The sequence below is a fragment of the Chlorocebus sabaeus genome, chromosome 4, assembly GCF_047675955.1.
Source record: "Chlorocebus sabaeus isolate Y175 chromosome 4, mChlSab1.0.hap1, whole genome shotgun sequence".
Lineage (NCBI taxonomy): Eukaryota > Metazoa > Chordata > Mammalia > Primates > Cercopithecidae > Chlorocebus > Chlorocebus sabaeus.
Genome location: NC_132907.1, coordinates 57,007,089 through 57,120,885, shown reverse-complemented (window position 1 = coordinate 57,120,885; position 113,797 = coordinate 57,007,089). Strand labels below are relative to the sequence as shown.

Below are 113,797 nucleotides of genomic sequence, written 5' to 3'. Positions count from 1 at the left end.
GTTCTTAGTCCATGCAGTTTGGGTGAGGTCATTCTACCTGTTGGCACCAGAGGTGGGCATGTGCCTAGGACAGAACTATCTATCCCTTACGTCATAGTGATTGGTCAAGAAATTGGCATTTGGCTTTAGTTGACCAATCAGAGTTCCCAAAAGATTTTTGCTGGAATTGTCAAATAAGAAACTCAATTCTTCCAGAAAGTGGGTTCTAAGCCTGTAGCTTCCACTGCACCTCTTTGCTACCGTGTGGGGAAAGACAGTCTGAGAATGAAGACAACAACAGAGGCAAACAGGAAAGTGGCAGTGAGGAAGAGGTGACTATTCTTCATAACATCAACTGATCATCGGCATCTAGCTTTTTCTGAAGCCAGATCCACCCCAGGACTTTTCCATTACACAAACCAGTCAATTTCCTTTCATTGTCTCAGGCACTTTGAGTTGAGTTACTGTTACTTGTAAGCCAGGGGTCCCCAACCGTCAGGCCACAGACCAGTACTGGTCCATGGAAAAATCGTCTTCCATGAAACCAGTCCCTGGTGCCAAAAAGTCTGGAGACTGCTGCTGTAAGCCAAAGTCCTGACAAATACATATGCTTTTTGAGCATCTGCTACCTGTGAGGCAGGTGCCCAGGGCTCTTCAGGATTTAGAGGTGAGCCAGACATGGCTCCTGCACTCAAGGAGCCCTCAACTTAGCAGAGATCATAAGATCAGTGCATAACTTATTTAAAAAAAAATCTACAAGAAAAAGTTCTCGTGTCATCAGTCTGACCCACACATAAAGCACTTTGGCTATAGAATCACAGTTAAGTGAGTGATAAATACCACCACGGGAGTATTTGGAGCACTGAAGAGATGAGCGACAGTATTTCCAGCAGAGGAAATGGCTGGGGCAAGGATACAACAGTGAGAAATTAGAAGCTCAACATGTATTTTGAAATTCTGTAGGACATTCATAGTGACTGAAGGGTTGAGTTTAGGTGTAAAAGGAAGATTTCAGGGACAAAAACCAAACAAGAACTAGAGAAAAGTTGTTTGGGGTGGATTGTGGAGGTTCTAATTGGCAGTCTGAGTGATTTCATTGGCAGCAAGATCAGGTAACTCTGTGAGGAGGCCAATGCCGTGGTCTGATCAAACCTTACTGCAGGACTGGGAAGGACTGGATGGAAAAAGAAGGCTGGAGGTGGATGGAATCCCAGCCTCCAAGAACGTTCTGCAGAGAAACTTTGGCCATATTTGCTCAAGAATCTTCCTCGTGGTATCATTTGAAAGCCATACTTTTTATTTCATGCTAAACATTGTCAGAGGGAGTGGTGGCAGATTCATCCTGGAATGTGAGCCAACGCACCGGGCATGCACTTTAAATGGCATTCCAGGCCTCGGGCTGGCAGGCTCCCTCAGATCCTTGCCCTGCACTGGCTCCTGCCTTACCCTGACTTAGGATGTCAGGAGACAGTGTCTGTTTTCTTACCTTCCCAGCAGAAAACGTCCAGGATGAGACACCAACCCTCCCTACTTCACCTTGTAGAGATGTCACTGCACTGGCGTCAGCCTCGGTGCTGTTCTGATGATGCCTTCTCTCTTCTTCTCTCCTGTCCTCCTCATGCCTGATCTTTGACCACATCATGTCAGCACTACCATCGCTACACCCCAGTCCAAGTTACCGTTATCACCCACGTGGATTCTCACTTGGGCCTCCTAGCTGGTCTCCATGCTTCTGCTTTTGCTCCTGTACAGTCTGTCCTCAATAAAGCAGCTAGAATAATCCTTTAAAAACACACTCAGATCCTGTCTCCCTTTTTCTTGAAACCTTCTGACGGCTTCCTGTCTGATTCAGAATGAAATCCTAAATTGCTACCACGGCCCAAAAGACTCTACGTGATCTTGGCTGCCTTTTCAGCTTTATTTCTTCCTGCTCCCCCATCGCTTTGGGCCTCTCTGTTTGTTTTTTTCCACATCTCTACGGGACTGCCCTCCTCTTCATGGCCCATAATGCACCTCTTCACAATAGAAGCTTGTGCCTGTCAGAATAGGCTAATATAGGCTGCAGTGACAAACAACCTCCAAATCTCAGTGGCTCAAAATAACAAATGTTAATTCCTCCGTTACTACGTTGTGCTGCACCTGTTGTGGGTTGGCAGAGGGGATCTGTTTGTCATCAGCACTTGAAGTAGACAGAACTGCCGCCATCTTGAATGTTGCCAGCTGCTGTCTCAGAGGAAAAGAGGCCCTGGAGGGTCTCATAATGTCCATTTCACTGGTCACTTCTGCTCATGCTCTTTGGCCAGTCACAGACCTCAGTCAATCACAAGGGAACTGAAACATACAATCTTACTATGTGCCCAGAAGTGGACAGGATCTTTAATTGTGAACTGCACTAATGATGACCACAACTGCACCATGGCAGGGTCAGCCAGGTGGAGTGAGGGTAGAGGATGGTGGAGAGTGAGGCTGAGGGAGGAGGGTTGGTCATCTCAGCTCAAGCTCAGGGGGAGATGAGAACATGGTGGGAGAGATGTGGAGATGGTTAATGGGCATGAAAAATAGTTAGAAAGAATGAATAAGACCTAGTATTTGATAGCACAATAGGGTGATTATAGTCAATAATAATTTAATTGTACATTTAAAAATAAAACTGAAAGAGTATAATTGGAATGTTTGTAACACAAAGGATAAATGTTTGAGGGGATGGATAACCTATGATGTGATTATTACACATTGTGTGTCTGTATCAAAGACTCTCATGTACCTTATACATATATACACTTACTATATATCCACAAAAATTAAGAATTAAAAAATGTTAAAAAAAAAAAAAAAAAAAGAAATGTGGACATGGCTGTGTTTAACGCTCACTGGCCAAGTCTGATGTGTGATGTGTGAAAGAAATAATGTGTGAAAGAGAACTTAGTGGCCATTTGTTGAGTTGTTCTTGCCAAGTGTGCCTTTCCACAAATGGTGGGCTGGGAAGATCCGCCTGGCCAGAAACAATTCTGATATGTGTAATTCTTCCATTAGAGATTCATTCCATTGGCTCTAGAATAGCATTTTCCAGATTTTGTCTATCAGAACACTTCTGTTAGATGCCAACAGGTGCTCCTTGGTCAACTAAGATTGGGAAATGTTGTGTTAGACAAGATTAAACAGGGCTTCCCTCCACAGGCCTTCTCAGATCCTTGCTTCGTATGGAATGTGTGATGTTGCTGCTGCTGCATGAGAGGGGACTGAAGTATGTAACATTTCTCCCATGTTTAAGATCAAGGAATCCCAGTCTCCATGGATGCTTCCTAGGGTTCCACCGGGCAGCTTGGGATATGCTGGTCTGGAAGACTTGCAGTCCTACTGAGTCTCCTGTGGGAAGCAAATGTTCCCAGGAGGCGAGTCTGTGGGAGAATGAGATCAGTGCAGACAAGGCCTTGAAAGTGTGGGCTCGGCCGGGCGTGGTGGCTCAAGCCTGTAATCCCAGCACTTTGGGAGGCCGAGACGGGCGGATCACGAGGCCAGGAGATCGAGACCAGCCTGGCTAACACGGTGAAACCCCGTCTCTACTAAAAAAATACAAAAAACTAGCCGGGCGAAGTGGCGGGCGCCTGTAGTCCCGGCTACTCGGGAGGCTGAGGCAGGAGAATGGCGTAAACCTGGGAGGCGGAGCTTGCAGTGAGCTGAGATTCGGCCACTGCACTCCAGCCTGGACGACAGAGCGAGACTCTGTCTCAAAAAAAAAAAAAGAAAGTGTGGGCTCCAGAGGGGCTGCAGAGGTAGTGGGTCTGAAAGGGAGGGGTGGGTGTGAAGATCCAAAGTGATCGTTTTCCCAAGGAGCCTGGAGCCTGGCAGAGCAGAGCTCCCTGCTCCCCCACCTCACGGCTGCCTTTCCCCACGAGAGGCCTCTCTCCTCTCTAAGCGTAGCCACCCTGCGATCCAGAGCTCTGTCCTCTCCCCATCTCCAGCTTCCCAAGCCAACAGCACCCCAGGCTGTGTCTGGGTGTCACGGCTGAGCTCTCGGTGTCCCTTCAGCCTGGAATGCCCTCCCCCACCTCACGCCCTCTCTGGGAAATTCCTACTCATCCTTTAATTGGCAGCCACTTCCAGGAGGTGGTCCCTGATAGCATCACCCCGCCCAGACCACCCTTCTCTCCTCCCCTGCTCCCCAGGCTCAGCGGGATTCTCTGTCCCTCCAGGGAGCTCCATGACACCCTCCATTGCTGCCCCTCCCCCACGTTCTCATGCTCCATTTCTGTCCCTCTAATCTGGAAGCCCCTTGCAGCATTGTCTCTGTATCTTACATCCTCCCCTGGCAGGAGATAGCTGCTCAATAATTAATTGAATGAATGAGACCCAGGCCCAGAGCAGGCGAGCAGGGAGTGGGTTAAAATCCCCTACATGTATCACTTTGAAGAGTTTCCCAAGTTAAAACAATCGATTCCACATGTTCTGAAACCTCATCCTTCTTCGCCATTGCTCAGCTCTATGGTTCTCTGGTTTCCTGGAGGCAGAAGTCTTCTCTCCACCCCTCCCACGGTCTGCCCATCCCGTCCACCTTCCATCTGACCTGCTCTTCCCTCTGTTGTCATGCCCTTGGGCCACTGATTCTTATTGTCTCTTCTCAGAAATCATGAATGAGCCTTGGACTATCAATGGCATGGCCTTAAGTTTATGCTTCGCTAAGTAGGCAGTAAATGCAAATATCTTGAGAAAACAATCTAACTTGAAGAATGGAAAGAAGGGTTGTTTTTCTATCTTGCTCTGTCGCCCGGGCTGGAGGGCGGTGGCACGATCTAGGCTCATTGCAACCTCCGCCTCCTGTGTTCGAGTGATTCTTGTGCCTCAGCCCCGCGAGTGGCTGGGACTACAGGCGTGCGCCACTATGCCTGGCTGATTTTTGTATTTTTAGTAGAGACCAGGTTTCACCATGTTGACCAGGCTGGTCTTGAACTCCTGACCTCAGGTGATCCATCTGCCTCAGCCTCCCAGAGTGCTGGGATTTTTTTTTTAAGGACAAGGTTGGCTTTAATAATTCATGAAAAAGAGAAAACTAGAAGGAAACTGGAAGTAGAGGACACAGAAAATCTGCTGTTAGCAATGCACCCAGGGCTGCATGATGACTCTTCATGGGCTCCGGGCATTTTTGTCACTGTGGGCCCCTTCTCCATTAAAATATACAACTGCACTGCTATAGGCAAGTACAGTCTAAACTGGGTTAATTATTATATATGCATTATTGTTATATTTATTTTTCTTTTGATTTAAAAAATGTTTAAAACGTGTTTGGGTCCCTAGGCACTGCGTTTGCCGTGTCTAATAGCTTATTCCACTCTGAGCCCACCACCCTGCCCTTTTGACACTTTGAGTCGCACTGTTCCTCCTGCTTGGAGTGTCTGTCTATCGTCCATCCCAGCCTGTGTTGACCTGACCGACGTGACAGATTCCTACACATATGCAAGGTCCAGCTCCAACGTAACTTTCGCCAAATTTAGCAAATTAAAATACAGCACGCCCACTTACATTTGAACTTCAGACAAATTACAAATATGTATTATTTGTCACAACAAGCATGAGTATGTTCCACGTCGCATGTCCCACATGTTGCATGAAACGTGCTTGTACTAAGAAATTGTGCCTGCTTATCTGAAATTCAGATTTAACTAGGTGTCCTGTATTTTCTCAGGCAACACTAATCTGTAGCTGTTTCTGATTCATTTGCCTTCCGGCTCTTCATCCCACCTGCGGCTCTCTCTGAGGCATTCTAGCGCTCTCTCCACACCTCTCCCTGCACGTCTCGCTTTTGGGGTATCACGGACTCCTCCCCACATCTGCAGTCCTATCTTCATCCCACTTAGCTGCCGTGGCCAGGGACGTGGCAGTGTATTCCTTGTCTTACATGAGTAAATGTGTGCTTGCCCTTCGTTTCCCCAACTGTCTATTTTCAGGGATGACTTGGCAGCATTTGGTTTTAATTTCATTTAGGATGTTGTGAGGCTGAGACTAAAGATGAGTTAACTATTGCCTAGGATTCTAGCAGCGCTTCTGTTAACAAATGTGTATCCCAAGAAGTCCCTTGGGACTCAGACATTTCATTACCTGACGGAAAAAAGCCAGAGACTCTTGGCTGAAACCCGTGCCCCCTCCTTGGGTGGACTATGAGTGGAGGCGACAGGCTTCCACCTCCCAAGGATTTGGGTGTCTGATAGTACATCGGCCGTGGCCCAAGTAGGATCTTGTGTTCGAAGAGAAGATCTTTATTTTTGAGACTTAGGTTCAGGAAATTCTGATTTTCCACCTCTATCCCGGGAGTGGATTGATATTTTAAAAGTTACTTTAACCTACTTCACTCCACACTCATGGTCCCCCAGAGCACCTCCTTAACACAGCAGAAAGCTGGCCTGAGATGATCTCGTGGGCACAAGCCACATAAGGCCGTCGGGACCAGTATCCAGGCTCCTCACCCAGTGGTCTTCCACCCTTCTCTGCATCGCAGATTTCAGAGCGGGAGGCCAGCAAGTGTGGCTTTCCCTCTGGGGATCGCAGTGAGAGGTGGCACGCACCCAAGGTTGCAGACCAGCAAAGCACCAGCCCAAGAAGGACAGGGAGAGCATGGTGCAGGCGCCCCCAGGCTGCTGGGGACTTCCCAGCTCTCAGCACATTCTCCTTTTCTTGGTTGAAGGAAGTTGCTAAAGTTGACCACTGGTTAATTGTTTTGTTATTCATGCTGAGCAAGAAACCAGGGTCCAAATACCGTGTGTGTGTGTGTGTGTGTGTGTGTGTGTGTGTGTGTATGTGTGTGTTTGGGGAGGGGTGCCTTCCTAGTAGGGAGCTGCCCAGTAGTTTCTGCCTCTTATTAATCTCTAGTCCAGCTCCTGACTCACCATGAAGCTCACAGAAACAGGCAAAATGGCCCGAAATAGTTTCCATGGTGGTCACCAGGTGTGATGAGAAAGAAGACAAACCAACGAACCCATGGTCATGTCTACATGGGGAATTCTGCACACGATACCCCCCCCCCCGGACTGTGAAACAATCATTGGCCCAATAAAGACTCTGACAAGCTCTACAATTATATATTAAACTTTAAAGCATGGGTTGATGCTATTTAACTCAATATTTTCCAAAGTTATTTGATCAGAGAACCATCATGTCCTCCTTCCTTTTTTTTTTTTTTTTAAATTTGAGGAGCATCTCACTGTGTAAGTAATCCCGGACACACTTTGGGAAAATAGCTCTAAAAAGGGAGAGGAGGTAAGCAGGAGTTTTACCATCATGTGTTCCCACTCCAAGTCACTGACTTTGGACTGGAATTTTGGCTTGGAGAAAATGCAGTTGGCCTCAGCACCGCCCTGGAGCCTCTTCCAGCCAGTCCTGGCAGAAGGACTCTGAATGCCTGAACCCACAAGTTGTACCCGTGAGTCCACTAAGTCTCCACGCAGGGATGGCGTGCATTGGGAAGAGGGGGCATTTCAGGCAAAGGCTAGTGCGGCACAAATGCCGTCCATGGGGCAGCCTGGGCTGGGGCTATGCAGAAGAGCCATAGAGCACCGTGCAAAGTCGCCTGACGTGACTCAGTTTCATACAAGCTGCATCCTCTGCCTGGGATGCTCCTGATCTGTTGGCACAGTTTCTTAACTTCAGTCTTAACGTCATTTCTAATTAAAGCAAGCTCCCCTGTTAGTGTCTATATTATAGGATCCTGTTTGTATTCTTTTAGCATTTCTCAACACATGGTTTACTTTTTTGAATGTTGTCTGTCTCTCCCCAAATAAAATAACTCCAGGAGGGCAGAGGTTTTTGCTTTGGTCACCATTAGAGCTCTGGTGCCAGGAACAGTGCCTGGCAGAGTGTGGGCACACCATAAGGGTTTGCTGAATGAAGGAGAACAATTTTGCAAGTTTTTTCCCTCCTGAGTGGTGATTGGTTGCTGGGAGTTGATGGGCAAGGCCACTGACCATCCAGGGGGCTGTGTGGTAAGAAGGCAGTGATTCCTAATAAATGCTTGTGGATGGCTGCCTTGCCCAGTGCATGCAAGGAAGTACAGAAGTACAGAGAGTGATAGAAATGAGTTTTTATTTGTAAAAAGTTACAAAATGATATTGTACAAAAATAAAGTCTGTAGAGAACTTTGGTTGTATAACACAAACGACCGAGACAGATCAGAGAAGTCAGAACTTTCAAACAAGTGCACTCCTTACTGTATCAGATGGCGATCGCAATGATAAAGAAAAATCACAAACTTTACCCTTTTGTGGATTTGGTAGAGCAATTTGCTTCCATTAAAACCTGCTTGTGGCGTGTAGGTGATGCTGGGAACGAGCTGTCAACACCCATTGGATACTACAGCTTTTTTTGGGCAGGGACTCTCCATGGGGAGCTGGTGTGGGTGTGGGGCAGTCACTGAGGTTGAAGCCTGGGAACAGTGGCCATCGCACCTGCCAGGGTTCTCTGAATGGGACAGATGCCCCTGGGGCCACATCCAAATTGCACTCCATGAATGACTGGATGGCTGGAGTTTGTCACTGTTTTGAGCAGTCTGAATTCTCAGCAAGATCCCAAGAGAAGGTGAGAGAGAAGGCCTTTCCTCCATTTCCCAGGCAGGCAAGGGGAGCAGAAAAGACAGAGAAGGGCAGAACCGTGAAGAATTTGGGTATTTTCAGGGAAGGGGATGGGATATCTGGTAACTGCTGCTTCTTGTTACTTTGTAAAACTGATATGATTATTTGATGGAGGCCAGTATTTCATTTAATTGCTAAATCTGTCATAGTTTTATGACTAATAGCCATTAAGGTAGTAACAGATTATCTCCTTGATGAAAATCCCTTTTATGAAATGTGCAACAAGCTCTAATATAGGGCCTAGTGTGTCATACGTGTGTTGGCTGCCTGACAAATTCACAATCTAGGGCATGGAGGGGGTGGCTGTTCCCACCCGATGCTTCCTCCCATTCCAACCTCTTTCTGTTTTTTTTTTTTTTTGAGACAGGGTACTGCACTGTCACTTAGGCTGGAGTGCAGTGGTATGATCACAACTCACTGCAGCCTCGACCTACTGGACTCAAGTGATCCTCCTTCCTCAGCCCCCTGAGTAGCTGGGACCACAGGCGTGCACCATCACGCCTGGCTAATTTTTAAAGTTTCCGCAGAGACAGGGTCTCCCTATGTTGCCCAAGCTGGTCTCAAACTCCTGGGTTCAAGAGATCCTCCCACCTTGGCTTTCCAAAGTGTTGGGATTATGGGTGTGAGCCGCTGCACTGGCCCTGATCGCCTTCATTTAAAGGCAGCACACTCTTAAGTATGAGGCTCTGTGTGTGGCTGTGGCTGGCCCAGACATGGCTTCCTCGGCACCCTTCTCAGCCATCTGCTCCCCAGGGAACTGTCAGGTGTTTGGGTATACAGCAGCAGCAGCTGTTGACCCCCCGGTGACAGCCCAGGAGTTGTACAGGACCTGGTAGACCCTACCTCTGGAAGGCCCCTGTGTCTCCCATGCTGCACTGGGCAGCTGGCATATTCTCGGGAGGGCTGTGGGTGAGCAGGGATGGAGGGAGTCTGTAAAATCATAGCTACCTGACAGCATTGTTGACATTACTTTTAGGTCAACATTAAATCCAGGACTACCTGTTAAAAGGAACTGAACCTTTTCTATATATGGTTATGCATAGTATAGCTAGGTATACATGGAGGGGACTAAGAGCTTAAATACAACAGGAAGTAGAGCCCACAACGTTTCTGTTCAGCGATGGAGCAAGGAAGAAATAAAATCAAGTGCTGGTGGTCTCTGCATGCTGCTCCAGGAAAGGGGGCTTGCCTGAGACGCTCCACAAATGAAAATTGGGGAAAATGCTGAAATCTGGGGAAAATTAATGAGACATTTTCTTAAACAGGTAAAGTAAGTGATTTTTGCCTAGCAAAAAACTTTTTAATACTTTGAAAAGCATGGACCCTTGTTCCCAATTCGAATTTCCTTTTGTCACCTTTCTTTACATTTTGCGAGCACATATACTTTGGCACCTTTGAAAAGAAACTTTAATAAATAAGGGAAAAAAGAGAAACTCATTAGTGAACGGTAATAAATAACAATAACTTAAATCTCAATAAATATCTTCTCTATATTTCTGTATCTGAAACAGATGCATTGCATCGAGTAGCTTCTCTGGTCACTGGTGACCACGCATCAATGGAGCTGGGTATGTAACATCTGTCTCTCTGTAAACCAACAGGCCCGAGGTGCTCTCCCTGCCCGGGGGCAGTTGGGGGCCTTCTCCAATTCTCTCCTACAAGAATGCTGGCGAAAACCATAACTCGTTTCCCGTTTCCAAGGACATAAAGGAAATACCTTCAGGTTTGTGTTTAATCATGAGCACAGCCTTTTTGGTTCCTAGCCAACTTCTTCCCACCCCACACACGATGATGGAAATCCATCACCAACTGTTGGCAAAAATACTGATTGTAGTAAACCTCGGGCCTCGACTTTCAAATGCAAAGGTGATTATCTCTTGTATCTTTGCTTTTTTTTTTTTTCCCTCTCCTTTCCAGGGTATGTCTCCACTGAGTGACAGAAAAATAAACCTCTTACTTTCAGCAGTAAAACGTAATGACAAGGAACAACACCAGGCTCCCTGTTTCCCTGGTGTCTTCAGACACATGAAAACAAATCACAGGAGATACACTGGTTTGGTTCAAGTGCATCCGCAGCCGCGCCGGTGATCAGTGACAGTGGACCGTATCAGCTGAAACGGTGGCAACAGCCAACCAGGAACATCAGCCCTGAGCTTCTAGTGACATCGGCTGCCATCCTGGAGAATCCAGAGGGCTGTTTTCTCTCTCTCCTGTCCAGTTGTCTGTAGCTCGATCTCCCTCTACCAGGCTCCCATGATGGCTGCCTTCCTCCTCCTCCTCTTCTTCGTCTTCCTCCTCCTCCTCCGCTTCCTTGGTCCTCATCTTCCATTCTGGGCAAACATTTCCTGGGAACCTTGGTCCCTTTCTTTGCACTGTAGCAGGAATGCAATACGCAGCAGTCTCTGGAGCCGGAGTCAGATACATCCACACCTTTTAGCGGAATGCTTTCTTAGAATATGGTAAACCAGGTTATCATCTAAAAACGACAGGTCATCATCAAAGGCGGTGGGTCTGCAACATGCCTGCCCTACTTTGTCACTCACCAGCCTTCTATTTCTGGATAAGTTTTTTAATATTTTGTCATATGTTGTCTCAGCTGCATCGCAAGAGCCGCTGCAGTACCTAAAAATCAGTTCCTCCTTGGTTTCGTAGCCCAAACCCAAGTCAGTGACATTTAAATGTATTGCAGTTAAGACACAACCCCGGTTTTTGCCTCTCTGGCCTCTCCGACCTTTTCCTTTGGAATTCTCTGGGTTGGCAGCTGCAGCCTGCCGATTCCGCTCTCTTCTAGGAAGCACTGCCATTTGTTTATCTGGTGACCTTTTCAGTCTTTTAATGGTGGCTTGAATAAAATCCATGACATCATCAAACTGATCAGGATAATCCTCTGGCATATTTGCTGTTCAACAAGAAAAGAGAAAATGGCACATGAGACAAAATGATCGTTTCAAGCCATCTTCAAGATCAAAGTGCCCTCCTAAAGTCAGCAAAAATTGGACCCACAGCAAAACTATCAGTTGATTAAGCTACGGGACCATTGTAATCCCCAAGAACAGAGGCAAAAATGCACAGAAGAAAGATGATTTAGTTGGAAGAGGAGACTACCGTGGTGGTGACATACTTCTTTGAAGAAAACAAATCCTTAGAAGCGTAATTTTCATTTGAATAACATCCACCATTTTTAACAAGTCCATACAGAGATCGCTGAGAGCTGGCCAATCCTCTAGGGGCATTTTTCCTGCCTAGTCACACAACCTAGAGTAGTGGTTCTCAAATGTGAGTGTGCAGGAAAATACCCTGGATATTGACTAGAATGCAGATTCTTGGCCTTACCCTTGAAGACAATGAGTCAGTTGGTCTGGGGAGGGGCCAAGGAATCTGCACTTCTAACAAGCCCCAAGGAATTCTAATGTCAAAGATCCACGCACCAAACTTTGAGAGACACCATCTTACAGGGTGAAAAAAGTGAGGTCTTCCAATATGGCTACCTTTATCTGGAATACTGAGTGCTCTTCCCTGAAACTTGCTTTGATTCTGTGTGGCTGAGTGGGACAAGAACCATTCTGACAGAACAAATGAAGAGCTCAGGAATGCAACTACAGTTTAAAACTTCCTTAAAAATCATTAAGGAACAGGAAAACAATTTACATTTTACTAACAAAGAGACTAATTTACTGCTTCCTTTGAACAGCATGACTTTAACAAAAAAGTCCAGTGATAGAGTAAAATGGCATTTATGTATCAAAGCAATAAATGAAATGAGATGCCGTTTGTGGATAGAAGCAGCCCTGCCCCCAAGGGTGAGGTCCGGCCTCAGCTGCAGGCTGTCACATGGCTCCCACAGTCTGGCTGCAAGCAGGACAAGAGGCTCATTAGGGAGAGCACATGGAGGAAGGATGCAGGGACACTAAGATGTCTGAGACCTTTGGTGAAAGTATGAATCAGCAGTTTCTCGGTGCTTTCTGCCGGATTTCAGCGTTTGCTTTGGCGGATCAAGTAAGAAGAGAAAAGTAACTAATGGAACAGTGTAATAAATTTCTAAACAGGGGAAATACAATTCAAACACCTATTTCTTAGGTATTAGGCCTTTTACGTCTCCCTCACCTCATTTTTCAGGTCATTTATTATGTTTAGGATTATAAGTGGCTTAAAGAAATATACCACAGAAGAGTTGTCAGCAAGAGTAAAGGTTTTTTGCCAAGATTGGGTTAAAGCATAGAAAGATTACATTATGTCTAACCCATGTCAAATTGTTTTGTCATAAACCTAACCTATTTAATTGTTAAAATATCAGGCATCCCTTCCTATAGAACAAAATCTAGCAAAGGCAACTTAACCACGTATGTGTGTTGTGTGTGTGTGTGTGTGTAATATGTAAAACATACGATATATGACAATGAAGAGACTGGTGACTGGAAGCCATAGAATGCCCGGTTGCTCTCTGAAATTTGGCATTGGCTGGATCGGCTGCACAGAAGTCACAGAGCTGTTTCCACACTGGCTGAAGCCCTGTCACCTCTTGCCTGGATAACTGCAGTGGCCCCTGAACTGGGCTCCCTCATTCTACCCTTACCCACCTTCGATCTATTGTCTACCCAGCCCCCAGAGAGATACTGTAAACGCAGAACATAACCCCCCCTGCTCAAAACCTTCCAATGGCTCTCCATTACTCTTGGAGAAAAAGCCCAAATCCACACTGGCTCTAAAGGCCCTACCTGACCTGGCTGCCCCTCTCCTCCAGCCTTTACTACGTAACTCTGACCTCCTTTCCTGTTTCTCCTCTTCCTCCCTCCCATCTAGCTACCCTGGCTTCCTTACCATTCCTCAAACACGGGGCTCAGTGTCAGCACCACTGGCCTTTTGGGCTGGGCCATTCTTCACTGTGGGAGGCTGTCCTGTGCACTGTAGGATGTTTGGCAGCATCCCTGTTCTTCACCCAGGAGAGGCCTGATACAGTTTGGTTGTGTCTCCAGCCAAATCTCATCTTGAATTTTAGCTCCCATAATCCCCACATGTCATGGGAGGGGGCCTGGTGGGAGGTAATGGAATCGTGGGGGCAGGCTTTTCCTGTGCTATTCTGGTAATAGTGAATAAGTCTCATGAGATTTGATGGTCTTATGAAGTGCAGTTCCCCTGCCTGCCCATGCTCTCTTGCCTGCCGCCATGTCAAAATGTGGCTTTGCTCCTCCTTTGCCTTCTGCCATGACTGTGAGGCCTCCCCAGCCATGTGGAACTGTAAGTCCATTAAATCTCTTTCCTTTATAAATTACCCAGTCTCAGGTATTTCTTCATAGCAGTAAGAAAATGGACTAAAACAAGGCCTGTAGCATCCCCCATCCTAGTCATGACAGATCAAGGTCATGACTGGATATTGCAAATGTCCCCTAGGGGGCAACACCATCCCTTGAGAACTACAGCTCAAACAGTCAGGAACTCAGGGCCTTTGTGCTGGCTGTCCCCTCTCCACCTGGTCCCTTGGCCTATAGAGCAATTTGTATTTTACCTGCAATATAGGTAGGCAAAGACTATCAGATTACATGTCTCCCACCCTGTGGCCACTCCCACATCTCCTTCAAGTCTTTGCTCAAATGTCACTGTCCATGAGTCCCACCTGACCTCCCTGTTTAAAACAAGATTCCTCCCCAACCCCTAATCCAGATACCCCTGCCCTGTGCCTCCCCCTCCACCATAATTCTAGATACATTCTAACACACCATCTAACTGATTTCTTAGGGTTGTTATTTATAGTCTGTCTTCTCTAAAAGAATGTCAACTCCAAGAGGCAGGAACTCTGTCCTGCTTATTCACTAATGGATCTCCAGGTGCTTGAGTAGGCTGTGGAGGCCTATGGTAACTGCTGGCTGAATGAGTCGGGTCATTTTACTAGGGAGAAAGAGAGTTCTTAATTTTTCAAGGGGACACTGGGACTTCAGCTGAAAACTGCATCATTATGAAATGAAATGCTCCAAAATAAACAGCCCACATTACTCAGGAAAGCGACTCTGCCACGAGTGGCACAGTCATTGCCCACCAGAGAGCTCCAAACTGCCTTTCCTCCACAGCTTTCTGCAGCTTCGCAGCAGCATTAATTCTCAGCGCCCACCTCCCCTGGGTCTCCCAAAGCTCTCTGCTCCCTGAGTAATGCTTTCTTAAGGGGGCCGGGGAGAGTGCTCTTTTCTTTCTCTCTTTCTCTCTTTCCCTCTTTTCCTCTTTCTTTTCTCTCTGCCTTTCCTTCCTTCCCTCCCTCCCTCCCTCCCTCCCTCCCTCCCTTCTTTCCTTCCTTCCTTCCTTCCTTCCTTCCTTCCTTCCTTCCTTCCTTCCTTCCTTCCTTCCTTCCTTCCTTCCTTCCTTCCTTTCTTTCTTTCGTTCTTTCTTTCTTTCTTTCGAGACAGAATTTTGCTCCTGTTGCCCAGGCTGGAGTGCAATGGCATGGTCTCGGCTCACTGCAACCTCCAATTCCTGGGTTCAAGCAATTCTCCTGCCGTGGCCTCCCACGTAGCTGCAATTACAGGTGCCCACCACCACACCTGGCTAATTTTTGTATGTTTAATAGAGATGGGATTTCACCATGTTGGCCAGGCTGGTCTTGAACTCCTGACCTCAGGTGATTCATCCGCCTCAGCCTCCCAAAATGCTGGGATTACAGGTGTCAGCCACTGCGCCCGGCCAAGAGTGCTCTTAATTTGTCCTTCCCTTTGTACTGCTTTCTCACTGAACTTCCTTTAGGAAGTGTTCTTTCAAAAGAAAACAAAACAAAACAACAACTTTAAATCACTTTGACAGAAACAATTGACTTTTTTTTTTTTTTTTAAAAAAAATGAGCTGTTTTAGCTATTGGTGATTTCTTTCAACAATAAGCTAGTAAAGAGGAAATAAATACAGATGTGCCCAGTTTAAAAAAAACATGCTTCTATATAAATTGGAACTTATAAAACAGATATATTAGGAGTGACTAATCAAAATACAGAAGGGTCTTCAAATTTAAAAAAAAAGAGACTCTGTTTTACAAAAGGACTCACATTATAGGCTCTATTCAAGAATTCTAAATAGGTCATTAACATTAATTTAGCAACCTGGGCATATAGAAAGTTAAGTTCAATTAACAATTAACTGAAGATTAATCAGAAATGAGGGTAAAACATTACTAAAATTTTAATATAAGCTAATGGGAAAACATTAGAGTCACAGAAGTTAAAATTATGCTGGTTTAGAGACTCATTAATCTATATGTTACATAATTTGTATTACTAGAGTTATAGTAATAAGGATTTGAAGCAGCGCTTATAGTGTTTTTTCTTAGCCCTCGATACTTGGAAGATCTTGAAAAACATTTTTCCTCCTTTTTAAAGATATTTTGATTGCATGGCTTTGTCACAGGCTTTGTTTGCCAGGTAAAATACAGAAAGCCTGATTTGAATTTCAGGTAAAGAGTGAATACACGTCATAGCAAATTTGTCCAAACCCATGGTATGTACAGCATCAAGAGTGAACCACAATGTCAACTATGGACTTTGAGAGATATTGATGTGTCAATGTAGGTTTATCAGTTACAATAAATGTACCATTCTGGTGGGAGATGTTGACAGTGGAGGAGGCTATGCATGTGTAGGGGCAGGGAGTATATGGGAACTCTCTGCCTTCCTTTCAATTTTGCTGTGAACCTAAAGCTGCTCTAAAAAATAAAGTCTATTATTTATTTTTTTAAACAAAAGGCTTCCTGGCATGTGGCTAATGAAAACTCCTTCCTTTGATGGAAAGTCTCCTTCACACTTTGTTGCTAATGTGGAAATATTATTTAAGCCCCAAGTTCAGGCCATAGGCAACTCTTATTAAGCTGAAGTTTGGTTTTCCTTCATATTCATGAAAAATAGAACAAACAACAAATATTTATGCTGAAAAATTTACATGGATATGAATTCTGGAAGCCAGGAAAGGGCAACATTGTATTTTTCAAACTACAGGGCAAATAGGCCTGCCTGTTCCGACTAAATGAGTTCATTCTTAGAGCCAGCCTCAATTTATTGATGCAAGACACTTGGGGACATTAGGAGCCATACTCCTCTGCAGAGGGTGCTGGGCAGCCTCACTGAGCCTGTCCTTAACTCCTCTGCAGAGGCCTCTTACCCAGCCCAGACAAGAAACTCCTGGTGATAAGCTGAGATGCCCACAGCTGCCTCTATTTTCCAGGAATTCACTGAGCTGAGGGAAAAGAAGAGGAGTCTGAGTTTGGATTCATTCCCTAAATTAAGACTTACTGGCGCATCTCTGTCTTCATCCTATAAAAGCCTTGGCAGAATGTCAGATACGCAAATGACCCTCATTTATTAACTTTAATTGTGAGATACTTGCAAACCACAAAAGAGGAGCATCATTAAAAAACAATAGGTCATATCTTTGCTCATTTCCCAGACCTGCTTGGAGGATATATCTTGGAAAACATGTCCATCTAAAAGACAAAGTTTTTGGAAATCCAAAATGCTTAAATGCATTTAAGCTATCCTTCAGAGTGCAACCAAATATTTTGGTATTATTCTATTGAAAATATTTTAATTTTGATGTGTTCTTTGTATAAATAGTGTTACTTACACAAATGAAACCTTGTACTGGGGCACCACTCTGGGAACAAACAGTTCATTGCAAGGACTTTGCTGCCCTCGATTGTGGGGAAAAAAATAGTAATGCCACCTCAGGAACAAAGGACAGAGATAGTGACTATTTTGTAAAGTCAACTGAGTTTTAATAGGAACAAGGCTGAGGGCTCCAAGTCCTCCCTGTAATAGCTGAACTCAAAATTACATAATCTAAAACATTACATTGGTTAAGCTGGCAATAGTGGACAAAGTCTTTTCCTAAAATGCCATATTTGTCTAAAAACAGTACAGGTTAACCATATTTTAATCAAAGGGTCATTTTAATACTTGTAGCTGGTTGTCCCCTCCTCAGCTTGGCCAGGCAGGGAGTCTAAGCTGACTTTCATTCTAAGTCATCCTAAGTCCCCAACCTGTGGGCCGGAGAGGGAGGTGGCACAAAGTTGTCTATGAGGGACAAAGTGGTGAGGACACAACTCCTTATCCAGAGGGTGGAGGGAAGGTCTTTGAGGCTCAGAGGGACCCAGGAGAGAGGGGGCTTGACCTCAGTACCCACAGTGGTCCTGTCCAGGAGGAGAGGTCTTCCAAGGCCAGGCTTGAGATCTGCATGAGCCGGGCTTGGCTGATGCAGGGGCTGCAGAGAGAAGGCTCAGGGGTTTCTTGCTGTGGGGAGAACAGCCTTGCCACTTCACTATAAAGTGTCCAGCTTCTGTGCCTGGAAGGGTGAGGGCTAAAGAGGCTCATAGGGGTGAGCTGCTGCCCGAGCCAACGCCACACAAATGAGAGATACATCAGGAACCAGTGCCAGATGGTAGGGCCCAGTTTTGGGATGGGGCAGGAAGCTGAGGATGAGGCCACAGGATGCTGCACCTGTGGCTGTCGAGGTGCAGTGCCATCCATCCTGACATGTAGAGCTTCCTATGAAAGGCTGTCTTCAGACAGGAGGAAAATGGAAAACCCCCTAATGGTGGGAGACATTGAATCTGGTATTCTTTGCCTACCTATATTGCAGGTAAGATGCAAATTGCTCTACAGGCCAAGCGTCTGAAAAATATAGAGATCTCTCTCTGTCTATAAACACATACACATACACATGCATGCATACATGTGTCTACACACAGAGACACACACATACATATATGAAAAGAAAAGATCAACTTAACATTGATATAACTTCTCAAGAAGAGTCCCAATAAATGTCATTGTTTTGGAATAAGTTATTTTTGTCTTTCTATATGATACAAACATGATTTTCTTTCACTAATATTGGAATATCATTACAAGAATTACATGGCTGAGTTTAACCTTAAAACTTCTTGCATTACAAAATTTCATCAGGCTATAACTTAGATAAGGGCTTCCTTGAAGCACTTAAAAAACATTACCAATATAAAGGTGGAATACTGCCTACTTTCACACAACATTAACTTTAAACCTGACAACCTCCCTTCAAGGCTAAATTGAATACTATCTCCACTTTACAGCTCGGGAAGCTGAGGCTCAGAGAAGACAAATATTTGGTGAAGGCCACAGGACTAACAAATGTGGACTTGGTGGTTCAGTTTCAAAGTTCAAACTTATTATCTTTTCATTTTAAAGTAAAAACTCTACTATCACTGAGCACTTCAAGTCTTGTGGCAGATGGGAATTTACTCTGAGACAAGAGCAAGATATGCTGGTTTCACCTGTACACATTTACCAAAGTTAGCACAGGAGGTGAGAAACACACTTTCTGTTGAAAAATTCAGTATGAACGCTAAGTAGATCCTAACGTTAGGCTGCCATGGGCCACAGAATACAGTAAATTGTCTCCAAAAAAGGAAAAGCCATGCCACTCAGGGGCATCTCTCCCATGTCCTGGTTCTTGCATATCACGCTAAGGCAGCTCTGGCGATTTCCCAGTTAAAACCGGAAAAGCCGCAGCCAGCACGGCAGCAGATCCAGACAGAGAGGCCCCATCTCCGGAAGCTCCTCCAACTCATGCTGGCACCAAATGACCAGGCTCTTGCTGCAGAGCTGGAGAGAACAGAAGCCTGGATTCCAGTCCGGGGTCAGTCCCTGACCAGCCGCGTGACCTTGGAAGAGTCGCTTAACCCTTCTGAGGTCAACTCAATGCTCTCTGGGGCCCTTTCCAGCTCCACAGTGCTAAAGTGTGGAGAGTCTAAGTCTTGGCTGGAACACGCGGCCAGACACGGGTTTTTCAGTCACCTCTGCCAGGGAGAAGACCACCTCTGGCTGACACTCCAGCAGCGTTCAGCTCAGCCAGTACCCTCGGGGCCCCAGGAAACCCCACAGGTGGTATTTCAGAACTCTGCAGTGCTGGACCTCTTCTACCTCTTGGCTCAATGTCTTGGCTACATTTGAAATGATCGTCATCAATCTTCTCTTAAATTATCAAGTCATCTTCCTGTGCCCTATTTAAGAGAGGTAGAAGATGTGTAGAGAGGACCCTGTATCTGCATCTGAAAGCATCCAGATTCTACTGCGAGGCATTCTTAAACGTCAGTTTCCATCTGTAAAAATACAGATGGGCCCCCTGACCCCTGAGAGGACACACTACAGCCACACGCTACAACTCCTTCAGTCCCCATCACCCAAAAGTCAAACACTCAAATTACCATTTTCTTCGAACCCCAGTTTTATTCATTTCTGTTTTTGCTGCTTCAAGTATGCTTAGGTCATGCCCGGCTTATGACTCCAAGGCTAGAATTGCCCACCGCAAATGGCACAAAATGGATCAGGAGAGCCAGTCAGCTTGTCCTTGAAGCTGACCTATGGGCTGTCAACTTGTTCTTATTTGACCTTCAGGAACCTCTAAAATGTGCAGCCCATGAGAATGGACTCTAACTGTGAGTTCATGAGAATGTTCCAGTTCTCTGAAAAACTTCTGTAAAGTTTTGTCATCTGCTCCTATTACAAAGTGATGTCTTTGCCACTTATTTGAACTACTTTTTTAAAAAGGCCCATAGATCAGTAAGCACTGAATGCTGATGCATCTTACATTATGTAATGACCTTCCGTGCTTTCCTATTTTGGACACGGAATTCATCTAGTGTTTGATAGACCGTCCTGATCATAGGCTGCTGTTGGGTTAACTTTCAGGAGTGTCCACAGCATCTATTTTCCTGAAAACAATTAGCAGGTGAGGCAATTTATTAAGTCATTGTGACCATTTCCAGAGCTACCAGTGCATTCTCTTCAGGACCAGTGGTTTGTTGACAGAAAGGCATGACATCAGTTTATTTGAAAAGTATTTGCGTTGTAAAAACACCAGTGTTTTGTTGTTTTAAAAAAGCATTTCTGGATTCTCTCAAGGCAGAAGAAAAAGACCAACCAGAATGCAAAACACCTTAGAATACAGAAAAAGGAGCTGTACTTTGAAAAGCCACTTTGCCCATCAAAATGTTGTCTTATTTACCATCTCCACCCGCTTTGAATGACACTGCACATACTACTTGTACTATATCCTAAACTGTTATCCTACAACTCAACTAAGAAAATTTGTAACAAATGGACTGAAAATTACTCCATGAATATAAACAGCCAGAAAACCCCACTCAGGGAGAGACAGACAGTAAATTCCTTTGTTACTCAGGTTCTGATCACCTTGCTCTGGTTTCTATGTATGTGGTCCATGCTTTTATTATAGTTATGCTAATAATTTTACAGTAATACAGCATGGTGGCCCTGGGTGGAAAGTGTCCATTCTTCAGCTTTTAAGTCAGGAAAACACCCAACAGGGTGTTCATTTGTTAGCTAATCCGTGAACACCTGGTGTGAGCTAAAAGCACTCCAGAGTCAGTAATAAACACCCCAAGCTAATGAGCACACACCAGGAGCTCTGCTACTGCCCTTATAAAAAACTTAATGGGGAAGGGTGAGAAAGTTACCCAGTAAAATTAAGTGCACAAAAAGCCACTAAGGCAAATCATCCCTGTGGTGTTATCAGAGGCAGGTGGTTGTGGGGGTGGTGGAGTCTCTCCTTTCTTCTTTCAGCGAAGCCCTGCCCCCAGCCTGAGAGGCTGCAGGACCCTGCAGGATTCTGCACTCAGCGTCCCTCAGCTCTTCCCAGGGGACCCACTGAGCAGTGGGTAAAAGGCCTGTAAGGGTCTCAGTGATTTGAACAAGAAGGAGGGACTAAGAGAAGATGAAAGAAATCTTCTTTATCATTTGAATTTGTTTGGTAGATTCCTGTGGTCAGATACAAGGAGGGAATTTCTACCCCCAGCAAGTGAATTTACGGGAATCTCAGACTCTTCAGGTAATGAGATATGGTTATCATTCTAAAACAACTTTATCTGCTAAACCCATTCCCTGATTTTTTTTCGTTGATGACTTTTTGATGCAGTCAGAAGAGTGACATCTGAGTGTTGTGGGCTGGCAGGAAGTGATCTTGTGCAGTGGTGACAAGTGTGAGTGCTGGACTCAGGCTGCCCTGTGTCCAGACCCTGGCTAAGTTGCTAACCCTGTAAGTCTCAATTTCCCCATCTTTCAAATGGTGCTAGTCACGACTTTACCTTCAGGTCAAAATTAATATGATAACATAAGAAAAGATTTCAGCTCAGTTCCTGGTCCACAGAAAGTATTTCACAAATGGTGCCTCATGTAGGCCAATATGGTTGCTGCATCTGGGACCTTCCTTCAGCAATATTTGCACAGAAGGCAGCAGCGCAAAGCCAACTCTGCGGTCTCTAGACAAAGCAAGATTGCCCAACAGGGGATCCAGACACTGGTCCCTACTTAGTCTAGCATATTCTACAGAGGAGAGACCTCTGTGCAGGGCCTGGAGCCCCTGGCATGGTGGGTTGTGGGCAGAAGCCACAGGCCTGTCTTGGGAGGCTGTGCAAGCTCTCCTGTGCTCCTCAAAATGCCTGACAACTAAACACGCAAATGTCAGCTGACCCCGGAGCCCATGAGGGATATCTTTGTGTCCACTATGGCTTAGAGCAGTGTCTTCAAACTGAGGTACCTGGCCCTCTGGGGGCACATGAAGACTTTCTGCAGCGCCTATGGGTGGTTGAAAGGGAATCCATGTCCATTTCCTCAATTTCCACACGCGCCATGTCCTAAAACGTCTGGTCTGCCCGCGGATGTTCCTGCTGTGGTTCTCCTTGCCCATGTCCCTTTTTCCAATCCCCCTTTGTCCTTACTGAGAGATGGTGTGCTTCTCACCCATCTCACCATTCTATTGTGGGGCCTGTCCCGGGGATAAACACCTTCAGGTGCCATACAAAGGCATTCATGCATGAATGACTCCTTGGGACAAACTGATATTGGGTGCCTCCTGATGTGAGGACGCAGCGCCATGAATATGATATTCCAAGGATGTTTACCTAATCATGCGGAAATAATCAGACAGATCCAAACTGAAGGGCAGTCTGGGAAACAGCTGGCAAAAGAGCCCAGAGTTTTCATAAATGTCAATGTCATGTAGAAAAAAAGACTCATGAATCATTTTAGATTAAGATACCGGACAGTCAAATGCAATTTATGGTCCTGGGTTTTTTTTTTTTTTAAAAAACAAAACATAAAGGACATAATTGCTACAAGTGGGGACATATGAACACGGACTATCTATTGGATAACAGTATTATATCCATGTTAAATTTCCTGAGACTGATAACTGAATTGTGGCTATATAAGATATTGTCCTTGTTCTTAGAAGGTACATACTGAAATATTTAACATTCTGATGTTTGCAACAAATTCTCAAATGGTTCAGAAAAAAACGAAGCAAAATGCTAAAAAAGAGGTTAATCTTATTGAAGGATGTATGGGTGTTCATTGTACTACAACCACTTCCAAAGGGAGATAACTTTGTGAATAAACCAAGAAATCCTGAAGTAAGCTGCTCCATACTTCCTCCTGGTCAGGCTCCCTGGGAAGCCTCAGTGCTTTCTCTGCTTGTCTGACTGTTCACCTATCCATCTCTTTACCTTACAATTGGGATCCAGAAGTGTGACAGTTGTCATGGGGTGTATGTTAACATGTACATTTGAATTGAAAATGAAGTCAGACCTTTCCTGACCAAAAAGCCAACTGATTTGGGCTGATTAGTTTGACCGTTTTCCACGAACTGAATAAGCTACATATACAGGTGCAAAGTTTTGCCAAAAGAATATTTAAACCATATATTCAGTTCCTGAAAGGGCTAGAAATGACATCTAGTATAACTATTTAAACCTATGATGAAAAATTTTAGAAAGCTTCAAAGTAGGTAATCGTTTTTCAACATTCTTATTTGCAGGTTTGCAGGCAAAAAAATTGCAGGCAAAAACATATTGTTTTAAAACCATGCTTTTCTGCTTCAATTATGTTATTAAAGTTATGCAAAAGTGGGTTTTGCCTCTACTGAGCTAACCAGTTGTATCCCAGTGGTGACCTAAGTCTACTTACGCATACTCCCGTTCCCACTGAGGCCGTCGCTCTGGCACTTGTGCGGTCACACTAGGTTCCCATGTGGATGCCATCCCCTCGCTGGGCAGAATGGGAGTGATCTAAGAACTAGAGTCTCCCACAAGGCTTCCCGAATGCTGTCTGCCTACCAAGCACTTGAGGAGACCTTGCTTTGTTGCAAAGAGTTAGGGAGCCTTCTCTCATTGCAAAAAGCATCAATATTATAGGAATACTTAGATAAATTCATGTTTCTCTTCTTAAAACATCCTGATCTGGACTTTGAAGTAGTCATTAGTAATATAGGCTTAAGCCTACCACAGCCCAAATGGAAATTTTAAAAGGCCCTAAAGGAAATTTGATAGTCTCTGCTTTTCCTTTCTCTTTGCTTGCTTAATTTTCCTGAAAATCTGTGTTTCAGGGTTAGTGAGCGCATTTTTAAGCAAGCCAAATGTCTGTATTTTCTTAATCCACTAATATGCACACACAGTCTGTGTAAAGTCAAGAAATATTGGCTTTCGGACCAAAACGCTGAGGTTTAAATTCTGGTTTCACCACTTACTGGGTTTGTGACCTGGAACAACGCTCTAGGTCTCCTTTCTTCACCTGTACAATGGGGATAATAATATCTCCTCTCGTACTGTAGAGCTCAGACTTACTTGATTTCAGGACAAGAACTGTGTTCATGTTCATCATGTGGATAGTTACAAGGTGCTAGGTCATTAACTTTTATATTAAGTGTTTATTTGCAGCTATTCACTTACTTGGGGCTAATAGTTTGATTCAATTGTGCCTACGTCTAGAACATTTTAAAAAATAAGAGCACAATACCTCAAAATGAAAGACATGCTTATGGTATAGGCCCCACTCAAAAGCAGTCTGGGTATTTAGGTAACTTCTGCTGCAAGACAGCTTTGAAGCAATACTCCCCCTCTGCAGTCACCTGCCTGCCCCATGGGTGCCTCTCTGCTATCAAAAACAGAGCAAATACCTTTTCCTGAATTTTATAGCGTCACACAATCTGTGATCACCTATCAAGACATCTTCAATTTCCCACCACTTCTTATACCTCTTTCTAGAGCTTGGAGACTGGTCTGTCCTCCTCCTTGTTCCACTGTCCCTACCCCACATCATGGTCACAAATTTTCCCATGCTACTCTCTAGTATGGAAGGTCCCCCTTTCCTTTTCCCTTCCTTTCCCAACACCCGTCTTTCAAGTACCAGGTCAAATCCTCCCTCTTCCCTGAAGTCGTCCCTGCTATGATCCCCAAATCCCAGTGAGCTCACTGCTAGGAATTTTTACCACGCATGCGTACAGCTCACCTAAACCCTACACAATAGACATACCTATCTGACTGACATTCTATTCACCCATCCAGCCATCTGCCCATCCACCCAGCGATAGTTTACAACTAGATCACCAGCAACTTTATTTACAAATTTAGCCTTTTTGAGACTGCATGGCACCCAGCACATGAAAGATATTTAGTATTTGTTTCCCGATTGAGCTCAAGTTATTAAGTAAAAAACAAGTATTTTAATCAAGTGAAGGTGCTATGGGTCACGAGTGCTAAATAAACAAAGAACAAAGAGATGTTAGCAGGGGAAAATATCAGGGAGCTTTAATTTTTATATCTGTTGAAGAAGAACCTGTTGAGTACATTGCTTACACCCTGGGTCAGCCTAAGATCCTAAGACTGGCGAAATCAATTTAAGCCTTAAATAGATGTCTCTAAACAGCAACAGTTTGAAATAGGTTTCCAGACTGGGACCAGAATGAGAATGTTGGTCTCAGATCTCAAGTAAAGAATCAGTGCCTCCTACAAGAGTCTGATGTGCAATTTTTTGATTCCAAGAGACCCTTCCCAAGTGGCAGAGCGCCTTTCCAGCTTAGGTAGTTACTTTGTTAAAGTATTGTCCAGTCATACAGTACCTAAGCAATAAGACACAATAGATACATGGTGCTTGTTTATTCTAAATTCTATATTTCATAACATTAGGTTTGAAAGCTTAACATTTACCCAGTTTGTTGCACTAGAAGCTTGCTTAGATCTGTAGAGGTGGTCTCACAGTGTACTAAGTTTTTTTGCTAGGGTATGAAACATCTTAAATTAAATATCCAGCTGGGATCATTTACAAAGATACGCTCCATCTCTATACAGGTAGCCTCCAACTCACAACCCTCTTATCACTTACATAGAAAGATCCTACCCTGCCTTGCCTCTCTCCTTCCCATGAGGGAAGGGGTCTCCCTAACACAACCATGGGAGTTTGGTGAGAAAAATTCCACTGGAAATATGTGGGCTTGGAAACTGGGGAAGCGACGGAGCTGTGAAACCTGGGAAGAGTCAGGGGCAGCTGACCCAGGGGCAGAATCCCAGGCAAGCCTGGCCTGCCTACGTGCTGGCCAACCAATAATAGGGCCCAAAATAGCCTGCCCACAAGGCCTGCATTTCTTTCACTCCCCGTACTCTGTTGTGCTGCTGAAATCCCACTATTTAGAGCAGCATCCTGGCAGATGTTGCAGCGGAAGAAGGGAATTCACTGGGTGCCCAAGGAGGGGCCATTGTAAGTAGGAGGGTGGCAAATGACAACTATGATCCCTATTTATGGAGCAGAGGCTTTACAAAGCAATACCCTCACATCAGCCCATGAGACTGTTTTACTATGATGCCTGTTTTACAGGGGAGAAAACCGAAGCTTAAGGGACGTTAAGTAACAGCTCAATATCTCAGTTAAGTGGCAAGGCTGGGGTCCAAATCCTAGTCTGGTCTGAATGTGTTACCTTGAGCTCTTGCTTGCTGAAACCTCCCTGATTTGTTCTGTGCCCTCCTTTTGCAGATGATAGGATATGGCCCCCAGGGCAGAGACTGTCACTTGGTAATATTGTGAATGACAGTTCAGTTATAGTGTGGTTTACATAGGTTTTTGTGGGCTAGCCTGAAAACTTGATAGCTTAATTAAAAAATTGTTCCCATAGGAAATTTTGTGAACTGCTCTCAAACTGGTAGAATATAATCCCATTATATTATACTAAATTGGGAATTACTTGTGATTACAACTTAACAATGCTCAATGTCATTGTAGTTGGTTTCCAGTCGCACAAAAAATTCAGCCCACCTTACTGGACTGAGGTTCTTTCACGTTAATTTTTTCAAACCACCACACATGGACATTTACTAGAAGGTATGTTCCATGAGGGCAGTGACTTTTGTTTATTAGGTGTATCAAGGTATCCCTAGCACTTAGGACAGTGCCTGGCATAGACAGGCACACATGTAACTATTTGGTGAATGTATATGTGCATTTAGATGCAAATTTTTAAAACCACATGCATTTTATGCTTTTACTTATTAAATACATTTAGAGTTAAGATAGGGAATATGACTATGATGAACTAACCTTCAATAAATTCAAACAACCTTGTGCACCATGGTCTAAGTCATTAGTTCAAGTCCTTCCTCCTATACAAAGTATCCTCCCCTTCCCATATAAAGTACATTTCAGTAGTTTGGGGGAAACACTGTTCCCAGCTTCAGACCTGCCTCCTGTGATCATGGAACTGTGGCACATTATATACGAGTGGCTTTGCCTCTTTAGGTTTCAGGACTAGAGGGGTTTCCTTTCAGCTTGAAAATGCTATGACATTTGCAAGTTTCAACTTGCAGATTCCTCATGCCTGCTCTAATTGCCCTTTGGAAACTGGCAAAAAGCAAAATACTGGCAAAAAGCAAAATAAACGAACAAAGACAGCCAAAGAGAAAAGTCTTGGGTAGCCCAAAAGTCAAATCACAAGTCCTTGAGTTTAGACAGGCTAGAAGTTGCTACGGGAAGCAGTCCTGGGCCATTTACTTTATAACCAGCCTCTAGGCAAGCCCATTGGCCAATTATGAATTCTATTCGGTTATCTCACACTGAGGTCATACTAGGAATAGAATTCTGGATGTTTTATTTACATTGGAACCAGCAGAACACATGCAATCTCAAAGGTGAGTGTGCAAACTATATATCCTGGTCCTCCTGTGAAAAGCACAGGATGACTGTTAATGTGGCATGAAAGCTCTTTTGCTCAATCATTAAGTTACAAGTATTTGGATGGAACTAGAGGAATCAGAATTTATGATACTTTCTATTTTTAAATGAAATGTGGTGACTTAATGTTTTTCTACATAAGCCTTAACCAGTTGCACCATGTACAGTGCAGGATATAAATGTCAGCACTGTGACAGGGGCGTGTTGACACTGGTTCAGTGTTCAAAGTCTGCATACTGTCATTATTTTGCCTTCCCTGCACTGACAGCTTGCTACCGAATCAAACATACCTGGAAAGAAGTCAATTTGGCTTAGAATGCAGCTCAGTTTCTCTTTGGGAATGTTTCTTTTTCAGGTTTCCTCTAGGATCTACTAGGTCTTGTCATAGACAAAACACAATGGGGTGTGCTCTGCTGTCCAAATATAAATAGAGTAGTGAGAATCTTGTTCACTGATGGCATAGCATCAATTTTGGAAATGGGAAGCAATCCTTCTTCCCCACAACATGCCCTCGCCCCCGCAATCTGTGCTAACTCACTTGCTTTGTGACTATTTGTACCTTATATGAGCCAAAGATTTTCTTGGGTATTATCAAGCTGTAGTGGCTCAAGTCTGCTTGCACATTAGACTCATCTGGGGAACACCTAAAAACTCAGGCGCCTGGGCCACACCCCAAACCAAGTAAATCAGAATCTCCTGGGGTGAGACCTAGCATCAGTATTCTTTAAAGTTCCCTAGGTGACTCCAATCTCTTCTTAGGAGACTTCCCAAAGGACTTTAGGACAAACATAAAGGCCAAGGGGCAGATCTTATAGCCACTGGCATTGTGGAGTAGAAAGGCCTCTCTTTATGGTATAGTTACAGACTATTCATTGAGCTCTAAAGTAACTTGCCCGAAAGTCACAGAGTTAGTTGAAAGCAGAGCCAGGAGCCCAAGCCAGAATTAAATGAACCTAGTTAAATAGGGCACTAATAAGGCAATTAAACCTCCATGAATTAATCAGCTTTGTAATCAGGCACAGTGTTTTTCTCTTGGCAATGTCTGGGTTAGAGAACTATTATCTGCCATTATGTCCCGGTCCCTCTCGTCTAGACCGTTTCAGTGAATGAATAGCCAGTTTTGGAAGACCTGGCACTAAGGGGCTTTTTTAAGTTTCTGTTGGAGGAACATTTATATACACTAAATTTGTGATGGAAATAAAAGCCTCTAAAGTAGGTTTATACAGCTAATTGATAGACACTCTTGGAACAGGTACTTTAGTTTCAAAGGATTAACCATGCTCCCTAACTTACTTTTGAAGTCTTAATTTGCCTTTTAAAGAAATCCACTTTCTGTCTTTCTTGGGACTTCTGGAAGAGGTGCTTTTGTTGCTATAATTAAGCATAAAATAAACATATTGCATTTACTGGGTTGTTTCCTAGCCAAGGCCACTGGCTTTGGCGGACTCAGCGCACAGCTGACTATTGCGGGACTACTACTGTGGTTATGACCATAGTAAGTTTCAAGCGCAAAGTAACTAGAGGGATAATTCTGGGGGTGGGGTTAGGGAGGGAAGAGTGGCCAGGGTGGTATCCTAGTTACATACAGCTCATTCCTGCTTTATTTTGGGGTTGTGTGAAATTTTCTATTGCTACCTTTGTTGACATTATGCCTCTGCAATAGCCTCTATCACGTGTAATGTAGCATCTCTCACTTCATGCAACAAGCTTCTGAGGAGGGAGGGAAAAGGAGATCACATCACAGCCGATAAGCTCCAATTGGCTTGCTTCTAAAACATGTTAACTTTTGAGAGGTAAATCACAGACTTATTTTCTAATAAGAATAACCTGGTTTTTTTTTTCCTCAAGAGTTAGTTAGCATTGTCACACGTGGAAGGAGCTACAGTCTTTGTCCCTAGTCCCAGCCAGCACTATTTATGGTTAAGTCTTTCTAGAACCGGAACTTTACAGAACAGAGGAACTCTTCTGAACAGATTTGACATTACCCAGACGCTTGTTCTGGAAACGGAGGCCCTTCTGTGTTTTCTCTGCCTCTGGCTTGCTTTTGTGAAAAGTCGGCCTCTCGCCTTGCAGGCGCAGTTCAGGATGAAAGTACAATAGTTTTCAGAATTAAGCACAGCCAGGCACAGTCACACAGATAAAGGGCTTTAGAATAAAAGAAAAACTGGGAGTGTGTATAGATGAGGAAACAGAAAAGGGGACAGCTGTGTGTGTCGTTTCTGAGGTGGTGGTGCTGGTGGGGAGCGTATTTGTTCATCAGAATGCTAAAGGAGCAGCGTAAAAATTCCATCCCCTCTGTGCTGGGCAAACCAGCGCGTGTCACTTTCAGGCAAGGCGTGTGGGAAACAGTGGGCAGCCAGGCACCCCTGGGGGCTTCAGCACCCGCACCCCTTGCCCGCGGGTCGGTAGGCCACACAGTCATCGGGCTGGCTTGGGGTACGTGCAGGCGGGTGGGGGTGCGAGGGGGTCCGCCGGCGGCCCCCCCCGCGGGGAGGGAACGGTTCTTACAGTCACTGCTCAGCGCGAAGGGCGCGCGGCGGCGGCCGAGGGAGCGGTCTTCGGCGGGCGCCTCGGGAGGCCTCTTACCGGCGGGCAGCGGGAAGGCGGACGCGGTGTGGAGCAGCACCAGGCAGACAGCCACGACATCCCATAACTTCATCTTAAAGTCCCGTCCGGCGGCGGCACCTGCGCTGGCAGGCGGGAGGTGGGGGAGAGAACCGCAGAATAGCACGTTAAGCCTGGGCTCCCCGCGGGTCCCTGCGCCCCTCTCCAACCTCATCACCGCCCTCCTCCGGCACCGCTGCAGGCCAGCGGCTTCCCGGGCACTCCTGCCCTCCTTGTAAGTCCCCAGTTCGCTTCTCCCTCCTCAGTGCGCCCCAGGAGCAGCTCGCACTCCTGGTTCAGGTTGCAGCTGCCCTTCTTCACCACCCGGTCTTAGGGGTCACCCAGAGTTTCAAGCAGAGCTGCTGTCCCTCCAGTTAACCCCCCACCACGATTCCTGTCCCGTGCCCTCTACCGGTGCGCAAAATCCCCCATTCCTGGGGGGCAATCAGGTAGTTCCCACCCTGCGTCCTCCACTCCAACCAGAGACCTCCCCTTCTTGTCCCGGTAGCTCCTATAGGCCCCGGAACCAGTCCTCTGCCCAAGCAGTGACCGGTCTTTCTCTTTGGGAATAAAATCAAGCGCACTCCCCTGCCTCGGGTCCCGAGCGGGCTTCTGGCTACTCGAGGATAGGCTCGGGGGTACCACTCACCCGGCCTGCCGCCCACGCCTCATTTTTCCCATCTAAATAGGTATTCTGTTGCCAGAGCAAGAAGTTAGCGGGGACTTGGAGACTTTTGGCCAGTATGGGATATCTGGGTTAAGTTACTTAACTTCCCGAAGCACTGATTCGATTTAAAAATACTCGTCCCACCTCTTAAGGTTATGAACATTAAATCACGCATGAAAAGCACTAGCGGAACATGTAGTAAGAGCTCAATAAATGCTTTACCATTGCTGTTAGGCAAAGACTGCATTTGTCTTGAAAGTTTTAATACTCCGTGGTATACCCGAAAACCCTTTCTTGATTGGATTTTTGCACTTTTGAGAGATGAGATTCTGCCCGTAATCCCTTCCCCTCCCAGAGGGGTCGCTGGTTCCCCGCGCCCCCATCACGCCTGGACGACTGTACCCAGTCTCCGACGCTTTGGAGGTGCTCTGGCATTGGAAGGCCTAGACCGTGGTATGGCGCAGAGTAGGGGGTTCAGCTCTTTTCAGTCCGAGGTGGGCTCTGTTTGGCTTCTCAATCCTCACACCCCTACAAAGGAGGGCCACGCAGCTGAGGGTGGGTGAGAAAAGGGGACTGTAAATTCGGGGGAGAGTTCCAACCAATGAGACGGGAAAGAACCGAGGCATCTTGGGGCGCAGTGTTATCCAGTGCTTTCCTAATCCCAGGGTTCCAGTCTCCAAGGGACTAGTGACCTAGAGAGAATCTCCTCAAGTGGAATCTGCGAGATTCACGCAGTCGATTATCCTCTCCCCTCGACCCGCTCCGTAAAACGGATTCTCAGGAAAAACTCGATTTTTATTTTTTTCCCATGCGGGAGGGAAGTGTAGAAACCAGGTAAATGCAAAAACCTCTGTGCCTTTCCTAGCCATTAGTTCACAGGCACCCCTGTCTCCACTCCAGGGTTCCAGTCCTCATCTCTACCCGGAACCCCAGCCCCTGTCCCGGTGTAGGCAACCCAGGGAAGCCTTTAATTCGGCCGCCACCTCCCACCTCTGCAGAGACGAATGCATTTTTCATCCCCTGAGCGTCTGTTTGTTCGCTATACAGCTGTTGGGCTCGAGAGGGTGTAGGGACTAGAAACTCCTAGTGACCTGCAGCACCCAGCGCCTCTTGCCTTGTGGGCTGGTTTGCAAACTCCGGAAAAACTAGGTTCCGGGTCGCGACGCGCAGACACAGGAAAACTGCACCAGGCCGTGCAAAATGAGCCCAGAAAGGTACTTTGGCAGCTAGGACCTGAGGAACGCGAGCCGCACCGCCCCCCCCCAATCCCCTCGCCGGTGCCAGCTCCCGGGTGCGTGCGAAATGGCTGGCGGTCAGACCGCAGGAGCATGGAGGCGCGGGGTTAATGCGCCATTCCAAATCGCGGTGCCCGCCAGCAGGAAGCCACAGAGGCACCAGATTTCCCTTCCGTCTTAAGAGGGTTTTCCCTTTTTTCCTGCCTGGCCGACGGAGGGCTTTTTAAATTGGACGTGGAGATCCTCAATTAGAAGTGTGGCGAAGTTGGCAAAAGACTACACAGTGGAAAACTCCCCGCCTAGCCAGAGGAGGCTCCCGGCTGCGGTTCCCGCCCTCGGCCAAGCGCCGCCAGCGCCCCGATCGAGCTCCCCCTCTTCCCCCCGGACAGGGAGGGCGCATTCTTCCCTCTGAGCGCCGCCGGGACCGGCTCCAGTCCGAGCGGCTCTTTAGTTCCCGGTATTTGCTGGGCGGGGGAAAACGGGGGAGGTTCTGGGGACTCGGCACACAGTGTCTACTAGGACGTGTTTCTCAGTCTGTGTGGACTCCACCCCTCGGCTTCTCAGTTTGTCTCTCTATCGCTTTCCCAGAACACATCTACATCTGCCCGACGCGTTTCTCCTCAACGCATGGGCCTTTGCCCGCGGTGCGAACTGCTTCACGCGCCGCCACGTGCGAGAACCAAGCTCTGCTCCTGAAGTGATGGGGGCTCTGCTCTGGCAGGTAACCCCGCACCGTTTCTCGTGCCTGGCAGGCTGGTCCCCTTCTGGGTCCGGGACCACCACGCTCCGGCAGGGCAAAAGCAGCAGGCTGCGGGCGCCGGCACCTGGTGGGTCCCCTGGCCTGGGGAGGCAAGGACGCCCAGGAAAGCCACAGAAGTGCTCCCAGAAGCAGCCGCTCGCTGCGAGGCATTTCTGAGTTCCCCGCAGCAGGGGGCACCAGAAACCGTCTGAGCCGTGTCACGCCCACGCGGCCCGGAGGCTGTGTTATCATTTTAGTTATAAAACCGAAGAACCATCACTCCCTCTACAAGCCTCCCGAAATCCTATTAGCCCGGGGACCTGTGAAGGTCCTTACCGGCATCTCTGCTTTTCAGGCTCCCACCCCTCGATTCTCGCTGGTTTTCCTCTCCCCACTTCACCTGAGCGGGTTTCTTGGCAACCTGCTTTTAGACCATCCCCCACCCCTTCCCCGCGTCACTGTGACAGCTTCGCAGGAGGCAGTGCTCCCGCCGTCAGTGCCCCCGCACCTTCTTGTGCCTGGCAGGCTGGGAGGTTTGTTTGGGCTTTGCCTTCAAGATCCAGGTCTCAGAGAGAGAAAGAGGAGGCGGTGGGGCGGGGAGACGGGTTTGCTATAAACTCGAGGTTTTGTTTTTTTTTTTTTTTGGCGTGGGGAGGTAGAGACAGAAATTGCTGGAAGATCTATTGCTTTTCTTAACTATGCTTCGCGTCCTTGACTGACAGAGGACTTATTCTCCCCTTAATCCCCCATAACTGCGGGGCCCAAGATGAGGGAGGAAAAAAGAATTTGGGACATTTCTCGCAGGCCAACTGGGAAGGGGGTCTGACTGTTTAAAATGCCAGTTCCAGGTCCGAGAGCACCCGAATTGCTAGCAGGAGAGGGCTAGGGACACGGCGGACTTCCCAGAGATCGGACACTTGTTGCTTGATGAAAAGGCTCCACCTTCCCTGCCAAAGCGAAGGCGCAGCGAAACAGTAAGAGTTTGGTCGAGGCCGGCTTTGACGGCTTTGCGGGACCGGGTGCGTGAGAGAGGTTGGAAGAAACATCTCTTCCTTGAAATACCTAAGCATATATTCCAAATACTGAGCAAGAGTCGAGCGCGTTCTAACATCGCAGCAGGGGCCGGAAGAGTTGCCTTTGTCCCCGCCTATGAGCAAAAGTGTTGCGAGCTCATGGATGGGTAAGCCTCCGGAGGCGCGCACATCAGTCCTGGCGGCTGATTCTACCAAAGCCGAAACTAGCTGGGAGCCAGGAGGCTGGCGGGAACCCGCGAAAGTCCATTTCCAGCCCGAAGAGGGTTGGTTTTTCTTGGTTGGGGCAGGAAACAAACCACCAGCGCGGAATTAGCCTCGAGATGGTGTAAAGTAGTGGCAGTGGTGGTGGGGTGTTATTGGAAGGCGACACAGAGTACAGGAGAAAAAGGAGTCATTAAAATAATAACCTCAGTGGCCCAGTGGAGTCTCAAGAATATGTTCGAGACTGAGATTTGACTCCAGTACTGCCAAGAAAGCCCCTCTCCTAACCTCGACGGGGATGGTTAGTTGGGGTGGAGGGCGTTAGGAACGTGCAGGCAGCCGGGTGAGGAATGTAGCTTTGCCAGACCTCGCCCGGAGGAGGTGAGCCCTCCATTTTTAGGTTCTCAACACCTTTGCAGCAGCCTCTCCCCGGGCCTGCGCTTTGCCTTGGAACAGATCAAAACAAGCTCAATAGTAAGTTGCACCCTTGGCAATGATAGTATCTCTGCACGTACAGAGAGGATACTTTCGACGGCGGTGGGTTCGAAGATGACCCAAGCCCTGAATCGTTCTGTGACCTGACGGAAGAGCGCCTCGCCGAGTCCGGGAAGGAAACTGCCTCTCTTGGGCATTCGGGGTCCAGGGGCATCTGGGGCTCCAGAGATCTTTGCCCACGTGGAAAGGGCAACATGCTCCTCCGAAAGGCCGGCCTCTCTCCGGTTCCACTTTTCTCTCTCCTCGCATAGCTTAGCCTCCCTCTAGTCTTTCCACTTTCTACTCTCAGACGCACCCATCTGACAAGGGCACCCTTCAGCCAGCCGCACCCGCCCGCTACGCAGGCACCACCCGCTCCCTCCTCCCCGGCCCGCTCCCTCACTTACCTCGGATCGGGTCTCCGCAGACCCCAGGTTGGACATTAACTCCAGGTGCCCCAAGTCCCAGCCAGGAGACCCATCCGGGCTGATGGCTGGAGCGCGGAGCCCCGCCCAACAGGTCAGGGGCAAGAGTTCGCAATCCTGGGGTCGCGCGGGGCAGCAAGAGCGCCCTGGAGGCGGCAGCCAAGACTCCAGCCGCGGCCGCCGCGAACAGCGCGAGGGCTGCAGATAACTCTCGCCTGCCCCCCGCACCCCCAGAAGCCGAGGTCTGAGCAGCCGCCGCTGCTTTGGGTGGGGGGGAGGTGACAGGGCTGCGCGCGCCGCGCTCTTGGCTGGGGCTGCGCGGGCCCGGGGCGCTGCGGGCTGCTCAGCTGCAGCTGCGGCGCTCTGCGCCTCCTCTGGGCGCACTGCCTGGGAGCACAAGACGGGCTTGTCTGATGCTGCCGCGGGAGCTGAGGTCTTGCCTGGAGATCCGAATGAGACACCACGTCAACCGGCGCGGGGAGTCCCGTGAAGACATGAGGGCGCCAGGAGCGCAGGCTAGTCTTCTAGAGCCGGGGCTGGGGGGCCGGGAGCCGGGGTGGGGGAGGGGAGGCGCAGGGCCCCCGGGAGGGAGGGGTCGGGAGGCGTCGGCTGGGCCGGGCTGTAGGGGAGGAGAGGCGAGCAGCAAGGAGGCGCTGGAGTTCCCGAGGCGGGGGTCCGGGGTGCAAGTGGGCTACGCGAGGCGCCCCTCCCTGGGCTGCAGGGAGAGCGCTGAGAGCGTGGAGACGCCGCGGGGCTTGCGCCTTCTCCTCCGGGTGGATCAAAAATCGGCAGGAATGTGCGCCGCTCTGCGCGGGCCAGCCGAAGGGGGCAATCCGAACTTGACCGCGGCGCCCGCGCCGGGCTTCGCCCCTGCGCGCCGCACTGGGAGGGAGGCGCTTTGCCGGTGCAGCGCCGCTCCGGGCTTTCCTCGCGCCTGTCGAAGGCCTTCCTTCCCGCTCGGTTGTCTCGTCCTCTCGCTTCTCCGCAGGGCAGGAGGCAGCGGCGAGAAAAGGAGCTGCCGGGCAGCTGGAGTTCTAGCACCGAGAAGGAGAGATGCGGAGCGGCCGGGTGAGGGAAGCCGAGTGTTTGCCAGGAGACGCTGCGAGTGGGGATGAATTTATAGAGCTCTCACTCCGTGACGTGCCCTCCAGTGGCTTTTCTGATTCGCTTTCTGACCTAAACACACATTAGTTTAGTCCCCATGCTAAGGCCAACACGGTCTCCAAATATCTGCTGGCTGAAGTCAGAGGCTTTGCATATCATGTATTACATGGCAGGCAATGAAGAAGGCTTCTGAGGCTGGCCGGTTCCTCAGTCCTAGGCTCCATTTTCATGCTGTTGTAATCTAACACCAGACATGGGGTAGGCACATACATTCAAAATCCCAATTCCAGAGGCATAAGATCACTTTATCGGGAACGGGTCAGGGGAGGTTGAGCTAAACCTGCCTTTATCCAGATTTTCAAAAATGCAGATGGGAAACTTCAGCAAGCACCCCCTTGGGTGCTGAGTTTCCAGCGAGCAGGGGTCCGGCCCCCATTCCAGAGCTCTGTGGATGGGAGAGGTGAGACCTTCTAGGCATTCCTTTTGTTGGTTAGCTCACCACCAGAAGCTGCCTGAGCCTTCTTTTGTAGAGGACAGGAGGAGGGCAAGTCCTTACACACCCTGTGCATGGTTATAACCGTAAATACATTTCATTCACATGGGGCATGGAATTGGCTCTACCTCTAAAATAATGTACTAAATAGGGCATGTCTTTGCTAAGCAGAAACCTGCTTTCCGGAAGCCAGTGGACCTGAATTCAGTGGGACCTCTTTTATTTTATTAGCTGGGGCCAGGGAAAGTGTAAACAGGCTCAGTTTACTTCCATGTACCTCTTGTTTTATGACTCATCCGGTTGTTGGGGAGTATGTGTTCTTCAAGTAGCTGATACAGACAATAGGCAGGGGAAATGCGTGTGGCAGTGTGGGGGAGAAGATCATGTATTATTAAACTTCTTAAAAGTCAAAGATCAGCTACTTTGCAGGTTTGTCAGTGAAGCGAGTGTGGGAGGAAAATTGTTCTTACTAATGTTGCTGTGATTTAAGATTAAGCGAAGTAAAAATCAAGTCATCCAAACATACCTTAGCTGAAATTAGGATGCTCTTTGCAGTTCTGCAGAAAATGACATTTTGCTCTTTGATAGATTTATGGTAGAAATGTAGATAGATTCAGAAATTGGAGGGCAGAATAAGCTTAATTTTTTATTGCCTTTTAGCGTTGTTTTCGGAATTTGAAGACGATCCTCATCAATGTTCTTACTCTGAATGATTTCTTTATTTTCAGAAGGCTTTTTGCTGGGGATGATCAGGCCGTCCAAGCACCTGCAAATATTTAGCACTTGCTGTGTGCCAGGCAAAGTGCTAGACCCTGGGCATTGTGCTGATTGGACTTTTTTGAGGGGCAGGGTGGTGGTGGGGGGTTTGCAAGGAACAGATACCACTGAGTTTACCCTAAGTAATGGGAGTTTACTGTGGAAGGAAGGCTGACCGGAATCTCCACCATTCAGCCACGTGTCTCCGAAAAGCCTTCCGGAAAGGCCACCCAGCCAGGCCTCACGAAAACTGGATTGAAGTTCAGGAACTGGAAGGTCATTCAGGATACAGCTCTGTGACTGGGTTATCTCGCTGCCCCCTCAGCAGCAGGCATCTGCCGATTCCTACTAACAGGCTTAGCCGCCAAGGTGATTCAGCTCCTCTCTCGCTGTTTTTCCCTGGGTGTCCTTTGGCTTCTGCTCCTGCTACCAACTGCTCAGTTCTCAGTTGATCTCACATTTTAACTCCTTTAGTGAAAGGATCTAGTTGGCTCCACTGGGGATTCACCAGGGGTGAGAGTTGGACTGAGCCTTTGTATCAGGCTCCTTACAGGTTGCAAAACACCCTGTATAGCCGCAGACCTGGGGGCAGGTGCCTATCCTGGGCCAATCATCCGTGTCCAGGTTGTTGGCATCATGGAGTACAGAGCCTGGCCACCTTTGCTTGAGATACTTCCAAGAGTTCCTCCCCACCTTCCCTCCACAGCAGATGGTCCTTCAGAAGGATCTGGGTTAATGGTAGGCACTTTGGGTTTTGACAGTCCTCTCCCAGCCCTTCAGAAACTATCACTACAGAGAGGGAGATATACACATGAGTATTGATGGTATAAAGTGATAAATACTCCAACAGAAGTATGTATGAGACTCATGTCCTGGAGTCTGATTTTCACATGGCCAGTGAAACACTGGGGAGATTTCAAAAAATACCCAGACCTGTAGGCTAGGCGTGGTGGCTCACACCTGTAATCCCAGCACTTTGGGAGGCTGAGGCGGGTGGATCACTTGGGGTCAGGAGTTTGAGGTCAGCCTGGCCAACATGGCGAAACCCAGTCTCTACTAAAAATAGAAAAATGAGCTGGTTGTCGTGGTGGGCACCTGTAATCTCAGCTACTTGGCAGGCTGAGGCATGAGAATTGCTTGAACTTGGGAGGTGGAGATTACAGTGAGTAGTGATTGCACCGCTGTACTCCAGCCTGGATGACAGAGTGAGACTCTGTCTCAAAAAAAAAAAAAAAAAAAAGTCCCACACCTAGGCCCCATTCAGGGCGATTAAATCAGAATCTCTTGAGGGGTGGAGCTCAGTGGTTGATTTTTTAGATACTTCCAGGTTAATGAATTGGCTTTACTTTTCCCAGTGGTTACAATCATCTTATGATTCTTTTTGAAAGCAAAATGAAGAAGCCCTGCTTTGATAGGTTCTAGGACTAAGACTCTTCTAAAACATTAAATTCCTTTCAAAATACAAAGTATCTTAAAACAGTAATATAAAGGAAAATGTTAAATTTAACATAGAATTAAAGCAAATATTTCTAATTTTGAAAGAACATTTATTTACATGGCTACAGCATACAGATGAATTCAGCAAACGTTCCTTCTGAAGTGACTGCCTTGAATAGAGTTAAGATGGGAAGCAAACATTTGGTGTCTTGGGAACAAGGGGATGGCCTGATGTCGCAGTCTCACGCCCCCATAAGCTGAAAGTAGGGAGCCCCACAGCTTTGAGGCTCCATCTTCTCTGTTCTGAAGGAAATGGAACAGTTTGATTTGAAGCTGTTCCTCAGCGAAGTCCAGAAGGGAACAATTTGCAGCACGGACTCTGCTCTCAATAGGCAGAACATCTTCTGATAAAGCAACAACAGCAGCATACTGCTAAGGATTCTCACATTGTCCCCAGATCTCAGCTTTTTATCTAGGAAACCTGCCTGAGAATCAGAGAGAGCAAACATTGTTCAAGCCTCCCATCTCCTCTTTGAGAAAAAAGGTTCGAAGCCCTACAATCTCCTGTTTCATTGCTATTGTCTTCTTTGCCAGGATTTCTTGTCTCTAACTGAAAGTTGTCTAAATGATCAGTGCAATTTGTGCTCAAGGATCTTACAGTCCTTGGGAAGAGAAAACATAACCATAAAATGATGAAAAATAATACAGGGTATTATAAGGTTATGGAACTCAAAGTAGGCCTTGATTGGAGTAAGTAAGCAGAGAGAAGGCAGGGGTGAGGGGACACTCCAGGCTGGCTGAAAGGGTCGCTGGAGGAAACTGGATGCTAAGTGCTGCCACATTCTTGCTCAGCCTCTGTAGCCCTGTAGGCCTGCAGCCTGTAGAAGTGGTGGGGTGGGTTGGTTAGCTTTTGGCCATTCACAGAGTCCTTGGCCAGTTCCCAGTGGGGCTTTGCAGCTGCTTTGACTATAAGGGCCAGGACCCGGGTCCCTGGACTGCCTCATAACTTGGGTCGTGAGGACTGAAACAGAATCCATCACTTAAGCAGGGCAATTTCCTTTTCAAAGTCACTGCTTTATTGGACCGCGATTTGTTCCATGCTTGCTTGCTTTTAACAGCCATTTTCACGAATGATCCTATTACTCATGAAGGAAAGATAGATTTGCCTTCAGACCACTTAAAAAAAGTGAAAAGAAAAAAAAAGGAAAGGGGAAAAATTCACTGTAATGGCCTTTTTGCAAGTAGTGGGAAGTGACAAATTCTTTGGAGTAAATCGTTTCTCGTAAGAAATCAATCCTGGCGTTGGGGATTTATCGGTGATTTCCAGCAGTTTCTTTCATAAGGATCAAAGTTTCTAATTGTCCACTAATTTTGTTTTTGGCTCTTGAAATTACTTTGTGAGATTCCTCTTTTCCAGAGATAAAACTTCAGTCAGGTGAGAGTGTTGCAGCAGACTTTCTTACTATGCAAATGGTCTGATGGCTTAGGTATGGGGTTAGCAAACATTTTCTGTAAAGACACTAAATATTTTAGGCTTTGCAGGCATACTGTCTCTGTTGCAACTTCTCAACTCTAGCCTTGTGTTGCAAGAGCACCCACAGATGATATGTAAATGATAATATAATTTTTTCCATGTCATGAAATACTTTTTTGATTTTTAAAATGTCAAAACCATTCTTAGCTCATGGACCATACAAAAGCAGGCAGTGGACGAAATATGACCCAAGGGCTATGATTTGCCGACTCCAGTATAGGTTAAAGTTATCACTTTGATGAGACTTATCAGCTCCAGAATTGGAAGGGACCTGAGACTTCTAGTCCAAGCTCCTCATCTTACAAGGGAAGAAAATGGAGGCAGAGAGTGGTTAAGTGGCTACCCAACGCCACTCTTTGACTGTCAAAGTCTTACCATCCAAGTAAGTGTGCTGTACAGTTATTTCACTGGTTTTGTGTGTGTGTGTGTGTGTGTATGTGTATGGAAGGGGGCACACAGGGAGTGTTCTGTCACCTTTCAAATTGTGATTTAGTGTATTTTATTGAGGCAAGAAGTAAATCAAAATTCAGGTAAATCAACTGGGATCTCTATTGGGGGCAGAGGTTAATGTCAGGCTGAATGGGTAGCAGAACTTTGAAAAGAAGTTGATTGCTGCGTTTTGGAACAGCAAAACTCCCAGGCAGAGAGCAGAGCACTAAATACATTTTTTTCCCCCTTAAGAGGCCATGATATTTTTGTAATTGGCTTTTAGACAGCCATCACAAAGGCACAGAGATAGGTGGGGGTTGGGCGGAAGAGAGAGATTTGAGTGGGGAGTCGAGATACCAGTATCCTAATTCTTTTGTGGACCACCTAGTTCCTGTTGTACACTTTTGGAAACTTCCTAAAGAATGGGAATTCATAGTGGTCAGTTGATTCTGACAAGGAGTCAGTATTTGGACCTTTGTTTATTTATTTATTTATTTTTGTAAAGAAAATAGGCTGGACGTGGTGGCTTATACCTGTAATCCCAGCACATTGGGAGGCCGAGGCAGGTGGATTCCCTGAGGTCAGGAGTTTGAGACCAGCCTGGCCAACATGGTGAAATCCCGTCTCTACTGAAAATACAAAACAATTAGCCACACGTGATGGTGTGCAGCTGTAATCCCAGCTACTCGGGAGGCTGAGACAGGGGAATTGCTTGAACTAGGAAGGTGGAGGTTGCAGTGAGCTGGGATCGTGCCACTGCATTCCAGCCTGGGCGACAGAGTGAGACTCCATCTCAAAAAAAAAAAAAAAAAAAAAAAAAAAAAGAAAAAAAAGAGCAAAAAGAAAATAGAGATGTAGTCTCCCTATATTGCCTAGGCTGGTCTGGAACTCCTGGGCTCAAGCTATCTTTCCACCTGGTCTCCCAAAGTGCTGGGATAACAGACATGAGCTGCTGCCTCTGGCCAGTATTTGGATCTTTAAGCCAAAATTTTCCAAGAGACCTCCATGCCATATATTAATTACGTAATAAACAAACTTCAGTCTAGTCTCTTCTGCTCTTACCTAAAATACATGAATTGTTTGACTCTTTCCAAGAATGGCAACAGAGCAACATGACACCCATTCCTCTTTACTCTTACACCGCCTCCTCCATTGCCTTCTCCATTTTTCCTCCATGTGGGAACACTAATCAATCAATTCATGAATCCTCAACAATTATTTATGGATTTAATAGAAGCAAGCAGTGCATGCGAGTGTGGATTTTATGGTTCCTTGAGTGTTTCAAGCTAATACATATCTCACTGATGTAGCAGCAGGGCCAGGACTCAGGTGAAGCCACCGAGGCACCTCTCTCACCTCACCCTAGTCCTGGCCCTGATTAGCAGAAACTTCAGGTTGACACCCCCGAGTCCCATATGCTCGAGTTGAGAGGAAGGCATGCCAGTGATCAGGCAACTCAAGTTGGAGCTCTGCCCCTGACAAGCTGTGGGAGCTTGGGAAACTTGTAGCCTCACCTATTTTTCTACCCATTTTTCTTTTCTTGCTCCTTCTCTCCCTCCCTGGGAATCTATGTGAATAGATGAGATAATAAACCAGGTTTTCTGAGTTCATAAGTTACTCCCTGGGAATAATTTATATTGCACAAATACTTTCCGGTCACTGGGGTATTATTTGGTAAATTACTGCCCTCCTGCAATGCTGTAAGTGGAACCCTAGTGACCTGAAAGAGTTAAATGCCTCCCTGCAAGCAATTAACTTACTCCTGGGGCATAATTTACACTCTAAGAGGATCTGGCGGACCATATGTGAAGCACTTGGAATTCTTTGAGAGAAAGGCAGCTCTAGAAATGTAAAGAATTAATATTACACAAGGCGAATTTGCAGACCTTTCTTCGAGCAGTTTATCATGTAACTTCCCAGAAGAGGCCTGTAAGGTAGGTCATTGTTATCCTTTCCAGAGGCATTCTCTAGCCAATGGTAAGTCAGCAGATAATATACCCAGCATGAGAGTAGGGAATACCTATTTGTAGAATGACTTCACTATTTGAAAAATAATGGGTGAAAGATTGGGAGGTACATTTTAGAAATCTGAGTAAAAAACAAAAGCTAAAGTTAAGATAAATGTAATAAGTATCTGCTTTACAATCTTGAATAGTAGGAATGTGACCTAAATCTAATGGGTCAATTTTTTATACAAACTCAGGGACACCAACATATTAGAATGTGGCATCTGTTTCAAAGTGGTCATCTGAGAAGACTATCTGTATATCCTAATATGCACCTATCACTTGAAACACTTTTATAACCTGCAAACACAATTGTTCATCCCTCCAACAAATATCATTTAGGCATCTCCCTTCATAAGGCCCTGTGTTGGCAGTCGCTGAGGGACAAAAACAAGTCATGAGACAGCATCTCTATATTCAGGGATGGCAGTTCTCTGGGTTTTGAGGGTGGGTTGAATTTTGAGCAAAGATCAAAACATCTGAAATCAATTCTAGTGAAAGAGGAGGGTTAAAACCAAGAGAAGATAATTTAGAGACTGTTCATGGCTCAGTGGTAAATTGCAATCATGGCCTCAGTTCTTCACCCTTCTCTGTATCTATGCTCTTTGCTATGTGACTCTGCAGTTCCTCTTGCTAAAGTGATGGTGTCTATTTCCCCATCGTCTGAATCTGAAGTGGCATTGTGACTTGTCTTGGGCAGTAGAATGCAATGGTAGTGAGAGTGTGCCAGTTTTGAGCCAAGACTCACAAGGTAAACATGTTTCCACTTCCTCTTTCAAAGCTATGCCATTGCCAGGAGAACATGCCTGGGCTAGCTTGCTGGAGGATGAGAGTCGTGTGGAACAGAGCAGTATTGCTCCGTTTGTCACAGGCCAGGTCAGTTTAGATGAACTGAGAGCCAACTGATTTCCCCTCCACTCTTCATCCCCAGATGTGTAAATGAGCCTGTAAAGATCAACTGGTTGGAGAAGCACTACTTCTCCAACCAGTCTGGAATAAGCAAGGAAGGCTTATTGTATACCCGTGGGATTTTGTGGTTGTTATGCAGCATCGTTATGGCAGTAGATCACTCATATAGCTTTTAAACTGATTCCAGAAGAGGAACTCTCAATGCTAAACCATCACAACATTTCTGGACTAAGTGATTGGTGTCTCCAGGTGACTACCAGGAGGCTGTAACGTATGTTTGAAGAAATAAATGTCTCAATGTTTATTGGGCATCCTTTCTCTGTTCTACTGCAGTTCATACTTATTGTATGAAATTGCTTGTATGCATAGCCATGGCTACATTAGACCAAATGTTCTGTAAGGGCAGGAACCACATTTTAAATGTTCATCTCCTTAGTATCTAGCACATAACTACTTGTTAAATGAATGAAAAAATGAAGACTCTCATTGGAAGTCACACCTTGCATTGTGTACTTTTAGTAACTTTGGTCTACTCATGATATGCGTTGGGTGTGTAATATGTAATCTTAAAAACTTAATGCAATTACTTGATGAGATTATATATGCACATTATACCTTTCAAAAGGTGCAAAGGTATTTTCATTGATAAGTGATTCTTTCTCTCATGCCATCTTTAAGCAGTTCACTTCTCTGGTAACACAATTACGAGTGTCTTATCAATTCTCCCAGAGAATGTGTAATCATTGAAATAAAGCTTTTGTCTAGGAAAGAAATAACATTTTCAGCCATTACTTTTTTATAAGTTTGCACATTTTTTTTTCTTTTTTTCTCTATGTACTTTATTTATTTTTTTTTAAATTTATTTATTATTATTAAACTTCAAGTTGTAGGGTACATGTGCACAACGTGCAGGTTTGCTACATATGTATACTTGTGCCATGTTGGTGTGCTGCACCCATCAACTCGTCATTTACATCAGGTATAACTCCCAATGCAATCCCTCCCCCCTCCCCCCTCCCCATGATAGGCCCCGGTGTGTGATGTTCCCCTTCCCGAGTCCAAGTGATCTCATTGTTCAGTTCCCACCTACGAGTGAGAACATGCGGTGTTTGGTTTTCTGTTCTTGTGATAGTTTGCTAAGAATGATGGTTTCCAGCTGCATCCATGTCCCTACAAAGGACACAAACTCATCCTTTTTTATGAATGCATAGTATTCCATGGTGTATATGTGCCACATTTTCTTAATCCAATCTGTCACTGATGGACATTTGGGTTGATTCCAAGTCTTTGCTATTGTGAATAGTGCTGCAATAAACATACGTGTGCATGTGTCCTTATAGCAGCATAATTTATAATCCTTTGGGTATATACCCAGTAATGGGATGGCTGGGTCATATGGTACATCTAGTTCTAGATCCTTGAGGAATCGCCATACTGTTTTCCATAATGGTTGAACTAGTTTACAATCCCACCAACAGTGTAAAAGTGTTCCTATTTCTCCACATCCTCTCCAGCACCTGTTGTTTCCTGACTTTTTAATGATCGCCATTCTAACTGGTGTGAGATGGTATCTCATTGTGGTTTTGATTTGCATTTCTCTGATGGCCAGTGATGATGAGCATTTTTTCATGTGTCTGTTGGCTGTATGAATGTCTTCTTTTGAGAAATGTCTGTTCATATCCTTTGCCCACTTTTGGATGGGGTTGTTTGTTTTTTCCTTGTAAATTTGTTTGAGTTCTTTGTAGGTTCTGGATATTAGCCCTTTGTCAGATGAGTAGATTGCAAAAATTTTCTCCCATTCTGTAGGTTGCCTGCTCACTCTGATGGTAGTTTCTTTTGCTGTGCAGAAGCTCTTTAGTTTGATGAGATCCCATTTGTCAATTTTGGCTTTTGCTGCCGTTGCTTTTGGTGTTTTAGACATGAAGTCTTTGCCCATGCCTCTGTCCTGAATGGTACTACCTAGGTTTTCCTCTAGGATTTTTATGGTATTAGGTCTAACATTTAAGTCTCTAATCCATCTTGAATTAATTTTCGTATAAGGAGTAAGGAAAGGATCCAGTTTCAGCTTTCTACTTATGGCTAGCCAGTTTTCCCAGCACCATTTATTAAATAGGGAATCCTTTCCCCATTTCTTGTTTCTCTCAGGTTTGTCAAAGATCAGATGGCTGTAGATGTGTGGTATTATTTCTGAGGACTCTGTTCTGTTCCATTGGTCTATATCTCTGTTTTGGTACCAGTACCATGCTGTTTTGGTTACTGTAGCCTTGTAGTATAGTTTGAAGTCAGGTAGCGTGATGCCTCCAGCTTTGTTCTTTTGACTTAGGATTGTCTTGGAGATGCGGGCTCTTTTTTGGTTCCATATGAACTTTAAAGCAGTTTTTTCCAATTCTGTGAAGAAGCTCATTGGTAGCTTGATGGGGATGGCATTGAATCTATAAATTACCTTGGGCAGTATGGCCATTTTCACGATATTGATTCTTCCTATCCATGAGCATGGTATGTTCTTCCATTTGTTTGTGTCCTCTTTGATTTCACTGAGCAGTGGTTTGTAGTTCTCCTTGAAGAGGTCCTTTACATCCCTTGTAAGTTGGATTCCTAGGTATTTTATTCTCTTTGAAGCAATTGTGAATGGAAGTTCATTCCTGATTTGGCTCTCTGTTTGACTGTCACTGGTGTATAAGAATGCTTGTGATTTTTGCACATTAATTTTGTATCCTGAGACTTTGCTGAAGTTGCTGATCAGCTTAAGGAGATTTTGGGCTGAGACAATGGGGTTTTCTAAATATACAATCATGTTGTCTGCAAACAGGGACAAGTTGACTTCTTCTTTTCCTAACTGAATCCCCTTGATTTCTTTCTCTTGCCTGATTGCCCTAGCCAGAACTTCCAACACTATGTTGAATAGGAGTGGTGAGAGAGGGCATCCCTGTCTTGTGCCAGTTTTCAAAGGGAATTTTTCCAGTTTTTGCCCATTCAGTATGATATTGGCTGTGGGTTTGTCATAAATAGCTCTTATTATTTTGAGGTACGTTCCATCAATACCGAATTTATTGAGCGTTTTTAGCATGAAGGGCTGTTGAATTTTGTCAAAAGCCTTTTCTGCATCTATTGAGATAATGATGTGGTTCTTGTCTTTGGTTCTGTTTATATGTTGGATTATGTTTATTGATTTGCGAATGTTGAACCAGCCTTGCATCCCAGGGATGAAGCCCACTTGATCATGGTGGATAAGCTTTTTGATGTGCTGCTGAATCCAGTTTGCCAGTATTTTATTGAGGATTTTTGCATCGATGTTCATCAGGGATATTGGTCTAAAATTCTCTTTTTTTGTTGTGTCTCTGCCAGGCTTTGGTATCAGGATGATGTTGGCCTCATAAAATGAGTTAGGGAGGATTCCCTCTTTTTCTATTGATTGGAATAGTTTCAGAAGGAATGGTACCAGCTCCTCCTTGTACCTCTGGTAGAATTCAGCTGTGAATCCATCTGGTCCTGGACTTTTTTTGGTTGGTAGGCTATTAATTATTGCCTCAATTTCAGAGCCTACTATTGGTCTATTCAGGGATTCAACTTCTTCCTGGTTTAGTCTTGGAAGAGTGTAAGTGTCCAGGAAATTATCCATTTCTTCTAGATTTTCCAGTTTATTTGCGTAGAGGTGTTTATAGTATTCTCTGATGGTAGTTTGTATTTCTGTGGGGTCGGTGGTGATATCCCCTTTATCATTTTTAATTGCGTCGATTTGATTCTTCTCTCTTTTCTTCTTTATTAGTCTTGCTAGTGGTCTGTCAATTTTGTTGATCTTTTCAAAAAACCAGCTCCTGGATTCATTGATTTTTGGGAGGGTTTTTTGTGTCTCTATCTCCTTCAGTTCTGCTCTGATCTTAGTTATTTCTTGCCTTCTGCTAGCTTTCGAATGTGTTTGCTCTTGCTTCTCTAGTTCTTTTAATTGCGATGTTAGAGTGTCAATTTTAGATCTTTCCTGCTTTCTCTTGTGGGCATTTAGTGCTATAAATTTCCCTCTACACACTGCTTTAAATGTGTCCCAGAGATTCTGGTATGTTGTATCTTTGTTCTCATTGGTTTCAAAGAACATCTTTATTTCTGCCTTCATTTCGTTATGTACCCAGTAGTCATTCAGGAGCAGGTTGTTCAGTTTCCATGTAGTTGAGCGGTTTTGATTGAGTTTCTTAGTCCTGAGTTCTAATTTGATTGCACTGTGGTCTGAGAGACAGTTTGTTATAATTTCTGTTCTTGCACATTTGCTGAGGAGTGCTTTACTTCCGATTACGTGGTCAATTTTGGAGTAAGTACGATGTGGTGCTGAGAAGAATGTATATTCTGTTGATTTGGGGTGGAGAGTTCTATAGATGTCTATTAGGTCTGCTTGCTGCAGAGATGAGTTCAATTCCTGGATATCCTTGTTAACTTTCTGTCTCGTTGATCTGTCTAATGTTGACAGTGGAGTGTTGAAGTCTCCCATTATTATTGTATGGGAGTCTAAGTCTCTTTGTAAGTCTCTAAGGACTTGCTTTATGAATCTGGGTGCTCCTGTATTGGGTGCATATATATTTAGGATAGTTAGCTCTTCCTGTTGAATTGATCCCTTTACCATTATGTAATGGCCTTCTTTGTCTCTTTTGATCTTTGATGGTTTAAAGTCTGTTTTATCAGAGACTAGTATTGCAACCCCCGCTTTTTTTTGTTCTCCATTTGCTTGGTAAATCTTCCTCCATCCCTTTATTTTGAGCCTTTGTATGTCTCTGCGTGTGAGATGGGTCTCCTGAATACAGCAGACTGATGGGTCTTGACTCTTTATCCAGTTTGCCAGTCTGTGTCTTTTAATTGGAGCATTTAGTTCATTTACATTTAAGGTTAAGATTGTTATGTGTGAACTTGATCCTGCCATTATGATATTAACTGGTTATTTTGCTCGTTAGTTGATGCAGTTTCTTCCTAGCCTTGATGGTCTTTACATTTTGGCATGTTTTTGCAATGGCTGGTACCGGTTGTTCCTTTCCATGTTTAGTGCTTCCTTCAGGGTCTCTTGTAAGGCAGGCCTAGTGGTGACAAAATCTCTAAGCATTTGCTTATCTGTAAAGGATTTTATTTCTCCTTCACTTATGAAACTTAGTTTGGCTGGATATAAAATTCTGGGTTGAAAATTCTTTTCTTTAAGAATGTTGAATATTGGCCCCCACTCTCTTCTGGCTTGAAGAGTTTCTGCCGAGAGATCTGCTGTTAGTCTGATGGGCTTCCCTTTGTGGGTAACCCGACCTTTCTCTCTGGCTGCCCTTAAGATTTTTTCCTTCATTTCAACTTTGGTGAATCTGGCAATTATGTGTCTTGGAGTTGCTCTTCTCGAGGAGTATCTTTGTGGCGTTCTCTGTATTTCCTGGATTTGAATGTTGGCCTGCCCTACTAGGTTGGGGAAGTTCTCCTGGATGATATCCTGAAGAGTGTTTTCCAACTTGGTTCCATTTTCCCCCTCACTTTCAGGCACCCCAATCAGACGTAGATTTGGTCTTTTTACATAATCCCATACTTCTTGCAGGCTTTGTTCATTTCTTTTTCTTCTTTTTTCTTTTGGTTTCTCTTCTCGCTTCATTTCATTCATTTGATCCTCCATCGCTGACATTCTTTCTTCCAGTTGATCGAGACGGTTACTGAAGCTTGTGCATTTGTCACGTATTTCTCGTGCCATGGTTTTCGTCTCTTTCATTTCGTTTGTGAGCTTCTCTGCATTAATTACTCTAGCCATCAATTCTTCCACTTTTTTTTCAAGATTTTTAGTTTCTTTGCGCTGGGTACGTAATTCCTCCTTTAGCTCTGAGAAATTTGATGGACTGAAGCCTTCTTCTCTCATCTCATCGAAGTCATTCTCCGTCCAGCTTTGATCCGTTGCTGGCGATGAGCTGCGCTCCTTTGCCGGGGGAGATGCGCTCTTATTTTTTTTGAATTTCCAGCTTTTCTGCCCTGCTTTTTCCCCATCTTTGTGGTTTTATCTGCCTCTGGTCTTTGATGATGGTGATGTACTGATGGGGTTTTGGTGTAGGTGTCCTTCCTGTTTGATAGCTTTCCTTCTAACAGTCAGGATCCTCAGCTGTAGGTTGTAGCTGTAGGAGATTGCTTGAGGTCCACTCCAGACCCTGTTTGCCTGGGTATCAGCAGCAGAGGCTGCAGAAGATAGAATATTTCTGAACAGCGAGTGTACCTGTCTGATTCTTGCTTTGGAATCTTCCTCTCAGGGGTGTACTCCACCCTGTGAGGTGTGGGGTGTCAGACTGCCCCTAGTGGGGGATGTCTCCCAGTTAGGCTACTCAGGGGTCAGGGACCCACTTGAGCAGGGAGTCTGTCCCTTCTCAGATCTCAACCTCCATGTTGGGAGATCCACTGCTCTCTTCAAAGCTGTCAGACAGAGTCGTTTGCGTCTGCAGAGCTGCTGCGTTTGTTATTATTTACTGTGCCCTGTCCCCAGAGGTGGAGTCTACAGAGACAGGCAGGTTTCCTTGAGCTGCTGTGAGCTCCACCCAGTTCGAGCTTCCCAGCAGCTTTGTTTACCTACTTAAGCCTCAGCAATGGCGGGCGCCCCTCCCCCAGCCTCGCTGCTGCCTTGCCGGTAGATCACAGACTGCTGTGCTAGCAATGAGGGAGGCTCCGTGGGTGTGGGACACTCCCGGCCAGGTGTGGGATATGATCTCCTGGTGTGCCTGTCTGCTTAAAGCGCAGTATTGGGGTGGGAGTTACCCGATTTTCCAGGTGTTGTGTGTCTCAGTTCCCCTGGCTAGGAAAAGGGATTCCCTTCCCCCTTGCGCTTTCCAGGTGAGGCAATGCCTCGCCCTGCTTCAGCTCTCGCTGGTCGGGCTGCAGCAGCTGACCAGCACCGATCGTCTGGCACTCCCCAGTGAGATGAACCCAGTACCTCAGTTGAAAATGCAGAAATCGCCGGTCTTCTGTGTCGCTCGCGCTGGGAGTTGGAGACTGGAGCTGTTCCTATTCGGCCATCTTGCTCCGCCCCAAGTTTGCACATTTTACAATTCCTTTTCTTTTGGAGGCTGGGCCAATTGGATGTAGCCCTTATGTTCTTTGCTAGAATGTTTTGAGAGCTGTTTCCCCGAGTTTGTTCCTTAAAAAAAAATTTTTTTTTTTTTTTACTTTTAATCGACAAATGATAATTGTATGTATCTATGGGGTACAACATGATGTTTTGATACATGTATACATTGTAGACTGATCAAATTAGGCTAAATAACATGCCCATCACCTCAGATACTTACCATTTCTTTGTGATGGGAGCATTTAAAATAGTTCTTTTAGCTATTTTGAAATCTACAATACCTCATTATTATTAATGGTAGTCACCATGCTGTGTAATAGATCACCAGAACCTATTCCTTAGGTCCAACCAAAACTTTGAGTGCTTTGACCAACGTCTCCCTTTTCCCACCTTTTTCCTCCCTCCCCCTGCCACCCCTCCCACCTTGGCCCCTGGTAACCACCATTCTAGAAATTCAACTTATATGAGATTGAGTTTTTTAGATTCCATTTTTGATTCAGCAACTTTTCTCAGGTTGTTTAAGGTTTGAATGCTGCTAGAATTCACGCAGCTGTTTGTTTCTTTGCCTGTGTACTTCTATCATGAGCTGTTAGGCCAGCCCTGGGAGCCTGGTAATGACCACAGAGCCAGGCAGCAGAGGGAGCAGATAAACTTGAAACACTGGGCTCTCCAGGTGACAGGGATCAGGAGTTCTGAACCCCTAGAAAAAAACTCTATCATGGAGAACTCAGGCCCTCTATTTGATGACTATAGTGGGGTGAGTATAAGCTAAATTTAAGACTTGTGAAAGAATCTTTGCAGACTGGCGTGTTGTTTCTGTTTTACAGCAATGCAGAGATTTATAAACCGGTGAAACCATGTTGGCCTGCTCTGGAATAAAGCTGGCATTGTATCTTTTAAGGCATGTTTTGGGGGTTCTATGAAGTGGTTTAAACCAAAGCCACAAGAACAAGAAAAAATTTATTTTGAGATAAATCTTCATAGACTGCCGACTCCTAGAATTTATGTGCTAAAGATGCATACTTTATTCTTTTCCACAATTAAGTGGTTTAAAAATATTCTTCCTCATGGTTCATTGAATTTCAGGTTCAACTAATTTTTAACAAGCGCAAAATATGTACTAGGTACTCTATTAAATATTCGCATATATATTTCTCATCTAGTGAAATGTAGTGTTCATTAAATATTATGTTACAAAGATCAAAGCAAGAAAATGATTAAGATACAGAATGACTTCTTTTATATCTGCTACACGGTTTGCATAATCTTAGTTTGTGTAACATGGTTGCTCATAATCTCCCTAGATGTCTTTTGTGGGTTTGATACCAGATTTAGCATGATTCATTTACATTCAGATGATGGCAAATCTCAGAGAAGAAAAACTGCAGCAGAGCATGCATGGGATGTGAGTTTTTTTCTTTTTGATTGAGGGACTGTTTCATCAAAACATTGTTTCAAACAGATGTGTTCTAGTGTTTACTGAAGGGAGAATTCAAGCCAGACTGATTAATTAGCAGTTAGTCAAGCCATTTCGCTGCTCCTATCTGGGTAGTCTGGAGATTATGAAGCTGTCAGTAGGTTATAGTCAGACAATGGAAAAAAATGACAAACAGCAACTAAACCTCAGATCACCAAGCTAGGGTGTAAAATACGGTGTTCTAACCACTCTGCGTAGTTTTTTATTGGAGCATAAGTTTTTATGAGTGGGTGTGATAGGACTAAGGCAGAGGTTGGCAAACTTTTTCTGCAAAGGGGCAAATAGTAGCTATTTTAGGCTTTGTGGGCCATATGGTAGTATGAACAGCTACTGACTGCTTTAGTGCTGTAATTGCAGCACCTGTATAGATGGGTCTCATTTTCAGAAAGGTCGGATTAAAAATTTAGACTTGCAAAACACGGATTAGAGGTCAAATAGTGCTGCAATTTCAGCACTAAAGCAGTCATAGACAATATGTTAACAAATGAGCATAGCTGTATTGCAGTACATCTTTACTTATGGACACTAAAATTTGAATTTGACATTTTTATGTGTCATGAAATAGTGCTCTTTTAATTTATTTTTAGCTATTTAAAAAATGCAAAACATGTTGGTAGTTCACCACTGCACATTTGGACCATAGTTTGCCAACTCCTGGACTAAAGCAAAGAGTCTTGAATCAGTGCTAAGTCTGGTTGTTTTGATTTTTTTTTTTTACATGAGATTGATTCTTTTTAATCTGTTTCTGTATTTGTAAAAATGACGGATAATAATAGTTGCACCATCCCTCTGCAGGATTGTTGCAGGATTACATAAAGTAATGGATTTAAAAGTATTTCGAAGAATGTGAAGTGCCGTGCTGACATAAGATATTGGTTGTATTATTATTTGTGTCAGGAATGTGTTTGGTATAAGTAGCCCAGAGCTCGATTAACAACAGCTTAAGCCATAAAGACATTTGTAGTTCACTTACCTGGATGTACCAGTTCCCAGGGTTAGTGTAGTGGCTTGATGATGTCATTAAAGACCTGACACTTGCTCTTTACATTCTGCTGATGTCTCTGTGTTGGTGATGCCTCTTTTCGTGGTGCAAGATGGATGTCATAACTCTCAAGAGGCATGTGCTTACAGTACAATGTCCCAAACAAGAAGGAAGCAGGGAATGGAGTGAAAAGAGATCTCCTTCCGGGCCTCTCTCTCTTTTTTTTTTTTTTTTTTTTTTGAGACCAAGTCTCGCTGTCACCCAGGCTGGAGTGCAGTGGCGTGATCTCAGCTCATTGCAAGCTCTGCCTCCCAGGTTTGCGCCATTCTCCTGCCTCAGCTTCCTGAGTAGCTGGGACTACAGGCGCCTGCCACCATGCCCAGCTAATTTTTTTGTATTTTCAGTGGAGACAGGGTTTCACCGTGTTAGCCAGGATGGTCTTGATCTCCTGACCTCGTGATCCACCTGCCTCGGCCTCCCAGAGCGCTGAGATTACAGGCCTGAGCCACGGCGCCCAGCCTAGGCCTCTCTTTAATCAGATAGGAAAGTCTTTCCTAGCATCCCCCTAGCAGCCTTCCCTTCACATCTCTTTGGTCAATCCACTGATTCATGTACCTGTCCTAGACCAATCACTGGCGAAAGGAAGGAGGATTGATGTGCCTGGCTTGTAGACTAACCGTGAATCAGCTTCTGGGACTGGGGTACAATGCTGCCTGGACAGTCCGGGGTCTGCTAGCGAGGAAGAGGGAGGAGAAGCTAATAGTGTGATCACGTTATTATTTTTTCTCCCATTACAAATTGTATGTCTGGCATCAGGTTGGGTGAAGAGTTGATGAGCTAATTTTCTGTGAATACTGCAGGTGCCATACAAGGTGTCCACATGGGCACATAATAGGCAAAGACCATGGTAGTTGGCTGGCAGGGTCAGGCTGTGAGTTGAGGCTGCATCAGGATGGAATTGACAATCAACCAGTACCCATCTCAGAAGGAAGCAGAAGAAGGGAGGAATCTGAAGGTCATCTGGATGTGGCTTCTGGATCATACTAGAGAGAACCAGTTTAATCCTCAACTATTACACATGAAGATAACATGCTCCACAGTCATTTTTCTGGGGAATCTCGTCATTGTAAAATCCAGAACTGTAGGTGCTTATATAGATGGGTCTCATTTTCAGAAAGTTTGGATTAAAAATCTAGACTTGCAAAACACAGATTAGAGGTCAAATAGTCTGAAGTTTAAACTATTATTCATTTTATGAAATAATTTATCTTAACATTTGTTTAAATAGTGACATAATTGGTACACTTTAAATGATTTCATTGATGAATATATGATTTCCATATAACTTAGTTTATATACTGTGTGTGTATACACACACATGCCCACACCTATTGCATTGTATTGAGTTAGGTAGACCTATAAATTGATTAATTGAAAAATCATGAATAAAATAATCCTTTAGAATAAAATTTACACTAATATGAACTTAATTAAACATCTGAGTTTTAGGGTACCATAGCAAATGACATTTCCCAAGGAATTAAATGCCTATTCCAAAAATCAAGTCATACACAAATTATAGACTTTGTTCATACAGGTCAAATATTCAGTGCTCATATTCCCACATTGTGTAGGATATTGAACCAAAGGTCTCTCAAAGCTCTAAGATTCTTTTATTATGTAAGTGCCATTTGACCTTGAAGTTTCCTGCTTTTCTTAAATACTACAACTTTATGATTATGGTAGAATTGTCTTTATATCCAAGTTCCAGGCTCATAACTCACAGTTCATTCATTCACCTATTCATTTATTTGTTCATTCATTTTTAAAGCCCATATGTGATCCCACTCTCATGGAATTTATGGCCTAGAAGAGATGAACATTAAACTTGTGTGTAATCATACTGATGAATACATAACCCCATGTAGCTTAGTGATCTGAAGAAAGGAACACTACACTAGGTAAGGACATAATGAAGGAACCTGATCTTGACTGGGGATCAGAGAAAGTTTCTCTGAGGAAGCAATGCTTGAGCTGAGAGCCAACATATGAATAGGAGTTAATTAGGTGAAACAGTCTAAGTGAATTGGAAAGAGCATTCCTAAGAGAGGTACAGTGTGTGTGGTAGCCCACTCGTCCATCCATCCGTCCATCCATGCATCTGTGCATCTGTGCGTCCATCCATCCATTCATCCACCCATCAATCCATCCAGTTTTACAAAACAGTACAGTACCAAGTGATCATAAAGATGCAAACAAATAAAAATCATCTGTGTTTTCTCAGTCTGTAAGTCCATTTGGAAAGACTAGAGAAGTACACTGGTAAAAAAATTCTTAGAAAATGTTCAGAGGTTATTTTAAGTAACAGTAGATGTGAGGCAATTTCAGCAGTTGCTCTTGTTCTTATGGGAACGGGATTTGCAGCTCTCCTGGGCATCGACCTCACTCTACTTTTTCCCCATGAGAAGGGTGCAGAGTGTAGAGGATAAGACTCAGGTGCTAGCAGCATAACCATGCTTCCATGGGAACTGCAGTTTGTTATTAAAAAGATGAAGAAAAATCTTGCATTAACAAAGGAATTTGTTTAATTTGACAATGAATTACTTTTTTTCTAGTGCTTTTAGGATTAACCAAAAAGCAAAATTCATTATTTTAAATGGGATTTAAATTAGTATCTATTCTATATAGACTTAATCATCTCATTGTGACTTCCCTGAATATGGTTGCTTATATTGAAATCGGGGTAGTTGGGGCTCACTTGTAGTGATTAGCAAATTATCCATTTACATTTTTTATCAGGTTAATGGTAAATGTTCCAATGAGTTCACAGAATCTTGGCATTAAATTTATAAGTGGAATTGAGCTTAGAGGTCAATCTAGTATAACTCTCATTTTACACAAGAAGAAATTGAAAGCCAAATAGGTTAAGTGACTTGTTCAAGCCACTTAAAAATTTATGTCCCAATTCACTCCATAGACTTTTGTGATGCTGTATAAGTAAACTCTGTATCTAGGATCTTCTAACTCTACGTTCAGTATAAGGGGCTTTGAAGTGTAATTCTCTGCACTCAAATCCCTGCCCTTTACTAGTCTTGTGACTGGAAAAATTATTTACAGTTTATCATCTATAAAAGAGGATAATAATTGTACCCCTCTCACTGTATTGTTATGAAGATTAAAATGCATGAGAAGAGCCACGCTTGCAGTAAATGCTCAGTAAGTGCTTTGCCATGTGTCTTGCTTTGATCAATAGGAAGGATGGAAGTGACTGTGTGTCAGTTCTGAGTGAGACTTCAATAGGCATGGCAAGTTTCTTCTGCCCTTTGGTGCTCCTGGACTCAACCATGTCCTGGGAAGTCACTCATCTTAGAGAAAAGAGACATGGAACAAATCTGAACTATTATGACTGATGTCACCATGAACATTCTTGAACAAGTCTTTTTTTTTGTGGACATATGCATTCATTTTCTTCAAGTATTAACCTAGGAGTGGAATTACATTAAAAGGGGCCAAACGGTTTTCCAAAGTGGTTGTACCATTCTGTACTCTCACCAGCAATGTATGAGGGGCCCAGTTGCTTACATCCTCAGCAGTGCTTAATATTGTCAGTCTTTTTAATTTTATCCACTGTGGTGGGTGTTTGATGGTATCTCATTGTTGGTAGCCTACTGAGTTGAAAAAAGTTTCTTGTTTATTTGAAGATTTCTAATACTAGCTTCTAGGTCCTCTGTTTCACCCTCAAGGAGGGCTGCACAAAGTTTGACTAAGCCCAGACCCAGTCTTGTCACTCAGCCTTCCTGGTCTATGCTACTAATTGGAATTAGTCAGACCGGGTACCACATAGCCCAGAAACACCCAGCCAGTTCACTGGGTATTTATTGAACCTCCCAGGTGGTTTAGAGGCCACTGCTTAGAGGCCAAAGCTCAATTCTCCTAAGTGGCAAATGTATCTGTGAATGTGATGTAGAGGTATTGAAGATCTTTCCTATACTTTCCATGTATTTAATGAACAGCAAAAATTCTTATATTTTGGTAAACTAAAATCACATTGTTGTTTTGTAGTTCACAGAGGAAAAGCCTACTCAGGACTTTGCCTGGGATGGACAGCATGGAGATATTATGGTAGTTGCTATAATAAACTTTCTAAATCTTTCTGTCTTTCTGGTCCCCTTTCTACTTTCTATTTCTACTTTCCCCTTCTTCCTTTTTTCTCTCTTCTTTTTCTCCTCCCCTCCCTTTTCATTTCTTCTTCCTTGTTCTTCTTTCATCAGCTGAACAAGAGTTTAACAAAACATCTGAACACATACGAAATCATGAGAAAAACACAAATTTCTGGAACATCGATATATACCCTAATCTTTTCTGAATTTAATGTAGAACTGATTTATATCATATAGAATTTTAATATGTATATTATTGAGTTCTACTTTGTCTTGTTATTATTACTTCATGTAGTTCTTTCCATATTTCTAGATAACCCTAATAATTGTGATTCCTAATGGCAATAGAGTACTTCATTGTATTATCACGCCAGCCTGCTGAGCCATTTCACCAAACCAATATGCAATATTCTTTTGTATGAAGGTAGCCATATTTATTTGACCCATTCCCTTTTATTAGACATTTATGTTAATTCCTATTTGGAGTATTAATAATAATGCTACAGAAAACATCTATAAAACATAAAAACATTTTAGGCTGGGGATGGTGGCTCACTCCTGTAATCGCTGTACTTTGGAAGTCTGAGGCAGGAGGATTATTGGAGCCCAGGAGTTTGGGAGTATCCTGGGTCAACATGGCAAAACTCCATCTCTACAAAAAAATACAAAAATTAGCCAGGTGTGGTGGCAGGCACCTGTAGTCCCAGCTACTTGAGAGACTGAAGTGGGCTACGCTTGAGCTTGGCCTACAGAGCAAGACCCTGTCTTAAAAAAAAAAGGAAGACGATATGCTTTTACATAAACCTTTATTTGCATTTCTGCTTATTTTCTTAGGATTAATTTCTAGATGTAGAATTTCCGAGTCAAAGGGTGATGAACGTTTTAAATGTTCTTTGCCACCTAGCCAATAACATTTCAGAAAAGCCCAACCAACTTTGTTCTTAAAATTAATATATGAGAATGCCTATTTCATGGGAAATGAAAAGATTTTGAAAATATTGTATAGTTAACAAAAAAATCTTTATTTTTTAAAATTACAAAGCAACACCTATCACCTGTCTGTTGCCAAAATTCAATCTTAATAGAAGTGCATGATTATTTCTTTAGATGTTGGGATGAAAGCTGGATTATCTTTTGGGACATGCCCTCTACTTTGCAGGTTTCACAGGCTGTGGTAGATGCTGTTGAGTCAGGATCTGGGTACAGTCAGTGACAGTAGTAGGATTTTTCAGTGTGTCTTTGTCAGCAATAGTCAGTTGGTAGGTCTTCTCCCATCCTCCCTTCTTAGTGGTCATTAGTGCTGTTCTCTAAATCTTTCTGGATCTTTGACTTTCAGGCACAGAGTAGGATTTCACTTCCTGGCCCCCTTGTCATTGGGTGACTGGTGACTGGGCCATGTGACCAGTTCAGGGCAATAAGATATGAGTGGAGATGCTGTGTGTCACCATTAGATCAAGCATTTAATTGCCAGTTCAAGCCTGTGCAGAACTTTCTTTCCCTCCACCATATGCCTGGCAATGTAGGAATTGGTGGCCACTTTCTCAGCCTGGGTTTTGGAGTGAGGAGTAAGGAGTGGTCCCACCCTCCATCTCACCCCCCACTGACCTGAGATGGATATGTAGTAGAGTGAGAAAGATGCCGGGTTTTTTTTGCCATTGAGATTTTGGGAATGGTTATTACCTCAGCACAAGCCAGCCTGTTCTGACTGTTATTCCTTCTCCTGTTTCCCTTCCTTCCAACATATGTGGCTAACACACCCCCATCTATCCTATAGTCATAAAGACTTTGCCATGAGCCTGATGGTTGAGAGTCAACAGAAATAGACTTGAAGCTCATATATTACATAGCTGACACAAAATGCTTATTATCTACACTTACCACTTAATTTTATAAACTATATATGACATTAAACAAAAAATAACTACTTTTGTTTATTCAGAAAGGTACAAAAGCATTTAGACTGTTGGTTGCAGGACAGGAAGGCAGGGGGCAGGGAGTAGGTGATGCTGGCCAGCTCACAGAGACTGATGTCTCACCAGGCTGGGCTGTAGCTGGTCTAGTCTGTAGCTTTAAGCTTCCCAAAGTAGTACAAAAAGGCTTAGGCCTTTATAACTTAAAAACCTGTCAAAAGAGGTTTCCTCCATGTGCACAGATAGGCAGGGTGTGTGTGTGTGTGTGTGTGTGTGTGTGTGTGAGAGAGAGAGAGAGAGAGAGAGAGAGAGAGAGAGATTGTGAAGAAACTATTTGCCAGTGGAAAATAATGCCCCCTTTTAAACAAGCTGAAAATGTCTTGATATAAGGCAGTGTGGTCTTGCTCCGCTGTTTACAGAGGAATCCTTTCATGCAGCCATGATATATGGAGGCTTTAAACCATTGAGATCCTTTATGCTAACAGACCATTTGTCTTGGATTTTCCTGGTTTCCAGATTGTCTTCAAGGAGTACACCATTGACTCTGAAATTAGCTATTGTGTGGACAGATATATTAGAAGTCTCTAAATTATCATGTTGCAGGAACTTGTCATTCTAACACTTTAATGGAGTCTAGCTCTGTGTCAGCCCTCCCTCTGTCCTGAGACTTTGTCACATGGGTAATTCAGATGTCGGTGTCTCTGCCCCGCTTCCTTGTTTTTCATTAGGATCAACATTTCCAACTCCTGTTTTCTAGTTATCTTTCTTTTTGTTTCTGTGATACTTTCAAACCTGGGATTTTCCCTTAAGGGAAAAGTGGGTCTTTTGCTTGGGAAGCGTGCTTGTCTTCCCCAGTTGCACTCCAGAGCCTTTTCTTTATTAGTGTGTTTTTAGGCTTTTGGGGAACTGAAACCTTTTGGTTGCTGAATTGTGTGTGTCCCCTACCATCACAGAAAAGAAAGAATGTGTGTTCTTTCTCTTTTAATGTCAGTTAAAGTCACGTTTAGAGAATGCTTGAGGACTTCCCTGAAGGATGCCTCAGGATGGCACCAACCCACCAGATGTAGGCACTCTGGGATGAACATCCTTCTCCTTCTGGAAGGCTTTCCTTCTAGCCCAGTGGCTCTAGTAGTTTATCGTCTGCATCAGAATCACCAGGGTCGTTGTTATTGTGCAGATTCTTGGGTTATACCCGAGACCCACTGAGTGTGAGCCTTTTAGGGCTGGGACCCAGGAATCAGCATTGTAACAGGCAACCCAGGTTTTGAAGCCCTGCCTCCTGGCAGATCTCTCACTGTCTGCAGAGCATCTCCTAAATAAGCATCTCACTTCACCTACAACAAAGCCACTGACTCCACTGTCTCCACAAGGCCTGGAGGGAAGGAAGGTGGCTCCCTCTCTCTTCTTCCAAAACTCTCCTTTGGAGCTGGGCCTGTTGTCCTCGAATGAGAGGGACTTGCAGGAAAGCCAGTGAACAAGACTTAGGAAATGCACAAGGAGTGAAACACAGAGATGTCAGAGCCTCTTCTAGCCAGGGATGGTGGAGAACCATGTAGTTTTTTCATGCATTAGTCCTCAAATATTTATTATGTGCTTACCATGTGCCAGATACCACTCTAGGTGCATTCTGTCCAACCTTGCATTTCCCTTCTTTTTGTCAGATACAAAAAATGAAGCTGAAATGTAAGTCCCAAATGATCACCAAATAGGCAGGACCAGCAAAATTATTAGGAGAATCAAGACAAATTTCTGGCTTTTTCTGTGTGTGCTTCTGTGTGTTGTATGTGTGCCTCTGTGTGCTTTTGTGTCACACGTACTCATGTGAGTTAGATTTTATAAAATAGCTTGTGTTTTCCAAGCGTATGTATATACTTTATTTATTTTATTAGTTCATTCAAACATTTGTTTATTCATTCAGTAAAAAGCCATTCATTCATTCATCTAATATCTATAGTAGGTCTGCTGTGTGCCAGTCTAGTTAGTAGGTACTAGGGATACAATGATGAGCCAGACCAAGTTCTTGCCCTCATGGAGCTTCTATTTCAGAGTAGATGATGCTCTCATATGCCTATTGAATACCTAGATGTTGTTTTGTAATTTCCTTTTCTGTAGGGATCATTGTTTCAACAGATTGCCAAGTAGAGCCCAGGAGCCCTGCCCCCTGCTTTCCTCCTTCCTGGTTTCACAATGTCCTTTTCAGCAATGATGCCTTTCCAGACATTTCTTTACATGTCTGAAATATTTATACACAAAACTGGGGAAGATGAATTAAAAGTGTGAACTCTACATGGCACTGAAGTCTAAAGAGGAAGTGAAGCTGTTCAGCTGAGGGTTTTGACTGGTTCCCATTGGGAAACCCCTTTCAAGCAAAACCTTCATGGAGCAACACACTTCAAAGAGGTTCCCAGTGATGCCGTGTTTAAAACTTGTTAATTGGACCTAATTGCGAACAGCTGCTCAATTTAGCCACTGTTTGGGTTGGCATTCACCTACCATAGATCTAGGTCATCTTTTTGTTACATTACATTCATATTGGTATCGTAATATATTTGTTATAATCTTAGAATTTGTCACCATCCAAAGGATTATGAGATAATAAATAAAAACACGGAGACAACATATTTGTCAAGCCCTGAGGTCACTGCCAAGTACAAAAGCACTTGAGAGCAGATGCCTATTTGATACACTGTGTGTAGTCATGGCATTTCACTCACACACGTGGGAAGGTTTCCAACAGCAACAAAAAATCTGTGGTGTTTGCTGGAAGCACTGAATGATCTTTTATTGTCCATTTCTTCTTCGTTTAACTATTGCCTTTTAATGCCATACATCACAGAAACAAGGGGGAGACTAATAAATAGTAGTTTATTAGGTGAAATTGCTATTGGATCTAGTTTTATACAATATTCATGTTTCTTAAGAATCACTTGGGGGAACAACTTGTTGGTTAAATGTGAAGAGGTGATTTGGAAAATATTTAACAAGTGATAAGGCATGAGCACTGAGCAATTAGAAGGAATACTGGCCGTAGTAACCGGCATGGCCATACTCAGGCATACTTGTTGTGTAGCAACCAAAGTGTCTATTACAAGCAAGTTATCACTAAGGGTAACTAGAACATGATCCTGCTGGGATTCAGTGTAGAACATGCATGGCAGAGTTATATTACTCTAGGAGTAAGAGAGCCAGGGTATTCCTCCCAACTCCTGCCCATCACTGGTTGAAGGCAGTCCTGCCATGCAAGTGGCTAAGTGGGCTCTGGAGGTCTGGGGATGCCTTTATGCAAAGAAATGCTGGTTTGGCAACTGGAAGTCAGACTACTGAGTACTGAAGTGATGAGTGCCTAGGGGTATGGGCGGACACCAGCAGTACCTGCTATGGTGGTAGGGGGGCATTTGAGGATGTTGGTGGGGCTGATCATGAAATATTTCTCTCTCTGCATTGGGCATGTCAGGAGAAATAGCCTCCCTGAGGTTATTTGAAATAAATCGATACTCAAATTACATCTTATAAATTAAATGGGATTGAGGGGGGAGCATTTGATGAAAATGGTGAGGGTATTGAGAACAGTGTAAGCAGTTAACACTAATTTGTTCTTCTGTGTGATAAGCGTGGCTTCTCCTTTTTCCAGATGAGGACATTGAGGATCAGGGATGTTGAAATACTTGCCCAAGGATGCACAAGTGGAATGGTAAAGACAGGATTTGAATTCTCTTTTTCTCTCTCCCTCCCCCCTCCAACTTTTCTGTTTCAACAAAGATTTGAATACTTACTATGTTCTGGGCACTATTTTAAGCACCACATAGCAAAGAAACAATTTTGGTCCTTTTCGATCCTGATAATCCCCCATCCCTCCCTTAAACGTTTTTCCTTCCCCAGGTCCTTCCCTAACTTTTGTGGGGCCCTGCAAGTGTAAAAACGGAGGCTCATATACCATACCTCAATATTTAAAAGTGATAAATCAAGCTGGCAAAGTGTTAAATAAAAGATGCTCCATCCTCCTGCCTTGATAAAGACACTTGTGCACAAGGGCTGCTGTGCACTGAGAATCTGTGGGGTCTTGGAGCACCAGCAGGAATGTGGTGGCTCAGAGGGTGTGAACACCTAGCCCATGGCCTGTGGCCTGTCCCTCATCTCTTCCCACCCTGGCAGTCCCACATAAGGGAGCGGTACACATATGTGTGTGGACATCCTAGCCTACACATCCAAGCTGTATCCCCACAAACAGCACCCCTTAGCTTAGGGGTGTGTGCACTGGTGGTGTGACCTGCCTTGGAGAGAAACAGGCCTGGAGAAAGCTCTGGAAGTGGAATTAAGATCACTTGGACAGGGGATTCAGGGTCTCTGGTACCCAAGACATAGTCCAAAAGAGGAGATGCAGGCTCCAGGCTCCAGGTGGGTACATCTCTGTGCCCCTGAACTCTTCACCCCATAGGAAAGGGCACAACCAGAGGAATACTAGGGGCCCCCCTTTCCTGGGCCTAAGAATAACCCTCCCCATTCTATTTTCTCTGCCAAATCCCACTTTCACATGTGGATATTTTTTTGAGATGTGGCCTTCTGAGGACTTTTATAAAGGAAAATGTGGAATTCAAACACTCTACTTGTTGAACAGAGAGCAGGTCCATTGAGGTGGGCAGATGGTAGGTGTCACCGGAAGTGGTGGAGTGGGACTGTGGAGAGACCTGCTGGGCTCTCTGGGGCTGCATGGACTTCCCTGCATTCAGCAGCCCTAGTCTACAGAGGGAGAAGCTATGCTGTCCTGGCCCTCTGTCTTGAGACCTTGATGGGTTCATCCCAAACCTCAGGAAGTGGCTGCAGTTTAGCAGGATCAGCTCTGCTTGCTGTTCACTTCTCCAGCCATGAGGACGGCAGCTCTGGATAGACGTCTAAAGCACACACGAAAGCAGTGCTTCCTTTACTGGGCCAGATTCTCCTGGGGGAGCAGACAGAAGCCCTCCAACGTGAGCAGTACGTTCTCATGCCAGTGTGCATTTGCCTGTCTCCCTTGGGGAAGGTAGGTGGTTTAAATTCTTTATTTATTAAGCCTGCACAATGTGATAGAACACTATGGGAGACAGTCCTCGATGTTTTATTCTTAAGAAAATAGGAAAGTGTATATACATTTCCCTTTCTTTAAATTCTATTCACTTCTCACTTTGTGTTAGGGGAGGTACTGAGGAATGCTGTTTTCATTTGCTTTTACTTTTAGTATGGTGTTACTCAGAACTACTAGGGTATATCTATTAATATATCTGTATCTACATCTGTATCTATATCACCTATATCCATATCTATCTATCTATCTATTATCTATCCATCTATATTATCTATCTATCTACCTATCTAATCTATCTATAGATAGATATATGAGAGAGGATTTTGTAGGGTTTTTTTTTTTTTTTTTGAGACAGGATCTCCCTCTGTCACCCAGGCTGGAGTACAGTGGCACAATCATAGCTCACTGCAAGCCTCAAACTCCTGGGCTCAAACGATCCTCCAGCGTCAGCCTCCTGAGTCGCTGGAACTATAGATACACACCACTGTGACGGACTAATTTGTTTAATTTTTATTTTGTAGAGATGGGTGGGGTCTTGCTACATTGCCCAGGCTGATATTGAACTGCTGACCTCAAGTGATTTTCTGCATCAGCCTCTCAAAATGCTGGGATTACAGGTGTGAGCCACCGCAACCAGCTGGAAGCTGGATTTTTAATGTTTCAAAGTAGAGCAACTGGGGTCACCCATTAGGTAACACATCCCAACACCTTTTCTCCTCTGAGTGGCTCCCATGTTCATATCTCACAAGGTGCTCTGTGCTTCAGGATGTCTCCCCAGTTGCTCTTCAGCCTCCTCTTGCTACACGGGCCAAGGGCACTGTTTGATGTTTGCAGCTTGTCCTCTTGCCTCCCTTCAACCCTTCAACTTATCTCTTCCCATTTGCATTATCCCTGACTAGGTATGTTGCTCATACGGACTCACAAGGGCCAATGTTAAAATTTCAGGAGTGTTGTGAGCCACTTATTAAATACAGCCATTATAAAAGTGAAATGGCCTAAACTTACATTTAAATAAATTTCATTAAAAACAAAGTTAGTAATAATGATACTGTTTTACTATATGTTACTATTGTCTATGCTGTTGGGGTTATTTCTGTCTATTGTAACTGCAGGGTGGAAATATTATATAACAGTGTGTTCTGCTATGCCCTTTTCCCAACTGTGTGTTTCATGATGTCTTGTTGGAGCTTGAAATCAACCATGGTTGTAGTATTTATTTCATGTAAATTGGTAAACGTTATGAATCAGGAGTCCCTCCCTTACCCAGAGAGCCTGTTGTTAACATTTACCAGCACACCGTGATCTGTAGCTCTCAAATCCTTAGATCAGAGTTTCTCAGTTCTAGCACTATTGACATTTTAGGCCAAATAATTCTTTGCTTTTTGGGGGGTGTCACATGCATAGTGGAATGCTGAGCAGCATCTCTGGATGCTAGTAGCTTCCCCTCCCCGGTTGTGACAACCAAAAATGTCTCCAGATGTTGCCAAATGTCTTCTGGGGGATAAAGTTATCTCCACTTAAGAACCACTGGCCTAGACAACATTATCCTTTAATGTAAATGACTTGCTATTCTTCCCTTTTTAAACTTTAACATGCATCTGACAAATATTCAGTGCCCATTATGCACGTAAACACAGTGATGAACAAGATAAGCCTTGTCTCTGTCTTCATGGAACTCCAGTCTGAAATCATGGACTAAGCTGGAAATATACGAGTATCCACTAGGACTAGAACATGCTATCTGCATGCTAATGGGCTCAGTAGGTGATCTTGATCTTTATTTATTCCATTAACACTAATTGCAACATTGTATAATGTTTGCGTTTCCCCTTCAGGTGACTGTTGTCTCCTGGGCACAGGTAGCTACCAATAGGTGAGCCCCTCAGGAGATCACTGGTATATCTAGGATGGCAGTTAACTTCTTTAATAGGACAGCCTCATGACAGCTGGCAAGGAGCTGCGATTGGAAGGAACTGGAAGTCACACCGAAGCTCATTGAACAAGCATGCCATGAGTGCCATGAGTAAGTAGTCCCAGCTGATGAGCTTATCGGGGGGTTGCCAGTGGGGGGACTGCCCAGGGGCAGATGGAATGGGAGATATAGCCAGACCTCAGAAGGATATGCAGCTCCTGTGAGGACCTAAGTGGAGCTGAGTCAGCATGGCCCTGGTGAGCACACAGCAGGCATTGATCAGCCACAGACTTCAGTACTGAGACCTTCTAGGGTGGGAACTAGATGAACTGGAGGACAGGCCAGGAACCTGCACATATGAATCATGTGGGCCAAGGACCTTCCTCCCCTTTCCTACCAACATGAAGCAGACCCTTCCCCCAGGGGTCATCTTGGAGAAAAATGGGAAAGTGGAGCGTGGTAGGCGATGAGGTGCTGTAATACCAAAATATCCAGAAGGCATTTAAAATTATTGGACTAGATGACATGTAATTTTCCTTTTTTACTTAGTGAAGTGAAGGACTCTGGAGAAAGATTTGATCAATTATAGAAAATAATGAAGGTACATTTTCTTTGCGTAACTAAATATAGGGTAAGTACATTTTGAATTTGCTAAAATTGTCTTTGCTCTGCCTCTGCACACATGTGGGCACATGCGCACACGCACAAATGGCACTTCTAGGAGTTCTTCCTTGCCACCACCTCCTCTCAAGAATCAATGCTCACGAAAGCATTTGTGAGAAATGTGGAGTTTACTGTGGAGTTTCAAAGGGAAGATGATGGAGGTTTCACTGTAACCCCCACAACAAACAGATTCATATTCCGCTTTGATACTGTGTTCATCATTTCCAATATGTATGTTTTTCCTAGTTGAGTATTTGATATCTTGGAAACCAGACTCTGTCTTGCTGTGTTGGTGTGTCATAGTCTAATTGGCAGCACGTTTCCTTTGGTAACAATACATAAGACAATGGTGTGTCTTATGTTGGTGACTTCTTAATATTTGTTAAAATCTTTTAAGTCTACTGCTTTGCAGTCCTTCCTCAACTGCAAGCAGAGGCTTCCCCACTGAGGAAAGTACAGTCTGGAGTCCGACCATCACTCGCTATCTCCACCATTCACAAGCCAGGTAACCTTGGGCAAGTTACTGAAGGGTTCAGGGCTTTGTTTCCCCACCTGTGCAATGGGGATAATATTACTAACTACTTCATCGGACTGTAGTAAGAGTTGAATGAGTTGATTCATATAAAGAAATTGGAACACTGTCAGGTGGTGGTGACTTCTAGAAAAATAGTTGTTCTTACACGTGTTATCTCTTTAGTCCCCTCCCACACAGGCCCTGCCTCCTTTTACCTGTTGCTTTTTCTTTCCTCCCTTATTTTATAGATAATACTTGAGTGACCACTGTTTGCTATTTGAACACAACTTTGAGATCTCTCTTCTCCTTCCCAAATGGCTTACCTAAGTATTTACTCCAAACAAATATGTTGTCTTTTAGAGATACTCTGATAAGTAAAGATTGCTGTATGTAGTAACATATTTTTATCATTATTTCTGATGCATCTATGGTAGATGCAAGAGATAGTAAGGTATGAACTTGACTGGAGCCGAGCTAGGTTTTTGGGGAACATTAGGAGATGGGATGGAAAAAAGATAGGTTGGAGACAGATGGCACTTGAAGAATCTCCCCTTTGAAATCTTCGGTAAAGTCTATGATGTGATACCTCTCCATACATCTCTTAAGAGACTTTGTATTTTGATGATAGCCTTGAATGCTAGGGACATCACACCAGCTAGCCCATACAGGGTGGAGAGGACTTTCGCCCTCTTCAATTCACTGTGTATGGATGGCAATGTTTCTTCCCACATATGTGGCTGGCCCTAGGAGACAAGTCAGGTGATGTGAGCTGTGGATGTGAACTGAGAGAACAGTTAGGGCTTAGGTGAAAAGTGGAGATTCAGGAACTCTTCAGATATAGTGGCCTTAGGGAAAGATAGATGTATTAGACTATTCTTACATTGCTATAAAGAAATACCTGAGACTGGGTAATTTATAAAGAAAAGAGGTTAAATTGGCTCATAGTTCTGTAGGCTATACAGGAAGCATAGTGCTGGCATCTGCTCAGCTTCTGGTGAAACCTCAGGGAGCTTTTAATCATGGTGGAAGGGGAATGGGGAACATGCATGCCATAAGTTGAAAGCAGGAGCAAGCAAGGGAGATTGGGGATGGGGGTAGGTGTTACAGACTTTTAAATGAGCAGGTCTCATAACATCTCACTATTGTGAAGATGGCACCAAGCCGTGAGGGATCTGCCCCCATGATCCAAACACCTCCCACCAGGCCCCTCCTCCAGCATTAGGGATTACAATTCAACATGAGATCTGGGTGGGGACACACATCCAAACTATATCACTAGACACTAACAAAGAGACACCCGGTCCATCTGGGTTCAAGGTGTGCCACAGGCCTGCATGTCCTCCTAAGCTTTTCCAGACCCTTGGTGCCAGAGTTCAAATGGCTGCAGTCCTGGCATATTCCTCAGTGAGACTGGACAAAATAATCCACTCCTGCAAATGGAAAATTTCTTCTGCGTAGGGTGAGCACTTCCAGCTCCAGAAATGAAACATGCTAAAGGCAGAGTGTGACTTGGCATGGGGTGACCGGTTTCCCAACTGATCGGTCCTCCACCCTGTTAGTTCATTTTGCTGACGATCTTGTCCATAAGAGCAAAGAACTTTCTAGCTGGTCACCTTTGCAACAAAGTAAGAGTTTTTGAAAGAGGATTTTAAAAAATTCTTTTTTGGTTTATTTTGGGTTTAATGAGTCAACACTTTATTTTACTATGAGTGTTTATAACCAAACCTAAATGTATGTAGGATCTTGAACTTCCCCCACAACTATTTCCTATTTGTTCCCAGAAAAATTCCAATGCCAGATTTTGCCATAGCAACCAGAGGCAAATATCAAGACAGCAATAAAGAGCAAGCTGGAAAAGGGTTTCCCTACAATGTGGCTTGAGTTTCTGTAGGGCATTCCATCCTCCGTGCGGAGCCCTGGAAGGCAAGAGGGGGCCCTGCGGTTCCTCGTGGGGGGTCTGGTAGAGTCCAGCTTTACCAGCATCCAGGACCCACTAGGAAATGTGTCTTTCAGGCAGCTGGGCTAGGGGCGGAAAGATCAGCTTGCCTGCTCCTCGGGCTTGGCACCTGTTGTGTGTTGATCTTTATTTTTGTATGTCAATTTTTCAAAATTAAATGTATTGAGTTATTATTTTTTCATTATGCTTTTCCTCTGAGCAGTTTAGTAAACAAGCCTGTTGTGTATTTCCTAATTGTCCCCTCAAGTGCTCTTTGGAAGAAGGCAGTGCATATATATAAGTAAGCAAATGGAACCAAAGAACAGGAGACTCTTCCAATACCTGCCCACGATGTCCCTCATTCTGTGTCCTTCCTTTTTGTCATGGTTGTTGTGGTAATGTTAGGAATTCCCACTTCTTGCCCATAGGTAAAGTCATCTCACTACATGATAGCCTTCTTGCTGAAAGAACTTTGGGCTTCCGAGTTACTTCAGAAGTTTGGATTAGCGATGTGTTGTTAAATGTTGAATAACTTGCTCGCAGACATAAAATTGCTTTGATTTGTAGAGCTGATTTGCTGATTTCTGTGGTGTAAATCCTCCCACCATGGCAGATTTCTTCTTGCCAGAGTGACCTCATGAACGTGGAACTGGAAGGAGATGAACACATTTAACTCTCATGCACCGGTAAGAGCTGGCTGCCCCACACCGCTGGTTCTGTGGACTTAGGCCTGGTTTCTCAACTTCAGCACTATTGACATTTTGGGCAGAATGGTTGTTGGTTATTGGTGGCTGTCCTGTGTATTGTAGGATGTTTAGCAGCACCTGTGGTTTCTACTCACTAGATGCCAGGAGCAACCCCTTCCCACTAAGTTGTAACAACCAAAATTGTCTCCAGATTTTGCTAGATGTCTCCTGAGGGGCAAAATCTCCCTTAGTTCTGGGCTATTCTGCATTGGTAGTGCTTAGAAGGTCCATTCAGCAGGCAGTAGGCCTCCATTGGTAGCTTTTCCATGAACCACTCTGAATATGCACCCAAACAGGTTCTCTCTTGGCATTTTGGATGTGGTGCATTGGTCTGTTCTCATGCTGCTAATAAAGACATACCCGAGACTGGATAATTTATAAAGAAAAGAGATTTAATGGACTCACAGTTCCACATGGCTGGGGAGGCCTCACAATTGTGGCAGAAGATGAAGGAAGAGCAAAGGGACATCTTACATGGCAGCAGGCAAGAGAGCTTGTGCAGGAGAACTCCCCTTTATAAAATCATCAGCTCTCATGAGACTTATTCACTGTCATGAGAACAACACGGGAAAGTCCTGCCCCCATGATTCAGTCACCTCCCACTGGGTCCCTCCCATGACACATGGGAATTGTGGGAGCTACAATTGAAGATGAGATTTGGGTGGGGCTACAGCCAAACCATAACATGTGGTATTGCAAAACACTGAAGGTGTGCTTCCTTGGGTAGTCTTGAGAAGTGTCATGCTGTAAGGACTTAAGGCACCAAAAAAATTAAGACACAGCAGGGCCACTAGGAGAGCATCAGTGTAATTCCACTGTAGGATATATCCTATATCCATTCTAGGATGGATTTTGACAGACTGCAGAGGTCCCTTAGGCAAATCTTTCCTTTGTATGGGTGAGAAATGAGACTCAGAGACAAGGTGTGACTAGTCCAAGGGCAAGATATGGATGTGCTTGGGACAGTCACAGGGGTGTTGTGGTGAATGCTGTGAGACGCCTGTGTGACATACTGGGAATTAGAACTGACTCCAACTTGTAGCCAAATGTGTTTTGTGGGCTTTTCAATGTTGGATTTGGATGGATATATTTTGATGTTTCCCTGTCCCCTACCTCTCTGCCCCTTTGGAAATATCTGATCATGAAAACCATATTATAATGAGGGACTTCTGTTTCAGATAAAACTATTCCCTTCAGCTTCAGGAGTGAGTTGATTATTCACATGTTCTATTTAGGGGGTTTAAGCTGCTAGTCTTTAAAGAATGAATGCTGAAGGTTGTCATTAATTCCTCTTTCTTTGCTCCCACATCTGCTCTGGGCCTTCTCATTGATGTAGTATCTCAGGTTACTTCCAAAAAAATTTGAGAAAAGGATTTATAGAAGAAGCTAGCTTTCCAGTAGAAAAGTTTAGATGACAAGATTAATGTGGTAAGAACTAAGAAAGCCCTTCCTAGTTTTCATTGAAAATGTGTTTTTAACGCCCAGAGGTGCCCAGTCAAAAAGGAAATATTACAGAAGGATTATTTTCATCAACAGAGTTCTTGGGCATTGCAAGTTCCAGTGTAATTAGGGAAATAACATATGAGTACATTAGTACACTTCAGATGCCAATACATTGGGCTTAATGAGGACAGCAAGTCTGCTTTTATTAGGGGATTGAATAAAAGTGAAAGGAGTGCTTGAAAAGAATTGGTAATTTTGGATGGGATAATTCATCACTTCACTCCAGATCAGTTTTTCACAGTAAGAAGTGCTGGCTCTTCAGAAAATTTGGCACAACCAAAGTTTATTTTCACTACCTCCTCCTTCTTCCATTGTCCTTTGTCACCCCCCAGCAGGTCCACAGTGATTCTGCAGGTCATCCCTGTGGGCCCTGCCCATTCTCTTCCATCAGGGGCTATCTTACATCAATCTTTCAAGGTCTCCTCAGTGATGTAGGCCAGTTGAGTTTTTGCTTTCTTTTCTCAGAGGACAATTCAGCCTCAGCGTCTTAGACTAAAAGGATTCATGCAAGGGTGTCAGATGTTGTATTAGGCTAAAGGGGAGGTATTTTGGGTTGTGGGGAGCACTTAATGCAATCCTGTATGACATTCCCTACTCAATGATGTTCAGGCTCCACAGACCAACATGGAAAGGGCTTAAGAGAGATGACAAAAAAATCTCTTCTTCAGCAAGGATTTTCAGTTGATCAATTTTGTTACTTTTTTGTGATGAAACTATCTGCACTGCAGCTAATGATTTTTTTTTTCTCAAGGTGGAAAAGGTAGGAGCAACAGTTTTCAGTTCTAAGGATACATTCTGTGGACCTTCATAAGCCCTAGGAACTAGGGGGGCAAGATTGAGGAGGAAATAGAGAAAATAATTTGCTCTATAGTATTTTCCCCCTGAGCTGCCATCTGGGGCTTTCAGAGCTTAACACTGCACCCTTGCACTGTTGCACACACCACAGGAGCAATACCAAGAGATGTCAAACATGAGTGGTATTGGTCACTGGAAACAGCAGATTCCAAGTAGCTGTCTCACCAGACTGTTCCATCAGAAGATTCATTTGTGCCAACTACTACTTTGTCATGGGTCCTTCCTGGTTCTGCAACACAGATGTGGAAAGTGAAGAGAACATGTCATTGGATCCCATTTCTAAGAGTGGAAAATATACAATTTACCATGGGATGTTTAAGATATTAGCATATTGTTCACTATGTGTATCCAGAGCTTTAGTAGAAGTAGGTTGAAAGAGCAGTGCATGTATACATGGTGCTCCTCATTGTCAAATACTGAAGCCTGTTTCAGGCTGGGTTTGGGGGCTGGGAGTACTTATGGGACAAAGTCTGACCCTCAGTCTGTAGGCTGAGTGCCTTCTTAGTGTGTTGGGACTCAGGATCTATTTACCCTATCTATACTCACAAGCCTAATTCATTAATCAGGATGACTTACTGAGCTGCGAGACCTTTGAGGACAGGACCTTGTACCTTTATCTTGTGCCTCCCATGCCTAGTATAGCACCAGGCATGTAATAAGTTCTTTTTAAAAAAGTATTTTACAGCTTTATCAAGGCATACATGATGTAGGATCAACTGCATGTGTTTAAAGTTTTCCACTTGATGAGTTTTGATATATGTCTATACCCATGAAACCATCACTGCAATCAAGATAATGAACACATTCATCAGTCCTAAAGTTTCTCATGTCCCTTTGCAAGTCGCCCCCCTTCCTCCCATTGTTCTCAAACAACCACTATTCTGCTTCCTGTCACTACAGATGAGTTTGTGTTTTTCTGGAATTTTATATAAATGGAATCATACAACATGTACTCTGTTTTTCTTTCTGGCTGTTTTTACTCAGCATAATTTTCTCAAGATTCATTGAAGTTCTATATATTAATAGTTTGCTACATTTCATTGCTGAATAGTATTCCATTGTATAAATCATAATAGGCACCTAACAAGTGTTTGTGGATTTACATTGATTTGAAAATTAATTTTTAAGAATATAATTGGGAGAAAAGCAGACAATGGAATACCACTCTATTCTTGGTGAGTGGGTTCACTCAGGAAGTGGAAATAGGAATCAGGAGATAATTTGGCATGGTAGAGACTTTTGTTGTTATTCAATATCTATTTTTCCTTCTTTGTTAGTACTGGAGTACCTGAGTTTTGGCTGGGCACAGAACTGTCTGGAATACAGACCAGTTCCCAGCCTTCTGTGCAGTTCTGTGTGGCCATGTGACTAAGTTGTTGTCAATATGAGGTAAGCAGAAGGGGTCTGAAAAACTTCTTAAAAGTCTCCTTGAAGGAAGAGGGATTTCCTCTTTTTCTTCCTGTTCCCTGTTGTCTGGAAAGTGGCTGCAGTGTCTGGAACTCTGGCAGCCATTTTGGACCAGAAGAGACCTTGAGAATGGCGGATGCTCATAACAGAGCAATAAAGTAGAGCAGGTCTGGGCCCCTGACACCATCGAGTGCCATGGCAGACCTGAACTATCTCCCTCCAGGCTTCTCAACTGATAAATATAAATTTTGATCTTGGCTGGGAGTAATGGCTCATGCCTGTATTCCCAGCACTTTGGGAGGTCGAGGCAGGTGGATCACTTGAGGTCAGAAGTTCAAGACCAGCATGGCCAGTATGGCGAAACCCCGTCTCTACTAGAAATACAAAAATTAGCTGAGTGTGGTGCCACACGCCTGTAATCCCAGCTATTCGGGAGGCTGACGTAGGAGAATTGCTTGAATCTGGGAGGCAGAGGTTGCAGTGATCCGAGATCATGCCACTGCACTCCAGCCTGGGATACAGAGCAAGACTCCATCTCAAAAAACAAACAAACAAACAAACAACTAACTAACTAAATAAATTTTGGTCTTGTTTAAACCACTGCTGTTTTTGTGGGGGTTTTTGTTTGTTTCTTGCAGACAAAACAATTCTAACTGATACAGTTGGTACGATGGAGTTAGTTAGAACAAGAGGGAGCTTAATGTTGCTGGAAGATCGTTTCCATCATGCTAATATGGCCATTTCCAGTGTATGGATGTTACTGACTGGAAACCTAGTATCAACTATTAGAATCTCTTTTCATGAGTTCTGGAAAAACTCTGACAAACCATTCTTAAAATTCCCCTTTTCCCAATCATGTAACTCAAGCCCCGTCTATTTGTAGCCATCATTAACATTTTAGACTTCTTAAAATTACACTTATTTTACATTTATTGACTTTTAACGTGGTGGCTTTGTGGTGGGATGTGGGGTTAACCTAACATCATTACAAAATTTGCAAATCATAGTTATGGTGGTTTATTTGGAAATGTTTTCTGTAGATGCCCAGTCTCATTTATTACATATGAATTTTTGTTATGTTTAATCCCTAGTGTTGGTTTGGCTTTTGACTCTCATTTTTTATTTGAAATATTTCAAACATACATAAAAGAGTGTATGTCCAGATGCCATTTATCTAGCAAACATAACTCTGTAGAACAGTAGTTGCCAACTTTATTTATTAATGTAGCAGAGCGGAAGCCTTTTTGCAAATGGCATCCTATGTAGAAGCCCAGTATATAAAACATCTCAGAGCTTCTCTGGTTGAAGCAAAAATGGAGGGCTTGGAGCCTTCCTAGATTAAACCCCACCTTGGCCACCCCTTTCTACACCATGGTAGCCCCTGAAATCTGCTCACACAGCCCGATGGTCCTGTGAGCACAGCTGAAAAGCACAGATTAAGAACAGGTTCAAGAATCAGAAAGCAAGCTAAACATGGTGATCAGATCAGCCATAGCAGGTGATCCGGTGTACAAATATTAAAGCCCATCCGTTTTCTTCATAGAGGAGCCTCTGAGATTCTCATTCGGAACTCTGTGCTCTTATGTTAGCCACTATTCTAACAAGCTTTGCAATCTGGTTTCTCAGTCATGGAAGAAAAGAAGAACAACTCAGGGGAGGAAGAAGTCAGACATAGCCAGACATGGCTGCTAGCAGTTCCACCAATGAAAGAGGAGACCAGGATGTTTAAAACAGGCAAACACAAAGTGTGAAAAACTAGAAGCTAAAACTTCTGAGGTCATTTAGGGTAAATCTAGTTCCCTAATGTATTCCAGTGGGTTATGAGGGCATGATTTTATATATTTACATCTAGAGAGAGTGTGTGTATGTGTATACATATATATGCATGTATAGATGCATAAATATATATGTGTATATATATATTTAGTGAGTGTGTGGTTGTATAAAGTATGTGTATACATAGATACATAAAATGTTTGCATACTTATAAATATATTATATATGTAAATAATATGCATATATACATATACAATATTTTGCTTAGTGGTTATAGTGGTGGTTCTGAGAAGAAAAGCCTCATATTTTCTGTTAGTCATTCTGTTTACAGTAATAACAATAATACTGAAACAATTTTTATGTGCTAGATACTGTTCTGTTTTGTGTGGTTAATTTATTTACTCTTTCTACTTTCCGAAGCAGGGACTATCATTATCCCTGGAAGCGGAGAGAAGTTCAGTCCCTTGCCCAACATCACACTGCAAGCATGCGTTGGAGCTGAGATTCAAACCCAGGCATTCAGGGTCCAGGGACCATGCTCTTAATATATTCCATATCTTAGGAGAATTTCTCCTATTTAAACAATAAAAGTGCAAAAATCTTGTGGCTAGCCAAAATTTTCAGTTGTTTGGAAAACTTATTTATCCAATAAGTGGAGAACTCACTTGTCCTCCAACAATTCTGGATAAATGAAAGAACAAATTGAACTGAGACTGGTATCCGGGTCTCCCAGTACTTTGTAGTTCCCATCCATATGGCTTGTCAGGAAGGCCACAGGGAGGTAAACTAACTCGAGCAGGTCTGAGTAACCAGAAACAATCCCACATCAGACTGTTGGCAGTGGGAGCTGAACCGCGTGCAAGATGCTTGCATTTTCATTTGCAATGTTGTCATCTTCCTCACGGCTCAAGAGGTATTTTGGAGTTGACATGAAGGCTACTGTAATTTTTAGAAGCTTTTTGCTTTCTGGCTTGTATTTACATATTGTGGTAGAAGAGTCAGAAGACTTCAAGCTTCAAAAGTGAATCTTGTTGCAACTTACGAAAGCACCACCCTGTGGGGTGCAGCTCTCAGCATGCGTCACCCCAGGCGCTGTGATTTCCCTGGCTTCATCCAACTTTGGTTGCTGTTCTTCATGCTCAGGAATTCTGCAATTGCCATAGCTTTTGCTGTTGTTATGTCTATAGGTATGGACTCATTTCTACCATTCTGGAATGAAACATTATTTCAAGGAAAGCTTCTCATTGTAAAAGGTCCACACATTCAGAAGGAAACTGGGAGCACATTTTCTCATAGGCCTGAAGCATTGACTGACTATGCGTCTTTCCCCTTAGCGTTGTCATCATATTGTAAGTGGATGAGTCATGGACAACATTTTCACACACATACATGAGGTCCATCGACCGGTCCTTAGGACAACTAGATTTCTTTTCTTTCTTTGTTTTAAAGAAGAAGACAAGTCAAGATACAGCAGATAAAAATGCTCAGCACATTTGCTGAAATCTTAGCAAAATCAAATTACTAGTAATTTGTTAATCACACTATACCTGTTTTGAGCCAATCCTACTTAACCCATCCTCCATCTTCCTCATGCTTGCCTCCCTGGTAAACTCCTATTTATGTTACAAAGATCAGTGTTTATGTTACTACTTTTGTGCTATTTCTGAACGTTAAATGTATCCTGTTGTAGAACATATCTCATGGAATAGTTATTATCACATATCCATTGCCTTTGTTAGGCTGTGAGTGAGCTTTCTCTCTTTTTTGTTTCCTTCCTTCCTTCCTTCCTTCCTTCTTTCCTTCCTTCCTTCCTTACTTCCTTCCTTCTTTCCTTCCTCTCTTTCTCTTTCTCTCTTTCTTTCTCTCTTTTTCTTTCCTTCTCCCTCTCTCTCTCCCTCTCCCTCTCCTTCTCCCTCTCCCTCTCCCTCTCCCTTCCTCCCTTCCTTCCTTCTCTCTCTCTTTTTCTTTTCTTTTTTTTTGTTTTTTGGTGTCACTCTGTCACCCAGGCTGAAGTGCAATGGTATGATCATAGCTCACTGCAGCCTCGATTTCTCAGGCTCAAGCGCTCCTCCTGCCTCAGTCTCTGGAGTAGCTGGGACTACAGGCACATATTACCACTCCTGGCTTAAAGCCTGGTAGTTTCTCGTAGGCAGGATTCATAACTAATGTATTGCCATGTCCTAGCACATAGAAGGTATGGTATGCAGAATTCTAAGATCACTCCCAACCCCTCTGGCATCCATATCCTAGAAAATCTCGTCTTCTTAAATATGAATGGGACCTGTGAATATGATGGCTGTCACTCTCTGATTAGATTACATTATATGGCTAAGGTGAAGGACTTCTGCAGCTATAATTAAGGTCCCAGATCAGTTGATCTTGAGTTACTCACAAAGGAGATTATACTGGGTGGCCCTACCTTAATCAGGGAAAAGCCCTTAAAAGAGGACTGTGCCCTTCCTGAAGGAAGACAGTCCACTGCTGGCTTTGAAGCAGTAAGCAGCTGTGTTTTAAGGGGGCCTATGGAGGGGCCCATGTGGCAAGGACCTGAGGGTGGCCTTTAGAAGTTGACAGCAGTTCCCAGTCACTGGCTAGCGAGAAAGCAGGTGGCTCAGCCACATAGCCACAAGGAAGTGAATTCTACCAACAATCCAAATGAGCTTGGAAGTGGATTTTTTCCATAGTCAAGCCTCCAGATGAACACTTTAACTGTAACATATGAACAGCTGAGCAGAGGACTTGCTTCAGCCATGCCTGGACTCCTGGACTCCTGACTTGCGGAAACTGAGATAACAAATGTCTATTACTTTAAGCCGGTAAGGTTGTGGTAATTTGTTATGCAACAATGCCTAATACAGTAGGCATCTTAAATGTTTGCTGAACTTACTTTAATCAGGGAAATATAATATTTAAAAGGAATATCTTCTAAAGTTTTAGCCAATTTAATGAATGTAGATATCTTAAAGAATTGCCATCTTCCTTTGGATCTTCTAGCCATGCAATCGACTTCACACACTTCCAACTTTTCATAAATACCAGCTTCTGGTCGTCTGGAAACAGGAAGTGAGATTCTCTCCAGCCATCATTTGGCATTCTTGGGAGAGAGAGTGGATAAAAATTGATGTTGAAATGAGACCACCATCATTTTTCAGTCTGCTCACCATGTACAGAGCTCAGGATGATTAGAAAATGTAAAACACATGTGAGTGGCTCAAACCCCTTTAGTTAAATCACATTTACATAGATCAGTTTTCCCAAGAGACATAAGTTAGCTGAACTTAAGCAATTAAAAAAAAAAAAACTAAAACCTTTTGCTAAAGCCAAAAAACATGGATGAGTTAAACCATATCAGATGGAATGGTTTGTTTTGAAAAGTGTTTGGTTTGTTGCCTATATACATGCATACTTTTTTAAAAGGCAGATAGAAAAGCAGAACTTGCAAGACCTTAGCTGCTGAGGTGGGAAGTCGGTAATACTTCCACCACAGCAGTTGATATCATCGGTCTCACCAGCAGGTCACGGATTTTTTGCTTGCTTTCTATGACTTTCTTGAACCATCATAGGGACCATGGCAGAGAGAGGGTTGGTGAAGAGGGGTGAAAACAAAACAGGACTCAATCTTGAGCTTGGTATTCCACTGAGAGCAGGTTTTCTGGGCCTTGAAATACCACCTCAGAGGGACCTTCCTTGATATTCTGCCATGTTGAGAAGAAGAACAAACTTTTTGGCCCTGGAACCTCTTCCCTCCCAGTGCCAACATGTTCAATTTCATTTGCCCTTGGCTAAATGCAGCTTCCTGTTTCTAAGAAAAGAGGCAGAAAGGGGCTTTTGAAGGCCTCACAGACAGTCTCAGAAGGCTTCATGGGCAGCAAACAACTCTTAGCAAACAATAATTTGATGAGTTAAGTGTAAACGGCTCAGAGACATATGGATTACATTTTTTGGGAAATACACATGGGCTTACAATGTAAAACTGGGTAGTGTGGGGGTGGGGTGGAGAAGGGAATGCTTGGAAAAATGTGGTTTGGGTCTTGCCAATTGCAAAATATTTGAAACAAATAATTTGAGATGTTTTGCCCAACCTACAGCGCGGTTGGATTCGCCCTTTCCATCTATTTACGTGTCGTTTTCAGACTCGGCTCATATACCAATACTGGTTTGGGTCTTGAGTCGATTTTTAAAAATGCAGTTATTTTGAAAGGTCATGCCATGTGATTTCTGTGTAGCCTCTGAGCATAAAGGGTGGGGTGGTGGAGGGGAAGAACTGGGCATTTAGCAACCTCTCTGCCTGTTGGCCAAACTGCTGCTCAGCTCTTCTGGTATATTCTACTTGTGGAGGTTCCAAATCCAGGCTGTGCTAGTGAGATGCAGCAGCCTCAGTCTCCCCACCTGTAAAATAGGGACAGTAATACTTATCCCAGAACCCATGGCAATTGGGATGCTGTGTGGTGTGGAGTTGGGAGTGTGGACCCTGGAGGCATATATCTGTGCATATTCCAGCTCTGCTGCTGGTGTGAGCTTGGGCAAGTTCTTCAGCCTCCCCGGGCTTTTGTTTCTTCATCTGTATAATGAGGAATATGTTAGCATCCACCACATAGGGTTACCTTGAGAATTATACAATTTAACCCAGTGCCCAGCACACAATAAGTATTCAGCAAATGCTAACAGTGGCTCTTGTTGTTTATAATTTCTCTTGTTCTATTAAGTATATGAATATAGTAGAAAATAAGGCAAGTTCACCTCCAGGCTGGGGAGAGGAATAGCCCCTTACCCAAACTGTGAGAGTCTCCTTCAGCTTACCTTCTTTTTCTTATTGTTTCAACTTATAGATTAATTATCTAATTTTGTGACCCAAAAATAAAAGGTAGATTCCTTGGTCTAAAATTAGACTCATCTTTTCCCTATCCTAGGAAGGATCCGTTTCTCCCTTCTATTTTACCACCATCTAGCACCCGGAGACACTTGGTTTAAGAGGCCAGCTAGCTTGTACTGGAGTGTGAGGGAATTCTGAGGGCTCAGGTGGAAGGAAAGCATGATTCCAGAGTTTCGTTGGGTTAAAGCATTGCTTCTCAACCCTTCCTGCACATTAGAATGAATTGAGAAGCATTACAAAAATCATAGAAGTGTTGTGTGTGGGGCTTGGGTATTAGTACATTTTTTAACTCTCCAGCTGCTTCTATTGTGCAGCCAGGACTGAGAACCACCCTGGCTAAGACATTCAGTGGCATTGCAGGTGCCTCCCTTGGTCGTTTCTGACTCACCCCTTTTAACTCACTGGCCCCTCGGACTCTGATTTCTGCCCTTCATGCGTGGGTGAGCTTTCCTCTGGGGCTTGCCTTGAGGTCTGCAGGAGCAAGGCCACTTCCTCTCTGAATCCTAGACACAGGCTTTGGGTCAGAACTGCCACTCATGTGGAACCCCCTTCTGTCCCTCTGCTCTGGGGGATCTTGTCTGAATTCATCCCTTCTTTGCCTGCCTTATGCCTTCTAGCTACTATTCTTCTGCCCCTCCTTTCTTGATCAGCACAGTTCTGGTGCTTTCAGTCCTTTTCTCCACTAACCATTGACTGCCCTTTGCTCTGTCATAGTTTTGGAGGCTGTGTAGTGTAGTGAAAGAATAGGGAATTTGAGGTTGGACCTGGGTTTAACTCTATCCTTGATTGCTGACAAGTTACTTAACCTCTCCTCATTAGTCAGCTAGGAATAATCTGACCTGGGTGAGACTGCTGTGAAGATGAACAGAGATAAAGGAGGGGTGATGGCGTGGTAGCGGTGGCCTGGTGAGAATGACCAGGAGTGATGGTGATAATGAGAATGGTGATAATGGTAATGGCGGTGTTGAGGTGAGGTGAGGGTATTGATGTGGTGGTAGTGCTGATTTTGGTGGCAGGTGATGGCTATACTGATAGGGGTGGTGGTGATGATGGTGGTGGTAGTTGTAATGGTGACTGTGGTGGTGGTGGTGATGATACTGGTGATAGCAGTAATGGTAGTGATGATGGTAATGATGGTAATGACGGTGGTTTGATGGTGGTGAACATGACAGTCGGGTGGTTGTTGTAATGATGATAATGATTTGGTGGCAGTGGTGGTGATGGTGGCAGTGGTTTAGTGGTAAAAGTTCCATCAAGAAAGCAGAAGGCTGGAGGAAGCATCAGTGTTCTGATCAGAGGAACCACATGGGAAGCAGAGATAGAAGGTCTTTGCATTTGCTAAGGCCATGGGAGTAACTTCTTGTATCAATTAGCATTTGATCAGGAAATCAGAGCTACTCTGTATGACATGGAATAGGGGATTAATCATAGGGATTAGACTTACCCATTATGAAAACTAGTAAAAATGTCTAGGCAAGGCTGTTGCCTCTGTATCTGGAGTTGAGTCTGACATTTCTTCAGGTCAGCAGGGCTTGCAGATGGGACAGAAAGCTGGATGGAAGCAGGAGAGCAAGAATGAACTGTACCATGTCTCTGACTCCTGCAATGGTAACACAGTGACCTGCAGGAAAAGCCGATGCCTCTCATCACAGGGCTGGACATGCACCTGGCTCAGGACTCTGGGCTGGAGGAGACCCAGGGAGTCAGAGATCCTGGAGCCCTGCTCCGTCAAGGTGAGGCAGCAGGTCTGAGATGCATGTGAGCTGCTGCTGCGCTGGGTCCCTAATTAAACCTCCTGAGTGGAATGGCTACTGCTTCCCTTCTGCCTTCCAATCCTCTCACAGATTTCTCTTATTGCCAGCTTTAATCTGGAACCGTAGAGGAAGGAACCCTGGGAAATGTGGTTCCTGCTTAGTTCTGGTGGCACAGCACAAGTCACTGCTGAGGGGTCCCCATGTGGATTGGACGGGTTAAAAGCTTCAGCACCTGTAGTGGCCTGTGCTGTCTACTCACTCTGACATTTCAAGCCTGGAGAGGCAAGGGGGACAAGATCTGAGCTGAGGGCCACACCAGGGAACTAGACAAGGAAGGCCTTGGCACTCTCAAGTCAGGGAATAGCCTTGCCATTTCATCTCATCCCTGGATGCTGGAGTACATTGGTCTCCCCCTCTAACCTCTAACCACTGAAAGAGACCCTCTCTTCTACCAATCCTTGACTTTGGAATCATGGGCTGAGTAAGGCTGAAACATCTGGCCATCTTTGGGACCCTGGTATGCCCCTAGTCTCACTTTGGTGTCTTCAAGGGGCTGTCTTTCATAGTGTTGACCCTACTCTCTGTTTCTAATATCTGCCTGCTACATTATCCAGCTGGACTTCTCAGGTCTCCCTGGTGACTGACCTCCTTAGACCAGGGGGCTCCCCTAGTGCCTCTAGTGCTGACAAAGTGCCACCTTGCGACAGTTTCTGCCCTTTTCCTGGTTCTCTGGCTTCTGAAGCCTTCATTTATCCACAAATAGAATTGTGATTGATGCTATTCTTACTCTTTCATTTGACAATTTTCCTCATCAGATATGCATTTAGAATTTAACTCAACTGTGTTCTCTCCTATTTTGTCAGTCACTGCTGTAACTTACATGGAATCACAGTTGGGTGGCAGGGACTGAAGTAGTTAGTTCTCACTTATTTACTGTGAAATGAGTAGTTTGAGATTCAGTCAGTAGTCAGAATGATATTCTTCACTTCCTCTTTTTCTTTATTTACTATGCTACCTGGTTTGTGAACATTTTCTCCAGCTGCAAGCAATTTACACAAACTATAAACTCTTTATCCATTATAATCCCTGTAACTATGACTAGAGACTGGAAAATGACCAGTTGTCATTACATTCGGAAAAGCATAGAAAGGATCTCCTTACTTGTGGCCTCACACCTGATGCTTTTCAGATGGTGGATGAGTTATTAGGATGATTTGCACCTCAGTTTTCTTATCTGTAAAATGGGAAGGTTGCCTTGCATTTCATTCTGTGTTCTTTGATGCCCTGTGGGATTGCCAGGTTGCCAGAGGACTCATTGGGAATTTGGGAATAGGGAAGAGCATGTGTCTAGAGGGCCTCATCCCTCATTCAACTAGCAAAAAGCCACTTATTCTGTGTTATACATTTGGTTTCTATGATAGATTGGATTATTGGTCAGCAATAAAAATTACTCCCTTCCTTCTTCCTCTTGGAGCAAACCATAACTCCCCTGTTCTACTGACTTTGGGCTTGGCTATGTGACTAACTTTGGCCAATGAAATGTGGGAGGATGTGATGTGAATAGAGGCTTTAAATGTACTTGCATTGTTTGGCCTACCTCTCGTACTCTTCTGTTTACTGTGAGAATATGCTATAGAGAGCCACTGGTCCAAGGAGAAGGGGAGGGGTGTAGAACAGACCTAAATGCAACCTGTAGCCTGAAACAGAGCCGAGTCCAGCCTAGATTCACTTATAGTCAACCTGTTGATCTGTTAGTACAAGAACACATGCTGCCATGAGCTGTTGTGTTTTGTTACACAGCTATAGCTGTCTAATACAGCTTACAAATAAGTTTTGTCCATAATCAGATTTTTTGGTTTAAAAAAGTTTGAAAAGCACTGAGTTTGCTGAGTTTTCAGCTTTCCCATCCACTTCTATTGTCCTGTTTTTTCTCTTTGTGTATTTAGGAGAGAGAGGGAGAAAGAAAGGGTTTTGGAAACAATATAGTCTTATAGAAAGAAAGAAAAGATAATTTTTTCTTTTGAGGAAAGAGGGATTTAGGGAGCTGGGAGGAGAGATAGGCACATTCATAGTTAAAGTATGTTTTGTTTCTTTTTTGAATCCTCAAGTAAACATTTCTCCACTGACATTGTTTTGCACTGTTACATTATTTTGTTCACTTTTGTGTTCCATTTGTACAACCTCTGAAATTCCAGGAAGAAGGTGAAAGAATAACATTGCACATAGCCCTGGGTTGTGCTGTGTTTACTTCATGATGGACCGTTCACTTAGGCTTAACCTTAAACTGACCTTTCTGATTCCAGACAAGACAGCAAAGCTTTGCTCACAGATTCAAAATCAGGGAACAGAAACAGCTGACTTCCCTGGCCAAAGATGTTTCCCATTCTCATTATTTGTGTCCTTGGTCATAAATGAGATGCTAGGGAGGTAATTTTTAGGAATTCCTGGAGTACTTTACTGCTGATGTGCATGCACAGATACCCTGGGGTCTTATGCAACTGGTACCCAACCCCAAAGTCTGGATATATTCATTGTAGGATGAAGAGAGGGAGGAAGGAAGGAAGGCTGAGGAAGGTCTTTGGCTATTTTCAAGACCTTTTTTGCTCCAGCACTTTGCAACATGGTTTTATTTTATGCTTATAAGCTTTGAGATCATCTCAAATATAAATATAAAACCATTGATCAAAGGCCAAGAATAAGAGATATTTAGATGCCCTCTATTCCAATGAATAATTAAAGGTTACTATATCATGTGTAAAGGTATTCTCTTCAAGGATGAGCACTTCAGGTCAGATCATGGAAGCCTGGTTTTATTTATCAGAAGAGTGTCTTTCTGGGGCTTGGGAGGCCAACACGAGGCAGGCTGAGCTTTGTGTATGGCAGGAGCTGAGTTTGAGGCTATCTCTGCCATCAGCCTGTGCTCAGGTTGTGTCCCTACACTGATGGCCATCAGAATTTGGGTATCAAGTGATTCACTTGCTTGTACTAGATTGAGCTCCTTTGAGGACAACAGGAACCATTAATATTTTAGAGCCAGAGGCCAGGCACAGTGGCTCATGCCTGTAATCCCAGCACTTTGGGAGGCTGAGGCGGGCAGATCACAAGGTCAGGAGATAGAGATCATCCTGGCTAACACGGTGAAACCCCATTTCTACTAAAAATACAAAAAGTTAGCTGGGTGTGGTGGCGTGCACCTGTAATCCCACCTACTCTGGGGGCTGAGGTGGGAGAATCACTTGAACCTGGGAGGCAGAGGTTGCAGTGAGCAGAGATCGTGCCATTGCATTCCATCCTGGGCGACACAGTGAGATTCCATCTCAAAAAAAAAAAAAAAAAATAATAATAATAATAATAATAATAAAGAACTTAGAATCTGTACTGGTATAAACCTTAATTCAAAGGCTATCTCTGCCCTGTACAAACTGTGTAACCTTGGGCAAATAACCAGTTCTTTGTTTCTTCATCTGTAAAATGGGGATAATTAGTACTTTTCTCATAGGGATGCTGTGAAGAGTCAAAGACATAATAGTTGTAGAGTGCTCAGCACATAGCCTGGAATGTCGTATCTGCTCATATATGTTAGCTATCATCATCATTGCTGCTGCTGCTGTTTTTATTAATCTAGTCCTGGGAATTTATATCAGGGAAAAAGGCCAAAAAAGTTATATTTATAAAAATGTGTATTGCATCCTGTCTATAGCAGTGAGAAATTAGAAACAATCTAAGTGTCTCATTCATTCAGCCAATTTAACAAATATTTTTTGAAGTCCTATTGTGTGCCAGGCACTGTATCCCACTCTTTGGGGTACATCACTGAATAAGAGAGACAAAGATCCCTGCTTTTGTGATGGAGAATGGGTAGCTAAACTATGGGGCAATAATTCAATGGAGTGTTATACAGCTATTAAAGCAATAGCAATGAAGACATGGGAAGTTGTTTGTTGTGTCATGTAAAATCAAAAAGCAGAAGAGGAAAACATAGATGCCTTAAAATATATATGTGGGTGGACAGAGACTAGAATGGAGCATTTGAAAATACAAGTGGTTGTTAGAGTGATGGAATCATGTTTTTTGTTTTTCAGTAATGTTTGAAATGGTTTTACAACATTATGGAAGAAAATTATATATATGTACATATATATATGCATATGCATAAATAATTGAAAAAAATGAACTGGCCCTAAGAGAAGTTTCTTATGGTTTAGGAATCAAAGTAAGGCTTATAGGCAAAAGAGGAAATTGCCTAGGTAGCAAGGAAGGAAAAATTGCTATTTCAAACCAAAAATGACTGTTGCAGTTCCACTGTGCACTGGAAGCATGAAATTCATGCCAAGGATGTTAGTTCTTTGTTAAGGAAAACCTATTAAGCAGATAAGTAAAAGAGGCCCTGAAGCCTCTGGAAAGGGGAGAGTTCAGACTTAAACGTCTTTGTATAATAAAGTACGGAAGATTTCCATTTTCCCTCAGCAATTTGGGGATGGAAGGGAGAAACAGAGATTCAGAGGCTGGAGAACTGGAAGAAGATGAGAAAGGAAAGAGCCAGCTAAAGAGGTTGGAAGAGATGAGGCCACAATAGCAACTTGAAGAACACTGATAACTAATACTCAATTTTAAGAGATTTCCTGTCCCAGGAGACCATATGTTTCCCCACTCTTGCCTTCCCTCAGGAGTCTCCAGGAGGACACTGTACTCCCATGGGATAGGGGCTGATATGGTTTGGATGTCCCCACCTTTGTTGAATGTAATCCCTAATGTTGGAGGTGGGGCCTGGTGGAATGTGTTGGGATCATGGGGGTGGATCCCTCATGAATGGCTTGGGCGATCCCCTTGGTGATAAGTGAGCTCTGGCTCTGAGTTCACAGAAGATCTGGCCATTTAATAGTGTGTGGCACCTGCCCCCACCCGTCTCTGTCTTGCTCTTGGTTTCACCATGTGATGTGCAAGCTCCCACTTTGCCTTCTGCCATAAGTAAAAGCTCCCTGAGGCCTCCCTAGAAGCTAAGCAGATGCCGGCACCATGCTTCCTGTACAGCTTGCAGCACTGTGAGCCTGAAACTTTTCTTTATAAATTACTGACTCTCAGGTATTTATAGCAATGCAAGAATGACCTAATACAGGGGCTTGGGCCATTCTGTTTGGTTATTAAAAGAAGGCTGGTGTCATAGAATATTCAGGGTTCACCTACAGAGGGGGATCCGAGGGGTCAGAAGCTACCTGTTCCAAATTGACCACTTTTGGGGCCTGAAATGGCTGCATTGCCACCATTAGCAATATGATCTTTTGCAAACAGACAATCTAGGGGCCCTGATTTTTTAGGTGCAGCAAGGTCTGGGAGAAGTCTTGCTCTTCCACGAAGACCTTAAGGAGAATGATTTTGACGGATCATTGATCTGTTGAGGGAGGAGGCTGGGCAGGTTTTGATTAATGAGTGGTTTTGATTAACAGTGAGCACACAGGAGAGTGATGCTGGGGCTTGGAGACTGGGAGGCGGTGGGCAGGTGGTGGGAGGAAGCCTTCTGCAGCCTGAAGTCTTTTAGGACAACTGGGGGATATTCTCTAGACTCTGAATCCTGCTCCCAGGAGACCCTGTGGCTATGCCCCTTTTGGGAATGGTACTTAACTTAAAGGCCTCTAGAATAGTAACCTTGTGTGGCCTTGGAGAACCAAGGTGGGGGTGGGGAGGAGCTGTCTGACCAAGGTGCAGGCTACATTTAAAAATACTAATAAAATAAAGTAAAACAAAATGCTTTTTATTATCACCATGTGCCAACAGTCAGTGATAAACTACCCCTCCCTGCTGGGGCAGATGGTTTGGGCCGTCCCCATCCCCTAGTCTGGCCAGGCTGTGAGATGGCAAACAGGCCAAGTAGGGGATCCAGAAGGAGCATGTGCAGGAAGAAAACCCAGATTCCTCACACTGGTAAGTAAGAGGCTTCTCAGGACTGAACTTGAAAAACATGAGCCCCACCAAGGGCGGGACAAGAAAATCCTCAGAAGATGGCTGAGCAGAGGTTAAGCAAATATTCGTGCCAAGCTGGTGGCAGCTCGGTAAGCAGACGGCTCCCATCCTTGGCGAATGCTCAGGATTAGTGTCTTTTCAGAGAAAAGAAAAGACTTAATCTGAGCTGTGGTGGGGAGAGAGGGCTAACTCCTCTTTTGTGAAAGATCACAGCCCCAGCAAGATCTTGAGACAATGTTCTAAAAACACATGGCTGTCCTGCAACCCTGGGGGCACTTCACAGGCTATGGGAAGGGAGGAAACCCAGATCCCTTCTAAATCCTAGTGTTTAGATGGGACTGAGGCCACTAAAGTTTAGACCAGCAGCATCAGCATCACATGGAAACTTGTTAGAAATGCAAATTCTCAGATCCTACCCCAGACCTACTGAATCAGAAACTCGGGGTGGGGCCCACAATCTGTGTTTTCATCAGCCTTCCTGATGACTCTGATGCCCATAAAAGTTTGAAAGCCAAATCCAGAGTGAACTCTGGGATTTGGTTCCCTCTGAAAGGTGGCAGCGTGAACTCCCTCTGCTCTCCTCCATTCCAGGCACCCGGGGCTTTCGGGTCTGCAAAGTGCTATGATGGTGCTGTCATTGCAAAAGACATAGGCTGGCTGGGCGTGGTGTGTCATGCCTGTAATCCCAGCACTTTGGGAGGTTAGGGCGGGAGGATTGCCTGAGCCCAGGAGCTTGAGACCGTCGTGGGCAACATGGCAAGACCCTGTCTCTACAAAAAATAAAAATAAATAAAAAATGCCAGGCGTGGTGGTGCACACCTGTACTCCCAGCTACTGGACAGGCTGAGGGGAGACGATTGCTTGAGTTCAGGAGGTCAAGGCTGCAGTGAGTTGTGATGGCACCATCGGACTCCAGCCTGGGCGACAGAGTAAGACCCGGCCTTTTTTTTTCTTCTTCTTCTTTTTTTCTTTTTTCTTTTTTTTTTTTTTTAATTTCTAGAGAAGTCTGTGAATAACATTAGTTAATTACTGGGTCTGCAGCCTGCATTGTGAAATATTCTTAGGAAAGACAATTCAATAACTCTGCTCCAGTGTCTCATTCTTCTCATGTTTGGGAAATTTAATCCAATTATTTAAGCCAGTCCTTAATGTGTGGGCAAGTTCTCCAACTGTCTAACCTAAATCCCTTTTACTGTACGTGCAAACCTAGAGGGAAATCTGTCTTAGAAATGATAACTTTCATCACAAAGTTTTTGATCCCAAAGTTCATAGAAAGAATGGGAAATAGGAGGGAAAGGGCTGCCAGAATTAACGTCCCATTAGCTGGGCCCAGGCAGCCCTGTGTTTAGTAGACACTTCTGGTCGCCTGGTAAGGTCCTGGGACTGTGTCATTGCACTCTTTGGGAGGCTGTGTAGTGAGGCAGAAAGTATTTCATTTTTAAGAGGCTGGATTAAAACTTGGCTCTCCCGTGTGTGAGCTCTGTGATGCTGAGCAAGTTCTTTATCTACTCTAAGTTTGCTCATCTCAAAATTGGGGTAAACTCCCCAGAGGGTTGTACCAAATGTTGAAGGTGAGGGTGTGATGTCATTGTGCCTTAAAACCAGAAGGCAGGGGCATGTGCTGCAGAGGATGCTAGAGAGGTGGGCAGGAGCCAGATGTTGAGGGGCATCATATACCTCCCTTTACAAAACCGTCAGCCAGAGTTATTTTGTATTTTGAACAGTTTGAATTTTACTCTAAGAACGTCCACATATAGAATCACCCAAATGCTTCACAGAGTAGGGAGATATTAGGTTGGTGCAGTAGTAATTGCAGTTTCTGCAAAGGAAATCTACTTTCAATTGCAAAAACCTCGGCCGGGCGCGGTGGCTCACACCTACAATCCCAGCACTTTGGGAGGCTGAGGTGGCGGATCACAAGGTCAGGAGATCGAGACCATCCTGGCTAACACGGTGAAACCCTGTCTGTACTAAAAATACAAAAAAATTAGCCGGGCGTGGTGGTGGGTGCCTGTAGTCTCAACTACTTGGGAGGCTGAGGCAGGAGAATGGCGTGAACCTGGGAGGCAGAGCTAGTAGTGAGCCAAGATTGCGCCACTGAACTCCAGCCTGGGCAACAGAGCGAGACTCCGTCTCAAAACAAACAAAAAAACCTCAATTACTTTTGCACCAACCTGATACTTCTGTAGGTTTCAACCCCTGGCATGAGGGGGTTGGTCAGCACAGTCACATCCCTCGGGCTTTTCCGGAGTCTTCCATGGCAATAGCTCCATACTTGCAAACTCATCACCACCTGCTGAAGGCCAAGGAACAATGTGGTGAGTAAAGGCAGCTCATGCTCTATGCTGACGGTGGGTATAAAGAGTGGACACTCGTGACCAAGAGGGTTATGTTTGAGAGTAAACCGTCAGGCAGAAGGCAGATGTGAGTAATCTCAGGTCACTGAGTTCAAGGCAGTTGGGAGAGGCCCATTTCTTGGCCACATATTCATTTGTCACTTCTCGCTGACTGCCTGCCATGCGTCAGACATTTGTTAAGAAGATAGGGGCGGTCCTGCCCTCAGCTTGCTCACAGTCCAAGACAGCTCCAGGTTAGAGCTGGAAAATGCCTGTGCTTCTGTGTGAAAGAATGATCTGAGGAAAGTTTTTGGTCTTATGGGGTGTGCCCCCCCAACCCCCTCCAAATTTGTTCACATCTTAATTCCTAGAACCTCTGATTATGTTACTTATCATGGCAAAAGGAGTTTTGCAGATGGATTAAGTTAAGGACCTGGAGATGGGTTGTTCATGCTGGATTATCTGAGAGGACCCCGTGAATCACAAGAGTTCTGAAAAGTGGAAAAGGAGGCAGAAGACAGTGGGAGGAAGATGGGACTATGGACAAAGAGTGATGCCTGCAAGGTTCAACCTGCTGTAACTGCCTCTGGAGATAGAGGGAGGGGGCCAAGAGGAAGGAATGCAGGTGGCCTCTAGGAGCTGGAAAGTCAAGGAAATGGATTCTCTACTAGAGCCTCCAGCAAGGAACGCCCCCCTGCTGACCCCTTGATTCTAGCCCAACAGGAACCTTGTCAGACTTCTAACCTACAGAATTGAGAGATAATACATTTGTGTTGGTTTAAGTCACTAAATTCGTGAATTTGTTGTAATTGCCCCAGGAAACTAGAAATGAAGCTCTGGACCTGCAGTCAGACCAAGACTAGCCATTTGTCTCCAACTCCAAGAAGTGTCCTGCTGTCTCTGTACCTGAGGTCCTGGGTCGGGATGTGGGGACTGACTTCTTTGAGAGATTGGCTGCACTGAATCTCAGAAGGTCCTAGGTTGGATGTAGCAGGAAGTTCAGATTCAGGGGCAGGAGTGCTCATAGGCACTTGCAGGGATGCTCTCAGGATGCCACAGAATCCCAAGTGTCAATATGGCGGGCGGATGAAGAGATACAGCCTTGGCAAAGCTTGCCAGGTCCGACTAAGTAACAACTCAGGCAGAAGAGGAGCATCTTGTTTGGACTTGGCCTAAATATTGTATCTTTCTTGGGTTTTGGATATCCCTTGCTGTCATAGAGACAACACAGGATTCTCTTCCAGCCAGATCACTTACAGATTGTGCAACATTGGGCAAATTACTTAACTTCTCCAAACCCTAGTTTCCTCGTTTGTAAATATGCACTTTGCTATGTTATTATGAGGAAGGTTGTTACAAAGTCTAAATAAAGCTGTGTAAAGCACCTGGCACATAATGGGACAAAGACTCTTTCTGAAGAAGGATAGTTGTAGGATTCTCTCCAGCTTAGTGGATGGTTGTAGAACCAAGTGTGAGTACCTTTCTGCTGGATAGTCAGAGTCATGGTTAGTCAGAGATTTGGGGCTGCTGGGAATGTAGCCAAGCAGGCGATCCACCCCCCAGGCACCCTTTGAAATAAGATATACAGCTGGTCTTTTCAGCCAGGTTTTAGGAAAGAGCCATGTGACAGGAAACTGCATAGCTGAAGGCATTACTGGGTCTGGGTTCTTTGGGCGTTGTTGGTGGCTCTAGCAGGGAAGACAATGAGAGCAGCTTGGTGAGTCTCGGAAAACACACCCATTCCCCCAGCCAGTGACTCTGCAGGAGAACAGGTATCTTTCGGCCTCCTGCAGTCCCCTGGAAGGGCACTGCCTGGGCCTCCCCGGGCCTGATCTGTTTTCCTGACATTTTAGCATCCTTCTATAGCCAATGTACTCCGACAGGTCTGAGAGGAGGCAGAGGTCCTGAGGTCCAGCTCTGGCCCTAGGCTGCTCTTTTTTACCTGCCACCCCAGAGTGAGCTCAGTGTGGCAGGAGCCTGCTCTGAAGTTAAATGAAAGCCACCTGGGAAGGCAGCCCTGCACCCTCCCTGGCTTCCACTTCTTCCCACTTTCCTCCCCAAGCCTGTAGCCTCAGGCTGCTCAAAATTCCCTTGCTCTAGACCCTCACTCAGCAGACCCCTTCCTGGATATGTTTCTGAATAAGCAAGAGTTTACAATAGAATGTTGACATCCCAGAAGACTGTACTTTTCAGAACTTTCTGACCCCTCCAAGACTTGAGAATAAAGAATAAGAGAATGTATGCATGAGTTCTTGTTTCCTCCTAATTCACATTTCCACTGAGTTGAATGCTTCTGTGTTTACCTTCATTTTGCTCATCAACTACAGTTCACTACCTTTCCAACTTCCCCTGAAGTTTTATCCCTCATTTGATGGCTATTTTTTACACAGAAACAAATTTTAAAAGATCATTTGTCAGGCCAGTCACGGTGGTTCATGCCTGTAATCCCAGCACTTTGGGAGGCCAAGGTGGGCGGATCACTTGAGGCCAGGAGTTTGAGACCAGCCTGGCAAACATGGTGAAACCCTGTCTCTACTAAAAATACAAAAATCAGCTGGGCATTATGGTGCGTGCCTGTAATCCCAGCTACTTGGGAGGCTTGAGGCACGAGAATCACTTGAACCCGGGAGGCAGAGGTTGCAGTGAGCTGAAACCGCACCACTTGACTCTAGCCTGGGCAAGACTCTGTCTCAAAGACAACAACAACAACAACAACAACAAATAATTTGTCAGAGCTACTTTGTACACATCTTTGGCAAGTAGAGAACAATGGAACCTGGTACCTTAACAAAATTACAAATTGCTACATTCCCTAGACCTTTGGAATTGCTTCAGAATGAGAGTTTGCCATGAAATGAAACTGGGATCGCTGAGCACTGAGGGCCTATTGCTCCTGTCTACCCCACCCAAACACTTTCTTCTCCACTAGCCACTGCTGGGTGCTAGGAAAGCAATCTGATTGTGCTAATCCAGGCGAATCCACCTTGGGATGTTTGTGCATTCATCAGGACAAATTTAAATTTGGTAAAGCATCAAATGTGAATGAGGTTTGTTTTTTTAAATTAACTTTTTTATTTGGGGAGTTCTTTTTATTCTACATTTGTGTCCTTTGTGTACTCTTCAGGCTGTGAATTTTTAAAAGAAGGACTACAATGATCATTAGGGAAAGAATACCTACTGTATACTAGAATAAACATGAAAGAAAGTTATTTGATTGCAAACCCAAAGCATTCAAACTTTTATGAATTAATAAATTAACACTTATTAGTAATAAATGATGTTTTAGTTATGTTAATTTCTAAGAAGATAGAGGGCAACTTTTTTGTACCAATGAATGTGCTAGGTGCTAGAGAATACAACAATCAATTAAACAGATATCCATTATTTCTCTTTAAATCTCTAGGTCTTCCACCTTTCTCACCATTATGACAAATAATCATGCAGCTCAATGATGCTTATGTAGAGTCTTGAGTTGGTATCAGATGAACTTTGCTTTAAATCAATGTTCTAAACTAGGGTAATTTTGCAACCCAGGGGACATTTGGCAATGTCTGGAGAACCAACTAGATGCTACTGGCACCTAGTGTGTAGGAACCAAGAATTCTGTGAAAAAAGAATCCCCCAACAAAGAACTTCCTGCACCAAAATGTCAATAGTTCTGAGTTTTAGAAAGCTTTCTCTAAACAATAGATTCTCCACTTTTGAGAGCTTATGTACAATGGGAAATGTTACTGACATGAGTGTGCTGAGCTTGGGCCCGGAGTGGAGGCAGGAAGATCAGAGACCCTTCCCTCTGACGTATGTGTACCTATAGCACCAAGTTCTTTATACTGCCCTGTCATTACAGATGGTGTTCATGGTCATTTCCTGTAACTTTCAAAAGAGTGAAAACAGAAATCAATTCTGATTCTGCTATTGACTAGCTGTGTGATCTCAGGTAGGTCACTTACACTCTCTGGACTTCAGCTTCCTCATATAAAGTGCAAAGTTTGCAATACATGATCTGTAAGGTATTGTGTAGCATTCTCATTCTGTACCCACACAAGCATTTGCAACACTCAAAGGCTGTCCTTCCTGTCCTCTAGGTGTTTATAATCCAAGTCTCTTGTTCTGCCAATCCTTTTCAAATCAGATTGGCCTTTCCTCTTTCTCCTACCGTTACTTGATCAGTTTCTAGGCTCATTTTTATTGTAAAAAAATAAAATCGAATTCCTAAGGCTCCGGAGTTTCAAATAACTCTTGGTAAATTAGAGCCCAATAAATATTTCATAGTTAAACCCAAAATAGCAACCTGGCTCCTCCCTAGTATTAAAGAGATTGAAAAAGTCTCCACGGTGGGAAGAGAATATCCCAGCAATTGAAGACATCTGTGGATATGGCAGTTTTACCCTCCTGGCTATATCAAAGAAACAGACTCCTAAAGTGTATTCAAGGGTACCCTGCCAATATCAGCACTTTGTCCAGATAAATTGCAAGGCCTGGAGTCGGAAGTAAAGTTTGCCTTTTGAAAAGGAGAGGCTGTACGTTCCCGGTCCTATGTGTAAATAAGCACTTGAATAAATCAGGACTCAGTAATAAGCAGTGGCTAAATGAGTTTAATAACTGTCTCTGACTTGAATCCAAGTGTCAGGACTGGAAAAAGTTGGTTGAAACTGGTCCCTTCTGTGAAAGATAAAATGGGGGAAATAGAAATGTCCTTCTGAGAAGTTAAAAGCCTTCTTGTTTACAACTGGCCAGTGGAGACATTAATAAAGGCAGAGCTCCAAAATACCAACACATTACTAATCTTGCCCACAGAAGTTTATTCTTTTATTGTAGATTTGTTAATGGTTAGTTAGCTCTGGCACTTGAATAGTGGTCAAAGGTGGACAGAGAAGTACTGAGGCATGAAGCTAGAAGGAGAGGAGACTTTGAAAGGTACTGGACTGGGCCTGTTCCCACTGGCCTTTGCCCATCCAGAACCCATTCTCCTGCTCATCAAGTTGTTTTGGGCAGGCTTCTCCCAGTCTGACCCATTCTGGAGAACTCTAAGGGAAAGCTGGCACTTGGAAACCCCAGTTTTATGAATGTCTCGGTTACAGATTTCTGGTCTTAATTACTGGGTTGGAGAAATGATGTGTGCTTTCTAAGATTAGCTTTTACACCAGCTACTGTAACTGGCTAGGCTTGAGCTCTTGCAGGAGTAACCTGGCAGCTGCAGAGAAATGGCTTTCTGTGAGGGGGCAAAGAGCCATCTGAGTGTTTGGGGAAGCCATTTACAGAAATATTTTTTTCCTTGTGTGGTTTATGTGTACTGGCTAAGGATTTTGACTTGGAAAAGAAAAAAGGTAAGTAAATGATAGCAGTCGGTCAGTTTTATTTGTAAAAGTTTGGAAGTTAATGATTTAATGATCCATTCTGAGGACTGTTACAGCCCAGGATCTGTCATGACCAGATGTTTCCTTCATCCGGCAGCGTATGTTATTGAGCATCTGTGACTGTCCCTGTGCTGTGCAAAGGGGACACAGTCGTGAATCACCCAACATAGTTTCTGTCCTACTACTAGACCTTGTAGTCTAGTCTTTGTCCGGTTGTTTTTACCTCATCTAAATTATTGCTACACAGTTATTTTAGCACTTGTATCATTTATCTATTACCACAATAATACTGTGTAACAAACCACCCAGAAATTCAGTGACTGAAAGCAATGAGTATTTACTAAGGCCATGGTCTCAGGAGGGCACTTTAGGTTGGCCTGTCTAGGAAGTTCTTCTGGTCTTGATTGGGCCCATTAGTATGCCTGATAGTCACCAGGATTGGCTGAATTAGGATGGACTCAGCTGGAGGTTCTTCTGGCTTCAAATGAGTCTGGCAGTTGACTGGCTGATGAGTGGGGCAGAGTCACTGGGCCATGTGTTGCTCATCCTCCGGTAGGCTAGCTTGGGCATGTTCACGTAGCAATCACAGACGAGCAAAAGTAGAAACACTTGAGTGCTTCCTTTTACGCTTTGGCTTCTGTTGAAACTTGCCCACTGGTCAAAGCAAGTTGCAAACTGAGAGTCAAAGAGTGGGGATAGATACCCTACGTTTTGATAGGTGAAGCTGCCAAGTCACATTATAAAGCCTGAGGATCCAGAGAGGGATAAAAGATTGGAGTCATTGGTGTATCGGTCTATCACGGCACTTGATGATATGGGTGGCATTTTCTTTTTATTTGTAGAAAAGACACTTATATGTGTTTATTTAAATATATTATTGTTTTAATGAGGACTAAATACTAATTATCGTCCTAACTAGGAAAAATAGCCAATAAATACTTTTTGAATGAATACTTTTTTTTTGAGGTGGAGTGTCACTCTGTCACCAGGCTGGAGTGCAGTGGCATGATCTTGGCTCACTGCAACCTCTACCTCCTGGGTTCAACTGATTCTCCTGCCTCAGTCTCCCAAGTAGCTGGGACTACAGGCACGTGCCACCACGCCTAGCTAATTTTTGTATTTTTAGTAGAGGGTTTCACCATGTTGGCCACGATGGTTTCAATCACGGGATCCACCCACCTCGGCCTCCCAAAGTGCTGGAATTACAGGCGTGAGCCACCGCACCTGGCCTGAATGAATATTTTTTAATGAAGAAAAAAGATATGGAAGAAAAAAAGGTGGCTTTAGAAAGTTTTGGGATAGTGAGTGGACTTCCTAGCTTAGTGAAAGATAATTTGTTCTAGAGAGGCATGGAGAGAGGGAAATAAGGGTAAAAGTTAGGACGGAAACAGATTGTGAAGGACCCTGACTTCCAAGCAGAGGGATCAGATCTTTTTCTTTTCATGTGAGTAATGGGAAAATATTAAAAATAATCTGAAAACAGGGATGAAAGTTGAAAGTGCCATCGGAGTTATATAATGTGAAAGTCTTGTAAATGAAAGAATCCTTGTCTGCTTGCTTGCTTTCTACATTTATTGAAACAGTGTTGTCAATGAGTGGATGGAAATGCTGTTAGTGTGGGGATTCATTTGACTCAAGAACAGTTTACATGAGACAACCCCATCCACACCCCCCAGCCCCGCCCCTGCCATTTCAATCTTCTGGTGAGTCGAATGGCTTTGCTCTTTTCTGTGACTTCTTAAATCCCGAGTGTGTGTTTCTTTGCAAGGAGGACCAGGTAAGTGTGGATAAGATGGACTGGTGATCATCTCTACTGCAGGAAAAACACTTTTAAATGTATATCTTACCACTAGCACAAGATATATGGCTACATTATTATCTCTGTGTCTATATCTGTATAGCTATACTTATATCTAGCAAATGGGACTATGCTTGAATATTAATTAGTGTGTTTAAATTTCATACTAGTTACTTTTCAGGGTTGAGGCTCATGCTCAGTCAAACTTATTCTGGAGTTGATATTTGTAATTGATATAGAATACTTTTCTTTTATCCTTTTTTTAAAATTTTGTCCCCAAACTGATAGGGAGCAAAGTTCCTTGAATGAAGCTATGGTTCTCTACCTGGGCTACATTTGAGTCTGTGCCTGCAATCACTGAGGTTGGGGCCCACACATGAGGATTTTTAAAAAGTCCTAGGTGTGTGCAGCCAAGGTTAAGGACCACTGCAATGGGTGCGCGAACAGAATCTTAGTTTTTGAACATCCTGGTATGAGCATTTTCTTTGTTGGGCTTTTCGCTTTCCCAGTGTGTTCTCTGCCAATGCCTCTGCACGGAAGAACCACCCTCCTCTGATTGCTAATCCTCCCTGTAGCTGTGGTTTTCCCGTGAAGCCACGACAAGCAAAACAAATTCCCTGCAACTGTGCTTTGCATTACCATCTATTGGTTTCTGCTGCCCACCTAGTGGCTTTCCTGTGGGCCTCCACTTGTTTACCACCCAAGTGAAGCTGGGGGAGGAGCAATGCCTTGTTCTGGAAGGCCAGCACCCTGGGTGCTGTGACTGGGAGCTGATAGCCTTGCATCATGAGTCTGAATGAAAGAGACTCATGGTGGGGGCCAAATTTCTAGAGTGTTGTGAGGAATAAACAGGACAATGCATGTGCAACCAGGGCATCAAATGAGCCGGAGGGGGTGGGGAAAAGCAGAAAGTCACATTCTTCTTCTTCAGCATGACTTTTTAAACAGGCTCTTTTCCTATTCCTGGCATAGTCCACAGGTGTCTGGTGACTTTCAGCCATTTTAGTTATGCTTTAAGGTTTTCAAAAAAACTGATACGCATTAAAATTTGGAGTTTTCTTCCAACTCAAAACTTCAGGCTTGGGACTCACTATGGGCGAGGGTAGGGCGTGCTTTGTTCTACACTTTCTCTTCCTTGCTCCTTTGTTCCTCTTCTGCCCATGACTGTGCTGCTGCTGCGGGTTCTCTGTGGTTTTGGTCTGATGGTACAGCATTTGTTCTCTGCTGCTGCGGGTTCTCTGTGGTTTTGGTCTGATGGTACAGCATTTGTTCTCTGCTGCTGGTACCCCCTGGGTTTCAGATAGCCGAACGCGGGCTTTCTTTCTCTTGGGTGCTTTCATAGGTTCTTAGAATATCATCTTTCCTGAAAGGAATGTCAGGCACTGCCCACTGCCCTGTTCCTTGACTTGGGGAGTGGGGTATAGTCTCCTGCTGACCGCTTACAATTCTCCTCTCCCTGCTTCTCATCCCCCTATCCTGCAGCCCATGCTTCTTGCTGCTGGGGTTACTTTGCCCACCAGAAAATTCTCTGGGATTGAATCCTTTCAAGTTGACCCAAGTATAGCTGCCTTTCACGGTGCCCACTGTTCTGGGAGGTATTTTGTATCTCTGTTCACCCCACTCTGGAAGGCAGGCTGTGCTCAAAGCTTTATATGCCCTGCTCTGGTTGCAGTGCTAAGTGGTTGTATGAGTTTCTGCTCCTCCACGGGCATCGAGCTTGGGGGCAAAATGTCACTCTCTCTTTCAGGCAGATACACCCATTCTCTAGGCTTGTGTGCAGGTGGGGACATGCGTCCCTGCTCTCAACTGAAATGAGCAGGATTCTCTAAATACCAGCTCACAATTCTCTTTGGAGAAATCTTTATTCCCCAATTTTCCCTCAAAATTTTTCCCCTTATTTATTGGCTAAAAGTAAGTGATAGACCATAGGTCACAGAAACAGCCTTTGAAACAATCCCAAACTTAAAAAAAAAAAAAAAAAAAAAAAAAAAGGAAGAACAGTACAAAGAACTGTTTCCCCCTGTACCTTCTGAGAGTAAATTTCTAACCTGTATTCTATCACCCTAGAACACTGTAGGGAATATAGGATATTTCCTGTGTAACCACAATATAATCATCAAAATCAGGAAATTAACATTGACACCTTGCTATCATCTCATCCTTACTACCCCATTCAAGTTTTGCAAAATTGTCCTAATAACATCCTTGGAGCACAAAGGATATATTGCAGAATCACCTACTGTATTTAGATGTCATGTCTCTTAGGTATCCTTCAGTCTGAAACATTCTTTGATTTTTATCACCTTGACTCTTTGAAGTTTACAGGCTGATTATTTTGTAGCACATCCCTCAGTTTAGATTTGTCTGATGTTTCCTCACAGTTATGTTCAGATTATGCATTTTTGGCAGTGATTATCACAGAGGTTAGGTAATGTTCTTTTCATTGCATCCTATCAAGTGGTACAAATGTCTCTTCATGCCACTGCTGGTGTGAGCTTTGATTACTTGATTAAGCTGGTATCTTCTAGGTTTTCCCACTGTAAAGCTACTCTTTCCCTGTGTCATTGATATGTATTTCATGGGGAGGTATTTTGAAACTCTATAAACATTGCATTCTGTATCAAACATTCAACTTACCTATTTATTTATATCTGTTCAGACTCATGTTTTCCTATTATACTGAATGAATTTAAATTCTTATTATTTTGATGCTCAAATTTGTCACTGGTTTGGCCAGTGGGATCCCAATCAAGCTGGCTTCTGTATTTCTTTTGTGTGAATATGAACCCTATCATTTTATGAACATTTCCTGCCTTTCTGGCACAATAAGAGGCTCTAAGCTCATCTGTACTTTCTGTACTCCAGCCCTTGAATCAGCCATTTCTCCAAGGAGCCCTGGTCTGTTTTAGTAGAAAGTAGTATTTGGGAGCCAATATTCGAGTGCTAGGTGTGCTTGTTGCTAGTGAGCTGTTGTTGTTCTTGGGCTTATTCAATGGTCAGAGCTAGGGGATGTATATGTGTGTGTGTGTGTATATACATGTGTACATACACAGGTGTTAACTTCTCTATTGAAAACTTTCAGTTCACACAAGTCTCCAGTTCTAATCCAACCCCAGGGCTCACTGAGCCTTTTCCCTGTTATGTTAATTAGTTTGGCGCTGCTTAGGTGTGTTAACTCTCATAGAAGTCAGTGAAGTTTCACAGTGACACAGTAGCCAATTATATATGCTCAAATTCATGGTACATTGTGAGGCCCACCAATCATGTAGTTAATACTCACACAGGCAGTAGTAAAAGGGGGGTAATGAAGTAAAGCGATGGCTTGGGAGACCACACACTAACAGACAAGTCAAGTGGGTCTGGAGGTCCTTTTGGATGCTAGTCATGGTGTAGGGGGAGAGTGAGGTGAGATGGGTGGGGGTTGGAGGGGGACATGGGTGTGGCTTTGTTGTTTTTCTCTCTCTCTACCCTATCATCCCTATCGCAGAGCCTCTGTTGGCAGCTTCCAGTCAGGAGAAGGCCTCAGTGTTCTCACAGGAAGAGCCTGCAAGGATGTCTTGAAGAAAGCCGGGTCCTGGCTGCTCTTTTTTTTTTTTTTTTTTTGAGACGGAGTCTTGCTCTGTCGCCCAGGCTGGAGTGCAGTGGCCAGATCTCAGCTCATTGCAAGCTCCGCCTCCCGGGTTTACGCCATTCTCCTGCCTCAGCCTCCCGAGTAGCTGGGACTACAGGCGCCCGCCACCTCGCCCCCGGGCTGCCTTTATGATCCTTCCAGATGGGTCTGTTCTCATGATCTCAGCCACCTTTCACTTCCTGTTTGTTCGCTGCAGGTCTTGGGTGGTATTGTGCAGCAGCAGGTGTTATCACTTCAGTCTATTACATATATATTTATCACTTTGAAGGGGGCAGCTTTACTGTTGGCTCAATGTTACTTGACATGAGTGACTCCATTTTAAGACATTAGGGACCGGGTACAGTATGGCTTACGTCTGTAATCCCAGCACTTTGGGAGGCTGAGGCAGGTGGATCACCTGAGGTCAGGATTTTGAGACCAGCATGACCAACATGGAGAAATCCTGCCTCTACTAAAAACACAAAATTAGTCAGGCATGGTGGTGCATGCCTGTAATCCCAGCTACTTGGGAAGTTGAGGCAGGAGAATTGCTTGAACCTGAGAGGCAGAGGTTGTGGTGAGCTGAGATCGCGCCATTGCACTCCAGCTTAGGCAGTAAGAGCGAAACTCCGTCTAAAAAAAAAAAAAAAAAAAATAAGACATTAGGATCACAAATTATGATGTATCACCCCCTTTCTGTATTTGTAATTCTCTTTTCCAACAGTGAGAAACCTGGCTTCCATTATTCCTAATATATTGATTTCATCAGTGCCCTTGTATATATCTGGTGCCACCGGCTCTTCTACAGGGCCACCTTCCTCACTCTGCATGAAATCTGATGCCCCACCCTGAGCCCCTGTGGATTCCTCCATCCCCACTGCAGAACTAAACTTGCTGTACTCCAGCTAATGATGTTAGGGCTGAATTGTTTAGGAAGAGAAGGAAAATACTAAGGATCTCTTAAACCAGTTTTGAGTCACCTGTTAGCAAACCTCACCTCAATATTCTAGCATAAGGGTACTTAATCTGTCTGGTGTTTACAGACCCCAAAGATTGCATAAAATTCAGGAGATCTGCGAGCTTGGATGGGAAATAAATTACATGTTTACTTTTTCTAACTTCCCCTGAATCTTACCATTTCCTTTAATTATGAATGTAGGGAATAAACCACGGTATTAGCAGTGCCTGTGACTTTGTCAACAACAGAAGTCACACACATTTTCATATCACTTGTTGCAGAAACTATTATTTATGCTCATCACAACTTTAACATTATGGTGGTTGTGAGATTCTTCCTTAGCTCTTTTTATTGTGCTAATAAGTCTGCATATTATGATATTGCAACATTAAATTATTTTAATAATGATCTTCAACATATTTAATGTCATTTATAATCCTATGTGTTTTGTTGTGTGCATTAAAAATAATTATCCTGAGAAGAGTCCCCAGTCTTCACTAAATTGCCAAAGGGGTTCAAGGAAACAGACATGATTACAGCCTCCGGTTTAGCAGTTCTCTTTGGAATAGGAAGGTATTTCTCCCTATTATTTTAAAATTTGGTGCCTGAACTAGGTCAGAAAATTCCCGAATTAATCTCCTGTTAAATGTTTAAACTGCTTAGCACTGTGCTTGGTATGTAGTAAGTCCTCAACAAGTGACAGATAATATCTTATTGTTTTTACAATTTCCTTGTTGCACCAAATGGAGGGAGTAGTTGCTGGCACTTGTATGTTTTTGATTCGTCTCTTGGTACTTAGAGAGTTCCCTAACAATATGCCCAGGCTGGCCTGATGGAGGGAGATGGGAGACAAGTGGATGTGAGAGGCCACCTAGAGGGGAACCAGTCAACCTTGGCGAGCCCATTCTAGACGCTCTTACTCCCAGCTGACCCTCCTGGCACAGACCCACCAGCTGAGCACAGATGCATGACCAGTCCAGCACAGATCAGCCAAGCCTGGCCCAAATCAGCAGAACCTCCTGGCTGACATAAATGTTCATTGCTATTTTTGTTAATAAGTATGATGAAAATGAAACAACTAAGATGTATTTGTCAATCATGTGAGTGACTTCTTTGCAGAATCAGATAACAGTTTTTACAAACTGAAAAAATATTTTCCTATTACATTGTGGTATTTATAATGTAAGAGTTATAAACATGACACAAAGTTTAATCTACGTTACTAATATTGTGTCCATCACTTTAAGTCTAACACGGCAGTATCTCAAGCCCTGACGCTGATTTCTATGGTGTAAATGGTGATAATATTCCCAGTATAGCTGACTTCTGGCTACCAATGTGATGTCACAGAATGTGGAATTGTATATGATGGAAGCATTGTATACTGAGGAGCATCTCTTCCCAGTTCCAAAAAGTTTTGAACCTTGGCACGTTTTGGATTTTGGATTTTCAGATTAGGGATGCTTGACCTACATAACACAAGACACGTAAATAACATAAAAAGCATAAACAACAGAAAAATATAATTAGGATGTGATAAGTGAGCATCTTTGTTTTAAATATAATTTGTAAGTTTATAGAATTTAATTTTTAATAGGAGCTGTGCTTAACAGGCTCATAAAATTGGCTTTTTAAACAATTGACTCTTGGGTGTGGTCTCTGATGGTTCCAGCATACCCCTGGTTACATAGCATGTTGTAGCAATAGCCAAATGATAGACTGGTGAAGGAGTGGGGAGGTGGGCAAGGGAAGGGAGGAAGGCTGATGAAGGGGATGTAACTGTGCAGATTTGCTTGTGCAGAAAACTGACTCAGTCCTGCTGGGACCCTCTAAAAAACTCTGTGGAATGGATCTTAAATTATCTCCCTGGTAGATTGAGGGTCACTTCTGGGGTATTAACTCTCAGGCACATCTGGCCTGTTCTGCCTGTAGGCTGAACATGCTTGCGGGGCCAGAGGACACCCTCAGGCAGAGGGTGCAGGAGGTCGTTGGTGGGTATGAGAACTGTCTGCAGGAGGCTTTTGGGTGAGTTGAGGAGATATGGCTGGGCTACCCTACACCCTTCTTTCTGGGCTTCATCTCCCTCCCTCTAAAATGAGGAAGGACAGTCTCCAAGTCCCTTTTGATCCTCTAATACAGTTTGAAGAATATTCTTGGCCCTGGAGAAGGACAGTGGGCACAACTAGAATGGAAGAATCCTGCGCTTTGTATCTTTTCAGGGTGGTAGGGTAGAATGTGTCACTCTGGGTCTTGCTTTATCCTCACCCTGTCTTCCCTGAAGTGTCAAAGGAGAGGGGAGAGGAATTAAGGCCGCAGAGGTCTAATGTGGTGGCTGGTGGTCAGCCCATCCAGGGTGAATCTGCCCTTCCTCCTCCTCTGGGCCCCAGAAAGTCTGTTCTGCAAATGAGCTGTCCCGTGTCTGATTGCTGCTCCCCAGGTTGGGTTTCTAGACCTTCATGACACTCAGGTTACTGCATGGTCTGGTTCAGGGTATCACTTTCTGAGACATCCTCTCTGTAAAGCCTCTTTGACACTCTCTCCAGAGGCTCTTGACCCAGATACTCAGAGAATACTTGGTTCTTCTTGGCAGAAAAACAACAAAGTGAGTTGGTAAAACAGGAGGTCCAGCAGAGGACTTCCAAGGGCTTTTTATCTCTACTACTGGGACTCTATTGGTTTAACAAATATGTCAATTTATGCTGCCAAGTGGGTGTTGCCCGTCCAGGTGGCCATGTTGGAATTGATTAAAACATAAATGCAGCTATTTTTTTTTCTTTCCAGAATTGTTTTTGTAAAGCTGGTCTATGAACCACAAAAGAGAATCATACATATTACAACCACTTTATTTACCAGTTTTTGTCCAGGTGGCGTTTTGATTATTTCAAAGTCTAATTCATCCACCAAGGTTGAAGGTAATAGATGCCATCCATACAATACTTTCTGTATTCTAGCTACTATGCTAAGCACATTCCATGCATTTTCTCATCCACAATCCTGTGAAGTAGTTGCCATTTTTTTCTGTTTTTACAGATAGAAATGAGGTATAAAAAGTTAATAAACTTGCTCTAAGTCACATAGCTAGTAAAAGGTGAAGCTGAAATTCAAACCTAGTACTAAGACCACAGACTAGACTCTTAACTACCAATGAATTTCTTATTAATTAATTGATCCATTCAATAATATTATGTGTCAGACACTGTTCCGGGCATTGAGGAGTGATCAAAAAAACAAGACAGGCAAAAATTCCTGCTTTCTTGGAAGTTAAATTCTATTGGAGGAAGCAGAAATAAAGAAATAGTATACTAGATGAATATATGATATAGTAGTTAGAATGTCATTTAGAAAACAAAAGGGCAAGGTTCAGGGGATTGGATGGCTAGATGGAGGTTAAAATTGTAAATGGAGTGGCCTGCATAGACCTTATGGGTGGATAATAATAGCTTTAGGAGCAGCAGAGGAACCAAGAGAATGTGTTTGGCAGAGAAAACAGTCACCAGTGTGGCTGCTTACCAAACTTCCAACAGAACCTTGGTACAGGAGTTCCATGAGAAGAAACTCTAGATTCAAACTAACCTAAGAAAGGTCAAGAGAGGGCCTAAGGTAGGTTACAAGCTGCACATTTGGGAAGGTGGAGAAAAATGTAAACAGGAAGGAGCTGGTAGACTTGTGAAGGTTGGGTTTCTTTGATTCCATAGGCCTGCAGTAGATGAAGGTCTGTGTCAGGCAAGGGACAGAGGCAGAGTATGGCCAGAGACTGGCAGCCAAAAGTCTAGAATATAGGAAGGTGGAGCAAAAGAGGAGTCCTAGTCTTTAGACATGACACAGGGTTTAGGATCCAAGGTTTGGAGAAACAACAGAGTGGAGCCATCAGCAAGCAGTACATCTGGACTATGAGAGTCAAGCTGTGACTCTGGTCTCTGTCCTGGCTTTCAGGGACTTTCCTTTGGACATGGCTTAACCCATGACACAAGGCATGATTCTGCAGAGCTCTTGTAGATAGTGTTACAACTCTACAATTCTTTTTTAGAAGAAGGTCAGTAAAGGCCTCCCCGGCTTATCAACCTCCCATGGTTTTCCCAGGTAGGTAAGAGATACCACCTTCTACCCAGCTGGTGGCTCAAACTCTAAACCTAGGACTCATCCTCGATGTCTCTCTTTACCTTACCACCTATGTCCATTGCATGAGCAAAGACCTGCAACTCAACCTAGACCAATTATTGTGAAACCATCCCCTTCATTCCACCTCCTCTGCAGCACTTTCCCTGCTACCCACCAGCCCAAGTCACCATCCTCTCTCACTTGGACGACCACATGGTTTGATGCTACCCTTGTCCCTCCAACTCATTCTCCACACTGTAGCCAGACATATTTATTTGTTTTTGAGACAGAGTCTCACTCTTGTTGCCCAGGCTGGAGTGCAATGGGATGATCTCGGCTCACTGCAACCTCCGCCTCGCGTATTCAAGCAATTCTCCTGCCTCAGCCTCCTGAGTAGCTGGGATTACAGGTGTGCACCATCATGCCCAGCTAATTTTTTTGTATTTTTAGTGGAGACGGGGTTTCACCATGTTGGTCAGGTTGATCTTGAACTCCTGACCTCAGGTGATCCACATGCCTCGGCCTTCCAAAGTGCTGGAATTACAGGCGTGAGCCACTACGCGTGGCCCAGACAGATCTTTTAAAATGTAAATCAGATTTGTCACTCACCCAGTTAACCCCCCACACCCTAATGGTTCCACATCACACCTAGAATGAAGTCCAAGTTCCTGTTGACCCTTCTACTTCATTTTCCCACTCTCTACCTTCTTCTCTCTGCTCTAGCCGCATTGACATTCTTGCTGTTCCATCTGCACTCTAAGCTTATCTAACTTACAGTGTTTAGAAAATAACAAGGAAATTTCCTTTCTAATGCCTCCTTCCTTCATACATAATTGGTCATTAAGAAGGGTGACCATTTGACCTGGTTTTCCTGGGCCAATATTAGCACTCCCTTTGACTCTCAAGGTTGTCCCAGTTTAGATAATAAATTTTTTGGTCATCATATAAGAGTTTGCTATAATCTGTACGCGGCTTTCCCCTCCCTCTCTTCCTTCCTTAAACATATGTAGAGTAGTACATACTAGGGACCCGAGATGTATTAAGTGCTGGAAGATGGAGACACCTGAAAATAAACAAACCTGGTTACGCCCTCAAGGAAAGTTCAAACATCTGCACAAACACTGAAGAACAAAATAAAACAAAATCACATTGATGTGACCTAGACATTTTCTGCTCTACAGACAAAATGGCTGGTTATTGGCTTAAACATTTTGCAGTCTACCCAGATGTTTGGCACCACCTAGACACTGACTTCCCTCTCCCCATCAGTTGATCTCAGCCCTCCTTTTCTTTCCTCCCTTGTTCCCATTACTCAAGATTTGGCAGGTCTCAAGAATGCACCATGCCAGAACTTCTTTACATGGAATATGATTAAGACTAAGGCCTCAGGTCTTTGCTGCCTTCTGACAATTCACTGCATAATTTTCTTGTTCTCTGTTCCTTCCAGACCCTATTCAGCCAGGCGGGATCTAAATTAGCTTCCTGATGGCCCTTGTATTGCTGCCAAAAGTGTTTTTGATTGCTTGACCTCCAAGTTCCTGTACCCTGACTCCTTGGTGGTGCCCTGGGGGAAGCACATGAGGCTTGCTGGCCCCTGGAGTGCTGTTTGTCTGCTGGACTCCCTGACCACAGGGTGAGGAAGGCCACCCTCCATGTGGGAGTGAGAGAGGCTCCATGTGTGGTTTTAAGCGGGGTCAGGGGTTGGGCTGAGGATCAGGAACACTCAACCTTTTTGGAGAAGCATGTCCCTGTGGTCATCTATCCCCCCTGCTTTGTTGGGGAGGGAGTTGGTGACCCTTTGCACAGGATAGCATAAGACAACCAAAATATTACTGTACCCTAAAATGGCTCCTTTTTGGCCTACACTGAATTCTTAGAACCTCACCTCTAATTTTACCTTGTTTTATTCTTGATAAAGGATAACCTTTTAGCTAGCAAATGCATCAGGTGATAATTACATTAAATGAGCCACATATCATTGCCCATCACCTCTAGGGACATAGGACTCAAAAGACTGGCATGTGTGTGTGAGAGTAGAGAAGATTTCAGGAGAATTCATGACGATGGGGCTCCACTGAGCATGGGGAGTGCCTCTGGGCTGAGGTTGGGAGATTGAGTGTGTGAGGGAGGGCCCTAGGAGAAATTCAGGAGTGCAGTTGGAACAGTGGAGACATTTAAGAACAATCACCTAGGGCATGACTAGAGTGTACCCTGCTGATGTTTACTCAGTGTGGCTGGGAAAGAGGTGGTGGCACTGTCAATGGGAAAGTCATTCTTCCCTTTGTCTCTCAAGAAACCAAGGAAGCAGAGGGTGGAGAGAACATTCTGCCCTGTGCTGAGGAGAGCTTCTGCAGGCTAAGGAGAGATGGAGAATCAGGGCAACACGGACTGCACACCTGGCTTCAGGAGAGTGGACATATAGAGGACACAAATCTGTCACCAGATGCAGAATTTCCCACATTTTCTCAAGGGCAGCAGGGCCATGTTTATAGAAAAGTCAGACCTTAAATCCATATCCTCTTAAGAGACTCAGTAATGTAGGGAGACAGATGACTTCCACCACGAACACAGGGGCTGTGACTTGATCCCTGGCTGCAGGAGGTACTTTATTACAAGGTATTATTGGATCCAGATGTCACACGTCCCATGGAGGCTGCCTGCATGAGACTTCCCACCAAAATCTCCCCTCTACTAGGGCAGAGAAAGGCCCTGAGGAGAAAGGATTTGGATCCATAGAGACAGTCATGCAGGCCTGGGACAGGGCTGCCTTTGGATGTCTCCAGAGGAGGATGGTTTGAGTCATGGTTCTGCAAGAGTCAGAAGGACTGCCCTTTCCCAGCAATGGCAGGTGATCTGGTGGGGAGTTGGGAAGGAGCTGAAGGTTTAGCATTTCTTTACTTGAGAAAGGAAACAAGGGGATAATAAACCATATAAATGGAAAACATGTTTCTTAAAACAAGGCTGTATGTCAGCAGCACATAGGGCTCATGAGACAAATTCTTTTGTGAGGATGAAGCTTCCCAAGAGTACATGCGTGTACCATTCACACACAAGAAATGCTCTGTGCCCACAGACATGCACAGGGCCACACGGATACATCTGATATGGTTTGGATGTTTTGTTCCCTTCAAATCGTATGTTGAAATGTGACTTCCAATATGGTGCCTGGTGGGAGGTGTCTGGGTGTTGTGAGAGGATCCCTCATGAATGGCTTGGTGCTATCCTCAAGGTCATGAGTGAGCTCTCTGTGAGTTCACATGAGATCTGGTTGTTTAGAAGAGCCTAGCACCTCCTCACTTTCTCTCTTGCTCCCTCTCTCGCCATGTGACATGCTGGCTTCCCCTTCTGCTGCTTCTATGGTTGTGAGCTTCCTGAGGCCTCGCCAGAAGCCAAGCAGATAGGAGTGCCATGCTTGTACAGCCTGCAGAACTGTGAGCCAAATAAACCACCTTCCTTTACAAATTACCCAGCTTCAGATATTTATGTAGCAACACAAACAGACCAACACAACCTCCTTGTACATAGACATTATAGACCACTCTTACATTAACACATGAATGTTATACCTCAACACACATAGTATTGGAGTTCCTTTGCTACATAAACATGTTTATATGTATATATACATTCACACATGTAATATGGAGACAGAAGCCAACTCCCAATTATCTACCATTATCCCCTCTTTTTATCCAACATGTTTTTCACCTGAGAATGGCTCCTTTTTCTTACCAAGTATAATTCAGCAATCATCAGTTGATCTGTGCTTATGAAATGCAATTATATTGTAATTGTCATTTACCCCCCTCCCCACCAAAGTGCTAAAAATTGATTAACTGTGAAAGGAAAGAACAAAAACAACTGACCCCATGTCAACCTATATTATTCATTTTAAAGTCAGATAAAAACAAAGGTTGTAGAAATGTGTCATTTGGTTTATTTGCATCTTCTTGACGATTGGTGCTAATACTTGCAAGTTGGCTGGGTTTCATTCTTCTTGTTGGTTTTTTTCCCTGGCATAGATGAACTGACTTGGGCAAGTTGGGAGTATCCTTGACCTAACAGGCAGAGCCAGGTGTGGGTCATGGCTTATAATCATCATACCCACTTCTGCATACACACACACACACACACACACACACACACTATACACTCTGTTTAAATGTGTGATTTTTAGCCCTTGAAAACCTATAACAAAATTGAGGAGGATGTTTTCTCTGGTGGCAGAGTACTGTAAGGGATTCTATTAAGTCCATGAACTGGGGCTCGTGATTGAGGTTGGCACTTCATTTTTAATGCCAAAAAACGTCTCCTTTTGGGGTGTGTATTCTATCCCTCCATACTGTAGGAGACACAACAAGTGGGAACTCTCTGATGTGACTTCTGGAAAGGAACTTGTGATTAAGAAGTCTCTCAGGCCTCCTGAAGTCAATGAACAATTTAACCTTGCAGAACTCAGCTCCTACTAGAGTTTGGGGTTTTTACTGGTAACTGATACTTGAAAGAGAAACCCTTCCTGTCTCAACCATTTGGTTGAAAAGCTTGATCAAATGTGTTACCCTTTCTGGTAAATTCCATGACCACACTTGGATCTTTATTATTGAGGATCCTATAGAAAGAAAGACCAATACATCTGATAAACAGAAGATAAAGCTATAGAAGAAAGGAGATTCTTCATGCAACTCGGACTTTTTCCTTTCTTCGTAAATTCCTGATATCCATTTGCTTTCCTATTATGGTGAGGATGATGATAATGAATTTGAAGACTTCCACTACTAACACTGACACCACTAAATGTCTTCTCCGTGCCTGGCACTGTGCTGAGATCTTTTACATGCAGCACCTCAGTAAGCCTCACAACAACCCCTTTTATCGCTAAAGAAACTGAAGCTCAGAGAGGCTGAGTAACTTGCTCAGGGTCTCACAGTTAGCAAGCTGTGGAGTGCAAATCAATTCAGGTCTGTCTGACATGTGCTCTTAATTATTGGAGCTTTTGCTTCTTTTCCCAAAAGGGAGCATATTGAGGTTTTAGCAATTTAGGTTAATAGCTGCTTTATACTGTGTGTGTGTGTGTGTGTGTGTGTGTGTGTGTATGTGTGTATATTTAGATCCATTAAATATAAGCCCAAGTATTTACTAAACTTTTTTTTACTTGCCCCATCACAGAATTAAAATACTTGAACAGAGCTACAGTAACCAAAACAGCATGGTACAGGCATAAAAAGAGACATATAGACCAAAGAAACAGAATAGAGAACATTGAAACAAATCCACCCACCTACAGTGAACTCATTTTTCACAAAGGTGCCAAGAACATACACTTGGGAAAAGACAGTTTCTTCAATTAATAGCGCTGGGAAAATGTAATAACCATATGCAGAAGAATGAAACTAGACCCCTATCTCTCACCATATACAAAAAAATCAAATAAAATGGATTAAATAATTAAATCTAAGACCTCAAACTATGAAACTACTATAAGAAATATTGGGGAAACTCACCAGGACATTGGTCTGGGCAAAGATTTCTTGAGTAATATCCCAAAAACACAGGGAACCAAAGCAAAAATGAACAAAAGGGATCATATCATGATAAAAAATAAAAAACCTTGCACTGCAAAGAAAACAATCAACAAAGTGAAGAGACAACCCACAGAATGGGAGAAAATGTTTGCAAACTACCCGTCTGACAAGGATTAGTAACCAGGATATATAAGGAGCTCAAACAACTCTATAGAAAAAAATCTAATAATCTGATTAAAAAATTGGCAAAAGATTTGAATAGACATTTCTCAAAAGACATGCAAATAGCAAACAGGCATATGAAAAGGTGCTGAACATCACTGATCATCAGAGAAATGAGATGGTGTGGGCTAGCAGTCCAAGGGGAAAAAAAAAACAAACCCAGAAAATGTCTGTCCTTCCAAAGAAAACACATTTACAGAAAAATCTTACCAAAGAGCAAAGCCCAGACAAGGGTTCATCCTGATGGACCTCAAGGGGCAAGGCCACTAAAGGAGTCAGAACTGGCTCCGGATCAAAACTGCAATGAGATATCATCTCACCCCACTTAAAACGGCTTTTATCCAAAAGACAGGCAATAATAAATGCTGGTGAGGATGTGGAGAGAAGGGAACCCTCATACACTGTTGGTGGGAATGTAAATTAGTACAACCACTATGGAGAACAGTTTGGAGATTCCTCAAAAAACCAAAAATAGAGCTACCATATGATCCAGCAAACCTACTGCTGTCTATATACCCAAAAGAAAGGAAATCAATATATTGAAGAGAGATTTGCACTCCCATATTTGTTGCAGCATTGGTCATAATAGCCAAGATTTGGAAGCCACCTAAGTGTCCATCCACAGGTGAATGGATAAAGAAAATATACCTATGCACAATAGAGTACTATTCAGCCATAAAAAAGAAGGCTATTCCGTCATTTGCAACAACATGGATGGAAATGGAGATCATTATATTAAGTGAACAAGTCAGGCACAGAAAGACAAATGTCGCATGTTCTCACTTATTTGTGGCATCTAAAAATCAAAATAATTGAACCCATGGAGATAGAGAGTAGAAGGATGGTTACCAGGGACTGGGCAGGGTAGTTGGTGGGGGTGGGCAGGATGGTTAATGGGTACAAAATAACTGAATAAGGCCTAGTATTAGATAGCACAACAGGGTGACTAGTCAAAAATTTAATTGCACATTTAAAAATAACAAAGTATAATTGGATTGTTTGTAACACAAGGATAAATGCTTAAGGGAATGGATACCTCATCTTTCATGATGTGATTATTAGACATTGTAATCCTGTATCAAAACATCTTATGTATGCCATAAATATATATACACCTATATACCCACAAAAATTAGAAATTAAAACACAAAGCAAAATCCCTGCAAAAAATAAAATACTTGAATAGGCTGATGATTTTACATCCTCTCTCCTGATTAAAAAAATAAATCCACGCTCTTGTACCCCTTTAGTTTTTCTTTTTGTTATGGTGTTTCCTTTCCATTAACCTCCTGAAATTTTTTGAGTCAGCAGCTTTTGCAGTGCCTCTAGTCTTTTTGCTTATGGGTGAGTTTTGGAGACTTAAAGACTACCAAGAAGGTATTTAAAGCTTCTGTCAATTTCTTTGAAAATAACAGAATTTAAAAAGTAGAATTTCCCTCTGTCAGTGGCTACTTTCTAGAGGAAACCTAACCTCTGGGGATCTTTGCCAAAAATAAATGGAGGGGGTATTATTTGCTGATCATTTTCCTTGAGTTCAGACAGCCTCATCCTGTCTCCTGGCCCCAAGGTATAAATAGAGACACAGAGGAGACTGGCAGAGATCTTGCTGACAGCCCTTCCAAACTTCCAGAAAGGATGACTCTGCCTATAGGAGTCTGTCTCATGGGTGGGCAGGTCTCTTGTTTACAAAGATTCCTTTTCAGAAC

General features: G+C 44.0%; 2 protein-coding genes across 4 annotated transcripts; one reads left to right on the top strand and one right to left on the bottom strand.

The window, feature by feature from the left end:
* Positions 1-8,032: 8,032 nt before the first annotated feature.
* GDNF (glial cell derived neurotrophic factor) lies at positions 8,033-35,626 on the bottom strand. Of its 3 annotated transcripts, none has more exons than XM_007961423.3 (3): positions 34,969-35,626; positions 30,116-30,292; positions 8,033-11,493 (listed from the first exon to the last, which is right to left on the bottom strand). In XM_007961423.3, exons 2-3 carry the CDS (start codon positions 30,264-30,266, stop codon positions 11,009-11,011), a joined length of 636 nt encoding a protein of 211 aa, XP_007959614.3. In that variant the 5' UTR covers positions 30,267-30,292; positions 34,969-35,626; the 3' UTR covers positions 8,033-11,008. The 3 variants fall into 3 exon arrangements, with proteins under 3 accessions (XP_007959614.3, XP_007959616.1, XP_007959615.3); XM_007961425.3 differs by having other exon boundaries at positions 30,194-30,292; XM_007961424.3 differs by having other exon boundaries at positions 30,116-30,297; positions 34,969-35,077.
* Positions 35,051-77,236, top strand: LOC119621467 (uncharacterized). The gene is made up of 7 exons (XM_073014898.1): positions 35,051-35,177; positions 35,272-36,054; positions 62,866-62,925; positions 64,095-64,251; positions 66,129-66,316; positions 66,755-75,615; positions 76,026-77,236. The coding sequence occupies exons 1-3, from the start codon at positions 35,051-35,053 to the stop codon at positions 62,892-62,894; spliced, it is 939 nt and encodes a 312-aa protein (XP_072870999.1). The 3' UTR covers positions 62,895-62,925; positions 64,095-64,251; positions 66,129-66,316; positions 66,755-75,615; positions 76,026-77,236.
* The last annotated feature ends 36,561 nt before the right edge of the window (positions 77,237-113,797 follow it).

What these genes read in the sequence shown, in the direction of transcription:
- LOC119621467 (XM_073014898.1), top strand. Translation starts at nt 35,051, where the DNA reads ATGGCTGGAGCGCGGAGCCCCGCCCAACAGGTCAGGGGCAAGAGTTCG. An exon ending in CCGCGGCCGCCGCGAACAGC is followed by an intron (nt 35,178 to 35,271) that starts GCGAGGGCTGCA and finishes GGGAGGTGACAG; the next exon opens with GGCTGCGCGCGCCGCGCTCT. An exon ending in GAGAGATGCGGAGCGGCCGG is followed by an intron (nt 36,055 to 62,865) that starts GTGAGGGAAGCC and finishes TCCTTTTTCCAG; the next exon opens with ATGAGGACATTGAGGATCAG.
- GDNF (XM_007961423.3), bottom strand. Translation starts at nt 30,266, where the DNA reads ATGAAGTTATGGGATGTCGTGGCTGTCTGCCTGGTGCTGCTCCACACC. An exon ending in CTTCGCGCTGAGCAGTGACT is followed by an intron (nt 11,494 to 30,115) that starts GTAAGAACCGTT and finishes CTTGTTGAACAG; the next exon opens with CAAATATGCCAGAGGATTAT.